The 144,179-nt window shown below is 35.4% G+C and overlaps 1 protein-coding gene across 3 annotated transcripts; it reads left to right on the plus strand.

Moving 5' to 3' along the window:
* Window positions 1-57,865: 57,865 nt before the first annotated feature.
* LOC149538559 (beta-fructofuranosidase, insoluble isoenzyme 1-like) lies at window positions 57,866-61,563 on the plus strand. Of its 3 annotated transcripts, none has more exons than XM_089799866.1 (6): window positions 57,866-58,176; window positions 58,490-59,358; window positions 59,555-59,716; window positions 60,045-60,280; window positions 60,587-60,677; window positions 60,940-61,563. In XM_089799866.1, exons 2-6 carry the CDS (start codon window positions 58,495-58,497, stop codon window positions 61,117-61,119), a joined length of 1,533 nt encoding a protein of 510 aa, XP_089655992.1. In that variant the 5' UTR covers window positions 57,866-58,176; window positions 58,490-58,494; the 3' UTR covers window positions 61,120-61,563. The 3 variants fall into 3 exon arrangements, with proteins under 3 accessions (XP_089655992.1, XP_089655993.1, XP_089655991.1); XM_089799867.1 differs by having other exon boundaries at window positions 57,876-58,389; XM_089799865.1 differs by lacking the exon at window positions 57,866-58,176 and having other exon boundaries at window positions 58,458-59,358.
* The last annotated feature ends 82,616 nt before the right edge of the window (window positions 61,564-144,179 follow it).

The raw sequence follows: 144,179 nt of genomic DNA on the forward strand, positions 1-144,179 counted from the left end.
ATTATAATAGCCTTTTATCTAAAACCCTTCATGAATGCCATCTCCCTTAGTCTATGACATACATCCCAACCAATCATTACTTGGAATGTAACACTTTCCATAGTCTTTCTTAGGGATATTTTAGTTTGGCATACCTGAGAATGTTTGAGTGCTCAACAGGATGGGATGAGGTTGAGGCTAGTATTTACCTATCCATCCAGAGTAAACAGAATAGACAATTTGATCTCATGATGAAAGGTGAGAGGGATTTGCTAGTTGGCAACTTTATACTAGCCAACACTACAAGTTTCAGCATCACTCGAGATGGCATTGCAAAATCAAAATGGAGTAAGATCTCTAAAAAGTGAGAGAGGTTATTGTAGGTCTCTGCAACATAGTCTTGTAAGAACTAGAATCACATCCATACCTTGCAAGATCTCTGAGATATGCCCCGTCAAAGATCATTTCCCTATGGCATTTAGTGACCATTAGGGACATTTCAGTTTGGCATGCCCAGGAATGTTCGAGTACTCAAGAAGATGGGATGAGGTTGGGGATAGGGTTTACCTAGCCACACAAAGCTAATGAAATAGATAGTTCGATCCCACGATGAAAGGTGAAAGAGATTTGGCAGTTGGCAACTTTATACTGGCCAACACTACAAGTTTTAGCATCACTTGAGATGGCATTGCAAAATCAAAATAGAGTAAGATCTTCAAAAAGAGAGAGACATTATTGTAGATCTCCACAACATAGTCCTATAGGAACTAGAATCACATCCATACCTTGCATGAGCACTAAGATATGCCCCATCAAAGATCGCTGCCCTATGGCATTTCGTAACCCTTAGGGACATTTTAGTTCAGCATGCTTGAGAACGTTCAAGAACTCAATAGGATAGGACAAGCTTGGGGATAGGCTTTACTCAACCATTCAGAGCTAATGGAACAGACAATTCGATCCCACAACAAAAGGTGAGAGAGATTTGGTAGTTGGCAACTTTGTACTAGCCAACACTACAAGTTTCAACATCAATCGAGATGGAATCACAAAATCAAAATGGAGTAAGATCTCTAAAAATAAAGAGAGGTTATTGTAGGTCTCCACAACATGGTCCTATAGGAACTATAATCACATCCATACCTACATGAACTTTGAGATATGCCCCATCAAAGATCGTCATCCTATGACATTTAGTGACACTTAGGGACATTTCAATTCGGCGTGCCTAAGAATGTTCGAGTGCTCAATGAGATAGGAAAAGCTTGAGGATAGGGTTTACCTAGCCACTCAAAGCTAACAGAATAGGCAATTTGATCCTACGACAAAAGGTGAGAGAGATTTGGTAGTTGACCACTTTGTACTGGCCAACACTACAAGTTTCAACATCACCTAAGATGGCATTGCAAAATCAAAGAGTAAGATCTCCAAAAAGTGAGAGAGGTTATTGTAGGTCTCCATAACATAGTCATATAGGAACTAGAATCACATCCATACCTTGCATGAGCTCTGAGATATGTCCCATCATAGATCACTATCCTATGGCATTTAGTGACCCTTAGGGACATTTTAGTTCGGCATGCCTGAGAATGTTCGAGTGCTCAATGAGATAGGATGAGGTTGGGGATATGGTTTGCCTAACCACTTGGAGCTAACAAAATAGACAGCTCAATCCCAGGACAAAAGGTGAGAGAGATTTGGCAATTGGCAACTTTGTACTGGCCAATACTACAACTTTTAGCATCACCTAAGATGGCATCACAAAATCAAAATAGAGTAAGATATCCAAAAAATGAGAGAGGTTATTGTAGGTCTCCACAACATGATCCTATAGGAACTAGAATTACATCCATACCTCGCACGAGATCTGAGATATACCCCGTCAAAAATCACTACCCTATGGCATTTAGTGACCCTTAGGGACATTTTGGTTCGGCGTGCCCGAGAATGTTCAAGAACTCAATGGGATGGGACAAGATTAGGGATATGGTTTACCTAGCCACCCAAAGCTAAAAAAATAGACAATTCAATCCCACAATGAAAGGTGAGAGAGATTTAGTAGTTGGCCACTTTGTACTAGCCAACGCTACAAGTTTCAGAATCACCTGAGATGGCATCAAAAAATCAAAATGGAGTAAGATCTCCAAAAAATAAGAGAGGCTATTGTAGGTCTTTTCAACATGGTCCTATAGGAACTACAATCGCATCTATACCTCACACAAGCTCTAAGATATGCCCTGTCAAAGATCCCTGCCCTATGGCATTTAGTAACCCTTAGGGATGTTTCGGTTTGGCATTCCCAAGAACATTTGAGCTCTCAATGGGATAGGATGAGGTTGGGGATAGGGTTTAACCAACCACTCAAAGTTAATGGAATACACAATTTGATCCCATGATGAAAGGTGAGAGAGATTTGGTAGTTGGCAACTTTGTACTAGCCAACACTACAAGTTTCAACATCACCCAAGATGGCATCGAAAAATTAAAATGAAGTAAGATCTCCAAAAAATGAGAGAGGCTATTTTAGATCTATGCAACATGGTCCTATAGAAATTGGAATTGCATCCATACCTCACACAAGCTCCAAGATATGCCCCGTCAAAGATCGCTACCCTATGGCATTTAGTGACTCTTAGAGATGTTTTGGTTCGGCATGCCCAAGAACGTTCGAGTGCTCAATAGGATAGGATGAACTTAGGACTAGGGCTTACCTAGCCACCTAAAGCTAATGGAACAAACAGTTCAATCCCACGACCCTTTTTCCACTAAGTTGCAAATTTAAGCAACTTTTAGAACTTTCAATAATGCAACTTTGCACAAAAAGTGCAATTTTTACATTTTTCACTTGATTCCAATTCTACAACTTGGAAAATGTTTGCAAATACTAAAATAACTTATTTCTAAATGCTCAGCCCTTCACCAATTCCGAAACTCCTACAAAGTTGTCAACATTTTTGCAATTTTGCTTTGACAACTTTTACAATTTTTTGCAATTTTTGACATTTTAACTCCTAGATGCCTAAAACTTAACCTAATGACCCTAAGGACCTTTATAACATTATAAGAAACATAGAAATCCTTTTTACCTTGAAAAATCACCTACATTGCTCATTTTGACTCCTTGGTTCAATTTGGCACTTTGCCTTATAATGGCACCTAGAGTCCAATTGACCTTACATCTTGCGTCTTATTACATCATTTTGCAATCTTTTTCTAATTCACAACTAGGATGACACCTATCTATTTACCTTGGTGCCCTGCACCAATTATCATCCAATTGGACAAGTTTGGAGTGCTTAGGTGCATGAAAGTACATTAAATTTTGGCGCAAAACACCAAGGAAAATTGGTAGAGATCCTAGTTGGAAATTAGGTACAATATTGCAAAGTCTTGTAATAAGACCCAAGATGTAAGTATAATTGGACTTTAGGTGTCAATTATAAACTTAAGTGCCAAATTGAACCAAGGGGTCAAAAATGTGAAAAATAGTTGATTTTTCAAGGAAAAAGGGATTTTCATGTTTCCTAGATGGTTTTAGAGGCCTTTAGAATCATTTGGTTAAGTTTCAAGTGTTTAAGAGGTCAAATGTGAAAAATTGCAAAAAAATGCAAAAGTTATCAAGCAAAATTACAAAAGTGTTGACAACTTTGCAATTTTGTTGCTTAAACATGTAAAAGTTGCAACCACCATTTGAAATGTGGTTATAAATATTGGGATGGAAATATATATGTATGAGATGACCATATAGACCTAAAGTGGTGTTGGTTGTACGGATTTGAAGTGTTTTGGAGCAATAAAACTTGATTTTTCTACCATTTTTCCTATTTTTTGTTGTTGTACAGATGTATATGGACTGTAACATATGAAAGAGTGATATGGTTGGATAGGTATTTGAATCACCTTTCATCTTCATTTGGTTTTAGGTTTTTATCTATTCATTTGTGCAAGCTATTGCTATTTAACTAAGAGTTGTCTGGTTAGTGATGTAATGTGACTAGTTTGCATTCATGGACCTCTAACTTGCAACCCATGGGTGGGACCAGGTTGATTTCAATGGGAAGTGAGTTAGGGGAGTATTTTCACATATGGAAAAGTTTCAAGGGTAGAAAATGTGGTTTTCTATTTTTTCTTGTAGGCCCTAAGTTGAATATCATCATGTATTCAGCCTTATTTTAAAAAAGAAGTGGTTTAGAACTCCCAAACTTGTCGTTGTGACCCAGGGGAAGGGTGGAATTATCTTTTGGCATGGTGAGGAAGAGTCCCAATTGGCTGTGTTGATTTTATAACCCCATCTCTTGGAGCTTGCTTTGGAAAGCTAGCCTAATTAGGCTTATGAGGACTGTGAACCTAGTTGGTGTTTGGGTATGCTAGAGTAGGATCAGCCCATAAGACTTTGGGATCTTCAAGAGTCTAGAAAAGGGTATCCAAAAATCTTTTTTTTTTGCCACTTTGTTTTGAGAGTTTGGGAGTTAACCCTTGAAAACTAGAAATAGACCTATTGGGATTCCTAGGCCTAGATTTGGGAGCTAGGTCTATTGGTGGTGTTTGGACCTTGAAAATGGATGAATCCTAGTGGGATAGGTCTAAGTATGACAAAAAAAAGTCTTTTTTGAACCCTTGAAAGCATTTTCTCTAATTTTCCCTATTTGGCCTAGTTGAGGGCTAGTGTCCCTAAAGCCTAATTGAGACCCAAGTTTTTTGTGAACCCTAGGGAGAGGGTAAGACCTTAGAGAAGTCGAGTCCACTTGGAAAGATAGAGGTTAGTATTGAGAAGAGGTTGGTAACTTTTCTTGGCATCTTGTAGTGGGTTAGGTGTTGCTAGGCACTACAACAGGTGGTGGTAGATTGTGGTTGTAGACTCTGCATCAAATTTGATGTCATAGGTATAGTAGCAGGAGATCTACCTAAAGGAGGCCATGGTTTTATGTAAAATAGTAAAATTAATCATTTCAAAGGTCTTGAACAAATTCATTTCTCTTCAAATCTCTTACTTGAAGCCAAGCTCGTTGAAATGCCTCTCACTGGAATCTAGACCATCTACATGCTCCTAAATCTTGACTACCAAGACCAAGGCAACTCTCCAATTGGAATCCATAATCTTGGTTTCCCTCTTCTTTCAAATTGATTTCAACTTGTGAGAAAAAATATTATTTTAGTAGCATCTTCAAATTAACTAACATACTACCTAGTTGTATAGAGAATTTATCTACCAAATTACTAGCAATTAAAGATCAAAATCAGAATCTTGACAAATTATAGTGAACATCTACCCATTTCATAACAATAGAACAACTTAAATGAAAACAATGTCTCAGAACAACTTCTTTGTCTAACTACAAGGTTTGGTTCTATCTCTCTCCACAACTCAATATTCATGTAGTAGGAGAGTAAAATGGATTGATGGTCATCTATTCTTATCATCAAGTATGTTCTTAAAAATTCTCTAAAGAATGAAATGAAATTCTAAGAGTAGAAATAGAATTTGAGTTAACCATTTTAATACTTGTGTGATAATTTTTTATATTCTAATTTTCTTTCCTAGATCTGCAAATTTACACCTCTTTAGGCTTGAATTTATGATTTTTAAAGTATTGAATTTTATCCAAAATCTGATTTTTGTTTATTCTTATTCTAAAAATGCCTTCAAACTCCTCAAAAATTCAAATGCCAAATGTGAAATTCACTAACTAAAATCATGTATACTCTTCTCTTTAACTATTTTATAGTTAGTTGGTTGTAATGAGATCTTTAAAAATCGTTGTCTACAAGGTTTGATGAATAAATTGCACCATCCTACACCTTGCCAACTTTGCACCATCCTACTCCTTGGCAATTGAAGAAATCCATCAACCTAATATTTTTGTTTAAATTCCATGTCGTCAACAAGAATTTGTGGTGTAGGGCACTCTGACCATCTCCCATGGAATCTTGAATCTTATTTAGTATGGTTTGAGTCTTGATAGATTATGAATTAGTTGTTTCATATCATGTAATTAGGTGTTCAAATTAAGGTCATGTTGACCAATTTCATGTTTGAAGTGTTATGAGTCATAGTGAATAAAAAGTGAAAAAATGCCATGCAAAGGCATAAATGGAATATATGATAGTATTAAGATGTTATAAGATGATAAATCTTTTAAAGTACCTAGGAAAGTATATTAGAACTTAAAATGCAAAATATGGAAAAGGTGTAAAATTGCTAAAAAGTGCAACCAGTAAATTGTGTAAAATTGAGAAAGTGTAGAAGATGAACATTCATTCATATTTGTTAGAAATTTTTAGGAAGGTAAAGAGTCATGTTATGCTATAAATAAATGTAATCTCAAATCGAGAGAGATATAGAGTGAAGAGGAGAATTTGTGGAGAAGAGAAACAAAGTGTTTTGTATATAGTTGTGAAATGGAAATCAGTATTTTGGTGTAATATTGCTACTATATTGGCATTTAGATTATAGTCCTTCTATCCTCTCTTAGGAATTTGTGGTTATGATGATCTTTAAAGTTTTCCATTTATGGTGAAGAGCGTAATACTTTTGTGGTTGATAGAACATTTGTATGTTATCATTAAATATTATTACTAGGAATACATTAATAGATGTTTGGACAGTAAATTCTATATTTTTTTAGAATATGGTGTGATAATGATTACATATTCTCATTTGTGCTATTTAGACAGTAAATTCTATAATTTTTCAAAATATGGTGTGATAATGATTGCATATTCTCATTCATGGAGATAGTGGACGGTATTAACGGTTCCCATGGTTGTTCTAGTTTGTCCTCTTACTAAGTTAACACCTTAACTTGTTCCTTGTAAGGGAGATGCCCATAAATTGGAAAGTTACTTGTTGTTGCATACATTAATAGTGAATCGACAATTTTAAAATAAAGAAAATGTGGCAGAAGTTGGTGTGTGGTCTACATGCTTATTGGGAGATTGTTTTTGTTCATAAGACACTAAAGAAGCATTTGAAAGAGAAGGAAAGGTAGGATATTGGAGCTTAGAAGAAAACCATAGTAATCAACAATAAAATTCTCATCAATACAAGGGTTTGACAATTTAAAGATCTCCTCAATAAGTGGGAGTCGAACATCAACAATTTGAAAGACTTTAATGAGGTAATGAAGTATATAAGTTCATTTGGTAGAGTTGATTGAGGTTGTTAAGAGTCATAGTTTGAGTGAGGATTGTATGCCTAATAGCATAGGCCTAAGTCTTTGAATTATATGCTTGAATAAGCAAGTCAAAATCTCAAATTTTGGAATTGAAAAAAAAATTGTAGTTAAAGGTATTAGAATCTACTTTTAGTATTGGTAGATGATTTAAGGGATTTGAGTTTTAACCTACATTCCAAGGTAGGCTATCAAATAGAGTAGTTTGTATTAGTTTTTTGAAGTCTCTGAGGTGTCTAGAACCTTATGAATAGTGAAGATACTGTATTGTTAGTGATTTAATTCCTTTGGAAGCTTATAGGGATATGGTGTTGATAAAGATCTTGGAGGTACAAGGTGATCGAGGTTTTGTGTGGTGAGGTGTAAGTGGGTTGTTGTGTGATTTTGTGAAGGTGTAGATAGAGAAAATTGGAATAGGTGAAAGTGACAAAAGGAATAGGTCATTCACCTTGTCTCTAACTTTAGAGAATCGAAAGGGATAGCATGTGTTATTCTTAGGTAGGCTTGGAAGAAGCCTAGCCTAGTTTGAGAGCTTTTGTGTTAAGAAACAAGTATCATCACCACCATCCTTGCATCAATTTCCCATCTCCAGCTAGATCCTCAAAGATATAATAAAATCAAAGATATTTCCCATATTTTCATTTTCATCTTGCCCCAAATCAAACATTAATCAACCACCTATGATTATCCTTAAGGGTGTGGATTCTTCCACACAATCACAACCTTGCAATCTTGAGACTAAGAGCGAACAAACATAACATCCTATGGTCATCCTTAAAGGATTTGACCCATGAACACATACATATGCTAGAAACTTGAATCTTGTGACAAGGAGTGAACCAAATATCATACACTTTGGTCTTAACGCTTCCAAATAGACAACATCTGAAAAATTTATAAGATGGGTTTTATAAGTTTATGATTTGGATATAAATTTGTTTTGGATTTTATTTAAAATAATTATAGATGACAAAACAAATAAAAGATAAAAGAATGTTAGTCATAATATCATTATTAGTAGCAATGTTCCAAATGCAAAGAATTATTTGTTTGAGCTTCTAGCAATGATCAAGCGGCTTACCAAAATGGCTTGATGAGTCTTGGAAACTTCTCCCATTGTATCCTTACTTTCGCCAGTTTGAAGTTTCTAGTTAGATGCACACAATCATGACTTTACATCATAAAGCATTCACATTCTAACAATTTTCACGTTCTTTCATTACATTTTGATCTAAACAACAAATTTGAAACTTTCACTTATTCAAATGACTAATCTAAAAATGGGTCCTATTAAAGAATCTAATATAAATTCAAATAATGTATCTAGATTCTAAACAAATCAAAACATAAAATCTATGATTTAAACTTAACTCATCACTTACACATAATAACAATACCCACCTTGTCATGTGGATAGTCATGGGGGAGAGGTTGCAACATTGTATTTGGATCCAATTGATCACTCTCTCTCTCTCCTTCTCTCCCTATTCAATCTAATGAACCAACTGGATCTGCTCTACATTTTAATGTCTCAAGTATTGCCTCATGGTCTGACTCACAAACTTTCCAAAGAATCTTATTATGTAGTTTTTCACCATAGTTTATCAAGTAGACATTTGATGTGACAACAAGGTTTGAATAATGAAGAGTCTTCCTCTTTGTTTGCCAATCCTCAAATTACCACAAGTTAGGGTTCTTCATAGAATATCATCTAAGCCATGTGTTGGTTACAACCACCACATAGATATGGTACTCTAAACCTTCACCATCTATAACCAAATGATCCAATTTGTGTTTAGTTTGGACACAACACAAATAATAATATGTCCCTTCTTCATTGTCTTCAGGTGCAATAATAGCAAAAACATGGCCTATAGTGACAAATGTAAAAAATGTGATCATTAATTTAGAAAATACTTAGGTAAAAGTTATAAAGTTACATATTAAAATTTAAAAGATATATAAATATATATATTACCAGGTTGCACTAGATCAAACAAGCAGTCAAAGTTAATAGATGAATCCATCTCTACCATTTCCAGTGCTTGTGGGAGATGATAGGTGTCAATTGGGTCCAAAACTCGTATATCTCATTTATCCACCCATTCGGTTGACTCACAGTCATCCCAATTTTTCTCTACACATGATGGACAATAGCATGTCATTTTTTGTGTGTGGATACTCTATGAACCTGTATCAAAGCTTCTAAAAGAGTGCAACTCACTAGATCCTATTAGTGTGCGACAATCCTCATATGGTGCAATGTTAGTATTATCTATTAACCAAAAAAATCTACAAACTATAGACTCACCTTCCTTACTTGGCTCCATTGTAGCATTACACCACTAAACAATGGATTTTGCATCTGTCAATATTGTTCCATCTTTGTACTTTAGTTCTTCACAAGCTAAGGCTCTTTTGATGCGTGCACCTGCACCATCATGCTCTCCCTTTCCATGACTAGCCTTTGTGAAATTTCACATATATTGAATTCTACACAACTTGTGCATCCTACTCAACCAATAGAACATCTATGCATTATTTAATTGAGATGCATAATTGTCTAACCAAATAATGTGTTGAAAATATGTTATTCTCTTGTTAGCCAAATCTCCATAAAATAGTTGAAAAAAACTATGTACAAACTCTATAGAATGTGATCGATCATCGCTAATGTAAAAATGGTACTCCCTCAAAATATTCCTGTCATCCTCTATACTTTTAGGTGAATGCATGAATGTTATGTGAACAAATATGGAAATCTATTGAGAATTATAATACTTTGCTTGCACCTCATTTTGTGGTTGTAGTGTGTAGTTCTCTATGAAGTCTACAACTAAAACAATGGTATCCAGTGGAAATGTATCCTTGCACAACTTGAATTGCAAATCTAGCCATCAAGCTTTATGTTTATGTTTTGCATACTCATAACTAATCTTTTCACAAAAAAATTTCATGAACTCATACACTAGAATCTTTTCAATCACTAAATCACATCGTTTACCCTGTTTTCCATCTTTTAGAGCATATGTCACTATCTTAAATTTTTCATAATCTACTATTTCATTTTCAATTGCATGTGTACTATCCATATGTTCACAAGTTGATAAAAGTTACAAAGAATCACAAAATAAGCATGTACCATCCAAGCATGATGTCTTGTAAAAATTTTGGCCGTCCCCTATTTCACGTAAAATTTTGGATATGAATTCCCTTAAAGATCTTGGTGGCTCGTTTATGTCACAATCCTACAAAATAAACTTAGAATGGAAAAACACACATATATGCCTAAAAACATCAAAATGGTTAGAAAATTCAATATGTATCCTACAACAAGAAGTTGTGTGTGTGTGATTTATCTTCACATAAAAAGGTTTACCCATCTCAAAAAATCTTTGACTTATTCAAATTTGAGGATACATACCAATAATTTTTGCAAAAAATTGTGTTTGAGTTGAGTCCAAAAAATGCTTTGCATGTGGGTCGCAATTTTTCCTACCAATCCTCCTTCTTACAACATCTATTTGATTAGGAGAAACACATGTGTTAATTTTTCAAAAATATTCGATCAATGATTTCAAAGTTTCACTAATTTCTTTATCCTTTCGCGGTAGTCTATCGCTAAATGTCCATAACTCATTTTTTATTGGATCTTCCAATCTCTCATCTCCTTAAAGAGTACCTCTACCAATTTTCAATGTTTTTCTTGTCTTTCTCATGAGTCAAGATTTCTTCATTTGGGTACTTACTATTGTCAATGTAAGTACTCATCTTGTGATATTACTATCTTTGGTGTGTGATTTAGAACCCACTTTATCATAAGCACTCATTAGATTCTTGACAATTTTTTTTTTCATTTGAATCCTCCATCAGTCTTACCCCAAGAATATTCATGATAGGCCTAAATTTCAAATTCTTCATTATTTCAACAAATAATTGGCATTGACTTGTAATATTTAATTCTTCAAAGGATAATCTCCACTATGATTAACTTTTCTTTGACAAGTACACTTGCTAATCTTGTCAAGCATTGATTTTAAAATGTTTTTGATAAGGTAAACAGGTTTTAAGGGGTCCTGAAACCCATAAGTTTAACAACAAGAAAGGCTGAAAATAAGCGAAAAAACGCCCAGCCAAATCATAATCCTTACGGCTGAAAATAAGCCCAAAGGCCCAGCCCGAAACAGCTGCCCACTAAAAAGGCCAGAGAACCAACCAGAAAAACAGAGGCCAGACAAAAAGCCAAAGCCAGGAGAATCAAAAACCAAAGGACAGAGACCAAACCTAGCAGACTACTTCTCCATCTCGAGCATGGTCTGGGCAGCTTCAGCGCACTCTTGTTTCTCTTCTACCTTATGATCCTGGGCGTTCGTCAAACCCTGCTCCATAGTGTTGTCCTTGGCTTTATCCACATCCAGCCTATCTTTGTCTCTGTTCTGTTTATCATCTTCCTCCATCTGGTTCCTGTCTTTGAGATTATCTAAGAGAGAGAGGATGTTGTCGTTGATCGAAGCGAGGAGGGAGATCATTTGACTAGCCAGGTTGTGATTGTAGTTCTCAATATTTTTTACTCTCCTCTCCATCAGAGTCTCCCAACTGTTCCGGTCGCCTTGGCTTTCAGCACCTGTCTTGCTCTTGATTTTTTCCATTTGGGAAACCCTATCTCTAACATCCTCAAGCTCATGGAAAAGCCATTTAATTGATTTGAAGTTGTTGATCATGCTATTGCGGGCATTGTTCAACAGATTCATACCCGTTTCTCTTGCATTATTAGAAATAGCCACCATAGCCGAGTCAATTAGCTCATTGATTCTAGGCTTCTCGAGGTCGAGCACCAGGAGTTGGGGGTTCATCGCCTCTCTGTAAATTCCCATAGTGGTCGTTCTCACATTGAAGTTCTTCCAAGCCTTCCTTCTGTTATTAACTTGCACTTCCCCCTCAATCTGTCCAGAGTTGTCATTTTCCTCCAAAGGAGGCTGAGGATGTATAGGGGAGAGGGGAATGGGCAGAGAATCCTTTCCCTGACTGCTGGAGCGCTCCATGCTCTCTCCTTCCCTCTTCTGTCTTTTTCTTAGTTTCTCCTCATCCAGCTCCTCCTTCGAAACCTTGTCAGAATCATCAGTATCCATTTCCTCCTCCTCCTCAGCAGAGCCAATTTTAGCTGGGGTATGACCTCTAGGGCTCTTTCTGCTGGGTAATTTGATAGAGGGGTAATCCTTCTTATGGCTTTTAGTCTTCTTACCTGAATGCTCAAAAACCTCATCAGAGCTGATGCTCTCAACATCGTCGGAATCTGAGGAGAAACTGGAGCTGCTCTTGTCAACATTCACCCCCTGGATAGGTTTTTTGCTAATGGTTTGAGCATGGAAATGCTCATGAATCAAGAGCAGAAGACCCTCATGCAGTGTCGGGTTGACGGTAGCTTTCTTTTTAAAACTAGAAATGGCCTTGTTCATCGAGTTAAAAAGATAATACGGGAAGGAGATCTTACTACCATGGCGAAAATGATTCAGAATCACAAAATGGTGAGTCCTAACCCTATCAAACCTGGGGTCTAGGGTTATATATTCAATGACAGCATAGAGAACATACCTCCAGAGCTTCTTTATAGTATCCGTTACAAAAAACGTCTCTTTCTTGCCCAGCTTGTTCAGCTCTTCAGTGTTTTTCACAAAATCCTTGATTGCATTAGAAGACATCTTCTTGTCTCTGAAGAATTTATGCCCCTCCATCGGAATCCCCATGACTTCAGCAACCACATCCTCAGTAATTTGAAAGTAGACCCCGTTCACCTTAACCTTACCATTATTCCATGAATTCACCATGTTGTTAGTGATCTCAGGATCCGAGCCATGAAGTTTCTCGAAGAAATTAGTAACCCCACCCTTTTCCAGCTCTCTCCAAACTTTGGCCTTGTTCTTCCACTTCTGAACTTCCCCCACCGGCTCCTTTCTGCTCCTCTCACCCGTCATGTTTACCTGATCAACTTCCACAATTCTCATGAACTCTGATCTGTGCAAGTTATTTGCATTCAAAAAAATGGTGATGTTTCTTTTATGATACCCATGAATAAACCCCTTTCTGAAAATAATGGTATCATCCTTTCAAACGTGTCGAAATGTCAGAGGAAACCCCTTTTGCTGGTGCAAATCACGATGCCAATAATGGCACTTACCATTTATTAAGCAATCTTTATTATCCATAATTGTATTGGATTTGAGCCATCCTTCCCAAGATATTATCTTGGTCGATGAGAAACTTTGCCTCCGCCGAAAAATCTTTTTCGGCATGCCAGGACAGATTATTGGTGGCATTAACCCCTTTATTAGCAAACCAATCAGCGACTGGGTTTGCCTCTCTGTAAACATGAGTGACGTGGACCTTATCGAACTTTGTGAGAGTGGCGCAAGTCTCAGCAATTATGTTCGCAATCGTCCACGAGGGAGGGGAAATACCATTAATGGTATTAATAATGTTTTTGGAGTCCCCCTTAAGCCAGAGTTTAGTAATCCCGGCATCAAAAGTCAACTTGACCACCTTACTCGCAGCTCTTGCTTCAGCCAGATGAATAGTCTGGATTCCCAGCGGGGAAGCAAAGGCAGCTATTCCCTCCCCATAGCTATTTCTTATGATTCCACCGCAACCTGAAGGGCCTGGGTTACCCTTGGAGGCCCCATCAAAGTTGGCTTTTGACCAACCATCTGGGGGGAGAAGCCAGCTAGCATCCTGCCTTTTGAGGTTCCTGTCTTTTTCTTTAGCTATCTTTCTGTCCCCTTCTTCTTCTTCTTCCTCCTTCAGCACTTGGAGATTTTCCTTTATATTCTTCAAGAACTTCCTGCCAAGGATTATAGCCGGCTCCTCTCTGTCTCTAAATATTCTATTATTCCTTTCCTTCCAGATTCCCCAACAAAAATGGGGTAAAATCCAGTCCGAGTGATCCTGCCGACTAGCAATCTTATAAAGACCTTTCCACTGATAGAAAAAATCCATGAGATTATCCGGTTTGCACCAGAGGGTTTCATTATCATGTGTGATGACATTCCACACCTCCCTGGCATAGTCACATAAGATGAAAATGTGATTTCTGGTCTCAACCTGATTCTTACACAAGGGACATCTACTGGGCATAACATGTCCTCGCTTCATGAGATTGTCATGAGTAAGGATTTTGTTCTGAAGAGCCAGCCAGTAAAAAATGTTGATCTTTGGAGTGAGACCCAGAATCCAAGCCTCCGCCCAAGGGGCCTTCTCTTTTAAGCTCCAAAGGGAATTATAGCCTGAGGCAACAGAGTATCTTCCATTGGGATTATCCCTCCAGACCAGCTCATCCCCCAAATTGATAGGAATCATGGAATTGAGCATAAGCATTATAGGAGTCAAGTCCTCAGAGATGAGGGATAGGTCACTCCATTCCTGGCCATTCCAATAATCACAAACTTTGGACCCAATTTGATCAGTACAAGCTTGCATCCATCTCTCAAAAACAAGGTTATTGATAAGTGGATCTTGGGAAAGCCATCTATCCGACCAGAACTGGATGTCCTTCCCATTTCCCAATTTCTATGATATCCTGGCCTTAGCCAGGTCCCTGGCTTTCATGATCCCATTCCAAATGTTCGATCCTTTTGGGATATCTTCATTAAAAAGGGTGAAAAGAAGAGTGGGTCTTCTAAGGTACTTGTTTACCAGGGTGTCCCTCCATTCACCGGTGCTACTGAAGATACGCCATATTTGTTTAGCTAGGAGAACCTTATTGAGGTGAGTGATCTTTCTAATGCCCAGACCTCCGTACCTCATAGGGAGGAAAACCTTCTCCCAAGAAACAAGAGGATATCTTTTCTTCCCTTCATTACCATTCCAGAGGAAGTCTCTCTGGATTTTCTCCATTCTGTCAGCTATTTTCCCCAGAATTCCAAAGAGGCTCAGGGCGGAGATTGGTAGATTTTGAAGAGAAGATTTGACTAAGAGGCATTTCCCCGCTTGACTAAGAGAGATCCCTTTCCAACCAGCCATCTTCCTATTGAATCTGTCCAAAATATCATTCCAAAAAGACTCCAGGGGTGAGGATCCCAAGGGAAGACCAAGATAGGTAGAGGGGAAAGAGCCTACCCCACAACCCAGAATCCTGGTGATTTTACTTTGTCTAAACTCAGAGGTGTTGATGAAAAAGAGCGAGCTTTTGTTCCAATTAATTAGCTGACCCATCCCACTGGAGTAAGTATCAAGAATCTTCTTCAGGGCTCTGGCCTCTTTGACAGAAGCTTCCCCCCCAAGATAGTATCGTCAACAAATTGCTGATGAGTGAAGGGAACGCAATTAGAGGAGGGAAGGATCCCTTTGATACAAGCCTCACGCTTTCTATAGTCTATAATCCTTCCTAAGAATTCAGCTAAAATGATGAACAAAATGGGCGAAAGGGGGTCTCCTTGTCTGAGGCCTCTGGAAGGTTTGAAAAAATTAGAAGGGACTCCATTAACCAGAACAGCCAAGGAGGAGGTGGAGACCAATTGAGAGATAATTTTGCAAACTTTACTGTCAAAGCCAAAAGTCGAGAGGACCTTCCCAAGGAGAGACCAGTCCACCCTGTCATATGCTTTAGAAAGATCCAGTTTGAGAAACATACCTTCCTGTTTGGATGCCTCAAGAGAGTGGATGACTTCGTGCACCATCTGGACAGAATCCAAAATTTGTCTCCCTGTAACAAAACCCGATTGATGCTGTGAGATTATCATGGGCAATATCTTGAGCATTCTTAAAGTGAGAACTTTAGAGATGATCTTGTAGAGAGAGTTGCACAGACTAATAGGTCTGAAGTTGTCCAACGAGTCCGCCCCAGGGGATTTAGGAATGAGAACCACAAAAGTCGAGTTTAGCTCCTTGAGAATAGATTTGGCTCCAAAGAATTCCTGGACAGCCTGAACAACCTCTCCCATGATCACCGGCCAGAACCTTTGGAAGAAAAAAGTGGGAAAACCGTCCGGGCCTGGAGCCTTGTCAGCAGGCAGAGAAAAGAGAGCCTCTCTAACTTCCGAAGCCTTAGGAATAGCACAGAGCTGTTTATTATGGATAGGTTGAATGAGCTGAGGGATACAGTGTAACAAATCCTCCTGGTCCAAATTGGAAAGCATTGGGTCCTCAGAGAGAAGGCTAGAGAAAAAGGAAACAGCTTCTTCCGAGATGGCAGATTCTTCAGTTAACAGCTCCTGCCCCTTTCTGATACCATAGATCCTGTTACTAGCACAGTGCTTGAGGGTGGTTAGGTGAAAAAACTTAGTGTTCTGATCTCCTTCCTTTAGCCAAGTGATCCTCGATCTTTGCCTCCAAAATTTTTCTTCCTTATTAATAATGTTATGAATTTCAGACAGGGTCTTGAGCTCCGAAACCCTGTTGGTCTCAGTGTAACCCTCCTTCTGAATGCAATCTTGGATAATAGTTAGATTATCAAATAACTCTTTCTTTTCATGGAAGATGTGACCAAAATCATACTTGTTCCAAATTTTAATCATCCTCTTCACATTGCTAAGTTTTCTGGTGACTCTGAACATGGCTAAGCCCTCCACCTCTATCCCCCACCATAACTTGATATTATCCATGAGGTTAGGGTGAGAGGTCCACATTTTCTCAAACCTGTAAGGATGGTATCTCCTGTGTACCAGAGGGGAAACTAAAAGAGAAATGGAAGAGTGATCCGAACCAATTCTGGGAAGCAGAGATAGTCTGCAGCTAAAGGATTGAAGCCAGTCCGAAGATATAAGAGCTCTATCCAGCCTAACCTGAATGCAATCATGGCCTTTTCTCTTGTTTGACCAGGTAAAGGATCCGCCCTTAAGCTCTACGTCCATAAGGGCCAAATTATTTATGAAGTTAGAAAGATCCTATTTACTTTCCCAATCCGGGGGCATACCTCCCTTTTTCTCTTTATCTTCTAGCGGTGTGTTAAAGTCTCCCATGATTATACCTTTCTTAATGTCACAATCTTGCACCATATTACCAACTTTGGTCCAGAAGTTTTTTCTATCTCTCTTATTATTGGGGGCGTAAATATTCACTAAATACCAGGAATCATTGGTGTGCAAATGTTGAACTCTGCAGAAAAGAATGTTATCTTCATCATACTCAGCTACTATATTGAAATACTTATCATTGAAAAGTAACAGCAGTCCTCCAGACGCTCCTTCAGAGTTAGAGGCTATGCCCTTCATGCTATTGTTGAACTTAATATTTTCCATCCTTTCCTTCTTCATTTTAGTTTCCTAGATTAGAAACACATCAGGCCTTTGGTCCCTTATCATATTTCTAATAACTTCTTTCTTGTGGATTCCATTGAGTCCACGAATATTCCAAGATAAGATCTTCATGATTTAACTACTGAACATGCTTCCTGGATGGTGCACTGCGTACCATCCTTAATGTTTCTTCTGGCTTCCTCTTTCCTGATTTCATTCTTGTTTTTCCTTCCCACTAGGTTAGATTTCTGGCCGAGATCAGCCTTGGCCATGCTTCTAGTAGAAGGGGGAGATACCGAAGAAGGGTCCCTGCTATTCTTCTTCTTTCTACTCCTGACTTCCGTCCAGGGATTCTCTTCTCCCTCTAGTCCTTTGTCCAACCAAGCATCAATTCTCGCCAAATCTTCCATTGTCGATGCAGACAGCCTCTCTATGATTCTGTTTACTGTTGAAGGGGGGGGACAACACACCGGGTTAGGGTCTTGGGACATGGGTTCCCCCTCCTTTGGTTCTTCCGTGGAGTTCGGGACAAAGGATAGTTTCAAGTCATCCTCCTGAGAATCCAGAGGGGGAAGAGTCATTTTTTCACCTATCTCCTCAGATTTCTTCTCAGATTCCTTCGCATTGGGGAGATGTGTTGAATCGTCTTTCACTCCTTCCTCTTCTCCCCCTCCTACGTTTCTAGTCACCCGAGGAGGCCCTGATTCCTCTTGGGGCGCATTAGGAGCAGAATTTGTTTTTTCTTTTGCCTCTCCATTTGCCTTGACTTGCGATGCTTTTTTCCTCCATTCTTTTTTGGGATCTAGAGAATCTTTTATCCCCCCTTGTGGACGAGCCTTTCCCACCGTACTCTTCCCTTTGAAAAGAGGACATGATCCAGCCTTGTGGCCAGCCTTCTTACAATGGAAACAAGCAAAAGGCACACTTTCATAGTCAATCTTTTGAGATCTGTTTCCCAGACGAGATTGTAGTTCTAAAACTTGAGGCATGTCTTGGCCTTCGATGACTCCTACACAGATTCTTGCGTAGTTCAATCTTTTCTTAGCTGCTGTGACAGGGTCAATGGAGAGGAGCTCTCCAAAGGTCCTGGCTATGCCATCAAAGACATCCTCATGCCAATATTCCAAAGGAAGTTTCGGAAATCTTAACCAAACTAGAACCTGAGATTGGAAATCATTGTTCAAATCCAAGTTGGATGTCCATTTTTGCAATATTAGGTTGGATATGCCCAAAGACCAGTTCTCAGCACATAGAATACGAGAAAAATCTTCCGAGCAAGAAAACTCGAAAGACATGAAGCCTTTGGCCATAGTAGTCACATCTACATGCCCTTTAAGGTCCCATTTTCTCCTGGTAAATGTCCTCACTACATCAATATTAGGTCTTGGCCCTACAAATTTTCCTACCAGAGTGTTCGCCATGCTTAGGATATTGTGATCAATAATTTCCCTAGGGATTTCCAGAGCAAAAATACCTTTCTCCTTATCAGATTTGTCAATGACTTTTGGGAAAGACGATTTACCTGATGGTTTTATCCCGAATAGATTCGACCAGCGTCCCCATGTCCCAGACGGCCCACTGCCCACATGGGGGGGGGGGGAATCTTCTCACCTGGATGGGGCATCAAAACCCGTGGGTCCCCATCCTTTGAGGCATCCTCATCTTTCCCCTCCGTTTCCTGCCCTGTGCTTGTTACATGCCTTGCTACATGCCCTCTTGCAGACGTGGTCTCCTGTCTCCCGCCTTTCTCCAGATTCAAAACAACGTGATTCGAATTGCAATTCTCGCCCGCTCCATCCCTCTCTCTCACCGTGATTAAAATGTTAGTATCAATATCAATAAAATATTTTGGTCTTCTAAAACAAATTCTAGGTGTTATAATCTCTTCCATTCCCTCAACATTTTTAACATTGACATAAGGTTGAGTGTTTTGCGTACCTTGAACCGAAGATGATGTGCCTTGGCAATAAGATGCAAAAGATAGAATATCACTTACTTGATATGTTGATGTTGTGCCTTCAACATGATATGATGGAGTGTGTACATCATCAGATCTACAAATTAGTGCCTCTTCAACATGAGAGGATGATATGACTGCAACATTGGAAGATGGTATAGCTTCATGATTCAATTGTCTTCTTGAGCATAATAGTCTCATTTGTTCTCTTTGTCTTTCCAATTCTTCCTCTTTGTTTCTTTGTATCGGTGGTTCTTAATCCTCTTCAAAAGTCAATTCTTCATTATTGCTTTGCAATTTTTTTTTGTTCATGTAGTAGTTTTATTTTATCTCTTTTAATTGCCAAATCTCTCTCCCTATCTTTATTTGTTTGAGTCTTTGGTTTCTTCCTTGGCATGATGATGATTTCTACATGTCATATTATTCAAACATCTGAATTACTTACAATTTGTAAATTACAAATCATTCAAATAGATATAATAATTACAATTATTTCAATGAATACATAATATATATGAAACAACTTGCCAAATTTCTAACCATTTCCAAATAACAATTCATTCAAACGTACAAATTTCAATGAATTCACTATATATTAAACAACATGTCAAATTATAATCAAATTTGTCTCTATATATCAACAAACAATATTTAAAAAGGACTGCACTAACCTTTTCTATAGAAAGAATATTCGAAAAGTCAATCCAATGATTGAATTTGGTGTTTGCTAGCTTCAAAAAGTCTCCAAATAGTGTTTGCTAACTTCCAATAGCTTGAAACTTGTGTTTTCTATTGTAACAATAGAATGCACAACAAAGAAAAAGTAGAATATGGATCAAAAGGGACCCAAACTTTCTTTTTGACCATTTTTTGGTGATTTCACATAGTGCGTATGCACTATAGCATGTACGCACTATAGCACGTACACACTATATTGTATACACACTATGTCAAAATGCATCTCTCCCTATCCCACCATCCCTATATCCCCTACTCTCTCTCTCTCCCTAATCTCTCTCTCCTCTCCCATCTTGTACTATCTCTCACTCTCCCTCTCCCATTGCCTACTCTCTCTCACTCTCTCTCTCCCATCCCCTACTCTCTCTCTCTATCCTCTCCCATCCCCTACTCTCTATCGCTCTCTCTCTCCTCTCCCATCCCCTACTCTCTCTTGCTCTCTCTCTCTTCTTCCATCCCCTACTCTCTCTTGTTCTCCCTCTCCCACCACCTACTCTCTCTCACCCTCTCTCCTCCCCAATCCCCTACTCTCTCTGTGTCTCACACACTCCCATCCCCCCTCTCTCTCTCAAGCTACTCTCTCTCCCCTCTCCCATTCCCTACTCTCTCTCTCTCCCTACTCTCTCACTCTCCCTCTCCCATTGCCTACTCTCTCTCCCATCCCCTACTCTCTCTCACCCTCTCTCCTCTCCAATCCCCTACTCTCTCTCACACTCCCATCCCCCCCTCTCTCTCTCTCTCTCCCACTGCCTACTCTCTCTCCCCCATCACCTACTCTCTCTCTCCCATCCCCTACTCTATCTACCTCTCCCTCTCCTACTCCCTCTCCCACTACCTACTCTCTCTCTCTCACTCTCTCTCTCTCCTCTCTTGTCCCCTACTCTCTAGATCTCTCACACACACTCCCATCCCCCCTCTCTCTCTCCCTCTCCCATTGCCTACTATCTCTCTCACTCTCTCTCTCCCATCCCCTACTCTCACTCTCTCTCTCTCCCATCATGTTCTCTCTTTATGCCACCCCTACTTTCTCACTCTCTCACACTCTCTCCCATCCCTTACTCTTTCTCTTACACACACTCCCACCCCCCCTCTCTCTCTCTCTCCCTCTCCCTCTCCCACCAGCTACTCTCTCTCTCCCATCTGCTACTCTCTCTCTCTCTCTCAAGAGACTCTCTCTTCCCTCTCCTAACCCTTACTCTTTCTCTTTCACAGACACACACTTCGATACCCCCTTTCTCCCCTCTCCCATACCCTACTCTCTAGATCTCTCACACACACTCCCATCCCCCCCTCTCTCTCCCTCTCCCACCACCTACTCTCTCTCTCTCATTCTCTCCCTCTCTACTCTCTCTCTCTCATCCCCTGCTCTCTCTCTTACACACACTCTCATCCCTCTCTCTCTCTCCCTCTGCCTCTCCTACTCTCTCTCCCACTGCCTACTATCTCTCTCTCCCATCCCCTACTCTCTCTCTTTCACATACACACACACCCATCCCCCCTCTCTCTCTCTCCTCTCCAATCCCCTACTCTATCTCTCACTTGCTCTCCCTCTCCCACTACCTTCTCTCTCTCTCACTCTCACTCACTCTCTCTCTATCACTCTCACTCTCTCCCTCTCTACTCTCTCTCTACCAACCCCTACTCTCTCACATTTTAACACTCTCTCCCATCCCCTACTCTCTCTATCTCTCTTACACACATCTCCATCCCTCCCCCCCTCTGCCTCTCCCACTTCCTACACTCTCTTTCTCTCCCATCCCCTACTCTCTCTCTCCTCCCTCTCACATTCCCTACTCTCTCTCTTTCACACACATGCACTTCCATCCTCCTCCTCTCTCTCGCTCTCTCTCTCCCACTCTATCTCCCATCTTATACTCTCTCTCTCCCCCATCCCCTACTCTCAATCTCTCTCTCCCATCTTGTACTTTCTCTCTCTCTCCCATCCCCTACTCTCAATCTCTCTCTCCCATCTTGTATTCTCTCTTTTCCACCCCTACTCTCTCTCACACTCCTCTCTGTCCCATCCCCTACTCTCAATCTCTCTCTCCCATCTTGTATTCTCTCTTTGCCACCCCTACTCTCTCTCACACTCCTCTCTGTTCCATCCCCTACTCTCTTGTACACACATTCCCATTCCCCCTCTCTCTCCTTCTCCCACTCCCTCTCCCACCACCTATTCTCTCTCCTATCCCCTACTCTCTCTCTCTCCCCTCTCCCATCCCCTACTCTCTCTCTTTCACACACCCACACACTCCCATCCCCCCTCTCTCTCCTCTCCCATCCCCTACTCTCTAGATCTCTCACACACACTCCCATCCCCCTCTCTCCCTCTCCCACTCCCTCTCCCACCACCTACTATCTCTCTCTCTCGCTCTCTCCCTCTCTACTCTCTCTTCCCCATCCCCTTCTCTCTCTCTCTCACACACATACACCCATCCGCCCTCCTCTCTCTCTCTTTCTTTGCCTCTCTTCTTCCCTCTCTATGCATTATTTAGGTCTTAATAGTGTGTGTGCACTATAGCATGCACGTGCTATTGAAACCCAAATTTAAAAAGATTTAAATAGCGTGTGCACACTATAGTGTGTACGCACTATTCAAACCTTTGCATTCTACCAAGTCTAAGGCTTGGTTTTTCCTTGGGGATCCAACTCAAAGGTTTGGAGTCAATAAACTAGTCTAAGATGTGTTTTGTTGCAAACATACCAAAAATGATTGATTTTTCTTGTGTGCTCTCCTTCAAGATTCCTCATGGTTGAGCATCGATAAGATCAGGTTACATGACATTGTAGGTCTTTGTGTTAGCTATATAAACATATAATTTATTTTTTATTTCAACTATTTCAAGCCTTTCATCTATAATTTATTTTGAATGTATGTCCATTTTTTTGTCAAAAATTAACATGTACTAATTGGGTTGTAGATTTTAGCTCGTTCACCGAACTTTGCAATAACTTAGTTTTTTAGAAACTAGACTCCATTCTGCACACTTTGAAAAAAAGAAGTTTTGATTTTAGATTAGTTTTCAATCATTTCTAGGGGGAGCACATAGATATTTCACATTTTTGGGATGTGTCTAGTTAAAAAATTCATAAAAAATAAATACAAATTATAAAATTACCCAAAAAATATGGGATAAACTACATAGTGTTAAGTAACTTTTGAATGAAGTGATTAAAGAATTTCAAAAAAAATGTTAAAATTTTAGGGAGGCCACACTTTGTACTATGTTATGTTTTTTTGGAATAAACAGTACCACTTTCTGTGGCCTCCTTTTTTGAGGACCTAAAACTAAACCATTTTGAAAAAATATTAGCAATTTAGAAACTAGATTCAAAGGACTACTACTACTTTTTTTTTTGTCATTTCTTAAAATTTTGAGCGTAACTATCTTCAAATTTTTGTTGAAGTTCAGAAATTGTTGATTTCAAAAAAAAGGTGTCCACTTATACCCCCCTTTTAGCCCCACAACTTGGTGCACTTACCCCATATCTTTCACTCAAATGATTCTATAGCTAAGTTCTTCAGAGTTTATGATCATTTTCCTTCTTTTCATCACAACAAGGTAAAGCCATATTGTTTAAACATGGATGCATATTTTGGTGAAGGGAGTGATCTTGAGCATTGTCCCAATCTTCTCCCACCTCTTGAAGATACTTAGAAGAGAGATATTCTAATCACTAATATTGTAGATACATGTACAAATGGGTCCTAATGACCTTGAAAAGGTTATCAAGATTAAAAAGTGATTAGATGAGGATGAATGTAACCAACTTAGTAATCTTCTTCTTAAAATTTAGATATTTTTTCTTGGGTGTATTCAGACATGAATGACATTGACCCTAATATTATTGCTCATTATAGAGTCCTTTCTCCTAATCATAAACTAGTTAAGAAAAATATTTCTAAGATGAATCCTATTATCACTATTCTTGTCAAGGCTAAAATAGGAAAGCTTTTAGATGTTGCTTTAATACATGTCCTAGTGCTTATTACCCTGGGATCTCTAATAGTGTGAAGTTTATAAAGATGAGAACAAAATTAGGATCTGTATTGACTTCCACAATTTAAATAAGGCCTCCTTGAAGGATGACTTTCCTCTCCCCAACATTGATATAATCATAGATTCCACTGCAAGACATGTGTTATTATCCTTCACATATGGATTTTTAGGATATAATTAGATTTTCATTCTATTGGAAATGATTGAAAAGATCATGAAGAATGTTGTTGGAATGATCATATGGAACTGGTAAAGAATGTTCTCAATCATTGTTTTGTCATTGATGTCAAACTTGCTAGTTGCAGGAATGACAATTGCTTTAGTGATCCAAATACTATCAATTAGTTGATTAACAAGGAGGAGGAAATCAATAAGATGTAACTAGAACACCTAGAGAAAGGTTGAAGTTATGATGTTGGAATGAAGTAGAAGGATCAGTCAAGCGATTAATGAAATAATGTACCGATGACATACTCTAAGACACAGAGAATGGGCAGCTGAAACATATCAAAGATGTAAGGTTTTAGCTAAGTCTTTTGTAAAGCCCAACTAAGATCATTAGAGAGAGGGAGTCGAGCAAAGCTAGTAGGTGCCGAACAGATTCCTAGTTGAAGACAAGCGAGTAAACTTCAGATGCCGAGCAAGTTAAACTTCAGATGCCGAGTGATACAGAGTTTATCAAGTGCCGAGTGATATCAAGTGCCGACCAAATACAAGTGCCAAGCAGATATAAGTGCCAAGAAAATATAAGTGCCGAGTAACACAGAGGTGCCAAGCACCAATAAAACCAACAGTGTCGAGTAACACATAGGTGTTGAGCACTAGTAAATCAATAATGTCGAGTTGTTGCATTAGTTTGAAAATTGAAGATTTGCTAGATCTAAGCTGACAAGGTTGTTATCTAGAAGTCTATGAATTAAATGGAAGATAAGAATGATGAGTTGGTGGCACAAAACACCATGTAGAACATTTTTGAGGTTACAACTGGAACCTAGATGAAGTCTCTAGATAAGAACAAGATATGGGGTAGATACATTGTATCCTACCTAATCCATTAGAAACCCTAAAATTGGAAAGGGGGAATCGAGCGGCAAAAGGCAAATCAGAATTCTATTTAAGGAGTCATAAGTTCATGAAGGAGAGAGAGAGGCAGTCAAGCATGAAAGCATAAAATGTTGAAGGAGATGCTAAGGAGGAAAGAGAGCATAGTTACTCTGTTTCAATAAGAAGACCTCAGATATGGATGCATTGTTTTGATGAGTAAGAAGACTTAAGGAGATGAAGCTTGAGAGAAAGACAAGCAGTCTGAGCTGAAGTAATTGAAGCCAAGCAAAAGATTGAACTGAAAGTGTGATCTGAAATTCGCAAAGTATGTTGTAAGTTGTATCAGATCAAAAAGCCATCATCGTTACTCTCTAGCAATTGTAATAGTTAGTTTAAATCCTATGGACTTAGGTTGGTTTAATAGCCATGAGGTAAATCCTTTAACAGGGTGGCATTCCAAGTGAATGTTCAGAAGTCCTTTAACCAGGCCCATTCCTAACAGTTTGGTGAAATCCTCTAACAAGGTCACATTTAACAGTGTGTTGTAAGCCTTTAATAGGGCAGGCTTTTAACAGGGCATCACTTTAGAAGAGTGAAAATCAAGTAGCATGTTACTGGTGGTTTTTTCCAAATTGGGTTTCCACGTAAATCATTGTGTCATGTGTTAATCTTGCATGTTTTATCTCTGCATGTTGATTTACTGTAACTTGCTAATATGGTTGATTTAAGTTTGGATGGATGAAAAGTGTATGGATTCATTAAAAGTAGTGAAAAAGTGTTATTAGGGCATTTGGACCTTGAATAATTGATTCACCGCCCCCCGCCCCCCCGCCCCCCCCATCCCCCCCCCCCCCCCCCGCCCCTCCTCTCAGTTATTCTAAAGAATTCTAACACATTCCTCCTTATGATTAATATTAGACCACCTTTATTACACCTTGGGGAACCTTTTGCTGGGATCTTATGCCTTTTAGGTACGAAAATGTGGGTACTACCCAATGCATTATGACATTGGTATTCCATGATTACATCCACAAAATACTTGAGGATTCTATTGATGAAATTCTTGCTAAATCCATGCAATGAAATGAACATGTTCCTACTCTTAAACAATTATTTGAGAGGATACATAAGTATAAGATGCACTTAAAACCACAAAAGTTGTTGAATAATTTCTACATTGTAAGAGAATGAGCCTTTATTGTGCATCACAACAAGACTCTATTTTGATAAAGTTGTATCATAAATTCATAATATTTTAATATAGATCCAACTCTTTAATTTCAAGATATATTAATAATAATTTATTTATTGAAATTGGTTCCCAATCTAAGTAATAGGTTGCCTAACTTAAAAAATAGAAAGTTTTTTATTTTTGGTAAGGGTTACATAATTCAACTTTTTTATAGGTACTCATGAATATATTAAATAATGTGGAAAATGCGTTATGTGATGTAAAACAATATATTTTTAATTATGATTCTACCTACATATTTTTGTTATGAAGATGGTAAAATTGTAATTTTCTTGAATTTTTTATTAATACAAGTTATGTGGTGGGTTGGTAATGTCATGAGAAACACATTTAATGCCACATGCAAATCTTAGCTAGTGGGTAGTTTCATAAGAAACACATTTCACACCACATGCTTCATCAAAATCTATTGAAATGTGTTTTTAAACAGAAGCTTTTAAACATATAGAAAGAAAAAGTATTAATACATGTTTTAAATGATTTGAAGTGTTATTAATTGTGAGCATTTTCAAATTTCAATATAACTTATTTTAAGATTTGTTATGTTAACATTAAAAATTATATTTCATGATTGACTAATATAATATAGTAGGCAAATTTGTATATTAGAATTATGAAACATCATTAAAATTATATATTAGATAATTGTAGCTTGTAACAATTAAATATACAATTTTAAATATAATTATAATATACAAATATCTAATATATTATAATATTAAATCATGAAATGTGATCTCAAATATTAATATAAAAAAATAATAAATTAATATAACAAACAAATATGTATGCGTGTAATGTATAAATATGTGTGTCTCAGATCATTGCACATTCCTTTAATAAAATAATATTTAAATAAGAATTTTGTATTAGAAAAGACCCTAAATTTTCATGATATATTAATAATAATGAAAATTTAATATTAAATTAAGAAAAATATTATTTCCAACTAATAATAAGAAGGAATTAACAAAGTGACTATTAAAACATACATATAGCTAAATAAAGATATATGGATATACAAATTATCATTTAGATAATATTTTGAACTATGATATGATGTAAAGTCCAATTGAAAGCTAGACTTGAGCTTATCCTCTCAAAGTGAGTGTATCCAGCTAGGTATCAAGGAAATTGTGGTGCAAGATATGAGCATCAACAATAAATCAAGGGGAAAGCCGTGAAATAAGAACCTTTTCAGCCACTAAAGTTTTTACAAACACTCGAACCTTATCTGGAACACGTCTGACATTTTTGAATACACGTGCTTATCTTAAATAAAGAAAGTGGAATCCACAAGAAATGTGAGAAAAAATTAACTTCAATAAATGGGGGCAAAAATAAAGTGGGTTTCTCTTTGTTATTCAGTCCTTACTTTAATTAAATAAATAAATTCCGAAAGTTAAATAAAAAGTTATAAGCCCGATCAAAATTAGCTTCATTCTCAAGTTGAAAATATTTGGATTATGTTTAGTAAATGGGCCAAAAATTATTTAGAATAACGTATTCGAAAAATAAGAGAAATTAAATAAATAAAATAGTATTTAATTAAAAAGAAAAATAAAATATTTAAATTTTAGTTAGTGTAAATTAAAAATTGAGTCATGAGATGAATGATTTAAAATCTAAAAAGATATACAATGTATTATTCTAGGGCATTTATATGATTTTGGTAGTAATCTTATAAGATATTAATTTCTCTGTAACTCTTTATTAATAATTTCTTTTTTATATGAAGTATGTTAAATTCTGATAACTATTTTGGTTTCTAGTGATGTCTTTTATCTTTTTCAACTAATTGTGGTATTTAAAACATTTATGGACAATTTTTTAAGTAAAGCTTTATTCTTCTTTGGCCAAGCCCCTAAATGACTTAATAGCTAAGAATATGCAAGAAAGGGGACATGAATTCTTATAATTAAAAAGTATTAGATGCCAGTGTAAACATGCAGTGCAATAATGAATCCCAAATTTTTGTAGTGAATTTTTCAAATGAATGTATGACGTAAGGTACAAAAGAGTAAGATATAAATGAGGATTGGTCTTTAAATATAGCTACATATAAAGGTTTATGGCACTATCATTTGAAAGATTTGTTATGAAATGCAATAGTCGCTGAAATATTTCAAAAATATTTAGAAAGAATTTTCTTCGACTACTATTATTAGTAGCTTGAAGTCTCACTAAATTCTTTTTGGAAACTCATTAACGAACTTATCGTAGAATTTGATATGAGTGAGTTCAATAAGACAAGGAAATACAAATTTCTAAATGTCAAATAGGGTCATTAGGAACTAGCTTCTTCATAGCTTGATGGAGAAAAAATAACAGCATCAACGAGTCTAACCCATGTCGTCCATGAAGAATTATTTTTTAATTATTTAAATATGCCCTAAATAATGAGACATAAAAGGAGGTTTACAAACCTCATTATAAATCCAATTAAGAAACTCTAGAAAGTACCTTGCAAATTGACCAAGATACAATTGATAGTGAAAAGACAACTTAATGAACATATAAAAGTTTTGATAAACCAAATATTCAGTACTAAGAAAAAATCAAGGAATAACCAAAATTATAATTGTAAGAACAATGATGCCTTGATGTTAAAAAATCCCTAACAAAAATAAAAGAAACACGCTTAATGGGTTCAAACATAGTCCACTTGAAAATAGTGACCAGTAATGATATCAATAACAAGTATAATGGGAACAAATGAGTCAGCCTAGGGATATCCAAGACCTATTGGTTGTGGGAGAGTGGCACATGGTCAGAATGGTAGATTTATATTTGTCATGGCTCTCCCTTTGGGAAATTGGACCAACCACTTTGTCGAGGTTGAAAAACATTATATTGGTCTTTGTATGGTCAGACTTTCTAAAGGTTTTTGAATGTGTGGGTCAAAAGTGACTCACTCAATATTGTGAATTGCATAAAAAGAAATCAGCTTCCCAGTTGGTTAATCAAGGGTATTATTCTTAACTAATTGGGCATGATCAAGATCTTTAGCATTATATTATCTCCCATGTCTATAGGAGATGAAGCAAGTTGGCTAACTTCTTTGTTGATCTAGGAGTCCCTAAGGATAACATATTTTGGTGAGGGGCTCAATCATCTCCCCAGTAAAGCTAAAAATACAAACCTAAATGATATATACTCTTGTTTAGGTTGTAATCATATGTTGGATCATGATGATTCAACCCCAATATCATCTTGTTGGGACTTGGAGATCAAATTATCTAAAAGATATTATGAGTTGTAATGGCTCAACTTCCATTTTGGGTTATTTTTGCAAGTATTATAAACCCATCATTACTTCTTGACATTTTGCATCTATCTTACACATTTTTAAAATATCTTTGAGCTTGTTGTTTATAGATTTTTACTATCAATTATTTCACTAGATGAGTGGGTCAATACTATTTTGTGCATTTTTAGTAAGTCGATAATGGGTAGGGACATAAGAGTGGATCCTAACTCTTACAAAAGTACCAAACTAATCCTATTGTGTGGGGCAAGCTTGTTAGGGTGTAGACATATATGAGAATTAAACAATATTAAGATAATGCACAAATAGTAGAAGATATAAAATTACAATAGCATAGAGATTTAACATGGTTCACCCAATATGCTACATCCACTAGAGAAATAATCATCCAAATATTTTGTTATCTAGTGAAAATTAAACTACGTGATGATAATTTTTTACACCATGACCACATATTTGTGAAGCGTTTTTGAGATAGTTTACAAAGTTAGAGTAACTAAAACAAACCAAGTACCTACAGAAAATTTACTCACTTGCAATGCCCCTAAACCCTCAATGAGGATGGAGAGTATACAATACTTACCTAATTAGTCAGCATAGGGTGAAGCCATCAAAATGGATGCCACTTTTTTTCATGAAGAAAAGTGATGAAAAGTGGGAAATATTTTTGTTTAGGGGATCCGAGCGAAGCCCCCTATGGGCTTCATTCAAAGCCTTGGCAAGGGGGGCTTCAAACGAAGCCTAGGGATTTCTATGAAGCCCTTTTCCCAAAGCCCTTATAAATTTTGGCATTTTTATTTTAGACCCCATTTTTATTGTTGGGATTTCATGGACCAGGGTGTTAGAGTGAAGCATGTGACATATGTGTCTTGCATCAGCATCCCAATATGTTCTTCCCTTTTTATGTTTTTAATGAATATTTAAGCTATTTTTATTGAAAATTTAGTTATTTTTATGAAATTTAGTTGTTTTGAATGAGTATTTAGTTGTTTTTTTATTATGTCTTAATTAGTTCTTATGTTTACATTTTCTTGTAGTTAGTTTTATGATAGATGAGTATTTTTTTATTATGTTAGATAGTTTCACATGACAATAGTTAGAAAATATTGAAAAGGCATACTTAAATAGTAGTTAGAAAGACATTGGGGTTAGAAAATAGAAACCCTAGGCGATTAGAAAATAAAAAATCTAAACCCTAGGTAGATAGGAAAAACAATGAAAATCATAGGTAGATATAAATTTTTTTTTAAAAACTAGGAGGATAGAAAACAAAATTGATTTAATAAATATATGTATTTAATCTGCATATACTTGTTCAAATGTTTTAGATGTGAAATTTAAATATCATTTTTAGATGTACATTTAATTTATTTTTTATCTATGCATGTACACTTAATTTATTTTGATGCATATGTGTGAATTTATTTTAATTTATAGGACAAGAATATGACCTATTCACCTATTAACACCTAACAGGACCTCTTAAGATGTAACTGTTAGAAATAATATCCACCAAGATAACTAAGGAGGGGGGGTGGGGGGTGAATTAGTTATCTAACTAAAACATTTATCAACCTTAATTAATCTTAACCATGTAACCAAAGTAAACGACATCCATAATAAGATGCACATAGACAATTACACCAGATTTGTTAACTAGGGAAACCCTTGATTAGAGGGAAAACCTTGGTGGGAATTATGCCTACAAAGATATATATTCATTGTCAGAGAATGGACCTTGTTAGGAGTCTATAAACACATTCAGTACATAATGTTGGATACAATTGTTCAATTGTGTGTTGTCTTTGATGTTACACAAATGTCATATCAATTATCGGGAAAAGTCTACCAAGCTCAGTTGGTCAACAAAGTGAATTACAGAGTCTACCAAGCGTTCCTAAAAGTTACACTGTGGAAAGTCAATTTTTACTGAGCTCACTCGAGCGTTGAAGAATTTTGTGGCAGAAGTCAGTTTCTATCGAGCTTACAAGGTTAGCAAAGGAAAGTTAGTTTCTACCAAGCTTACAAGGTCAATGAAGGAAAGCCAATGGTTACCGAGTTCACTCAGTCTCCAAAGGATTTTGCAGCATTCATAGTATTTACTGAGCTTCACTTGGTTAACACTGGAAATCATTTCTAGAGCAGTGTTTATCGAGTAGGTTCAACCAATGAAAGATTTTATTGTTTTGGGAAATTAAGTTTAATTGTTTCATGTAATGATTGTAGCCGATTGATGTAATGGTTATTGATAATTATAACTTGTAAATGAGCCGACTTGACAATTTGTAAGGTATAAATAAAATGTCAAGTTGTGGACTCTAATTGTAATGAACAGGCATGCAAGTGAGTTAATTATGTGAAGAGGAAGGTGTGAGCGAATTTTGAAGAAGGATTAGATATCCTTGAGGAGTAGCAAAGTTGTATTCAATCAGAGAGGATCTAGTGAAGCAGAACAGAGATCTGTATCAACAAAGTTTAGTTGCATCTCATTCAGGTCACTTCATTGTTACTTTCTCACAATTGTAGTAGTGGTTTCTAAATCTCCTAACAGAGTTGCTTTAGTAGCCATTTTGTAAATCCTCTAACAAGGTGGGCGATTCTATTGAACTATTCTAAAGTCCTCTAGCATGCCACTCCTAGCAGGGGGATTAAATCCTCTAACAAGGTCACACTTAACAGTGTATTTTGTAACCTTTAATAGGGTTGGCTCCTAACAGGGCTCACTTCAGAAGAGTGAAAATCAGTCGCTAGTTACTTGGTGGTTTTTCCCATATTGGGTTTCCACATTAAATTTGGTGTCTCTTGTGTTGATGTTATTTCTTTTATGCATGCATGTTAAATCTTTGTGAATTCTTATAGATCAGTAATAAGTTAATATACGGTACATCTACCGAGTTACAACATTTTTTTGTGTGGCTACCGAGTGACAACAGTAACTAGTTTTATAAGCCATCTAAGGGATCTATGGATTTGTTTTTGTGGTAACTGATTCACCCCCCCTCTTAGTTACTCCATCTATATTTTTAACACATAAGAGTCCCTATTAGGAGACTTTGAATCCTTGTTAGAAGATTCCAACCCTGTTAGGAGTTGTAGAAGGTAGAAGAACTGGGGAAAGACCACTGAACTTCACTGTTCAACTGACCTCTCAACTATTCCTTGCAGAATGATTGTTTGTATTGTGCTTTATCCTCTTTCCCCTATCCTGACAACTGGGCCAATTATTGTCAAACCTTGTAGACCAAGTCACAAACCTCAAATCCAATTATCAAACCTCCGATCTCAAAATAAAATCTTGCCAATGAAGTTTTCTCCAACTTCGCTCTACTCTACTTATCTTCACATATCAACTTGATTACTTGACATTTATATCTTTTCTTCTTCTTTTTCTCTTCTATCTTACTTCTATATCAAAGGAAAATGTTCTTCCTTTATACTAAGTCCATAAAACAATTCCCTTGAGTTGTCTATTACACCTTATCAATTAATTATTATAGGACCTCATTAAGAACACATTTTACTTAGTGATAACATCAATCTGTCACCTTGTAACTTGAATAAATTTTTGTAAATGTAATATTATGATGAGAGATATTAGCCACATCATCTCTAGCATGTCTTCTACACACCTTTAACCTTGCTTCTCAAAATAACAAATCTGCTAAGAGATATAACAAGTTTACCATAACATGCTTATGTAAACTCTATCTCTGAACAATCTTCACCAAAACTTGCATAACTTCTTCCAGACTTAATATTTTTGCACCCGAGGTTAGTTGCATATACTAGAAAAGTTTAGTGGTATCTCCCATTAACCTCTCTAGTGAAAATACTAAACGATTTATCTATACCAACTTAATCTTTATTGTTGTTCTTTTGTTAGATACCACAAAAAATTGCTATGTTGAAAGCAATGACAAACACAGTCATGAATGTAACATATCATCATGATAATGATCTAATCATGTTTCTACAATACTCCCCAATAGGAATATCATCAACATTCATGTTTCCAACAATCTCCCCCTTTGGCATTGATGGCAACATATATGAATAACATCTAGTTCCAAAAATAAAAACTATTAAAGACTATTATCCTTTCTTTTCAAATCATCTTCATCAATTATACTAGCTTTTTTTTTCCTTAACCTTATTACTGACATCAATTATTCACATGCTTCTCCCCCATTGATATACCTCAATGTGCTCTGTAACTTCTCCCATGTTGACATCAATGATAAAGGTTTCAACAACCATCTATCATTGCATCCTATCAATCTCTACAACAACTATCTTTGACCTGCTCAAGTTTCCAAAGATATTGTTCAAAAAAACATCTATCAAGATTCCTAGATGACTTTATCCATCACAAATACTCCCCCATATAGGAAGCATCAACATTCAGTCCAAACAAACAATAGTGCTCTGTACCACTGGACTGGTGCACTCTTACATCATCTACTTTGATGTGGGTAGGGGCATAACCCCTAGCATACCTCATAAATACAAAAAAGTCTCTTGTGGAAGAGGCTTAGTGAAAATATCTACAATCTGCTCTTTGGTGCTTACATACTCCAATCTTATTTCCTTTTCTGCAACTTTCTCTCACAACATGTGATATTTGATAGAAATGTGCTTAGTCTTAGAATGCAACACTAGATTCTTAGAAATATTCGCTATGTTTTTGTTATCACAATGTCTGACAATAGGTTCATCAAATTCTATCTTTATATCCTTCAATATCTACTTCATCCAAACAACTTGATTGCAATTGTTTGTTGTTGCAACATATTCTACCTCTACTATAATTTTTGAGATACAATCTTGCTTCTTGCTTAACCAAGCAACCAATCTTCCTCCAAGAAAGAATCCTCCACTACTGGTGCTCTTTCTGTTCATCCATACTACTTGCCCAATCAGCATTAGTATAAGCATATAAAGTGAAATCATTAAATCTATCATACCATAATCTGAACTCTGATATTCCCTTTAGATATCTAAATATCCTCTCAACTATTGTATAATTTTCTTCTCTAGGGTTGTATTGAAATCTTGTAAAAAATCCAAGTGCATTTTCTATATCTGGCCTTGTGTGAGTTAGATATTGCAATCCTCTAATCATAGATATGTACTTCTTCTACTCAATAGTAGGTGTCTCATCCTTTGTAGATAACTTGTGTCCAGTTATCATAGGTGTTCCAACTAATTTACTATTTCCAAACCAAACCTTTTCAATAGATCTTTCAAATATTTAGTCTGAGAAATAAAGATTCCTTCTTTATCCTACACAATCTACAATCCGAGGAAGTATTTCATTTCTCCTATCATTCTCATTTCAAATTCCTTCTTCATTTAATCTGCAAAATTGTCACTTTCACTATCATCTACTCCAAATATGATATCATCAACAAATATTACCAAAATCAATAATTCATCACCTATTTCTTTCAAGTATAGATTACTATCTGCTATACCTTTACTGAATCCAAGTTTTGTCAAAAGCTTGTCCAACCTTGCATACCAAGTTCTTGGTGCTTGTTTTAAGCCATACAATGCTTTCTTCAATCTGCATACCATGTCCTTTCCATTTGTTAAAGGAAAAATTTTAAGATGTTCTATGTATAACTCGTCTTCTAGTTCTCCATTCAGAAATGTTGACTTGACATCCATCTAATACACTTTGAATTTCTTATGTGCTTGATGTAGATGCATAACAAAATTGGTGATACTGTGCAATCATATATCATGGTTAATGTCATCATTTCATGGGCACGATGTGTGGCCATGTCATGTGTAGCTTACATAGGTTTGGGTGGTTATTCTACATTGTAACATGACTTAGTAAGCCATTTTGGGTAGGTTTGTCTATATTTTCTTAGGCCATGAAGGAGACCATGTTTATGTTAGTGGAATGTAACTAGGTGGGAAAGTTAGTTGGATTCAGGTATGTTAGTTTTGGAAGAGGATGTGTACACCATCACGATGCATGGTGTGACCAAAGGTGGTAAGAACATCATGATTGCATTTGATTCTTGGAGGAAAGGTAACGAGCATGGTGTGGGAAGTTAGTTACACATTGAGGAGGCCTAATAGGTAAGATAAAGGGAGGCCGAAAGAAGTTTCAAGAGATGTGAAATCCATTATGTAAATGAAGAGAGGAAGAACCTAATAAGGAGGAAGAAGGTGGTAGAAATCAGGAGGATGCAATGGGAGTTAGAAAGGTGGAAACATCAATAGTAGAAGAGGAGGAGGAGAAGTTGTGAGAAGGATAGGAGGAAGAAGCCGCGAACGGTATGGAAGGAGGTTGGCAGTGAGAGAGAGTAGCATAGGGGGTGTAGTTGGAAGGAACCTGCAAGTAAGGAGACATCATGATTTAGAGAGTAGACAGTAGCACCAAAGTGGTATCAGAGCATGGAAGATCTAGTGTGAGTTGGGTATGGCAATGCCATTGTTGGAAATATTCAAGACTATACTAGGTTATTGAGAGGGGAGTGATGAATCAATAACTTAAAAAATTTATCAAATTTTGATCTTAATTGCAATAACCCAATAATTATCTAATTCATTAAATCAGATCTAATTGTGTGCATGAGAAATTGAAAACATAAACATTCATGACACATGAGCACAATGATTTGGTGACCCAAAAACCTTCCAAATAGAAAGTAAAACTAGGGTGGGGATGATACCCACGAAACTTCAATACTACAGCATAAAGTTGGCCCATTAAGGCTTACAATGATCACTTTTGATGATCTACCTTGTTAGGAGCAATTAGGATTTCTAGGTCCACCTTGTTAGAGGATTTACAAACATACAATGAAGTACGCACTCGGTAAAGAGATTTGACAAAATATTGTTAAGTCTACCTTGTTAGAGGATTTTGGACTGGTTCACCTATTAGAATGAAATAGTAGATCTCTAACTTACAATTGATTTGCTGATAGAGATTCTTTGAATTATTGATCACCTTTGTGTGATAGATATGACTCTGTTGCTCCTTTTTTGATATGGCCATACAATACACTTGCTGCTGATTCACATTCACATGCCTCTTAAATATTCTTTTCTCTCACTTTTCATTCATGCGTATATTCTTCTATTATGCATCTATGTCTATATAGATATGATACAATACATTTCATATATCTATATCTATATAAATATATATATATATATATATATATATATGTGTGTGTGTGTATATATATATATACATATATATATATATATGTATATATACATATACATATGTGTATATATATATACATATATGTATATATATGTATATATATATACACATATACACATATGTATATATATATATACATAAGTATATATATGTATATATATACATATGTATATGTATATATACATATGTATATATATATACATATGTGTATATATATATATATACATATGTATATATACATATGTATATATATATATACATATGTATATATATATATATACATATGTATATATATATACACAAATGTATATATATATATACATATGTATATATATATATATACATATGTATATATATATATATACATATGTATATATATATATATACATATGTATATATATATATATATTAATATATATATATATATACATATGTATATATATATATATACATATATATATATATATATATATATATATATATATATATATATATATATATATATATATATGAATGTATATATATATATATATCCAATTTACAAAATTACAAAGTTGGCCAATATACAAGTTAACACCAATATTACAAAGTTGGCTCGAATGGAGACACTTGGGTTCTGAAGACTGACTTGGTGAAGTTCTGATACATGACATCCACTATTGTTACTCGGTATCATCATGCATTTGGTAAAAGTGGAGACTCAATCCATACTAATCATCTCAGAGTAGTCTTGAACTCAGTCTACACTGGTAACTTGGTAGATACTGTGTAACTTGGTAGAAATTAAATTCCATTTTTACCATACCTGAACTTGATAAACACTAATCATCACATCACTTAGTTAATACTGACTTTGCTTCACATGAATTGATGATTTGGTAGAAACTGTGAAGCTTGGTAACCACTAAACTGCTCGATAAGAACTGTAGGACTTCACACTACCTGAATTTACTTGGTAACCACTGGAACACTTGGTAGAAACTGTGAAGCTTGGTGGCTACTAAATTACATGAAAAACACTATAGACTATGTAATGAGCTCGGTAACCATATAGAATCTTAATAAGTGTTGTCACTAATAACAAACTTGACTTAATGTCAACAATCTCCCCCTTTGGCATTAGTGACAAAAACACTTATTAGCCAAAAATTATATACATTAGAGTGTGATACTGGTTCGGTACTAGAATATTGTATTTTTTATTTTTTTAAATTTCTCTTTGTAAGTATATATTTTTCTTTGCTTTGCTTTGCATGATTCTCCCCCATATAATATACATACTAAGTGTTTCTCCCCATATATACATACTGACTCTCATATATATATATATATATATATATATATATATATATATATATATATATATATATATATATATTCTCCCCCTTTTTGACAATAATTCCAAAGATTTATACAAAACTTATTTACACAAAGATGCCAATATAAGAAAGAAACTCAGAATCTAACTAGAGTATGAGTGCTAAAGTCTTATCCCAATTTTCTTGCAAAACTTTGCACATATGTAGGGCAATTTGAACTTCTTCATAGAACTCTATCATGTGATCTGCAATTGAGAAGTTGTTGTCATGGATCAATGTTTTTGAGTCTACAATGTGCTTCTGTATTGTGTCCATGATGGGAAGGATCATATTTTGAATATCTATTAGTGAAGACTGGATCCTTGCTTCTTCTCTCAACAATTCTGCATGCATATCTGACAAGAATTTGATTTTCATTTGATGTGCAAAGCTTGAACTAGGGTCAAGTTGCAATTGTTGTGCACTAGCCTTCAAATCTTCATCTATTTTATTCAATTTTCTCTTTATTTCCTTTGTGAACTTGATAACATTGCATAATTTTGCAAAAAGTGATGTTACATTTGTGCAAGAATTTTCAAGATTGGTCAAAATTGAGGAAAGCTCCACTTGCTGAATAGCAATTTGTTGAGCAATGTGCTCAAGCACTTTGTTATCAAATGTCTTCTCTACTTTCTCAATCAATTTCTCTTAACCACTGGAGTCCTCATTAAACTTCTATACTACTTCTTCCAATTGAAATAAAATGTGTTGAGAAGTATCAACTTCAACACCTATTACCTCGGTCAAAATATCCTTAGCACTCTTAATGATTTTATATTCTCTATCTCTTTCCTCTCTTAATTTATTTTGTCTTGCTTTCTTCTAGAGGAGTTGAATAGCTATTTGCATTTGTTTTGTTGTGGCATTATCAAAATCCTAGTTTGCAATCTCAATTTTCTCATCTAGATCAATATCCTCCTCTATCTCCTTTCCACTCAAAAGTCTTGTACAAGGTTGAGCCTTGAGTTCAATTTCCTTTGTACAAACTACCTTAGAATCTGAAATGGAAACAATAGTAGAGATAGCAAGACTAGCAGTAAAAACTAACATAGTACTGACAAATGGAATACTGACTAGAATTCTTACTAAATCCAAAACTAATATACTTATAGAAGTATCCAAATCTGTAGAAAACAAAACTGAAGAATCCAAAATTGTAGAACTCAAAACTATACTTACTGTTGAAGAACACAAAATCACAGAACATGTTGTACTCACTGCTAATGAACCTAACTCGAGAACTAAAGATGAGGAATGCTACAACTCGATAGATGAAGTGGTAGATACTTCCATTAGTGATACACTAAGCTATGAGGGAGTGAAGAGTGATTGGACATTTGATGTATCTGTTATGGTCACAATCAAACTTGCTGAAGCTAACTCTGAATTTAATGTGGCTATTGATTTGCTTGGAGAATGAGGAAGTGAGGCAATAACTGCTATAGCTATCTTCATAGGATCAATCTCCTCATCATCTTCTTTGACTTCCTTAGGGGCTTCTTCCTCTTTATCTTCTTCAACTCCTTCGTTGTCAAACTGTATTGTTTCAAAATTTGTTTCTTCTTCCTTATCATCACTGTCATCATCCTTGACTTCTACCGAAGAGTCACTTGGTTTCTGCAAGTGATAAATATTCTTCCACATGTTTGTAGCATTCTTGACTACATGCTCTATATCTTTTAACAAAATTAAACAAGTATTGAATCTAAGAGTCATTCTATCTTCATATCTTTTCATAGACTCTTTTACCTCAACATTTGTAATGCTCGGTAACAACTACCTCATGGTTTTTTCATAGATATATCTTGTTGTTTGCATAGTTGAGTCCCATCTTGGCTTCAATCTCTCTAATAGATCATTAGAAATCTGAGAAGCTATCTGATCAGGGGAATACTTCCATTTACCCATCTTGGTTAGCACCAATTCCTCAATCTGTTTCTTCTCAGCCTCTATCCTAGTCTCATACTTTAATTATTTGAAGTTGGTTATGCTTGCAACTTCTTCCATTTGTTTCAATGTTTCCTGGAAGGTGAGAGGAGGATTACTAAACACAACTTCACTACCTTTCTTCCTAGATCTTTTGGTCAATACTGTAGTGGATGACTTTGGTGGCTTGGTGATGATCACCTTGCCTTTCTTCTTTTTTGGCTCTTCTTCCTTCTCTAACTCATCTTCATCCTCTACTTCATCATCATCATCTTCTCCTTTACCCCCGATCAAAAAAAGAGGTGTGTTGGTTTTGAGTTTTTCTATTCTCCTCTTGCCTTTGTTAATTGCCTATGGAAGCTTGATTTCAAGCTCTATTCTTGCCTTGGCCTCATCATAGGTTCCAAAGTGTGGTGCCTTTAGATCAACAAGTTTTTTTAATAAGGCTTCAATTATATCTTTTGCTTCATCAATGTTCACCTCATAGGGAAGATTTTTTACCTATACAACTCTTGAAATCACTACCTGAATGTAGACTTTGTCACTGTCTACCATGAAACAAACATAATCTTTGTAATCTTCAACCAATTTCTTGGGAATCCTAAATCTGTTATTCATTTTCTCCTTGAAAACATCAAAGTAATTATCCATTATGCTGTCAAAATTCTCACCCATTTTTGCAATGTACTCATTAATCTGATACAAAACTGGCACATCCTTTCTCCATATGACTGTACCTTTAGAAGAGAAAAAAAATTTAACATAGAAGAATAGACATGTCAACGATGAACCAAATTTACAAGGATTGTTCTTGGATGTCCTTATACTTTCCATGTTTTTGTTGAACTATTTCAACAATAAGTCTACAAGATCATATGTCAGATTGTTTTTCATGAATTTGAATGCCAAATCTACTACTTCACACAACACACTATTGAGACGACTCAAACTATAAATCTTGTGTGCTATCACATGTATGCAAAATTTTAGTTATGTGTTTGATACACCACTAATCTTCATACCTCTACCATCCCACTTAGCTAGGGTTTTCTTTTCTAACTCCACCCGACCTATGGTTTTAGTAGCTTTGTCTTTGTAGAGAATTTTTTTTTAAAATACTCTGAAAGGCTTCCCCAGCTTGAGATGCGTACAATATACAAATTATTCTACCAATGTGGTATATTTTAAGTTAATGATAGTCTCAATCATCTTCAAGCTTGGTCTTTATGTGATAAATCATCTTCTTAGTAATCAAAACTGGTTGTTCAAGCCATAACTAACTGCTATGAACTCGACTTAGGATGTATCTGATCCATTTGATTTGGCAACTTTGGGGTAGGTGGGGAATGTTGGTTAAACCCTTATCTTCCATGTGCTTATGCTCAAGTTTAAGAACACCATTCACATATAATTCACTTTGGGCATCATCCATCTCTAGGGTTCTAGTTTCTTGAATTGAACACTTAAAATGAGTTCAGATATCATTAATGAGAAGTACCTTCGGAGGGATTTGTGATTGCACTCCATTTGGATCAAGGGTTTTTGTAATTGTTGGTACAAGTTTTAAATTTGGTGGTTTTCATTCAACTCCTTAGACCAACATTTATGACCCTTTCTTTACCTTGCTATTGCTATTTGATGCTTCCATGGCTACTCAGTAGGTTATGAAAAACTTCAAAAAATTTACTACAAATTTTTCTCTAAATCACTTGATCACTCTATAATTTTCTTGATCACAGTAACACTTCAAGATTTTGGCCAAAAATCAATTCAATTTCCTACCTTTTGATAACATTTTTCCATTAATGCTCGGTACAAAAGTAGCTATGATGACATCATTACGCATGATAGGCTATCATCCACTATCTGTTCAGATCGCTTGGTGAATACTTCATAACTTGGTAACCACCCATGTGTAACTAGTTACCCCTGACCTTGCTCGGTAGATTCCATGACCCAACCTTACTCGATGATAATTGATGCTGATCTTTTGTGATCCCATTGTATCTCAAATACTGATTTGGATCTTTGCTTCCTTTCAATTTTGGAACTGTTTAGATGTGATCATGATAATGCAGTTCTAGTTCTTACATAAGAACTTAGTTGGAAATAGTGGAGTCGCTCACTTCTTGAGTGACATGACCATCATTGCTTGGACTAGCTTCCTCGGTGGATTTAGGAATCCATTGTTGCCTCATTTTCTTTTTGATGTTATCTAGTTTTTCTTTCTTTTCATCTTCAATTCTACTTGTATTCATGCAATTTTTGGCTAGATGACCAAGTTTTACACAAGTGAAACATCTTATGGTGGTATCTCTCTTCCTCGTGTGATGTTTAACATAGTTCGTGCCAATGTGTCCATACTCTCCACAGTAATGACATTTGCACCAGGTGTTATAGTCCCAACCAAATAATGCTTTCACAATTTGCTCTGTTGGATTGAATGACTTGGTTCTGCAGTTTGATGCCTTGTGAGCTTGTTGCTTTCATTTGTGACATTTGCCTTCAAATTTTGGTTTCTCTTTGCATTCATTAGCCTTGTGACCATGCGGATTGCAATTATAACATTTCCCATTGAATTTTTCTTTTCCATTACTCCAGGATTTGTTTGATGTATGACCTATCTTCCCATAGTGATTGCAAGTAGGTCTTTGATTCTTTTGAGCACCTTGTTTGGAGGATTCACCTTCTTCTTTGTATTGAATTCCTACTTTACCCTTTTGTCTACAGAGATTTTTCTCATTTAGTTGATTCAATTGATTCATCTCTGGTTGAGATTTCATCATTCTCTCATTGACTTTCTTTTTAGTGTTTAGGTCACTTTTTAATCTTTCATTGATTTACTTTTCAAATCTCAGCTCACTTCTTATTCTTTCATTGATTTACCTTTATGAATTTAGATAATTTCTTATTCTTTCATTTTTAGATCTCAGACTCATGATTTTTTCATTTGCATTGGAGATTTGATCTATAAGATCTTCATGCTAAAGGGATTGGTTCTTGATCTCATTGTTTCTTTTATCCATTTCTTCATTCATCTGATTTGCAAGTTCCTTCCTTCTTTTCAGTGATTGGGAAAGTTGTTCCTTAGCTTTCTTGAGTTGTGCAATGACCATTTCTAGATCCAGCTTTTCATTGTCAATTTCTTTATCAAGTCTAAAAATCTCCATTGTCCTTGATCTTTGCTCAAGCTATCAAGCTTTATCCTAAGAACCACAAATCTCTGATACCAATTGTTGGAAATATTCAAGACTATGCTAGGTTACTAAGAAGGGAGGGGTGAATCAATAACCTTAAAAATTTATCAAATTCTGATCTTAATTGCAAGAAACCAATAATCATGTTAAATAAGATCTAACTGAATGCATGAGAAACTGAAAACATAAACATTCATGACACATGAACACAATTATTTGGACACCTAGAAACCTTCCAAATAGAAATTAAAATTGGGGTGGGGATGATACCCATGAAACTTCAATACTACAGCATAAAGTGGCCTGTTAAGGCTTACAATGATCACTTCTAATGATTTGCCCTGTTAGGAGCAATTAGGACTACTAGGTCCACCTTGTTAGAGGATTTACAAACATACAATGAAGTATGCACTTAGTAAAGAGATTTGACAAAAGACTATTAATTCTACCTTGTTAGAGGATTTTGGATTGGTTCACCTATTAGAATGAAATAGTAGATCTCTGACTTACAACTGATTTTTTGATAGAGATTCTTTGAAGTACTAATCACCTTTGTGTTATAGATATGACTCTACTACTCCTTTGTTGATATGGCCTTACAATACACTTGTTGCTGATTCACATTCACATGCCTCTTACATATTCTTTCCTCTCACTTTTCATTCATGCATATATTCTTCTATTCTACATCTATGTCTATATTGGTATGATACAATACATTACATATATATATATATATCAATCCAATTTACAAAATTACAAAGTTGGTCAATATACAAGTTAACACCAATATTACAAAGTTGGCTAAAATGGAGACACTTGGGTTTTGAAGACTAACTTGGTGAAGTTCTGATACATGGTGTCCACTATCATTACTTGGCATCATCATGCATTTGGTAGAAGTGGAGGCTTGGTCCATACTAATCATCTCAAAGTAGTCACAAACTCGGTCTACACTAGTAACTCGGTAGATACTGTGTAACTTGGTAGAAACTGAATTCCATGTTTAACATACCTAAACTTGGTAAACACTAATCATCACATCACTCAGTTAACACTAACTTTTCTTCACATGAACTGATGACTCAGTAGAAACTGTGAAGCTTGGTAACCATTGAACTGCTCGGTAAGAATTGTAGGACTTCATACTGCTTGATAACCACTAGACTGCTTAGTAGAAATTGTGAAGCTTGGTGTCTACTAAATTACATGGAAAATACTATAGACTATTTAATGAGCTCAGTAACCATACATAATTTGAATAAGTGTTGTCACTAATAAAAAACTTGACTTAATGTCAACAACCATGTTTAGAGAGATACTCCAAAGATTCCATGCATGAGAGAAAGTAGTGGAAGGTGGATGATAGAAGAAAGACACTTGAATACATGAGGGATGCATTAACAAGAATGTGAGAGGAACTTGTAGAGAGTAAGAAACACACTCTCACCCTACTAGAATCAATTCAAGCCTGATTTCCTTTGAGTTTTTAATTTGGTGGACCATGGAAGACTCTTAATGACTCCCGAACATAGTGATTTGGAGATATGTTATTGGTAAATCTAGATTCTTAATTGAGTTTTGATTTTCCCCACATTAAAGTGGTATCAGAGCATGGAAGATCTGGTGTGAGTTGGGTATGGTGATGTCATGTTTAGAGAGTGACTTTGAAGATTCCATGCATAAGAGAAAGTAGTGGAAGGTGGATGAAAGAAGAAAGACACTTGAAGACATGAGGGACACATTAACGAGAATATGGGAGGAACTTGTAGAGAATAAGAAACACACTCTCACCATACTAGAATCGATTCAAGCTTGAGTAGCATATGGAGATGACTATGGGATAGAGATCCTTGTTGTTAATTGTCTAGTTGAAGGACATGAAGAGAAAATTGATGTTGGTGAAGAGTAGATGATTGTCGATGAATCTTGTATCTAGAAGATTCTTGTTGAAATACTGATGTTGATTTAGTGTTGACATGGGTGGCATGATTCAAGTTAGTGGAGAGTTCAAGAGTAGTGAGTTGGTTCACAATGATTAGAAGGTGGTTGAACTAAACCTAAATGTTGATACCTTTTTCGTTGACAATGTGGAGGATGCAAGGCACATTGTTTGGTACGAAGTTGTAATGATCACTAGCAGTGAAGTCAAAGTGAGCATTCTCTTGAAGGGTCCATTTCATGATCTCTTGGTGCTTTTTTTTCTGGAAGTACATATGCAGATTGGGAGTTTGCATTGGGTTGTTCTTGCATGTCTAAAAAACATATCACAAAATTGGAAGACTCAGAAGAAGCTCATGCCAAATTCAATGGGACTTGAATTCTCGTGTCCCTGAGAGTATGATGTGGGTGCATCACAAAATTGGTGATATTGTCCAATCAAGTATCATGGTTGACATCATCATTTCATGGGCACGGTGTGTGGCTAAGCTGCGTGTAGCTTACATAAGTTTGGGTGGTTATTTTACATTGTAATATGGCTTAGTAAGCCATTTTTGGTAGGTTAGTTTATATTTTCTTAGGCCATGAAAGGTGACCATGTTTATGTTAATGGAATGTAACTAGGTGGGAAAGTTAGTTGAATTCAAGTATGTCAATTTTGGAGGAGGATGTGTATGTCATCACAATGCATAACGTGACCAAAAGTGGCAAGAACATCATGATTGCATTCATTTCTTGGAGGAAAGGTGGCAAGCATGGTGTGGGAAGTTAGTTGCACATTGAGGAGGCCCGATAGGTAAGATAGAGGGAGGTTGGTAGAAGTTTCAAGAGTTATGAAATTTGATATGTAAATGAAGAGAGAAAGAACTTGATAAGGAGTAAGAAGGTGGCAGAAATTGGGGGGATGTCACGGGAGTTAGAAAGGTGGTAGCATCAATGGTAGAAGAGGAGAAAAAGCTATAAGCAGGATAAGAGGAAGAAGCCATGAGCAGTATGGAAGTAGGTTTGCGGTGAGAGGGAGTAGCACAAGGTGTGCAGTTGGAAGGAACCCACAAGCAAGGATGCATCAAGATTTAGAGAGTAGATAGTAGCAAATAGAACAAACATATGTAAAGGTGGCTTGTATATAATAAAAGGAAATTTTTGCATTTGATATCGTGTGCTTATTATGTATTCTTGTTTTGAGATTCAGATATCATCTTGCTATTTTGTGAAGCATTTTGTCTGTAAGTAAGAACACGTACTTGGTTCATGGGAAAAATCATGTTTTCAAAAATCATGTTTTCATACATTTTTCTTTGAGTTTTGAATTTGATGGCCCATGGAAGACTCTTAGTGACTCTCGAACATGGTGATTTGGAGATAGGTTATTGGTAAATGAAGATTGTTAGTTGAGTTTTGATTTTCTTTGCACCAATACTGCATAGGCTAAGAATAATCTCACTGCTTCAATTCTTGCCACAGGAGCATAGGTTTCTTCATAGTCTACTCATTCTTGCTATGAGTAACCCTTACGTACCAATATTTCTTTGTTCCTTACAACTTCACCTTGTTCATTCATCTTTCTCCTAAATACCCATTTTGTTCCTCTCACATTCTTATCTCTTGGTCTAGGGACCAATTCCCATGTCTAATTCTTCACTATTTGATCCAATTCTTCTTTCATATCTTGCTTTCAATAGTCATCTCTACATGCCTCATCTATATTCATTGGTTCTACTTGAGATATCAAACATAGTTCTTCATTTATTCTACTTCTTGTTATCACATCTTTATCTTTGCTGTCGATGATCTACTGTGGTAGATGATTCTTTGTCATATTCTTACTAGAAGTAGGAGTTTTTATCTCAGCTCTTAGCTCTGTTCTAGGTTCTAAACTTTGTTCATGCATTAGCTCACCTTCATTCTACAATTCATGGTTAGTCTTATAGAATACTTCATCATTCTTTGGTTTAGTAACAAAAACATTCTCATCATTAGAATTGTAGTCAACTATTCTTTCTTGTATCTTGAATTTCTCATCAACTCTTACACTTGCACTTTCAACAATAGTCTTAGTTCTCAGATTATAACAACTATAAGCTCTACTTTTCAATGAATAACCAAGAAGCATACCTTCATCACTTCTAGCATCAAATTTACCAATATCATCATCTCTTTTGATATAACATTTGCTACCGAAAATTTTGAAATACTTAATTGTAGGTGAGTGACAAACCATAGTTCACAAGGGGTCTTGTTTGTGTCTTTTTAGACCTACACTTTGTTCATAGTGTAAACTATTGTATTCACAAATTCTCTCCAAAATATCTTGGATAAATCATTCTCAGCTAACATAGCTCGCTAACATAGCTCTTTCTACTTCTATTACTGACCTATTTATTCTCTCTATAATGCCATTTTGTTCAGGGGTCTTCAACTCAACTCTTTCTTCCGCTCTAGGATTGAATCTTTTATCTTCAATCTGATTCCTATTCTGCAAATCATTGCTAATGATAACTTCCACATTTTCATGGTTAGCCTTTGGATTAACAATAGTTACGAAATCTATCTCTTCTAATACTTCCTCTTTCTTAACTAATTCAGGTTCATTATCTTTATCATCACAATCATTCAAGAATCTTTTCGTACTTGCTTTGAATTATTCATCTTCATTAGAAAGTGAACTCTTTCTAGTTTTCCTTACTCTCTTAAGGCATGTAGATGAAAAATGACCAAACTCATTACATGTCCAACAAGAAAAAAATTCCATACCTTCTTTTTCTCTTTTCATGAGGAGATCAATACCTTCCTTGATCTTCATGTCTTATTTGGATCTCGATCTACCTTTACTTGTGCCTCTATCTAGAAACTTAGTGGTCAAATCTGTACATAATTCTAATCTCTCACCAAGAAGCTCCATCTTTTGGGTGACAAAATTTCCTCCATCAAAATTAGGACTATCCTTTCTAAAATAACTCACCATGGATCTCCCAAAGCTATTAAGCCTTATCTTTAAGGACCTGATACTCTGATACCAATTGTTAGAAATAATAGTCAACCAGGATAAATGGGAGGGCAGGGGGGGGGGTGTGAATCAGTTATCCAACTAGAACATTTATCAACCTTAATTAATCTTAACCATGCAACCAAAGCAAACAACCCTAACAAGATACACATACATATTTATACCATTTTTAAAACTAGGGAAACCCTTGATCAGAGGGAAAACACTGGTGGGAATGATGCCCACAAAGATATATTGATATATATTCCTTGTTAGAGGATGGACCTTGTTAGGAGTCTATAAATACATTTAGTACATAAGAGTCCTTGTTAGGAGACTTTGAATCCTTGTTAGAATAGTTAAACCCTATTAGGAGTTGTACCAACCTTGTTAGGAGTTGTATAAGGTAGAAGGTCCCACTGTCCAAATACCTTCTAGGGCAAGACCACTAAACTTCATTGTCTAACTAATCTCTCAACTGTTCCTTGTAGAATAATTGTTTATACTATGCTTTATCCTCTTTCCTATGTCCTATCAACCAAACCAATCACTATCAAACCTTATAGACTAGGTCTTAAACCTTGGATCCAAATATCAAACCTCAGATCTCAAAATAAAACCTTGATAATGAAGTTTTCTCCAACTTTTCTTTGCTCTACTTATCCTCACATATCAATCTAATTACTCAACGTTCATATATTTTCTCCTCTTTTTTCTCTTCTTTCATACTTCTATATCAAAGGAAAATGTCCTTCCTTTATATTGAGTCCATAAAAAAATTCCCCTAAGTTGATTATTATACCTTCTCAATTAATTATTATAGGACCTCATTAAGAATATATTTTACTTAGTGATAACATCAATCTTTTGCCTTGTAACTTGAATAACTTTTTTTATGTGTAATATTATGATGATTGAGCTTAGCAATGTCATCTCCAACATGTCTTCTACATGCCTTTAACCCAGCTTCTCAAAATAACAACTCTGTTCAGAGATATAACAAGTTTACCAAAACATGCTTCTGTAAACTCTATCTTTGAACAATCTTCACCAAAACTTGCATAACTTCTTTCAGACTTAATATTCTTGCACCCAAGGTTAGTTGCATATACTAGACACTTAGAAGTATCTCCAATTAACCTTGCTAGTGAAAATACTCAATGATCTTTCCATACCAACTTAATCTTTACAATTGTTCTTTTGTTAGATACCACAAAAAACTACTATGTTGACATCAATGACAAAAACAATCATGAATGTAATATATCATCATGATAATGATCTAATCATTTTTCTACAATACTCCCCCATAGGAATATCATCAACATTCATGCTTCCAATAGTAATATGACCTATTAACACTTATTATGACCTAACATGTGATTAAATAATGCCTATTATTACCTAATATTATCTATTATGACATAAAATGCCTAATAACACCTATTAGGACATAACATTTGACTAATAATTCCTATTAGGATCTAATACAACCACTTGAGACCTTAGATTATTAATAGGACCTATTATTACACAACACATGATGACTTATGACCATTAGGACCTAATAAGACTCTCAAGATCTTAGATGACTACTAAAACCTAATAGGATTGGAATTACCTGATATAACATGACTAATAACACTTATTAGTACATAATAGGACCTATTATGAAATAACATTCAACTAATAACATACTTTCTCTCTCCTTTGCACTTTCTCTCTCCAAACTCACTCCCCTCTTTCTCCTTTCTCTCTCCTCTTTCTCCTCTCTCTCCTCACTTTCTCCCATCTCTCTCTCTTTATTACCTCTCCTCACTTTCTCTCTCCTCTCTATCTCTCCTCACTCTCTACTCACTTTTATCTCCTCGCTTGAGCTCTCTTTTATCACTCTCACTCCTCAAATTTGTGTAAATATTTTTTAATTAGATGGGAAATTTAATTTCATTTTTAGATGTAAGTGATTGCACAAAAACGGTGTTGAAAATATCTTAGATATAAGATGAAAATTTAGTTAACACACCTTTTCTTAGCTACTTTAATCTCTCTATGGAGATTATCCTCAAGAAACTAGAGGAGGTTGAACACAAATGTAAAGTTCCATATTATTCAACAGTTTGAAATGGTGTATACAAAGCTAGATGTTGCACATGCAATGAGAGTTGTGAGCAAATATATGAACAATCCTAGAAAAGATATTGGGAATTCAATGAAGTGGATTGTCAACTAGTTGGGAGGTATAACAACTCATTCATTATATTTTAGAGACTCACATTTAACTTTACAAGGCTATGTTGATTCAAATTTAGCATGAGATACTAATCGTAGGACAACCACCATAAGATATATTTTAACTCTAGGTGGCACATAAAAAAAATTGATTTCAAAATTACAAAAGGTTATAACATTATCAAAAATAGAAGCATAACCTTTTCTACTACAAAGGTTAGCAAGGGGATGATCTGAATAGAATTAAAATATGTTTCTACTACAAAGGTTAGTAGGGAGATGATTTGGTTACAAAGGCTCATGGAGGAATTCAGAATGACACAAGATAATATAAGGTTGTACATTGATAGTGAGAGTGTAATTTATCTTTCAAATAACTTAACCCTTCACTCTAAAACCAAATACATCCATCTTCAATATAATTTTGTAGGTTTAGTTTTAGATGATGAATGCTTGAAGCTAGAGAAGACATATATACTGAAAATAACCCCATAGATATTTTGATGAAGGTGGTAACTTGAGAGAAAATTACTTCCCTCTTGATTTCTATTGGTCTTCAAAATTGATCATAGTGGAACTAAGAAACACTTAATTCTAGGTTCGTCAGTCCAATGGGAGTTTTAGGGGTAACAATGTTTTTACAAGATCACTCTTCAAGTAGGAGATTGACGTGGTTTTCACCAAAGACAATGCCAATGTCTGATTTTTCTATCCCTAGTCATTCTCATATCAAGTTATTTTTTTGCTACACACAAATCCTTCATAGTAAATGACTATGCTAATTTTTATTTAGGATCATTTTCTTGCTTCATATTAAACCCACAAAATAATATCATCAACATATAATAATAGGACATTATAGCTACCATTATCCAATCTCTTAAAATAAATATAATGATATGAGTGACATATATTGTAACCTTGTTTAGCCATAAAACTATCAAATTTAAAATACCATTATTAGGGTTCTTGTTACATTTCATACAAGCTCTTCTTCATCCTACACATGAAGGCCTCCTTGGCTTTGATCTCATATCCCTGTGGTCATTGCATAAAAATATATTTGTCCAAGTCTCCATGGAGAACAATTGTTTGACATTTAATTGTTCTAGATTCAAATGTTTTATGGCCACAAGAATTATAATAATTCAAATTTATGTTAGTTTAACAAAAAGAGAAAACGTTTTATAAAAATCAATATCTTTTTTTTTGTGCAAACCCTTTTACAACAAGTTTGGTCTTATATGTGCTCTTGCCTCCATTTTCTTCCTTTAATTTGTAAACTCATTTGTTAGGCAACACTCCTTTACCTTCAACTAATTCCACTAACTCCCAAGTAATTTTATCCTACTTTTTTCTGGTTTCAATTTACACATTTCTTCTATATAATGTTGGCTCACTAGAATCAATTAATAATACATAATATAATGAAGGAGAATACCATTCAAGAGGTGTACTTGTCATAGAAGATCTTCTTTCTAGAATTTGAAGAGCCTATTGTCGGTGTTTACTTTTTTCTAGAACTATTGTTACTACATTTATTGGGATTTCATCAAGAACCATGTAGATTTTGTGTTCCTTTTCTTTCTTTCTTCCAAGGTAAAAGAACAAACTCGTGTGACCTTTTATAAAGAAAAGGGATCTCAGAATGCAATTGTTCAACTTAAATGAAATAAAATATGGTATTTGTGTTTAGAATTTGAAGATGATGTAAATTGATGAAATGTGTAGAATTGGATGAATTTTATGCCTATAATTTTTATAATTTTTTTTAGTAAGAATTTATTCATTTTTTAAAATTTTGAAGTCCATTTTTTAACTATAAAAAATGTAGGGTGTAGTTCCCATCAAACAAGTATATGCAAATCATATTTTTTTGTTTTGATTTGAAATTATCTTATAGATGATATATATAGCTAGGGAACCAAAAAAGAATTAAATTCTATGATGTATATTTTCTTTGTTATAAGTACTCAAGGTCAACCTTATCAGTATCCAATAGTTTTTTCCTCCCATCAAAAATTCCCTATCAAATATACACCATTATGAAAAAATTACATATTCTTGAAGAAGACTCTCTCCTCTAGAGATAAATATAATTTTATTTTTATTTTTATATGATTTACTTTTTTTTCCCCTTTTTTGAGGGAGCATCTTTTGAAATGTTAAAATATCAACTTATAATATTTTGAAATTATAACATATTATAACTTATCAAAACATTCTGAAATTTATATAATGATGATATCAAATTTGAGATAGATATAAAAAGGGTATTTTTAGTTTTTGAAAAAAAAAGAGAGTTTTGATAAAGAAAAGAGATTTGACCAAATAGGCTTTGGCATACTAAAGGGTGACACAAATCTGTGTTTGTACCCTTGATATATCTAATCCTTATTATGTATGACTTTTTTATTGAATATGATGTATGTAGTCCTATGGCTTTTATTATTCTCAAAATTCCATAAATGATATTAGATAAACAAAATCATTAAATACATATCCAATGAAAGTGCACTTCTTGGATTTTGTGTAAAGTTTTATCAATTTTCTATGTCAATATGGACAAATGCTTCACAACTATTTTTAAGAAATAAGTAGTTTACATTTTTAAATGTCTATGCCTCCTCTTGAATACCACCATCCAAGGAAATTGAAAGCACTTTGTCAATCAAGTTTAAACAAAAGTATCAATAGCATCTTCCTAAAACTATAGTGACAATATTATAAGCAACCCCATACTCCTTGCACGTTCCATGATTGATATGTTTTTGTAGTACCTTCTTATTGTGAACCTCCCATTATTCTTTTGAAATAGTTGTCAGGTTCTTATCTTTTCCACTCAATGGTAAGAAAATATCTTTCTAAAAGATAAGATCTCCCATATGAAGCATCCATAACTAATATTTTTGTCCATTGAACTTTTAAACCTTAATCTTTCCTTTTGTGGCCATTGCTCGCACTGGAATCTTAGATTTCCTACAAAAGCACTATGAAATATACTTCCATGATACCAATTGTTAGGGTTTAGGTTGATATTTGAAATAAATAATATTAAGATAATGAAGAAAAAAGAGAAGGAAAAGAGTACATTAACGTGTATATGTAGTTTTTGATTTATCCAATATGGGATACATCCACTAGAGAAATAATCTTCCACTTATTTTATTATCCTACAAAGAGAAAATTACAATCTAATGATCTTTCACATTACAACCACTTATGTATCAATATTTTCTCGAGGTGGTTTACAAATTCATTTAGTATAAATAATCCTAACCTTGAAAATCATCAAGGTTTGTGACCCTAAGAAACCACTTCTTATGGGTTGTTGCTCCCAAACCCCTATTAGAGGCCCAACTTCTTCCCTTATACCTCCAAGTTAGAGGCCCAACTTGGCCCTGAACCTCGACAAAGATACATGGAGATTTTATATTACTTTCCTAATTAGTTATGATAAACCAACAAGTCTCTCAATTATTATTATCACCCCTAATATGGAAAGATTTCATGGTTCTTGCCCTATGGTTACTAAGGTAGGTTCATTAATGGATGGAAAGATGAAATCTTGATATCTTATAAGGTTGAAATTAAAGTATCTAAGAATATCATTTTAAAGGTGACAAGTCTTCTTGTTGAAGGGATTATGTTTTTTATTAAGTAAAATAGGTTTTGATGGGGTGCTTGAAACCCACTAGTTGAAGGGGAGATATTTAATTTAGACAATTTAAGTATTTAGAGGAGGTGATAAAATTTATCTCCAAATAAGGTAAGTGTGATAAAATCAAGAGGACCAAGGAAAAGGGCTATGAAAAACATCTTTACCTATAATTTCATGTCACTTAATCACTTTAGACATAGTCATATAATACTATTTTTAATTTAATATTCTCTTATCTTTCTGTGATGATCTCATTTTACAAAAAAGGGAACCCTAATCTTCATCTTTTATATGAGGGTCATAATTTTCTTAACATAAAATATTCCAAGTCAATCTCTATCCTTCTAAAACCCTCAAAGTCCAAGAGAAAATGTGAATATCCCCCAAAATGTACATGTATATTATGATGATATGTTAATTGATCTTAAGGATGCCCCTCTTGATAAGGATGCTCATTTCCACATTGCAAATAGGAAGCATCCAAAGAAGTGAAAGTCTATCATAATCCTTCTTGGTCCCATAGGTTGAAACAAACAATAATGATGTTGACCATGCTCCTTCTAGCTCTTGGTCCTAAGAAGATTTGGAGCATGTTATGCCTTCCTATAACCCCATCCTAGTTATAATTTAAATTCAAATAAGCCTACCTTTAAAGCAAGTGACTCTTGTCAACCCTAAAAAGGAAAGAAAATAAAACATTGGAAGAAGGGGAAGAGGGCATCTAGGGCCTTGAATGAGGAGAAAGGTAGTATTAAATTTTCCTATACTACTATTAAGGACCCTGTAATTGAGGAAGCTATGTTGAAAGATGAAGAGATGGGTCATCAAGATGATAACCATTATATAGTTTCATGTTTTCCCTAAGGAGGTTGAAGGTGAGTTTCATAATAAGATCTTTCTCGAAGTTATAAAAGATACCCTTGTTGATGAGATTATGGATGTTTTGGTTCTTTTTAAAAATGCCATTGATGGCCAAGCCAAGGATTTTAATTAAATTGTTTCTAAAAGTGATATATTTAAGGACAAAGTGAAATCCCTCATTACCACTATTTATGACTCATAACAAGCTGATAAATTAGGGTTGAATAAGAATAGATCTAACATAGTTTTGTCCATTATCCAAGAGATTGTCAAATATGTGAATTTCATAAATATTGATTAGGAATAAACTATTAGACTATTGGAGGATACAATTAGCAAGTTACCCAAAAATCTCAATATGGTGGTCTATGTTAGCCAATTTGTCATTTATAGTAGCATCATGTGACTTAAAATGATCAATGAGAAAGCTTGATTACTCAAAGTTGATGCTGTAAAAAAGGGTAAGGTTATGCTTCCAAATGTTTATTTTATAAATTAGGATTTGGGTGTTGTTAGTGATAAAGGGAAAAGATTTTTGATCCCTTTGTAGGGATCTTCAACTAGTACTTATTGTCAAGCTAAAGGTACTACTAATTAGTCCTAGAGTATCCATGATATATTTATATATAAAATCTCTTAAGGAACTCTAGTAATGTGGCATGAGTTTATGACCTCATTTTTGTTTTTTTTTCCATTTTTTTGGGTTGTCAAAGTCTATTGTTGAGTTTAGTTGGTTTATCTTAGGGAAAAATACAATGGGAGCAATTACAATAAAACCAATTGTTCTCCAAATGAGGAAAGTCATTAAATTAATATAATGTCTAATATAGTTATTTACCTCCATCCATATAATCATCCTTGACAAAATTTATTATTAAAGCTTGATAACTGGTAATTAAACTATTGTAATGCCACTAATTTTTTTTACAGATCTCATTGAAGATCCATGGATTACAAATCTTGAAACTTTTTTTCCTACAAAACTAAGGGTGGTGGTATTTAAACATGTTGGATTTATAATAAAATAATCTATAAGAAACCTAGATGAAACAAATTTCATTTTTACATTCATACATCCTTACGATGTTCCAAACATTACAATTTGTCACAAGTCCAATTATTCCCTCAAAATGAAAATGTTTGGACCTATTGAATTCTACTTATACTATATCAATATTTTAAGAGCTTCATTCAACCTAATTTCTCCAACCTTCCTAGTTTTATACCCCACAAATTTTTCTCCTCTTCTTTTTGAGGTGCATTGTACTTGCATACCTTTTTTTGGCTTTGATGTCAAGATTCATTCTCTTTCCTCACCTACATATAACCATGCCTAGGTTCTTATGTGGCTTGTCTATGTGGCATCATGCCCTTGTCAAAACTCGAGAAAGGTAATAGATCGAATATTTGTCTTGTATATAGCTCACTTACTCTCTTATTGTTTGCAATTCTCTCTCTTTGTTGTTGTTATTTGCCCATTGTTCCTAGATCTCACATTTTTAAAATAATATCTTTGTTCTTTATCATTAAACTAATTCACTACAAGTATTTGACCAAAGGAGAACAAATCATTTGTTAAAAAGCTACTTTAAAGTTTTCCTAAGAAAATTGTCAATCATCTAAACAACCACTAAGCACTCAACTAAACAAAAATATAATATATTATGATTTAGAAATGTTAGATCCCCATACTACAATTTACATCTATGAACATGGGTTTGATCCACATTTCATGGGAATCACTTTCTTGTATAAACTTCTCATGTGTAATCATTCCTAACTTTTTTACACATTAATAAATCACTTCCAAACATTTAACACAAAATATTTACACTATATTTCTAACTAAAAAAATTATTTTATTAATTCTATTCCCACATACTTTTGTGATTTGAACAACTACATGTATTAATTCTATCTAATTATTGTAATTAAAAAACTCTTCATAAGAACCCAATTCCTTCAAAATGATTTTTTGAAGCCTCCCTCATGGGAGTATACCCTAAAGTAGGTAATAAAGTAGGTGAATTTTTAAGTTCAAATCTAGATGCAAGAAATTTGTAAAAAGTTTGTAATTTATACATGCAATTGAATGACATGATCAAATAAGCAAGGAAACATCACATCATAAATTCTATGTTTCTTTCATCACATTAAAAAGTCCAAAAAGTATCCACTACACTTAAGAGAACTTAAACATTGAACAAGTTTAAATTTTCTACCCTCATTTAGGATAGATTGAGTGGGAAATTTAAACTTCAAATTAAAATAATAATTAAAATAAGTTTACTATAATTCTTGACTATTGTTATGGTAAAATTTTAATAAATAATTACAACTTTAACATTTTAAAATATTAAATCATTAAATTAGTTATTTTTCTAAATACTTTACTATATTTTTGATTCAAACATATTCAAATTATTTTTCATAGTTCAACTTTAAGCTTAAATAGCATGATAAACATTTTTCAAAAAATTGTTTTTATCCCCTCATTTTTTAAACCAATGAGAAGGTGATAAATGCATTTATAAGTTAGTAAAGTGATATATTTTGCATCTCACTATATAAAATAAAAAATATTAAATTATTAAAAATATTGCTAAAATTTGATTAGTAAAAAATCCATAAGTTTAATCACTAGTCAGATTTTATAGTTAAATATAATATGCATCAAACAGAATTTTATTGCTATGTGTTCGTTACATTTTGAAACATTTAGTGATATTCCAACATTGCAATCATCCTACTCATCCTCTAGTCTAGATGTCACGCTCATTATCTGTTTAATCCAGGCTTGAAGGCACTAAATATGCAATAGGAACTGGCTTACTCACACTGAGTACTATAATTGGAATTTTAGCACCAGTTTACTTCGTTTCCAAATAAACAAATCTTTTCAACTCATTCCGCCTGTGACTTCAATCTTTGGTTTTTCCACCCCAAATCAATATATAATAGAGAAGAAACTCTCAAACCATCCGTGCTCTGTTTCGGATTTCTCCAATGGCGAGAACCAATTATTTTGCAAGTGCACTGGTATTTCTGTGTTGGATTCTTTGCCTTTCGCATGTTACAAATGCTTCCCATGTAATCTATAACGTGGAATTAAACACGGTTTCTCCACCTCTGCAAAGCTATCGAACCGGCTACCATTTCCAGCCTCCCAAAAACTGGATGAACGGTCTGTGTTTTAAACCGCTTTTCAATCCACCCATGCCATGATTTTGGTCAAAATTCTGATTTGGGCTCTTATCAAATAGATTGGATTCATCTTAGATTGATTTTAGTTTTTCTTCCGTTTTGAAATTTTCACCAGTTAAAAAATCTTGGGCCTTTTAACTGATTAAAATTGCTCTGTTTTGTTGTTAATCGTCTGAAACCGGAAACAGATCCTAATGGTGAGTTTATTGGATCCATTTTGCATTTATTCGCGATTGAAAAGCTATGAGTTTGGATTAACAAAAATGGGAAATTATATTGAATTGGTATTGTTTGCAGGGCCCATGTATTTTAAAGGGGTGTACCATTTGTTTTATCAGTACAATCCCTACGGAGCTCAGTGGGGGAATATCGTATGGGAGCATGCGGTGTCAAAGGATCTTATTAATTGGGAATCTCTACAATCCGCCATCGTTCCAAGCGAGTGGTATGATATAAAGGGCTGTTGGTCTGGCTCGGCAACCATTTTGCATGGAGAGAAGCCCGTGATCCTTTATACTGGATGGGACAACTCCTCAAGACAAGTCCAGAATATGGCTGTTCCAAAGAATGCATCTGATCCATACTTGAAGGAATGGGTAAAGATCCCCCAAAACCCAATTATGATTCCCGACTCAGAGAATGGAATCAACGTGAGCTCTTTCAGAGATCCAACCACGGCTTGGATTGGAAAAGATGGGAGATGGAGGCTCATTGTGGGCAACAAGGAAGATCGACATCACAAAGGAAGAGCCCTCCTTTACATCAGCAAAGATTTTGTTAGGTGGACCAAAAAACAGCACCCTCTCCATTCTTCTAAGGGAACTGGAATGTGGGAGTGCCCTGATTTTTACCCTGTTTCTCACGAGGGAGAATTGGGACTGGATACTTCTGTTACTGGGCCTGGGCTTAAGCACGTCTTGAAGGTTTCTCTTGATGATACAAGATTTGAGTATTACACAATCGGTACTTATTTCCCTGACCTCGATCGATATGTTCCAGACAACACAAGTGTGGACAATAAGTTTGGATTGAGATATGATTATGGAAAATTTTATGCATCCAAAACGTTTTTTGATAGTTATAAGTCCAGGAGAATCCTCTGGGGATGGATCAATGAGTCGGACAGTGCTGCCGATGATGTTGCCAAAGGCTGGTCTGGTGTTCAGGTAAAGGTTCTTTAAGATAATTCTTTTATTTTGATGATGGATCATTGAATATGATTCTTAACATTGATACTAATAATCTTATACAATCTTATCCAAAAACATGAATATAATTTCATTTCTTAGTTAAGAGAATATTTTAAAGGGAAACATTGTTTATGGGATTGTAATTAATCTTTTTGAGTTTTGATTCATGAAGGGCATACCGAGATCCATCTGGCTAGACAACGTTTCCAAAAGCCAGCTCATTCAGTGGCCAGTTCGAGAGTTGGAGTCCCTTCGTGGAAACAAGATTTACAAAGAAAACATCATTCTTGGGAGTGGATCCACTGTTGAAATTCCAGGCTTGACGGCTGCACAGGTATTCAAATATTATTTTCTAATTCTAGTTTTCAAATTCTGATAAAAAACAAATCATCACGTCCTGGATCATGAAAGGATGTTATTATGAGCATGAATTTATCATTTAGTATTTCAAGGACTAGAGAGAAGTGCTCAAACAGTTAGGCCCACATTAGTGGGGACAATCTTAGAGTGATGTCATGCTTGATCAGCTTCAGACGTATATTGTTTTGCTGATTTGCTCTGTTTTTTTGCCTGGTATAATTCATATATAATCTTATTTTTATCTGTTTAAAATGACCTACCCTTTGTCCTCATATCTGGGATTGTTTGTTCATTGTCCTTAGGCTGATGTAGAGGTCTCCTTCAATCTGCCAAGTCTCACGGATGTAGAGAACATGGATTCAAATCTAGATGCTCAGCTCTTGTGCAGTGAAAATGGAACAGCTTCAAAGAGTAAAGTTGGCCCATTTGGACTCTTGGTTTTGGCTTCCAATAATATGGCTGAACAAACTGCTGTTTACTTCAGAGTTGGGCTGCATCAGGAGAAGATGAAAGTGCTCATGTGCAGTGACCAGAGCAAGTAAGCTTGTCAAGAAATATCCATTAGTTACTATGACTTTTTTTTTCGTTCAATTTGTGAAGAAGATTTATGATGTCGCTTACTTCTATTTTTAATAGACATTTTGAATCATATTCAATGATTTATAATTGAAAAAAGAAGTATGATCAGAAACATGACCTAGAAAACAATTGAGTATAATTCTGACAATGTGATGCTTTGAAATGTGTAGTTCATCTTTGCAAACAAGTATGCTTTGAAATGTGTAGATCATCTTTGCAAACAATTGAGTATAATTCTGACAATGTGATGCTTTGAAATGTGTAGATCATCTTTGCAATCTGATGTTGATAAAACAACATACGGAAGCTTTGTATCATTTTCCCTCAACCAAAAGAGTCTCTCTTTAAGAGTACTGGTGAGTCTTGAACTAGTTGTTTAGAAGTTGCTTTCTAAATTGGAGAATTTTTTTGATCGGTAAGAAGCCAAAGCTAGGATCAATATTATGTGTTATAATTTATTATTAGTTATTAAGTTCAAAAAGATTCAAACTAAACATGGCCTCCCAGATTAGAAACTCACAATTTACTCTCATGTTATCGGCTCTTGCCTTTCACAATCAGAAAAGTTTGATTAAAAAGGGAATTTTCAATTTATCAGTGTGAATGTTGATTGTTCAGATTGACCATTCAATTGTGGAAAGCTTTGGAGAAGGAGGGAAGAGTTGTATAACAGCCAGAGTTTATCCTACTCTTGCACTTGGACCGGATGCCCACCTTTACCTTTTCAACAATGGTTCTTCTACTGTGGTTGTCACTGAATTGACAGCATGGGACATGGCGTCCGCCCAGCAGCCTTAGTGTCATCTCTTTATGCCAAAAATTCCCATCCAGATGAAGCCAATTTGGACAAATAAGTAGGGAATTTGTGGGGTCTATTTTTAAGGGAGAAAAAAGGCAAGTAGATCTGTAGCCCATTTGGGCAAATAAGAATGTAATCTGTGGTCCATTTTTGAGTCTGAATTGTCCTTTTGCATTTGTTTGAATGTATAAATGGCAAACATATATTTGTACTGCTTTGACCTACAGAATTATAGACATGTTGATTTATCAGCCGTTGAATGGTATTCCTTGAATATGTTACTGATTTCCATGGCCCACTCGCTCCATTGGCCACACTGTTACTTCCAAGTGGAGTTATTATGTAGAAAGAATTGCGGCATCTTATTGTGTTTCACCTGAACTAACGGCTGATACTATTCAACTTTTCTTAATAATACAAAGAATAACAAATTATTTGCCTTTTCCCATTGTCCTTCGCCTTTAAAGCTTCCTTTCCATGATGCAAGGCAATTCGTTTTTTAGGATTTGCTTGGAATAGCAGTGGAGTAAAATTACCTTTTCTTTGAAAGGGATAAGATAAGAATCGCGTAGATTAGAAAATTGAAAATACAACTGCCACCAAACTTTATAAAATGAGCTTTTCATTTAAAGCTCCGTAACTGCTGTGAATATTTCGAAGTTTGGCTTGTCTAATCGGGATGGTTCGAGGACGGGCACGACCCTATTATAATTTTTAGGCTTACAATAAGGATTTGGTATAGGGTTTGGGTTGGGGTTAACGATATGGTTACAATTTATGATAGAGATTATGGTTACAATTAGGGTTTACATGATGGTTGGGGCTAGGTTTTAGGGTATTGTTTGGTAAAGGTTTAAGGTCAAGGTCATAGTTTGCATCATGGTTAGGTATTTAGTCAGTAATATGGTTAGGTTGGCATCACTCTTAAGTTACATAAATATTTAGGGTCAAGGTTAGGCATAATGTTTGGATTAGTGTTAGGGTTTAAGTTAGGGTCAAGGTTAGAGTTAGGGTTAGAGTTTACAGTTATGGTTAGAATAGTGATCAATGATAGGGCTCACATAATTTTATGGTTAGATACAGGGTTTGGATTACAATTAGAGTTAGGGATAAAATTATGATTATGTTCTAGGGTTAGGGTTAGGATTGGGATTATGATTATAATTAGCATTTACATAATTATGGCTAAGGTTTTGACTATGGTTAGTTATGATGGTTAAGGTTAGGGTTAGGATTACAACTATTGTTAGGATAATGGTTAGTATACGAGTAAAAACACAAACATGTCTCACCTTTTATAAAGAAAAAGATCTTAGAACTTAAATTGTTCAACTAAATAACGACATAAAAGTGGCATTTGTGTTTAGAATTTGAAGATGATGTAAGCTGATGAAATGCGCAAAATTAGATGAATTTTATGTGAGTAAGTTTTTTTAAAAAATTGATTAAGAATTTTTGCATTAATTTTTTTAAAGCGCATTTTTAATTTATTTTTTAAATGCTGAAAATGTGGATTTTTTTTCCCAACAAACAAATATATGCAAATGATCATATTTTGCTCTTATTTTGTAATATGTTATAGTTGACATGTATAGGTAGTGGACAATTTTTTAAAAAAATTGATGTATATTTTTTTTCTTTTCAGATATAAGTGTTCAAAATCAAACTTATTAGAAATTGACAACTTTTTTTTTCTGCCAAACATTTTCTAGCAAATCTACATTTTTGTTAAAACAAAATCACATATTCTTAAAAGAAGAATATCTCCTCTAGAGGTACATATAAAATTTTAATTATTATAACATGATTTGCTATTTCTTTTCTTTTTTGAGGTGACATCTTCTTGAATCTTAGTACACCTACTTGTAATATTTTAAAATTATATTAATATTATAGCATATTTTAAAATTATAGCATATTATAATCTTAGTACACCTACTTGTAATATTTTAAAATTATAGCATATTATAACTCCTCATAAAAATATAAAGTTTACATGACCATAATCTTGACTTCAAGATCAACAAAAGGGTATTTTTTAGTTTTAAAAGAACGTCATTTTTATGGAGAAATTATCCTTGGAATTGAGAAGTTTTTAGAAACAACTATTTTTGCATGAATGGCTACCACAAGGATGTCACATAGGTAGTTACAACCGAAACCAATATAACTGAATCTATTATGACCTGAATCATTACGATCGAAAGTGTTTCAGCTGTAACCATGGCTGACTCAACGCACCTGCTAGCGGTTGCATGGTGACTTCATATAAAAAAGTATTTTTCCATTAGTTTATAAATCAAGTAAATAGCGCAAATCAAAGCATTTTTTCGGGAAACAATTTTTTTTTGAAGTAGTTTTCATCAGATCTTTCTTGGAGTTGAAAGGCAATTATGAAGGATCATCAATGAGGTATGTTTTTTTCACCTAGTTATTTTTATACTCTAAATTGAAGCATTGAATTGTATTTAATGGAATCTAAATTAAAATATTTTTCTATAGATCCAAGTATTCAATGGGGCATAAAAAGTCTAGATCAAGGAAATAAGATAGAATAAGAGATGGTAAAATGAAAGTTCATACAAAACATAATCAAAACCAATGTATTGAAGTTCATGAAGAGGATAAGATTCAAGAAGAGGACCAAATTGGTAGTTCTAATGATAGAGGGTATGTGTAGGATCATGGTGTGCCAAAAAGTGGCAATGTGAAAAAAATAGAGTTTGAAAATGTTTAAAAGCGTTTCAAAATTCGCTTTGACTTTGTTTCACCCATCCTAGTACCAAACCTAGAAAGTAGGCCCCCAACCCTTATCGGGTATCCGATTTGATATCGGATACCCGATATTATTGAATATTCGATTTTATATTGGATATCTGATAATATTGGGTATCCGATATCAAATCAGATACTCGATAACTGTATTGTCATAAAAAAAAACAACTCGAGGGTTGCTATTTTGACAGTGATATAGCGTTTTCTAAGCTCGAATATCCATTTTGTAATCAGATACACGATAATAGGTATTTTTTAATGTTTTTAATCAATTTTAGTATAAATTTATCAAATTTTATTATAAATTTGTTAGTTTTAGTTGAATTTGTTAGAATTTAGATTTTTTTATATAGAAATTGTTAAAATTTAGGTTTTTTTAATATAAATTATGTTTTGTAAATTAATAGGTATGGTTGACCAAAATAATGATACTAAAGCAAGGAATATTGTTCCTCATAACCCCCCACCAAATGATCCAGTGCCCTTGCAAAATCATCCACCAAATGATCCTTTATCCCCTCAAAGCCCTCCTCGAATCGAGGATTTGATATTTGAAAATCTCACCAAATTGAGGGCTTTGCAAACAACATATAATACTGCACCCGCATTGGCTCCTATGTTATCCATGTTAAACACCATAGTGGATAACATTGAAACACTTACCGAGGAACAAAATGCCAATCTTTGTTGGTGTGAAAAATGCATGAGATGTTTGATGATGGGTTGGACTATGATGAGGTTGCTGCCCTCAATATAAGTAAAGATGATTTGGTTGCCCTTTTTGTGAACCCAAAAATTGGTTTACCAGTTGACCGCAAAAGCCCAAATTATTGATTAAATGGTGCACAAATGATGCCATACGTGTGAACTTTTGGGATCATTGGTTTTTGACATCCCTACACATAGCAATTTAGAGATGCCATTTTATTTCCTTAGAAAATTGTATGAAAAATTTGTGTTGAAACTCAAGGTGAACTATTGGAGCATGAAGCCCAACATGGGTGTAGGATGAGGAGCTCCTCAGGATATACCCTCTTCCCAGTGGAAGAAAGCTGGCACTTTTTTCCCCCCTACTAATGTCTCCCCCATCCTCGAGTGCAACATCCTGATATTATCATAGAGGCTAGCTCTCAGATCATTAAAGCCATCCATAGACTGAGTAGCCTATTGATATCTTAGGCTAGGCCAGTCCTGCCTCCCCTTGTTGATGATGCTAGTGCGAGTTCATCATCGGCTAACTCATCACACATTTGTGTGCCTCATACTTGCATTACATGCAAGAATATTTGTCTGGGTCCCATAGGTGATCTTCTTGAGTATCAGTTTGTATTAGACGAGGATACACCAAAAACACATGTAGAGGCTACAAACCCTGATGCAAGAGAGGAGGGGCATGTAGAGGCATGAACTCCTTATGTGTCAGTACATGTATACATTTTTTTTGTTATGACATGTGATTTAAAGTTAATTTTTATAATAGAGTAATTTTAATTTTTAAGCCATACTGACTTATACATGTATGTGATCTTCATTCATGTTTAGTTGATGACTAAGGAGGAGCTGAGACAGGTTGATGATGTCACACTCTCAGCTATTTCATTTGGCCTTGAGACATTTACGGTACATTATGTTGTGTTCTCATTATTTTTTCTATTTGATATTGTAGCATATATGGTTTCTAATCTTTCTTTTATCTTGTAGGTACCACCTATCCCTGGGGAACAAAGTGTGGGGGATGAGCTAGGACCGATTGAAAAAGGAAATGTAATTAGGTGCTTTTTATTTGATTAAATATCAATGCATTCTTGTAAAATGTTTGTGGTAATGAAATTTAATTACATTCTTTATTATATAGGGCATGGCTACTAGTGATGAGCCTATGCAGATTCTATGTCGTAGAAGCTTAGGCATTTCTATTCGCACTGAGAGCCCCATTGTATGTATAAGTATCATTTATTTTTTATTTTCCTTATCTTCATAAATAAATTCAAAACTAATTTCTATGATATTAACAACTACTATTTTGTATCTCATAGGAAACTCCTAGTGCACATGAGGTTGGATGGGAGAGTTTTGTATCTTTGATGATGCAACCACTATATCCTGAGGAGGAGCCTAAACTAGTAAGTTGTAGTTTCAATTCTTGATTAAATATGTTATAAATTTAGCATGCTATGAATTATAATGTTATAGTTTAAGTTGTAGATTCATCTGACAAACATATTTGAACATACACAGGCCACAATCAGCGAGGCACAAGCATTGCTGAGGGCATACGAGAGGACTCCTGACCAACACAAGAGGTCAATGAGTGAGGTATTTATTATGAAAGTCTAATAGTATAAAAGATCATTATGCATTTGAGTAATTTAGTGTTAGATACAAAGAATCATATAAATTTAGTAGTCTAACTTTGGGTTTTCCTTTTTTGTTTATGTAGGAGGCATTCGATTCACCTAGTGTAGTTAAGAGGCTGCATTTTGATCATCCACCAACAACATAGGATAGTATAGTTGTCATAGGATGCATCATGAGACATTTTGAGATGGCATATGCCACATTGTTTATAGAAACATTGATATTATAGAAAATCTTGATGGCATGATCAACCACATTTTGTATATGCATTTATGTATTTTGATATATATTTGTGTAATTTGTCTATGGATACATGAACTTTGATATATACTTTTGTAATTTGTCTATGGATAAATGTATTTTGATATATATTTTTGTCATTTATGTGCACAATGATACACATATTAATTTAGTATTTAGTATTGTTCAATTTATCGTGGATCATGTGTATTGTTTATGTTTATGGAATATCATTAATTTTGATCATGTTTGCTATGTTTGATTCAAATGCAGTAATTTGTGAATAACATTTTAACAACCTTTATTATCAAATTTGGATGCAATGTTTAATTTGAAGTGCTATCATGACATAAACACACTTGTTAACCTCCTACACAAGGTTGACATAACCCCAAATCTGATTTTAAACTCCACCTTCAACCTTGAAACTATCTCTTGGCTTCAAATCTAATCTCAACACACTTATGGACTCCACTCCTCAACCATGGATCATATTCACAACTACAAACTCATTCCTAGACTCATAATCTTTGATAACTAGCCCTTTACTTTGTTACTATCCTCATACAACAACTTTTGAATTTCAACATAACCTCAAAATATCCCAACTTAAGAGACTTGATTGGATCAAACCTTTTTAACTTAGTTCCCCAATACCATATCCACATGAATAACATCTATACATTTCTCACATTGATCAGATTACGCATACTGATCCACTTAACAAAACTGACTTCATTAAGACATGCTATCATTTCACACCTTATATAGGTGTTTCCAACCTTGTATGGTCATGCTTAAACTCCTAACTAACTATTTGCACTCATTTTCACTTTGTAAGACAATTTTGCAACTTTTGCAATTTTGAGCAATTTTTGTTATAACTTTAAATTCTTAATTAGACAAGTTCACCAAACTTGGTAAGGGGTTATCCATAGCTTGCATGAGCTTTGAGTTATGACCATCGAAAGATTGACCTCAAAATGCACTTAGAGCACCTTGGAGTCTCTTCGGTACGAGGTGGCCACAGATGATGGATGGTCTTAACAGTCAAAACAAGGGTGTCACTAGGGTTCACCCACCCGTCTAGAGCTAATGGAATTGATGATTCGATGCCAAGATCAGCAATTTCAAAATTATGTTGTGGTGCACCTATGAATTGAGGCACACTGCAAGTTTTGGCATCGAGCGAGATCACTATGCCGAATCCAAATTGAACGTGATCTCTTGAAAATGAGATAGGTTATTTTAGGCCTCGACATCATCTTCCTATAGCATTTGATGTTTCATCGATAGCCCACAGGAGCTTCAAGTTATGACCCTCGAAAGATTGTCCTCGAAACGCACTTAGAGCACCTTGGAGTCACGAGTAATATTATTTAGGATTATTGTTATGTATTATATATTATTATGACCTATAATTATTATTAATATATGTGATTATTATATTATATTATTATTAAATATTATAATATATGTTATTATTATTATTATAATCTATAAATATAATAATAATATATATTATAATTATATTAATAATATATATAATAATAATATATCTTATTAAAATATATATGTTATTAATATTAAAAAATATATATTATAATATTTATAACATATATATTTTAATAATAAATATTATTAGAATATATATATTATTAATATTATAATATATACATTATTATTATTATAATATATATTATTAATATAATTATATTATAATATATATTATTAATATAATTATATTATAATATAATTATTATATTTATAGATTATAATAACGTAATATATTATATATGTTATTATTCTTATTAAATACAACAACATATATTATCATTGTTATTATTATTATTATGACCTATGATCCATTTGGTTAGTTCTAAAATGCATTGAGACGGGTCATAGGTTGACATTTGGTTGGTTCTAAAATGCGTTGAGAGGGGTCATAGTTTAACCTATGACCCTTATTGACGCATTTCATGACAATGTATGTCCCTAGGGGCCCTAGTAACCCTAGGGACGCATCTGGTTGGTTCCAATGCATCGAGAGGGGTCATATGTTAACAAATGATCCCTCTCAACGCATTTCATGACAATGTATGTCCTTAGGGGCCCTGGGACCCATAGGGACACATTTGGTTAGTTCTAATGCATCAAGAGGGGTCACAGGTTAACCTATGACCCCTCTTGACGCAGTTCAGGACAATGTATGTCCCTAGGGGCCCTAAGACCCCAAGGGACACATGTGGTTCACTCTAATGCATTGAGAGGGGTCATAGGTTAACCTATGACCCCTCTCAATGCATTTAATGACAACCTATGTCCCTATCGGTCCTAGGGCCCCTAGGGATGCATTTGGTTGGTTCCAATGCATTGAGAGGGCTCATAGGTTAACCTATGATGACACATTTCATGACAACCTATGTCCCTAGGGGTCTTGGGGCCCTAGGGATCCATTTGGTTGGTTCCAATGCATTGAGAAGGGTCATAGGTTAACCTATGACCCCTCTCGACACATTTTATGACAACGTATGTCCTTAGGGGCCCTAGGACCCCTAGGGACACATTTGGTTGGTTCTAATGTGTTAAGAGGGGTCATAGGTTAACTTATGAACCCTCTTGATGCATTTCATGACAACGTATGTCCCTAGGGGCCCTAGGACCCCTAGGGACACATGTGGTTGGTTCTAATGTGTCGAGAAGGGTCATAGGTTAACCTATGACCCCTCTTGACACATTTTAGGAAAACATATGTCCCTAGGGGCCCTAGGACCCCTAAGGATGCATGTGGTTGGTTCTAATACGTCGAGGGGGGTCATAAATTAACCTATGACCCCTCTCGATGCATTTTAGGACAATGTATGTCCCTAGGGGCCCTAGGACCCCTAGGGATGCATGTGGTTAGTTCTAATGCATTAACCTATGACCCCTCTCAATGCATTTCAGGATAGCGTATGTCCCCTATGACCCCTCTCGATGCATTTTAGGATAACACAAGTCATAGGTTAACCTATGACCCATCTTGATGCATTAGAACCAACCACATGTGTCCCTAGGGGCCCTAGGACACCTAGGGATACATGTGGTTGGTTCTAGTGCATCAAGAGGGTTCATAGGTCTCTTGATGCATTTCAGGACAATGTATGTCCCTAAGGGCCCTAGGACCCCTAGGGATGCATGTGGTTCGTTCTAATGCATTAAGAGGGGTCATAGGTTAACTTATGACCCCTCTCAATGCATTTCATGACAATGTATGTCCCTAGGGTCTCTAGGAACCCTAGAGATGCATGTGGTTGGTTCTAATGCGTCGAGAGGGTTCATAATTTAACCTATGACCCCTCTTGACACATTTCATGACAACATATGTCCCTAGGGATGCATGTGGTTGGTTCTAATACATCAAGAGGGGTTGTCTCTAGGAGCCCTAAGACCCTTAGGGAAGCATTTGGTTAGTTCTAATGCGTTAAGAGGGGTCATAGGTTAACTTATGACCCCTCTTAACGTATTTCATGACAACATATGACCCTAGGGGCCCTACGACCCCTAGGGATGCATGTGGTTGGTTCTAATGTGTCGAGAGGGGTCATAGGTTAACCTATGACCCCTCTCGATGCATTTCATGACAACATATGTCTTGAGGGGCCCTAGGATCCCTAGGGATGCATTTGGTTGGTTCTAATGAGTCAAGAACCTATGACCCCTTTTGACACATTTCATGACAAAATATGTCCCTAGGGGCCCTAGGACCCTTAAGGATGCATGTGGTTGGTTCTAATGCGTCGAGAGGGGTAATATGTTAACCTATGACCCCTGTCGACACATTTCATGACAACGTATGTCCCTAGGGGCCCTAGGACCCCTAGGGACACATTTGGTTGGTTCCAATGTGTCGAGAGGGGTCATAGGTTAACCTATGAACCCTCTCAATGCATTTCATGACAACCTATGTCCTTTCGGGCCCTAGGGCCCCTAAGGACATATTTGGTTGATTCTAATGCATCAAAAGGGGTCATAGATTGACCTATGACCCCCCTTGATGCATTTTCATGACAATGTATGTCCCTTGGGGTCCTAGGACCCCTAGGGATGCATTTGGTTGGTTCCAATGTGTCAAAAACCTATGACCCCCCTTGATGCATTTTCATGACAATGTATGTCCCTAGGGGCCCTCTGACCTCTACGGATGCATTTAGTTGGTTCCAATCTGTCGAGAGACCTATGACCCCTCTCGACACATTTCATGACAACCTATGTCCCTAGGGGTCCTAGGGTCCCTAGGGACACATATGGTTGGTTCCAATGCATCAAGAGGGGTCGTAGGTTAACCTATAACCCATCTTGATGCATTTTATGACAAACTATGTCCCTAGGGGTCCTAGGGACCCTAGGGATGCATTTGGTTGGTTCCAATGTGTTGAGAGGAGTCATAGGCCTCTCGATGCATTTCATGACAATGTATGTCCCTAGTGGCCTTAAGACCCCTAGGGATGCATTTGGTTGGTTCCAATGCGTTGAAAGGGGTCATAGGTTAACCTATGACCCCTCTCAATGCATTTCATGACAAGGTATGTCCCTAGAGGCCCTAGGACCTCTAGGGATGCATGTGGTTGGTTCTAATGCGTCGAGAGGGGTCATAGGTTAACCTATGACTCCTCTCGACGTATTTTGTGACAACATATGTCCTTAGGGGCCTTAGGACCCCTATCGATGCATTGAGTTGGTTCCAATGCATCAAGCATTTTATGACAACCTATGTCCCTAGGGGTCCTAGGGCCCTTAGGGACACATGTGGTTGGTTCTAATGCATCAAGAGGGGTCATAGGTTAACCTATGACCCCTCTCAATGCATTTCATGAAAACATATGTCCTTAGGGGCCCTAGGACCTCTAGGGACATGTTTGGTTGGTTCCAATGCATTGAGAGGGGTCATAGGTTAACCTATGATCCCTCTCGATGCATTTCATGACAATGTATGTCCCTAGGGGCCCTAAAACCCCTATGGACACATATGGTTGGTTCTAATGCATTGAGAGGGGTCATAAGTTAACCTATGACCCCTCTTGATGCATTTCATGACAACGTATGTCCCTAGGGTCCCTAGGGATGCATGTGGTTGGTTATAATGCGTCAAGAGGGGTTATAGGTTAAGCTATGACCTCTCTCACATTACATGACAATGTATGTCCTTAGGGGCCCTAGAACCGCTAGGGACACTTTTTGTTTTGTTTTAATGCATCGAAATCCTATGATCCCTCTTGATGCATTTCATAAAAACCTATATCCCTTGGGGTCCTAAGGCCCTTAGGCATTTGGTTGGTTGAAATGTGTTGAGACCTATGACCCCGCTCAACACATTTCAACATATGTTCCTAAGGGCCCTAGGACCGCTAGGGACACATTTGGTTGGTTCTAATGCATCGAGAGGTGTCATAGGTTAACCTATGACCCCTCTCAACACATTTCATGACAACATATGTCCCTAGGGGCTCTACGATCCCTAGGGACACATGTGGTTGGTTCTAATGCGTCGAGAGGGGTCATAGGTTAACCTATGATCTCTCTCAACACATTTCACAATAGGGATGCATTTGGTTGGTTCCAATGCATCGAGAGGGGTCATAGGTTAACCTATGACCCTTCTCAACACATTTCATGACAACGTATGTCCTTAGGGGTGCTAGGACTTCTAGGGATGCATTAGGAATGTGTTGAAAGGGGTCATAGGTTAACCTATGTCCCCTTTCAATGCATTTCATGACAATATTATATTTAATAATAATAAAATACTATATATTTTAATATAATAATAACCATATATATTATTATATATAATAATAGTTATATAATATTACTAATATATTTAATAATAATAATATTGATCTCATATATTACTATATTATATTTAATAATAATAATTATACATATTACTATATATAATAATAATTATAATCATATATAATAATAATAGTTAATAATAATAATCATAATCATATGTAATAATAATATTAATGTCCACAGTTCCCCCAAATAAATTTCACTCTAAAACCCTCCAAAGTTTCCCTCTCAAATTTCTCTCCAATATTGCAATTGGAAATTTTTTTTCTCTAAAATTTCCCTCTCTCCAAAATTGCAATTGGAAAAGCTTTCCTCTCAAATTTCCCTCCAAAATTGCAATTGGAAAACTCGTAGTGATTGGATACTCGATTTCATATTGGGTATCTGATTACAAATCGGATACCCGATTGTATTTCGGGTATCCAATTAGGCTCAGTGTTTACCAAGCCTATTTGGTCAACCCAAAAAAAAATGTTTGAGAAGGGTTTCACTAACACTCAGACTTCAGGTAGCCATCTGACAATGTTATTTTCATCAAAATTGAATGAAACGAAAAGGGTTTTTTTATAACACTCTCGAGATTCCATCAATATAATTTCTATCAAATTTTGAGTTTGATAAGTATTATTAGTTACTTTTCAATGAAGACGATTCTAAAGTGTTGATTGACATACTGATTGAAAAATTGCTATAACTTTCAAATGGTATAACATTTTTTAAATCCAAAAGTTGCATCACATTCTATGCTTTGCCTAGTATAAGGAAAGAAAAATTAATTTGGTAAAGTTTTCAATTAGTTAAGGTTGTTAGACACAAGATTTTTTTTTTTTTTTGAAAAAGTTTTAGTAGAAAATTCATATTTAATTATTTATTTGGAATAAAAATACCCAAAAGTATGCGTCACATCTGGGTATGAGTCTACTTTTTATATCTATAATTATATTAAAAAATATTATCATTTGATTTTGATTAAGGTGGTCAAACATACACCTACTTTTTATTTCTCCTTGAAATTTTCATAGTACTGCATTAAAATCCAAACTTTTGACCAATCAAATATTTTTTTCTCTAGATAAGGCCTAGTAGTATAGAAACTACATTCAATTTCCTACATATTATTTTCTTACAAAATTTTGATATAAAGTTCAAAACCACTTTAAGATTATGTGTCAAGTTGGCATAACCCTGATTTGCTGGTTTTTCACTGCCACTTAAGGCCATATTTTGGTTGATCATGATCCTGCACATACCCTAGAAACAGATTATTTGGCATAGGAAATTTGATGAATATAGACAAGGAGGTACTTTTTAGTCAAATTCCATTGGGGCATATGGTATATGAGAACATTATTAAAAAGCATTACAAAAAAATGTGGGATGAATATTTCGAAAATAAAAGTATATTTGTAAAGGTACAATTATTTGTCAAGTTATTTAGGAGAAAATATATGAGTTCTATTTTGGGTTTGTTGGGTGTTGATAATGTTAAAAATCATGTGCATAATGTTAATAAAGTTGTTTAAGGGAAAAAGGAAGGCACTTTACTAGGAGTATAGGTCTCCTTGTTTCTAGGCCACTAAGCCATTCAATACATATGTGAGGGAAAGAGGGGAAGTTCTAAATGTGATTCCACTTACAATCCAAATTAGATTAGCTAAAATCCAAAGGAAGAAGGTTGCTAATACTAAATTTGGATTGTAAAGGGGAATCCAACACAAGGAAATATACTCTTTAGCCTTTGATAGGATGATAAGAATGTAAAATTGAACTAATACATTAAATAATTTAAATCTAGATGATATGTGTATACAATTAGCCCAATTAAGATATAGGTCTAGGGCAAAGATATGAAAAGAAATTAAATATGAAAGACTCACCTTGAAATACATAGAGGAGGATGTATTTTAGCTCTAAAACTTGTAGATCTAAACCATTTTTAAATATCCATTCAAAAAACTTGAAATAAAAGGAAGAAATGAACAAAACCCAGAAATCTCCCTAAAAATAGAAACATAAGGACTAGGTTGACTTGGAAAAATGTCATACAACTATGTTGACCTAGTCCGATGAAATGAAAATGAATTCTCTATAAAAATCTCAAAAAATAGGTTCCAGATCCACAAACCTTTTCCTAATATCTTGCAAATTAATACAAAAGAGAAGGTTTATGGGGGCTTTATTTTGGGAGGGCTTGCCTTGGTCTAGCCCTAGGTTAAGGAATTAACTGTAACTAATAAATGTAAATGTAAAGAAAACACAATAAATGTATATACTCACCTTGCTTGTAGAAACCCTTTGCCAATAATTATTTAACATGATTTATGTTGTAGATCTTGAATTTGGTATGAAGGATGTAGGACATCTCCACAATTGCAATGGAGCTACCATAACCACATCATGGAGCCATGGATGTAAATATGCATCAATGAAGAAGATAATAAATTTTTCAATGTAGCTCCTCCCTTGATGGTGAAAAATATGCTAGATCTTGAAGAGGAAATGCCCACCTTCAATGCTTGAAGAAGATTTTCTTGCTTGCTTGAATGCTTGATTTCCTTGCCTTGAGTGCTTGATGAGATGTCTTGAGAATGAGATGAGATATGAAACTATAGCCCCCAAGCCTCCTTTTATACTAGTTTTTGGGTAGGAAAACAACTCGGGTAGACTGGGGAGTTTAATAAACTAATTTGTAAACTCAACGACTTTCAAGCCTTGAATCCCATAGTAACTATGGACTAGGTCGACCTAGGTTGACCTAGTACTAGTGGACAAGTAAAAAAGGCAACAAAAAGTGCTAGGAGATAGTGTAGGTGAATTTGGAAGATAATGAACTGAACATGAAATTGTTAGATTGATTTAGAATAACTGAGAGGGTGGGAGGGGGGGGGGGGGGGAGGGGGGATGAATCAGTTATCCTCAAGTCTAGATACACCAATTGACTTTTGAATACTTCAAACAACTTAGATCTATTATTTAATCCACTCAGTCTCTATAGTAGCTTAACAATAACATAAACTTGTACCACTATCCCAAGAGTAACCTACTTGCATAATGTAAGACTTTAAATAGTTAAACATCTCAAACATCATTCTCACAAGTATAACACTAGGAATTAATGTGGAAACCCAATTTGGGAAAAACCACTAGTAACATGCTACCAAATTTTCACTCTTATGAAGTGAGCTCTATTAGTAGCCAACTCTATTAGAGGTTACAATACATACTGTTCCGTGTGACCCTATTAAAGGATTTAATCACCCTGTTAGGAGTGGCCTTGTTAGAGGACTTAAGAACATTCCATTAGAATCTAACTTTGATTAAAGGAATTATAAATGATTGTTAGGTCAACCTTGATTGAAGGATTTTAATTAATACAATGGTTAGAAAGTAACAATAGGTTGATCTAATAAATACAACTCACTTTGCAAATCTAGATCACAATGTAGCTCATTTGCTTATTCATTTACTAAACACCATTCATGTCTCCATTACTATCTCTTATCTTCTTCAAAAATCTTCAAAAATCTTCAAAAATACACTCTTCACCTCTACTCTACTTCTTCTTCACAACCTTCTTCTCAAGTTCTCCAATTAAAAAAAACAATAATTTCTACCCTCAGGGTTAATCTTTATGCCTCCTTAAATAAGTAGCATTGATATTTTGTTTCTTAAACATCATCTTTGATCTTAGAATTAGGTCACATTCATTGAATCCTTCCACCATTTCATTTATTCCTTCTCCATCTAGATACTTCCTAAAAATTCTCTTAGAATCCATGCCTAGGAACATTCAAACATGGTTTCTCAAATATTAAATACTCTAGCTCATCAATACTTATCCTTCATGTGCTTTAACCAATCCCAAAATTTAACTTTTTTAGATAGGAATCTCAAATCCTTCACAAAATAGTAAATGTTGACACTTGGTCAAAACTGTGTTCTTCAGCCTTGTTCATCTCTAGATAACTCGGTCAATACTAATTGTCTTGCTCAACTTATACTATCTTTGCTCAATCTATCTTTTCTAATACTTAGGATTTACTGGTGCTTGGTTGACACTATATTCACTTGGCTTCTACTATTCACTCAGTTGGTACTAGCACATATCAAGTTCAACTATAAGTTCTTTAATCTTCTGCTTTGTAGCTCAGTTTAGCCTATGTATTTGGTTCTTGATTGATCATCTCGACTAGGTTTCAACTCAACTATCTTTTGCACTAATTTTTATGATTAAGAAACACATTATTTTGTTAAATTCTAACTTCAAATGCCCATTATAGTTCCACATAAGTCAACCTTTCCACTAGGGCTTCTTTTTATCTTTCCTTCTCAAATCCTCTTCATTAATCATCTTTATATCACACACCTCACTAGTATTGTTTGACATTGATGACAACATAACAATTGTTCCAATTGTAGTTTCCAATAATCCCCCTCTTATGAATTGATGGAAATACCTCACCTCAAGTTACCATGCAATCCAAAATACTTGTCTTGCTTCAATTAACTCCCTTTATGTTTTTTAACAAATCTTCATTAATATCCTTAGTTTCATTCTGATTCTCATTTCATCTTATAATTTCAATCCGATTCTCATCTTTGCAAGTTTGACATGCAACACCTCTAGGCATCAACTATAACATCTCACAACTTCTTCTATCATATTAGCATATGAACTCTATCTTTGATAGATATCTTCTTATATAGTAACTAGTAACATAATCTCCCTCTTTATCATTACTGACTGCATAGGTAACTATTTCTCATTCTCCCTCTTTGAAAATAATGCCAAAGACACATCATTATCTTCAGTTAGCTATGTCTTATACATCTTCAACATGTAGATACATCTTTATCAACTTTTTTGAACTAGATTCTCCCTCTATCATCTTGCTTATGACTATAGTTCTACCAATTTCATTGCTCAAACTCATCTTAATATTTTCAAAACTTTAGACAAGTCCTAAAGTGTGACCTTCTAAATTAATTTGTAAATTTTGATCAAAACATTTGATGCAGAGATCCATCTTAGATTAAGTAGCTTTAGTTAGGGGAATCGCACTTTTGGATACAATTGTTTAATTGTGTGTTGTCTTTGATGTTACACAAATGTCATATGAGTTGGCAAATAGTGCTTACCGAGCTCAGTTGATCAGCAAAGAAAATTTTAGAGTCTACCAAGCATTTTTGGAAATTACTTTGTGGAAACAATGTCTACTGAGCTCACTCAGGCATCGAAGGATTTTGTGGCAGAAGTCAGTGTTAATCAAGCTCACATGGTTAACAAAGGCAAGTTAGTGTTTACCGAGTTCACTCGGTCTCCAAAGGATTTTGTATGGTTTGTAGTGTTAACCAAGCTTATGTTGGTTAACATAAGAAATCTTTTTAGGATTAATGTTTACCGGGCAGGGTCGGCTAAAGAAAGATTTTGTTAATTTGAGAAAAAAAGTTTAATTGTTTCAAGTAATGATTGTAGATGACTGAGGTAATGATTATTGGTAATTGTAAATTGTAATTGGGCTGACTTGAAAATTTGTAAGGTATACATAAAAGGTCAAGTTGAGAATTCTAGTGTGTAATGAGCGAGCATGCAAGTGTATTGATTGTTTGGAGAGGAAAGTGTGAGCAAAATTTGAAGGATGGTCATATATCCTTGAGGAGCAGAAAAGATTCATTTGATCAAGAAGGATCTAGTGGAGTAGAACAAAGATCTATAGCTACAATTCGGTTGAATCTCATTTAGGTCACTTCATTGTTACTTTCTTACCATTGTAGCAGTGATTCATAAATCTCTTAATAGAGTTGGTTTAACATCCATTTGTAAATCCTCTAACAAGGTGATAGTTCCATTGAATTGTTCTAAAGTCCTTTTGCAAGGCCACTCCTAGTAGAGTGATTAAATCCTCTATCAAGGTCACACCTAATAGTGTGTTTTGTAGCCTTTAATCGGGTTGGCTCCTAACAGGGCTCACTTTAGAAGAGTGAAAATTAGCAGCTAGTTACTTGGTGGTTTTTCTCATTGGGTTTCCATGTTAAATTTGGTGTCTCATGTGTTCATGTTATTTCTTTCATGCTTAAATGATAATCATTGTGAATGCTTAGGATCTATTAAAGATAACATACACTACATCTATTGAGTTACAACATTTTTCTGTATGGTTATTGAGTGATAGTAGTAACTAGTTTTATTAGACATCTAAGGGATCTATGGATTTTTTTTGTGGTAACCAATTCACCCCCCCCGCCCCCAGTTACTCCATCTATATTTCCAATAATTGGTATCAGAGCTTTTGGTGATTGCAGGAAGGATTTTGAGGATCTAAGCTAAAGATCAGGATGTCTTACAAAAGGGAAATTCCAAGGCTTAACAAGGATAAAATTTTAGCATGGCAAGGTCTCATGAGACTCCATCTGGCTTCCATTGGAGATATAGGATTGCAATATCTTGATGAATAATATATAACTCCTTCTGGTACATTATCTATCAATGAAATTGCTAAGAAGAAGGCTCATAACACCATGATGATAGACATTGCATCAGCCCTATGCTATGAAGAATTTGATGATATCAAGGATTGCAAAACTGTCTTTGAAATTTGGAACAAGTTGAAAGAAATCTATGGAGGTGTTGATGATGTGAGGAGAGCCAAATCAAAAAGTCTAAGAGGACAATTTGATCAGATGAGAATGAGAGAGGATGAAAACATTGCAAAATATGTTGAAAGGGTCAAAGCAGGTGTTAGTGCAATCAAGGCTTTTGGAGGAGACATCAAGGAGGAAACCATTGTAAGTAAAGTTCTTAGAACTCTACTTCCCATTTATGGAATTAGAGTATCTACAATTCAAGAAAGAAGATGTGAAGAAAATCATAAGATAAATTTGGATGCCATAGTAGGAAGATTGACTGTATTTGAGCTAGATAACTATGACAATTATGTTCCACCTTCCAAGAACATTGAATCAACATTTGAAGCCAAGCTTTGACTTAAAGAAAAAGGGAAGAAGATAAAGGATAGTTAGTTAGAAAGTGAAGAAGAATCCAAGGAGTGTTTTGACAGTGATCTTGAAGTAGTTGAAGCTCTACTTGTAAGGAAAAATTCTAGAGGAAAAAGAAAATACAAAGGTAAGGTTTCCCTAATCTATTTTTCATGTGAGGAAATTGGTCATATTGCAGCTAGGTGTCCAAACAAGAAAAGAAAAGATGAGAAGAAAGGTCATAAGTGCAATGACAAGAAAGACTTCAAATCATTCAAGGAAAAAGGTAATAAAACATGCTTTATGGCTAAGGACTCTAGGGATTATGATAATAGTGAAGATGAAATTGTTTACATTGCTATGAAAGATGAATCTGATAATGATGAGGAAGATAAGATGACAGTTATCTCTCATGATACATGGATCATAGATAGTGGTTGTTCTCATCATATGATTGGTGACAGAACAAACTTTGAACATTTTGAGGACTATGATGGTGGTAGTGTAAGGTTTGGAAATAATGAACCTTGTTGCATAAAAGGAAGAGGCCAAATTTCATTAACCAAAGAACTTGTATGTGATAATGCCTATTGGGTTAAAGGACTAGAATATAATTTTTTGAGTGTGGCACATCTAATCAATATTGGATTCAAGGTGGAATTCATGCATGGAAAGGCAAGACTGCTGGATGACAAAGGAAAGCTGATTGGATTAGGCATACAAAAAAAAGGTAACTTATTTTATCTTGAACTTGGTGAGTGTTCATGTTTCATTACTCAAGTTGAAAAAATTTGGTTATGGCATAGAAGGTTACATCATGTGAATTTTGATAACATGGTAAAGATAAAAAAATTCAAGAAAGTAAGAGGCATTCCTAGTACAAAGAAACCTGATGTTGGTTTATACAAGAATTGTCAGATTGGTAAGATGGGAAAGACTAGCTTTAAAAGTAAAAACTATTAGTTTGAAGATGTTTTGGAAATTGTGCATACTGATTTGTGTGGACCTATTGGAATTGAGAGCTATATTGGAGAAAAATTCTTCATTCTTTTTGTTGATGACTACTCTAGAATGATGACTGTTATGTATATGAGAGAGAAGTCAGAAGCATTTGAGAAGTTCAAATGGTATTTGGCCTAAGTAGAGAAGGAAACAGGGAAAAGACTAAAATTTTTGAGATCAAACAGAGGTGGTGAATTCATCTCCCATGAATTTAATAACTTTTGCACTGAAAGAGGAATCAAAAGACAGGTATCAACCCTTGGAACTCTTGAGAAAAATGGAATAGCTAAAAGAAGGAATAGATCTATCATGGATTGTGTAAGGACTCTAATGATTGAAAAGAACATTGCTATCAAATAATGGAAGGAAGCTATCAACACTACAACCTTGAACTGAGTATAGCTGAAGAAGTACTCATTTAAAGCCCCCTATGAGTTATGGTGTGGCTATAAACCCAATGCAAGTTACCTAAAAGTATTTGGAAGTAAATGTTATATCTTGAAAGAATCTAGAAAAGGAAAATTTGATGTGAAAGGTGATGAAGGCATATTTTTGAGATATTCTTGCAAAAGTAAGGCACATAGATGTTTGAATTTGTCTACTCACAAAATCATAGAAAGTGCACATGTGAAAGTTGATGAGTTTGTAGAAAGGATTGCAGAAGAAAGCAAAAAGGAACCAAAAGATTATAGGAGATTTGTTTTCATTAAACCTAATACAGTGCTAGATACATCTGTCAATCAAGAGACTTCTACTCCTGAGTCTTCATTAGTCACCGAGGTGAAAGAAGTTCAAACTAAGCTATAGGAACTCAAGTCACATTCTGAAGCTACTGAGCCAATACCTACTGAGTCTGAGTAGCTAGAAGCTGAAGTTGAAGTGCAAGAGGATGACAATGCAATTCATTCAAAAGGCAAGGAACCTGTATTGACCAAGTATGTCAGGAGACATCATGTACCAGATTAGATTATTGGAGACAAATCAGAAGGTACTATGACAAGAAGTAAGCTAAAAGGTACTTGTTTACTTGTTGATTTTGAACCTAGAAATGTCAAAGATGCATTGGAAAATTAAAGTTGGTTTGAGGCTATGAATGAAGAGATAGAGAAAATAGAGAAGAATAAAACATGGACTCTTGTACCTAGGCCTAAAGATAAAAATGTGATTGGAACTAAGTGGGTATTCAGGAATAAGTTAAATGAAGATGGTAAGGTATCAAGGAATAAAGCTAGATTGGTATCTAAAGGCTACTCTTAAGAAGAAGGAATTGATAATGGAGAGACTTTTGCTCCTGTTGCAAGATTGGAAGGTGTCAGGACCCTACTTGCATATGCTACACACAAAGAATTTAAGCTATATCAGATGGATGTCAAATCTGCATTTCTCAATGGTATTTTGGATGAAGAAGTCTACATTGAGCAACCTAAAGATTTTGTTGATCTAGAAAAAAAGGAAATGGTTTGAAAATTACACAAAGCATTGTATGGTCTGAAAAAAAGTCCCTAGAGCATAGTATGAGAGATTGCATAACTATCTCATTCGGATTGTTTTCAGAGAACTAATGATAACAATAGTTTGTACATTAAAGAAGGACCAGATAACAAGATTATTTTGGCAAAAATATTTGTGGATGATACATTTTTTACAAGGAATGATGATCTATGCAAAGAGTTTTTAGAGAAAATGAACAAAGAATTTGAAATATCTATGTTTGGTGAGATTAAATTCTTTGTTAGTCTTTAGATTTAACATAGCAAGAATGGTATCTACATCACTCAATCTAAGTACATCAAGGAGATACTCAAGAAGTTTGGTATGGAAGATTCAAAACTAGTTGGAACTCCCATGTGTACTGGACTAAAACTTACCAAAGATGATGATTCAAAAGAGGTAGATCAGACCTTATATAGATCAATGATTGGAAAATTGTAGTATGTAGTTCATACAAGGCCTAATATTGCTCTTGTAGTTGGTATAGAGGCATATTTTTAGCAAAATCCAGAGAAAATCACATGATGGCAATAAAGAGGATCTTGAGATACTTGAAAGGCACTAAAGATTATGAATTGTGGTATAAATTTGGAGGAAATATGGACTTGGAAGTGTTTACTAATGCTAATTGGGTAGGAACCATTGATTATAGAAAGAGTACAAGTGGTGGAGCATTCTTTCTTAGAAAGAGGTTGGTATCTTGGACAAGTAAAAGGAAAAATTGCACATCCTAATCTACAGCTAAAGTAGAATATGTTGTAGTAGCAATGAACTGCTCTAATATTGTTTAGTTGAAATAGTTGTTGGAAGGCATGAAGGTTGAGATCAAAGAACTAGTTGTTATGTTTTGTGATAATACAAGTGCAATCAACATATCATAAAATCTAGTGATGCATTCCAAAACCAAACACATTGCTATAAAGTACCACTTTGTTAGAGAATTGGTGTAGGAGAAGGAAATAAGATTGGAATATGTCCATACAAAAGAAAAAATTGCTAACATATTCACCAAGCCATTACCTAAGGATGCATTCTTGTATCTAAGAGGTAAGTTAGGGGTCATTCCCCTATCTGAAGCTCACTAAAATAAAGTTTTAGTGATGCATCAACAAGAACCAAGTTGAAGATCTATTAGTTGATGCAACATAGTCATGGAAACATTCCATATGAATCAGTACTCAAGGTACATTGTTACTCATTTGGTATGTGTTATCTTTGGCATGTGTTGTCAAAGAGGGAGAGTTTACTGTCATATCTTTTTGAAATTTGAATTTGTTTGAAGGAGAGTTTGCTATTTGGAAAAGAAGCTATGTAATTACTTCATAGAAGGAGATTACTACATTAGAGAAGTTTGTGGCATAAAATCTAAGAGGGATAAAATTTTAGTCAGAGAAAGACTTGTTTTCAAATCTCATTGTGCTATTACATGTGTTTCCATCAATGCCAAAGAGGGAGATTGTTGGATACAATTGTTTAATTGTGTGTTGTCTTTAATGTTACAAAAATGTCATATGAGTTGGTAGATAGTTCTTTTTGAGCTTAGTTGTTGAAAAAATAAAATTTTAGAGTCTACTGAGAATTTCTAGAAATTACTCTGTGAAAATAGTGTCTGTCGAGCTCACTTAGGCATCAAAGGATTTTGTGGTAGAAGTTAGTGTTAAGCAAGCTCACATGGTTAACAAAGGAAAGTCAATGTTTATTGAGTTCACTCAGTCTCCAAATGATTTTGTAGGGTTTACAATGTTAATTGAGCTTCTATTGGTTAGCATAAGAAATCTTTTTAGGATTAGTGTTTACCGAGCAGGGTCAGTTAAAGAAGGATTTTGTTAATTTGAGAAATAGAGTTTAATTGTTTCAAGTAATGATTGTAGCTGACTATGGTAATGATTATTGGTAATTTTAAACTATAATTGGGTCAACTTGATAATTTTTAAGGTATAAATAAAAGGTCAAGTTGAGAATTCTAGTGTGTAATAAGTGAGCATGCAAGTGTATTGATTGTTTGGAGAAGAAAGTGTGAGCAAACTTTGAAAGATAGTCAGATATCCTTGAGGAGAAGCAAAGATTCATTTGATTAGGAAGGATTTAGTGGAGCAGAATAGAGATCTGTATCAGCAATTCAATCGCATCTCATTCAGTTCACTTCATTGTTACTTTCTCACCATTGTAATTGTGATTCATAAATCTCTTAACAGAGTTGGTTTAATAGCCATTTTTGAATCCTCTAATAAGGTGAAAATTCCATTGAATTATTATAAAGTCCTTTTGTAAGGCCAATCCTAGTAGGGTGATTAAATCCACTAACAAGGTCACACCTAATAGTGTGTTTTGTTATCTTTAATTGGGTTGGCTCCTAATAGGGCTCACTTCAGAAGAGTGAAAATCGATAGCTCGTTACTTGGTGGTTTTTCCTATGTTGGGTTTCCAAGTTAAATTTGGTGTCTCATGTGTTCATGTTATTTATTTCATGCTTAAATGTTAATCATTGTGAATGCTTGGAATCCATTAAAGATAACATACATTGCATCTACCAAGTTACAATATTTTTCTGTATGGTTATCGAGTGACAACAGTAACTAGTTTTATCAGACATCTAAGGGATCTATGGATATGTTTTTGTGGTAATTGATTCACCCCCCTGTAATCACCTAAAAATGGTCATCTAGACTATTAGCTCCCTTTTCAACATTTTGGCTAAATTAATTTAATCACTTACCTAGACCAAATTGCTAATAATCAATTTATTTGATTATAACCTATAGTTTGACTATGCTATCCTAAGTTCATTATTTGAATAAAAGAACATGTCCCCTTTTAATTAAATAAAAGACCCCATTCTTCTAACTCAATTAAAGTGCACACATAAAGTCCTTTTTCTATTTTGCAATTAAAAGAAAAGGCTTTGTGACTTTTGTCTTATATGACAAGTCAACTTATATTCTATTGGTTGACTTGTGTGTGCACATGGATCACTCCTCTTTTTGAATTCCACCGTTGATCATCCACCATCTTCATCTTGATTTCTACCATCCATACATCTTTAAAAGGGAGAGAGCTTTCCCCCTCAATCCATCATCATTTGAATGTTGTTATGCTGTAGGTTTTCTAACAGGTTTCTTTGGAGCTTTGTGGAAAACTTCTCTTTCTTGTCTACATTCTCTCATCCATGGCATTCTAGCTTAGCTTAGCTTTCATCTTTACATGTACCTTAATCTCACATAGCTTAATATTTGTTTTTGTAATACTCTCATACATGTTTTAGCATAGTTCCATTTTGCATCTCATTCTAGCTTAATTTTCATTTGCATTGCATTCTTGAGGAACTCCTTGCGACATTTGCATTCTTGTATCTTGTCTTTGGAACCTCCCATTGCATGGTTTACTAGCAAGAAGAGTATCTCTAAGGCTCATCTAAGAGCCCTTGAACTTGAAATACACTCTCTTGCACTCCATGGATAGGGAGCTCTAAGCCGGCATCCAAGCATTCCAAACTCATGGAATCGTTTGGATAGAAGGGTTTAGAGTGGGATACTTTCGAGTGTACATTTTTTGGTGCCCACCGTGGGGTGCCAAAAATGTACACTCAAAAGTGTCCCACTCTAAACCCTTCTATCCAAACAATTCCATGAGTTGGAATGCTTAGATACCAGCTTAGAGCTCCCTATCCATGGAGTGCAAGAAGCTAGTTATTCAAGCATGAAGGCTCTTAGATGACAAGATAGAAAAGAGATGAAGCAAAAGATTAAGAAGGTGAAAAGACATGAACAAGAAGAAAGTAAAGAAATATATGAAAGGAGTTAGCTGATATGTCCACAAAAAGATGAAGAAAGAGAGCTCTCCCCATATGCAAGAATGCAAGACTAAGCTAGAAAATGAACCTAAAATGCAAGCTAATATGCAAAGTGGTTTACCAGCAAGAAGCGCATAACATTTAGACTCTTAATTTCATCATTGAGCATTTATTAGGGACATCATGAGATCATACAACCATCACTAGTATAACTATGAGGATATGAATATGATCGATATTAGATAGGTATGTGGAAATCCAATCTAAGCATCAGAGACATGTAAGTCAAGATAACTACACGATTAGATTCTCTAAGTTTAATTTAGCAAGATTACACTTGTATCAAGGCATAAGCGCCAGGATAAACCCTGAGTGCGGTCTTGCAAAATAGTCAAGGATGATACATTTGTAAGTCAACATGTTGAATAGGACCAGCATAAATGCTTACAACACTATAGCCAAACAAAGTATACCCACAAGCAGAAATCAAGAAGACATGCCCCATGCCCCCAGTCTTCTAGTCAATGACATCCTCAAAAGACTATTAGGGAGGGAACACATGGCAAAGAAATCATCATAGATAGCACACAAAGTAGATAAATTTCAGCATAGCTCAATCGTTTAAGTGTTAAAGTGTGTGTGTGTAAGTCACTTGGCCATTTCTTCCAAACTTGATTCTGATAGTGAGAAATATCGTGACATCGGAGATTGTAGGTAAACTATCTGTAAAGTGTTGAAAAACGCTTGATGTCAAAGTGGGGGAAGTGTTGAGAAACACTATTTTGTGAGTTGTCAAATAAACCCTAATGCACAAGAATACCTCAATAGGCTAAGTAGCTATGCCCCCAAGATGAGGACAAGAAACAATTCCAAGCTAGGAAATGTGTAGCGAAGTGGATGATTGAGATTGATAGACATAGGTGCAAGGGTTTCAAGTAGCGCCTGTTTCCAGGTTTTCACCACTTTGACAGATTTTTTTATTTTTTTATTTGACATTTTTTTTTTTTTGTTTTGTTTTGTTTTGTTTTGGGTGATACATCAAATTGAGGTTTTCACTAAGATGATCATTTTTTCAGGACATTTTCTAATTTTTAGGATTTTTTCAGGCTCATAGATATATACAAGATAGCTGAGTAGCAAGCCTCTAAGTATAGAACTTCTTCAAGTGTAGGATGTTGATAGGTTCTGCAAGTTCTTCACCCTCTGAAGTAGACAACTGGTAAGCACTAGACCCAAATGCTGTTGTGATAATGTAAGGACCTAACCAGTTAGGTTCAAATTTCCCTTTTTGTTCTCGATTTTGCTAATTTTTGGGATTCTCTCTAAGCACGAGTTCACCAACTTGGAACTCACGGGGGTGAACCTTTTTGTTATATTGTGTAGACATGCACTTCTGATAAGCTCTCATGTGATCAAAAGCAGCCTTGCGCTATTCATCCAGAGTCTCTAATTCCTGTACTCGCATTGCTCTATGATCTTCATCGGTTATTAACCCATGTAAGGAGACACACAAAGAAGGTATCTCAACTTCTAATGGGAGAACAGCCTCAGAGCCATAGACTAGAGAAAAGGGTGTAGCCCCTGTAGGAGTACGAATAGAGGTTCTATAGGCCCAAAGTGCCGAATTTATTTGCAAGTGCCAATCTTTCCCAGACTTGTGAACTATGCGATGTAGGATTTTTAGCAGTGTTTTATTAGAGGCCTCAGCTTGGCCATTCCCTTGGGGATAGTAAATGGAGGACCAGTGTTGTTTAATTTGAAACTTTTTGCATAGCTATTTTAAGTCCTTATTCTTGAACTGCTCTCCATTATCCGTAACAATAGAGGATGGGATACCATATCGACAAATGATGTGATTCAGTATAAATAGGGCAACATGTTTGCCTATAGTAGCAGATAATGGTATGGCTTCAACCCATTTAGTGAAATACTCCATTGCTGTGATGATGAATTTATGACCGCTGGATGAGCTTGGATGAATCTTTCCTACCAAGTCAAAGGCCCATTGCTGAAATGGCCAGTATGTCACAGAAGGGATTAATTCTCGCCCAGGAGCATGTATCAAGTTACCATGGAGCTGACATTTTTGATAGGACTTTGCATAGCGCACAGTATCAGCTTGCATGGTGGGCCAGTAATAACCCGTCCTAAGCAGTTTTCGGGCAAGTGCAAGGCCATTAGAATGCGCCCCACAAATGCCATCGTGGACTTCGGCAAGTGCCTTCTCAGACTCTTCTAGCTCTAAACACCTAAGCAACATTCCGTCTAGACCCCTCCTATACAAGTCACCAGAGACCAAAGTGTAGTGTGAGGCATTACGAAGGAGTTGGCATTTTTGGTTGCGCGTGAGGGTTTCGGGAATAACTTGATCACGTAGGTAGGAGAAAATAGCCACAGAGCGGGAGGAATCGTGACCCACAACAGTGTAGATCACCTGGTTATCTGAAGAATCATAGGCTGGATGACACAATTCTTCCACCAGGAACTCAAATCGCGATTCATGTTCTTGTAATTGGAGGATAGATGCTAAGGTGGCCATAGCATCAACAGCCTTGTTTTCTGCTCTAGGAATTTGTTGGAATGTTACAAAGGTAAAATAATTCCTTAGAGCATCTATCAACTTTTTATAAGGGATCAACTTATCATCCTTTGTTTGATATTCATTATTCACTTGGTTCACAACCAGTTGAGAATCCCCATAGATGTGTAGCTCAGTTATTCGCCATTCAAGGGCCATTTTGATCCCATTTGTTAATGCTTCATACTCTGTAATATTATTTGTACATGGGAACAATAATTTGTAGGACTTTGGGATCGTATAACCATGAGGGGAAACAAACAACACCCCTGCTCCTGCTCCATTCTGTGTATGGGATCCATCAAAAAATATTTTCCATGTTCTGTCAGTAATGTTCATGATTGAGGCATCTAGAAACTCAATTTGCATAGGTGCTACATCTTCAAGTGGGAAGTCAGCCAACTAGTCAGCTATGGCCTGTCCTTTGATTGCCTTACGTTCAACATATTGAATGTCAAATTTGGAAAGAATCATCATCCATTTAGCAAGGCAACCAGTATGTGCAGCTCTACTTAATAAATATTTCAAAGGGTCTATCTTGGCAATCAAGTGAACTGTATGGGCCAACATATAATGCCGAAGTTTTTGGGAGGCAAAAACTACAGCAAGGCATGCCTTCTCTATACTTGTATAATTTAGTTCATAAGCCACCAAAGTTTGACTGATATAGTATATGGCTCTTTCTTTACCCGTCTCATCACTTTGGGCTAAGAGTGCTCCTAGAGAAGAATCCATAGCTAAAATGTACAGAATCAAAGGTTTTCCTAGAATGGGTGGCATCAAAACTAGCGATTTTGCCAAGTAGCCTTTGATTTGGTCTAAGCTTTGTTAAAAGTCACTGTTCCAAATATGGGTAGATCCTTTATGCAGATTTTTATTGAAAGGTTGAGCCTTATCAGCTAATTGAGAGATAAATCTTCTTATGGATTGTAGCCGTCCTTGCAGACTTCTAAGCTGACTGATAGTCTTTGGTGGAGGCATATCCATGATAGCTTGGACCTTTTCAAGGTCAATCTCAATGCCTTTTGCTGAAATGATATAACCTAGCAATTTTCCAGAAGTGACACCAAAGGCACATTTTTTTGGATTCAACCTAAGTTGGAATTGTTCCATATGGTCCAATATCAAACTAAGGTCTTTGAGATGTGTGTCTCGTTTCTTTGATTTCGCCAATGTGTCATCAACATAGTCTTCCATGTTTTTATGCATCATATCATGAAAGATGGTTGTCATTGCTCTTTGATATGTAGCACCAGCATTTTTGAGCCCAAAAGGCATGACATTCCAGCAAAAGGTACCCCATGCACATGTAAAGGCTGTCTTTTCTTGGTTTCCTGGAGCTATCTTTATTTGGTTGTACCCAGAAAATCCATCCATGAGCGAGTACATCTCATAACCCGCAGTCATGTCCACTATCATATCGATGTTTGGTAGTGGAAAGTCATCCTTGGGGCATGCTTTATTGAGATCTCTAAAATTAGTACAGACTCGTATGTATTTGTCATGGTTGGAGATAGGTACAATGTTGGAAATCCACTCAGCATAATCAATGGCCCTAATGAAGTTTGCATTCAATAGTTTTTCTATCTTTGTCTTGACCAGTAGAGCCACATGTGGATGCATTTTTCTTAACTTTTGTTTGACAGGCTTGACATCTGGTGAGATTGATAAGTGATGCATGATGAGATCTGTATCAAGCCCTGGCATGTCAGAGTATGTTCATGCGAAGTTGACCTTCTTGTCTTGAAAGAACTGAGCAAACTGTGTCTTTTCTTTGTCTGACAAAGATTGAGCTACATGGATAATCTGAGGACATTCTTCTGTTCCCAAGTTGATAGGTTGTGTAGGTTCGACTAGAACTGAAGATCTATCCTGGAAATAGCTTGGCAGACTACCAAGTACCTCATCCGCAGGTGCCTCAGAGAGGTTTTCACCATTAGATACGTCTTTATTTTTACTTTTTTGAGGGTTAGACACCGCCACAATGTGGTTTTCGCCGTTTGATCGCTTATTTTTTCTTTTAATTTTTTGACTGAGGTACTTGATATCTGATTCCATCATGTTAACTGTGGGTTCGCTGGTGGAAGAAATGACAGGTTCAATTGCGTTTAGATAACAAGCGATCTCATAGTCATTTTGGAAAGACCGTATTTCAGGTTTTTGATTTTGGATAGACCAATCTATGAGATCTAGGTAAATTAGTGAGAGTGAGGGAGAAGTTTCAATGTGATTGATATGGAAGGAGTCATCTCTGGTGACCTGTGAAGTTGAGCCTATAGAAAATGTCGCAAAAGAGTCCAGCTCAAGAATAGTCCTAGAGGAACTAGCATGATCCATTGAGACATGTTGTGAGTCAAACTCATCTGACCCCATACTAGACTATTCGACTACATCGGGTTGGGTTGCATAGGCATGAATGACATCCACCCGTAGCTCACAAGATGCATCAGAGAGGCTTTCCCACTCATACTCATGAGAATCTGTACTTTGACCCCTATCTATGAGATGAGCAATATTCTGCCTAATTCGTCCTCTATTTATGTCCTCAGAAGTAGACCCTTCTTGTTCCTGTTGTTGGGAGGTAGAAGCTTCTTCATTATTAGCAGTAACTATTTCTTCTCCCCAAAGGAGGGAAGTGAGAGGAACAAAGTCTTCATCTTGTGCAGTAGTAGCAATTATGGGAGAGTCATCATCTTCCGATTCACTAGACATGAGTAATCTTCGATCACAGTTTGGTGTATTATTGTCTAGCCCAAAGCCTAGACCAGCAGTGTCTTGAGCATCATGACCTTGAGTGTGACTTGAAGGTTCAACTAGAGAGTTCTTACAACCAGTTAAGGACCCATGGCCCTGGTAGCCCATATTTGTCAAAAATTTATAGCCTTTTCCATATTTTTTGGGAGAAATAGGGGTAGTCATTGTAACCTCCTCGTCTTCCTCTTCTCTATAGATCCAGTCCCTAATGGCTTGTTCTTCCTTCTCTGCTTCCAATGGTTTAGAGTGGGACACTTTTGAGTGGGATAGAAATACTCTATCACTACTTAGGAGCATTTTTTAGGAGGATTTGTTTTTGTGGTAATTGATTCACCCCCCCTCTCAGTTACTCCATCTATATTTCCAACACACCCCCAATTTACCTCTCAGATATCCATGAGCATCCTTAGGTAAAGCTTTGTAAAAATATTAGCTATATGTTCCTTTGTAGTAGCATACTCTAATCTAACTTCTTTGTCTTATACCAACTCCCTCAAGTAATGATACTTGATAGAAATATGCTTGATTTTGGTGTGCATCACATGATTCCTAGATATGTTTATAGCACTTGTGTTATCACAAAATATAACAACTAGTTCAGTGATCTCTTCCTTGATTCCTTTTAACAATTGCTTGATCCACACTATGTTAGTACAATTAACTACAACTGTTACATATTCAACTTCTTATATTGTAATTGGGAAAGTCAATTCCACTTCTTTCTTATTCATGGATTTTTTGGATGGATTAAATGGTAAACAAGATATTGAAAGGGATAGGGGGGTTGGGTGAATCAAAATATTAAACTTTTACTTATAAAACCAAATTACTAAATTTACACCTAATTCATTTCATATCTTAGATTGAACATTGAGACTATAATAATCAACCTGATTACCCAAATGTTGGATACAAAATGTGTTCATAACTCCCCTATTAATGCTACCCTTTACCTTAATTTAGTGTCAGTAAATGCTTCTCTAGCCAAATATGGTCATGAAGAAATTAATCTTGGTATAGACAATGAGCCTCATACCAAAACCAAGACTTTAAGGATAAGTAGGAAAAATATAATAATCCCAAGAATGATGATTCTAAGGGTGATGTTATAGTTCTAGAATTTTTGAATAAAGCCAAAGACAGAGCTAATATTGGGATGGTGAAGGAAAAAGTTCTAGATGTATAATGAAATTAAAAATATTCACTAATCTATTTCCTCCTTGTAGGAGAAGTTTCTATTTTTAAAGATAAAGCTGGATGCAGAAAGTAAGAAGTGAAGGGGGTTGGAATCTCTAGTTGGGAAAATCCCAACTAAACTTTAGGATTATGAAGCCTCTCTTAAAAAAATGATTAAGGTTAGTGAGATTGATATGTAGGGTGTTACCTCATCCATCTTGGCTGCTACTGCTTCTATTGGAAAAGTTTCTCCAAATGAAGTTAAGTTGACTGGTCATGCGTGCTGTTATTGCCTTGTGGTCCAAATAGAAGGACTAAAAAAAACACTAAGAAAGAAGACCTCCAACTTCCTACAAAGAATATTCAAGAATCTCTCAAAGAGGTTGTTGTTTTAGGCACATCTATTTCTAGTGCTATTAAAGAATTGATCTAAGTTTTTCTAGGTTTTATCTAGACTTTTGGTCCATGTTTTTTTGTCTTATATTGGTTGTTGGTCCCTATAAAAACAAATTGAATTGGTTGCTGGTCCTTGTAAAACCAACCTTTGAATTTTACTATGATATTCTAGGTTGCTGGTCCCTAAAAAACCAACTCCTGACTTTGGTTCTTTTTCTTTGTGGTTTCGGGTCCCCTTCAAACCCACTTTTACCTAATCAAAACATTGAAACTATAATGTTGAATAATAAATGAATCCATCAGATACAAGAAAGATTCGACACATAACATAAATGATTTGGTAACCTAGAAACACTTCAATGTGAAGGTAAAAATGGGGTGGGGATGAAACCCTCAAATATTCACTATTGCAACAATAAATTTAACCTATTAGGGTTACAATGTTTGATCATAATATATGAACTGCCCTGTGAGGGGTCTTCCCTATTAAAAGATTTAAGACTAGTAAGTCCTACCCTATTAAAGGATTTCATGTTGATCACATGACAAGATATATTGTTAGTTAGTATCAAAAAACTTATTCATAATGAAATGACAGTTGCAACTAAGTTACTAGCATGCAGTGTTAATTGAGCTCACAAAGGATCTAAAAAAACAAGTTAACCTTGCAGATAGTTGTAGTGGCAATCAGGTTGATAGTTCACACTGTGCTCCAATGTGAATTGAGTCAATAGAGTAGAATTGTTCCAAGGTAATAATCAAGATGAAAGAGTAGTGCAAGATGAGTTAGAAGTGTCTACTGAGTGATCAGTGCAAACTGAGCACCCAATATATACTAAGTGCCAAAGCTAGCCAAGGAGGCAGTGATGACTAAGTATTTCTAGTATCACTCGAGTTACAACACTAAGTTTACTTGGTGATTTTTTTTTGAACTATTGATGTTGTAGCTGACCTATGAAGGAATTTATTTGAATGGATATAAGGTATTTTTTTTACCCAATAGAGAGTATGTGTATTCATTATATCATCATTCAAGCATTAGTGAATATGGAAAGGGAACATTGTCTAGAAGGCTAAAAGCATTCCAAGGAAAGGAAGAGAGTCATCTATCATAGTTAGGTGATCAGTTTACTTCAAAGAATCTTCACCAATGATTCCAGTTGTATTTTAGAGGTCAATCCATTGATGCATCCTAATAGGTGCATCAGTCTCAAATCCTTTGACTGGGTGGACCTAAAAATCCTTTGCAAAAACTCCTAATAGTGTACATACTTAATTGTAGTGTATAAATCCTTTCACAAGGTGGACCTAATGGTCCTTATTGCTCTTAACCGAGTAAGATCATCAAAAGTGATCATTTTTAAGCCTTAACATGCCAACTTTATTACTGCAGCAGTGAAGCATTTTGGGTATCATCCCCACCCCAATTCTACCTTCTACTTGGAGGGTTTATGGTTTACCAAATATAGTGTTATGGCATTGTTACTTTACTATTTTATCTTTCATGCATGCAAGTAGATTAGACAACTTAATAAAGTGGTTTAGAACAAGAAGTTGAAGTGGTTCTTGATTCACCCCTCTCTCAGTCACCTAGCTTAGATTACATTTCCAACAATTGATATTAGAGCAAGGTTCTCTTATGAGAAAGTTTAAAAGGTTGATAGAAAAGATCAAAGACAATGAAAGTATACAAGCTAGAGAAAACCATTGAGAATAAAAATTGGATCTACATGTGGCGATGGAACAAATCAAGAAACTGAAGGAGAAACTCTCTCAAACCCTAAAAAGAAGAAAAGAATTAGAAGAAAAGATGAATGAAAATCTCTACATAGAAGAAATAATTGAAGATATTTTCAAAGAGAAAATTTCAAATGAAGCAGATGTAGCTATAGAAGATCTACTTAGAAGGAACCTTATTCTTCAAGAAGAAGTCATAAAATTGAATAGAGAACAAGAAACTTATTCAGTCAGGACATGCAAAGTCATGGAAAAAAAGAACCAAGTTGAAAGTGACAAAAATATGGTAGAAGAAGACAAAAAGCTACTTAGCACCAAGATAGAAGAAAAGGACAGTGAAATCCACTAGCTTTCACTACATCAAGAAGACTTGGTAAATCAATTAAGCAATTCCAATAAAGAAGTCATCCATATGAGGAAAAAAAATGAAAGACTCATGAATGATCTTAGAGTAGAAAAATAAACCAATGAAAGAATGATGAATTTACAAGCAAGCATGAATCGGTTAGCTAAGATATCCCATAAAAGATAGAAAGGTAAAGTAGGATTAGGCTATACTAAACAAGGAGAGTCATCATGACAAGAAGATCAAAAAAATAAAAGACCTACATGAAATTATTGTGGAAAAATAGGTCACACTTCAAATAGGTGTTGGTGCAATGAAAAGTCAAAGTGTAATGGAAAATGTTACAATTGTAATGAACATGGGCATAGAGTAAGTGAATGCACAGAAAATACCAAATTTGAAAGAAAATGTCTCTCATGCAACAAATAAGGTCATAAATCTTCAAAGTATAAAACCAAGAATTGGAATCCTACTAAAAAAGTTGCTAATGCTATCTTTGGTTGGGATTATAATACTTGGTGTTGTAATACCCCAAAATTGGCACATTGCCATGTTAACCAATTTTGGTCTATTCTGATCAACCCTAAAGTCCTATTTTCACTAGGAAATTTTCATTTTGATTCTCACTACTTGACTTAATTGTCAAATGTAGAAAAACCCTAATATACATTAATCACACTATTTATTTAGTTCCTAAAGTATCAACTCGAATTAGCTACATAAAACCTATTGATTAGATTTAATTTAATTTAAAGAGTTTATACTTTGGTCAAATTAAATTATCTCCTAAAGCTAATGTACTAAGGAATTAAATTTATTTAATTTAATACTGTCTTCATTTTAGTTATTGAATGTAATTATTCAATTAATTGAAATATGCATTTATGAGGTCATATCTTTTTTTTATTAAATTAAATAACCTTCCAAATCCTTCTCTTCAATTTAGGAATGGGAATTCTAAGTGATCAATCTCTTGAATTGGAATTCACTTGATCCACTTATTCTCACACTCAGGTGAATTTTAGTTAACTCTCCATTACACTCAAGATCTGAGTTAATTAACCTCACCTCCACTAGGAATTTTCCATCTTGATTGGATCTCATCTTCAATCTTGGCCTTTGATTTGAGTTGATCTCAACCGTTGATTGATTTTAGGAATTCTATTTAAGAGGCTTCTAATTCCTCATTATAGAGGTTGGAATTTGAATTGCATCGAATTACTATCAAATTTTATACTCATTTGCTTAATATTCTCATAGCTTTCATTGCTTAGCACTAATATCATATAGATTAAAATACATTCATATAGTTTAATTTTCTTTATCTTTTATTAGATTAAATTACATCTCTCATCTTGATTAATGGCATCTCTCATGTAGATTAATTGCATTATCATTTAGGTACATAAATCCTTTGTATTAAAAGGTCTGGTTGCCTTCTTCTTGGTCTGAGAGCAAAGGAAAAATCCTTCTAGTTAAAAGGCAACAAGTCATGCTGATTAGATTACTTGGATGAACAATTCAATGTTCATTCTGAGATGGTCTCTCATGTAAAGACTATGTTGAAATGTGTGTGAGAATTCAAGGCCCACTATTCATGCATACATTTATGGCACCCACCATGGGGCAAGAAATCAAATTTTCTGGCCTCATCTGCTTTGTTTTCTATTATTTTAATGTTTCTGTTGCATTCATCCATACAATTTTCTAGCTTTTTGTGTGAGAAATCTCATTTTAGTACAAAAATTTGAAGATTTCACCCCTTTCTTTGCACTTCCTCATGCAAAAAAGTGCATAATTGCACGGTTTCTTGCGTGGTGCACAACATTTTCTCATGTAGGCCTATGCAGGATTTTGTGCAAAATTTTGCAACACATGAAAATATAGTTTTTTCCAGAATTTAGTTTATCATTTTGTCTAACTAATAATTTTCTCTAAAGTATTTTCTTTTGGATTTTTGGCTCTCTATAGCATAATGCTAGTTTATAGGACATTTTGATGAAGACACCTTTTACATAAAAACTTCAAACACATATTAACTGTGTGATTATCAAACGATTTCCAAAGAAACACATGTCGAAGACCAATTTTAAACCCACTTTAAACTTCATGTCTTCTTTTTTCTTTTTACACATAGTATAATTAGGGCTTGTGAACTTCGTAGGGTGCTAGACAAGGGAATAGGGGAGTATGCTTTTTACCACTTGGTGGTAATGACCAAGGGTAAATTAGAAACCTAGAAGCTTCTAAAGATGGCATCCAAGGGAGGCAAGCAAGTTAGTGGTTCTCTAGTATGAGTCCTCTTCTATGAAGGGATGATGATTTCCTTTTAGGGAATCAAAATCTTGAGAAAGGATGAGCTTGGATTGATTAAGCTAACTCGATGATTAACATGTCTTACATGTTTGGGTGAGGTGATGAGGTAGAGGAGTATGCTCTTTCCTCTTGAGGGAAATCATAAACTCAGACCCTTAGATCTAAACCACCAGTCTAAGTCAACCCTTAGAGGGCCTGTCAGAGAAATCCAACCTTTGAGAATGACCCAAGTGAGCACACTCCTTTCATCAGAGATTCCAAATCACAATAATAAAGAAGCCTTGTAGAGAAAAAGACTCAAAAGCCATATTAATTTCTTCCTTTTGATTCCTGATATCACATATCAAGAGGAGGCTCTATCTATTGCACTAGTCGGTGCCGACCCTAGTCTTTCTAGTCAAGTGTGTGCAGTGTGGGTTGTTGGTCTCAAATCCACTTACAAAGCCATCAAGGATTGATATGAATAGAAAACAAGTAAAAACTTCTTAGTTAGTTGCTACCCAGTTCACCTCTAAAAGGGGGCATAATCTTTGTACAAGGAGGAGGAAGAATCTCTCCTATAGAGCTCACCATAGGCATGCACCTAGGCATTGGAAGGTGGTATACATGCTTGACCCCTACCACAAAGGTGTCCATTCAACATATATGTTATTGAGCCCTTGGAATACACCAAAAACATGGGTACCCCCTAGTGGGGTGACATGGCTATGTGAGGTGAACATATGCACACAAGTTGTGGGACAAAGGTTTTGCTTCCTCTACCATTTTTCATTATAGGGATAAAGTGTGTTTGTTATCAAGTCGTGTTTGTTATCAAGTCTTAAACTTATCCAAAACTATCAAAAAAAACTAAAAGTCAAGACTCCCCTGCCCCTCTAAGTTTCCTTGTCCTCAGTTTAATTGTATGTGACTACTACTTCCTATGTCTTTTTGAAAACAAACTTGTCTTGTTTAAAACCAAATGCTGTTTAACAACTTGAAAACCAACCTTGCTATCTGTCTGAAATCTATCAAAACAACCAAAAATCTGTCAAAAATAGTTTGAAAGCTTCAAAATCTCTTTAAAATTTAGTCTTAGTTGTCGGTCTATTCCCTATTTCTACATCTAGTTTTGAGAAACCTTGTGTGAGTACTTTTTAAGTTAGCATTTATTCACACAACCCTATATAGGTTTTCATGTGAGCCTACACAAATATCCACATGAGATCTTGTAACCTTGTCCTTTTTGTCAAAATCCTAGCTTTTTGTTAGTTTAGCACATCGTCACATGGCTTTTTATAAGTCCTTGCATAAGAAACCTAGTCCAAATTTTCTATTCTAAGTCTTTGCTTGGTTCTTTGTACTTTCTCGCATAGTTCCCTAGGAATTTTCACATATCTTGCCAAAAAATTGTCAAAACTATATGTTAGAGCTATCTGTGCTCTAAGTCTAGTCTGTTACTTGCAACAATTTACTTCTTTTCTATCTACAAATAGTCTCAAATAGTGGCATCTTACTTAGCTAATGACTTGTGACCTACACTTAAACTAGTCTCATCTTTTAGTTATCTTGTTCTTGTCCTTTAGTGTTATACTCCATCTCACTATAGTCATAATCTTTGGCTAATCTAGCCCTTACTCAGACTACTTGTACCTTAGTCTACAACACTCTTATCTTTCTTTTTTGAGACTACATTCTAGTGTGGTCCTTGTCTAGGTTTTTCTTTTTGTCCTTGTCTATGACTATGGCAACAAGAAGCTAAAATGTGTTTTATCCCCTTAGACTTAGATGAGGTAGAGCTAGGGGTCATAATCATGATAGATGTCACTTTCCAGTTCATACACGATCTATCTCTAGTTCATCTAGCGAGGAGTCTTCATGATCTCTTTCACCTATCAAATTAACTCATGTTTAGAGAATATTCTCTATCAACTTACAATAAACCAAGAACCCTTTGTATCAAGAGGATCCCAAAACTAGAAAAGGTCCTACATCTCCAAACAACATAGCTAAATTCTTATTTAGAGGACCTTTACAATCAAAACATACTAAAACTATCCACATTCGTACAATGGTTGATCATGAACTGGAATAGGGTGAACATAGTAGAGACCAAGATCAACACAGAACTGAATGACATAAGGAACCTCTCTTTACTAATGAGAATGAGTAATAGGTAGAAATAATCCCTAAACACATCAAAAAGTGTCATAATGACAAAAACTTCCAAATGGTCATGGAAATCCTGCTTGACGAAGAGAAAGAGAAATACTTTCTTGAACTTTCCCAAGAGGGAGCTAAGCTACCTCATCACTTTAATGTGGAAACTATCATTACACCTGAAGAGGAAACTAAGAACTCCAAATTTCAAAAATAGTTGAAGATCATGCAAGACTAACTATTCCAAATGATGAATGATAAAGGAAAACTTGCAAAAAATACACCTTAGACACTCTTTGTCCATTCCCATTTGACAAGATTATAGACATGCCTCCTTTTCCAAAAGGAATTGAGTTACCTAAGTACAAGAAATACTTTGGAACTACTGATCCCCAAGATCATTTGTAAGAATTTGAGGTATTGTCTATAGAATTTATGCATAATCAGACATATCTCATGCATCTATTCCCAAGAAGTCTAGGTGGCTAGGCTATGGAGTGGTTTTCACACTTGCCTCTTGGTATCAAAATGTTTGATGAGATTGCTAACCTATTTGTCCAATAGTATTCTTACAATGTACAACACCTAATTAAAATTTGAGACTTGTGTAACCTTAAAAAAAAATTTGGGGAACCTTTCCTCACATTCCTTCAAAGGCAGAGACAACTTTACACCAAATATTCATGAAAGATTTCTAAATGGAAAAGCTTGATATCTTCACTGATAATCTCCTACCTAATTTTGGGTATAGAGTTCAACTTCAAGGTCTACACACCTTCAAAGACATGGTCACACAAGCTATCTATATAGAGGAGTTCATGGTCAAAAAGGGTGAACTTACCCTTCGAAAGGACACAAAACAAGGACCCACCTCTAATAAGGAGAGAGGTTGTACATGATGGTATTGTTGAAAACATCACTTCTAAACCTAATAAGGCAAAATTTAATCTTACAGACAATCTCAAAGCATCCAAGAATGTTGAGAAACATCCTTTTGACAATAATATGTCTAGAAACAAACCAAGAACACCTTTTGGGTCTCATGACCAAAAAAAGAGTATGCACCTCTTGATAAACCTTTGGATGTGGTCTATAAGACCTTGCTACAAAAAAAAATCATTTCTCCATTAGACAAATCTCATCCTTATGATCCACAACAATGACCACCATGGTGGTACAAAACTACATTTTAAGAATATCACCAAACCAAGGGTTACAAAACTAGCAATTGCATAAACTTGCATCACAAAATCCAAGACTTGATTGATGATGGTGACATTTTTGTGGATGGACATAACAAGAAATTGGATCACAAGGCTTTAAAGGATCCATTTCCATCTTATGAAAAAGAAGAAACCTCAAAATAGAAATTTTATAACAAGATCAACTATATGTACTCTAATGATGGTCGAACTATGGGTGTTGAGTACTATGATGTCATCACCATCAAGGAAAAACAAGACAAGACTAAACCTAAGACACCATTTATCTTAAGGGGCCCTTCTTCTAATACATTTAACAATGAAACATTGCAATCTTGTGCCAAATCTGCTACACATTCTTGTGCCAAGTTGGTACTCAAATGCCTTGCACCTTCTCCTCCTAATCTCAAACAACACAAAGACAAACCTCTTGTTCATCCTTCTAGAAAAGGAAAAAAACTTGCAACAACTTCTGTGGCTACTAGCTATATATCCTCGATTAGTTATAGTGAACTAATGCTTAAATCACAATATTTGATCTGCTCAAAATATCGCTTGCTCATAGGCAGGTTCTCGATGAAGCCATCACTAAGGAAAATGTACCTCAAGATCTTGATCTTGAGAGGTTCCAATCCATGGTAGGTCATTTGAAATTACCTTACTATATTTCCTTCTTTGAAGAAGATGAAAATTCAATGAATCACCCACATAATCAACCTCTACACATTGAGGTTATGATACACCAAAAATGTGTTTGTTGTGTGCTCATCGATAATGGAGCTAGTTTAAACATTGTCTCTACTACAAGATCCATTGATCCCATTCGCAAGATCACTATCAAAGTGTATGATGAAGTTGTGTGAAAATATTTAGATTTGGTGGTGTTGTCTCTTTGTGTTGGTCTTGTAGAAAGGGATGTCACTTGTCAGGTTCTCAACATTCCCTTGGCTTACAATATTCTACTAGGAAGACTGTGGATACATGAGGTGTACGTTGTGCCATCCACTTACCATCAATGCATAAAATTCCCATTTCATGACTCTAAAGTCACCATACCTACAAGTAATAGCTATACCTATAACATGCTAAATTTTTTTGAAAACTTTGTGCCTTCTAATAGGGAATCTATAGACTATCATGATAACAAGGTAAAGAAAATTGAGTAGTCACTCAAGTTGAAGGAAACTAGAATGGGTGAATATCACATGGAACTAGTTCTATCTTTGACATCTATTCCTGAGTCTCCTCATCATTATGGGAGACCATTTGAAGCAAAGAAACCTTTCATGTTGACACCTCAAACTAAGTTTGATGGTACTTTTGTCAAAGCTACTATTCCTCTTGAGAAGGAAGCTAGATACAGAGCTATTGTTGCATGGATCTACAAAGAGGAAACTCTAGTTGATCTCACTGAGAAGTCTCCTAAAATTACTCCTGAGAAGCATGGTCCAGGTCTTAGACTCATGAAACACTTTGGCTACCAAGGAACTAGTCATATTGGATGCAAAAAAAAAGGGTCTGATTGATCCTATCAAAGCGATAGCTGAAAGGAATCGAGACACATCTAGTGTAGGCACCAAGAAGATTCCCTTCCATCTAGGGAGTAACAAATTCATACTAGAATTGAGAGTTCATATGAAAATACATCACAACCTAAGTTTGATGACCATGAAGACAATGTTGATGATGAGGATCCTTATCCTTATCCAATTCCTAATGATCTGGCTAAATTCTTTGTAGAACCAGATGACTTTGTACCATGTGTTAGTGCAATGGAAGGTGATAGTGATTCTTCTAAGGATACTACTAGTTCACATCATACCCAACAAAAAAAAGGAGAGTCTAGTCATGCTTTACATATTGAGTACCTTTGTAAAAATCTAGATGATGAAGGTGAATTTGTTCCTATCAGAGTTGGGGAATTCTACAGTCTATCTCCATGCAATACAAATTCTCAAGAGTATGAACTTGACTCTCTCTTAGAAGCAACTATAGACAAAGACATAGATCAAGTTCATGTCTATGAAAACTCCTCAAAGTAGGTGAATCATCTAGGGTTAGGTCAGATGAGTCTTATCCAAATAGTGTCCTCGGGTCTTCGATCAATGATGTTAATGCTCAAAGGAATTCAAATACACTTGTGGAGCAAGCTGCTCTAGGTCTCAAATTGCTCGTCCAAGAATTTAATGATTATACTGTGACATGCTTGAACCCACTACATCTCTTTCACTCCCCTATCCTAAGCTCATAGACTAGAATTTGAATGCCCATATACTGTGACATGCTTGAACCCACTACTTAAACATTGTCGAACTAGTAACATCTTCCACCAAAAAACAAAGTGTCAAAATGACTAAAGATGATATGAAATATCTTAGTCATACAAACAAAAATAAAAGAAATAAAAGATCCGATGGTGAAAGCCGCATTATGGTAGTGCCGAAACCTAAAATAGTAAAAATAAAAGAAATATCCAAGGGTGAAAACCTCTCTAAGGTGCCCGCGAATGAGATATTTGATGCACTTCCTAGTCATTTTTAGGAAAGATCATCAGTGTTGATAGAGCCGACATAGCCAATCAACTTGGGAACATAGGAACAACCTTAGATGATACATCTTGCACAATTGCTATCTCTAGAAGAAAAAGAGGAATTCATTGGCTTCTTCCAAGAGAAAAAGATAAAATTTGCATGGACATACTCAAACATGGCATTTTTTTATCCTAATCTCATTATGCATCACTCTTCTATTGCACTAGAAGTTAAACCAACCAAATAGAAACTTAGGAAAATGCATCCTCATGTTACATTGCTTGTCAAAGATGAACTAGAGAAGCTTTTGAAAGTTGGTTTCATCCGCACTATTGATTATGCTAAATGGATATTAAACATCATTCTATTTTCCAATCATGAAAAATTTATTAGAGCCTATATAGATTTTTTAGATTTAAATTTAGCATGTCCAAAGGATGATTTTCCACTCCCTAACATTGATATATTAGTGTACATGACAACATGAAATGAAATGTACTCACTCATGAATGGTTTTTCTAGTTATAATTAGATCAAAATTGCACCAAAAGATCAAGAAAAGGTTGCTTTCACTTGTGCATGTGGAACTTTTTTTTGGAATGTGATGCCATTTGGTCTAAAAAATGTTGGTGCTACATATCAGAGGGTAGTCACTACAATTTTTCATGACATGATGCATAAGACCATGGAGGACTATGTGGATGATACCTTGGTTAATAGCACAAAATTCCACACTCACCTTCAAGATTTGGGACATATCCTAGATCACATGGAGAAATTCAGTTTGAGACTTAATCCCAAGAAATGCACATTTGGTGTAGTATTAGGGAAACTACTAGGCTACATTGTGTCTACAAAAGGAATCAAGGTTGATCTAGAGAAAGTTCAAGCAATAATGGACATGCCTCCACCTTATAATATCAATTAGATAAGGGAATTACAAGGAAGACTCCAATCCATTCATAGATTCATCTCACAGTTGGCAGATATGTCACAACCTTTTACCAAGTCTTTGCATAAATGAAAGATAACTAGAGCCAAGATTGCAATTAGAGTCTAACACATATAAAGAAATACCTTGCTAAACCACCAATATTGATGCCTCTTATTCATGGGAAGCCTCTTATTCTGTACATCTTAGCAAAAAAGACATCTTTAGGAATCTTTCTAGCTCAAGAGGACAATGATAACAAGGAAAGAGCAATCTACTATTTGAGTTGTATGCTAATCTCATATAAAAAGAATTAAAGTATCATTGAGAAGTCCTACTTGGTAGTCATCTTTACTTCCCAAAAGTTGAGACACTATATGCTTGCCCATACTACACGACTAGTTGCTAAAATTGATCCATTGAAGTACTTACTCAACAAAGTACCTCTAATAAGAAGGTTGGCTAAATGGGTCATGATACTAAGTGAGTTTGACATTCAGTATGTTGAAAAAAAGGCTATCAAGGGACAAGCAATTGCTAATCAACTAGTAGAAGCACCAATGCAAAGTCTTCTCCTACTAAATATTGATTTTCTTGATGAATCAATTCTAAAACTCACACATCAAACTTGGGTGATGTTCTTTGGTGGTTCCTTCATACAATAGGGATCTAGTGCTAGGTTACTATTCATAACACCATAGAGGTATTCACTTCCAAAGGTGTACAAGATTCTATTTCCTCGTATGAACAATATTGTAGAATATAAAGCTCGCATTAATGGCATGAAGATTGTAGTTGAATGGATAGTCAATCAATTGAACATCTTTGGTGATTCACAACTCATAATTAACTAGGTCAATGATGTATATTAGATGAAAGATGAGAAATTGATCCCTTATAAATGCATGGTGAATGATCTAAAGAAATAGTTTTCTCATATCACTTTTCAATAGGTTCCTCAAGTAAACAACAAAGCAGTTGATGCCATGGCTACTCTTTCTTCCTTGTTACAGATGCTAGAGAATGATCTTTGACATGAGTTCCTAGTGGAAATGTTACTCTACCCTACCTATGATACCCCTAAATCTCAGATGATCTGTTCTATTGTAGGACATGATTCATCCTGCTACCACCACATATACTCCTATCTGCATGACCAAACTATTCCAGATGGTCTAACCTAGAATGAAAAATTTCACTTTATCTACAATGCTTCATGATATGTCATTATTATTGAAGACTTGTTTAGGAGGGGTCTTGAAAAAACACTCCTTAGGTGTCTAGAATCCAATGAGTCCAAAAACACTTTAATTGATGTCCATGGGGCATTTTTAGATCTCACTCAAATGGTTTGCCACTAGCTCATAAACTTATTAGAGCTGGTTACTATTGGTAGAATATGGAGCAAGAGGCAATCAAATATGCCAAGTCCTATAAAAAATTGCAGCTCCATGGGAATCTGATTCAAGCTCTAGCTAGGGAGCTAATCCATCTATCACACTATGACCATTCTATTAATGGGCCTTTGATCTTGTGAGTTAGATTCACCCATCTTCTCAAAATGGAAATAAGTTCATTATTATTATAGCTACAAACTACTTCACTAAGTGGGTGGAGGCAGTACCTCTCTCTATCACCAATGGGAAAACTATAGCTCTGTTCATCATGAATTACATCATATGCAGGTATGTATGGTGTACCTTCCTCCATTATTACTTACAATGGAGGATATTTTAAAAATAAAGATCTTAAGGAGTTATGCAAAAAGTTTAGAATTATGCAACAGTAGTCTTCTATCTATTTCCCTTAGGGTATTGGTCAAGCGAATGACTCCAACAAGGAGATCCTTAAGATCTTGCATTATACAATCAGAAAATCTAGAAGGGACTAGCAGCTTTAGACTAATCCAACTTTATGGGCTTATAGAACAAGTATCAGAACTCCAATGGGTACAATGCCCTTTTCTTCAGTGTATGGAGTGGATGTTGTGTTACCAATTGAGGTTAAGATGCCTACTTTAAGAATCTCCATGAAGGGCTTCATTACTAACAATGACTACAAAATATCTCGACTTCAAGAGCTAGTATTGTTAGATGAACATTGACAAATGGCTTGTGATCATGTTTGAGCTTATCAGCAGCGTATGTCTAGAAGTTACAATAAGAAGGTTAAGCCATGTGACTTCCAATTGGGTGATCTCAATCTGAGAGAAAACCCTAAGAATCAACAATAATAGGTACAAAAAGGGAAGTTCAAACCCAACTACCTTGGTCCCTACATAATTACTGTAGTGTTTGGATCTATTTCTTAACAACTTTCTATAGCCAAGGGAGAGATGCTCAAGGAGCCCATCAACACTCTTTACTTGAAGCAGTTCTACAACTAATCTGGCTTTACAAGCTCTCTCTCTCTCTCTCTCTCTCTCTCTCTCTCTCTCTCTCTCTCTCTCTCTATCTATATATATATATCTAAATGTCCTAAAAAAATCTAAAAATTGCAAAAAGTCATGAAAAAAATCATTGCCTTGGTGAAAACCTAGAAATAGGCACCTTGGTAATACCAATTTTTTTTTGTAAAACTCAAAAAATTAAAAAAAATTAAAAAAAGAGAAAAGTACAAAAAAATTGAAAAACAAAAAAAAGTGCCATTGATGAAAACTTGGCAAACAAGCAACATGGTAGCAAAAAAAGAAATCTCTACCAAGAAGGTGAAAACCTAGTAAATAGGTGCCTCTTGTTTCCAATGCTATATCTCGTAGTGCATCTTTTGGCTCATGTACAATTGCTTTCTTGGTTTAGTGCTGCTTTTGCTCATGTATCCATGGATTGAATCTTGTCATAACTTGGGGGCAACACCCTACACTATCATAGGAGTTTTTTTTGTGATATTCATAGTTGTTCTAATTGCATCTGCCTATTGTTGCCAGTGTCACTTTTTGAGATTCCTCTCATGGAATATCTCTTTCGCAACAACCACTAGTTGTTCTAACTATGTCTGCCTACTATTGCTAGTGTCACTTCTTGAGATTCTTCTTAGGGATAATCTCTTTCATGAAAATCACCAATTTTTCTAATTGTGTCTATCTATTGTCACTTAGTTTCTTACTAACATCTTCTTATTGAAGATTCGTCTTTGACTTTAACCACTAGTTGTTCTAACTACGCTTGTTTACTATCATCACCCTACTGAAGAGATTTCTTTCATCCATGTTCTAGACATCAATCCTATAACATAGTTAATGAACTCAAAACAATAAACTTGTTTTGACATGTTGAGATTTTATTTGATTGTATTGCTTTTGTTTTTATCATGTCTCTTTGAGAAACTTGATGATGTCAACTTTGACTAGAGAAGTGAGGATTGGGGGCATGATCTTTTCTTTGTTTTCTATTTAAGGTTTAGTTCCAATGATCTAGAGTGTCCATATAAGAGGGGTGTCCACTATAAGAGCCTCCATCTCATATTGGATGGCCGTGTGTACCTTGTGTATGCACCCTAAAATGGTCACCTTGACTATGTGCCCCAGTTTCATAATTTATCTCAAGCATGAATCAATGTTTACATTACCATTTCCTTTGATCAAATTAAATTATTTGAATTATTTAATTAGTCAATATTATTTTACATCAATTTCATTGATTAAATTGTAGTTAATTTATTTAATTAATTTTAAATAAATGGTTGGATCATCTTAATTTTGTATTATTTAATTAAAGAAATTTGCTCCCTTTTAATTAAATAAAACCCCCTCATCACTTAATTTTATGTGCAACAATTATTATTTTAAAAGAAATAATTAAATAAATGTCACATATTTTATTTTATAAGGGGATTATTTTACATTTAAATTAAATAAAAACACCCTTGATTTTATAATTTTTATGGAGTTTTACACTCCACATCTCTTAATTAAATGCTAATTGCACATTCTCTTATGTGGGTCACATCTTTTCATTTCATTTTCATTTTCCCTCCAATTTGGGAATGCCTCTTGGCTTTGGTATATAAGGAGACCTCCTTCCTTCATTTTGGAGGAGGCAATTTTATTATCTCCATTATTTGGAGCTTTCATGCAATTTCCTTGAGGACTTGGAGCATTCTTATGAGAAGATCATGACTTCTTATGCTACCATTATGATAGACATTTTTTGAAGCTTTCTTGGAGGCTTGGAGATATCTTGCATGTTCATGATCATTTGAATTTTTTGTTCATTAGATGTACTTGTGAAGACCAAGGCTAATGTTTATATGAGAGCCACCACTACAAAACTTTGAAGGTCTTTGCACATTGATGATAGGAAGCTATGGGTCGATTCTTGAGATCTTGCACTTTCATAGTGTTATTTTGAAGGATTTCAAGTATAAGGATTCATAGAAGTGTGTTTGCATATTTTTTCACATTTTTCACACACATATTTGGCACCCACCATGGGGAAACCCACCTCTTTCATGTTGGTTTTGGATATTTTTGGAGCTTACCCCTTGTGTAGAGTTGCTTGGAGAAGAAAACTCTAGATTTTTAAAGATTTGATCATAACCCCCAAATGGCTTGGTATTTTGGTCTAAATTTTTTTTGTAGGTTGGTGATATATTAATGAAGCTTCAGTGAAATTTTTAGATTTTTCTGAAGTATTTTTAATTTTTTTATAATTTTTCTTGATTTTTCATGAAAAATCTTTTTAGGACAGAAATTAGCACATTTTTCAAAAAAAAAAAGCATTTTTGGAAAGGTCTCTAAACTCTAAATAGGGTTGGTTCTTTGTGTTTTGATTTTAGAGATCATATTAAGGCTCAATAATTTTATTTGCAAAAATTGGTTTGTTTTGACAAAAATGGCTCTCTAGGGCACAAATGAAAGATTTTTTCAAAATTCTGACATTTTTAGAAATCTCTTTGATTTTTGATAGGGGTCTCTTTTCTGCATTTAGGGTTTTGGATCCAAATTCATATAATATAGGTCCAATCTTGTTGACTAGGTCAAAAATGAATATTGAATAAAGGGCATTTAATGATTAGTTTGCATTTAATTTTCACATGGATCAATGCATGATGTGAGATCTCATTTGGGTTATTTTTTTTTTATTATCACTCTTAGAAATTAGATTTTCAGGTCTAACCCTAGTGTTGCACAAGTTGGATATATATTGCATAGCTTATGTTTACTTGTTTCTTTGTTCGTTGCAAGTGAGTGTTCAAGTGTAAATGAAAGGTACAATAGAGAAAAGATGTGTTGTAAGGATTACTAGGTATTTTTTTGGATCTCTATAACTTTTGAATTTGGAACTAAAATAAACATCTCATGTGTTTGGCTTGAATGCTTTTACATGCTTTCATAGATTCACACTTCATTTGCTGCTCTAAAATTGGATCTAGATTTTCTTTCACACATTTATATTTCCCATAGTAATTAGGCCCTATGAACACTATTTGGTGATCTTGAGGGATTGAGCTTCATTCACTTGTTTTACATGCGAAGCTCCTCTTGACGACGAATCCCCTTATAGCTAGGGAAGGATATTTGTCATTGTCTCACTATTTCACTTGGGTTTGTCCTCAACATCCATTGGTACTTTATTGGTGGTGTTTGTTGTTGGATTTTCCAAAAATTAGGTGAGATGATTTTGAATTAGCATGTCAAAGAATCTTGTTTGCTATGTTTGGGTGAGGTGAAGAGGCTAGAGGAGTATGCTTTGTTCCCTTTTGGGCACATTAGAAACTTGGAACCCTTGAATCCAAACCAAGTCCCCTTGTGGTACAAATTTTTGAGTCTTCCTTGATTAGAAAGGGTTAATCATAATGGACACTCCCTTTATTGGGTCAAACACGTCGATGGAACCTTAAGCGGTAATAGCCATTTTTGATGTGGTAGTAGCAACTGCTATATAAATGTTTTTGTGGAGAAAATCCCCATAGGTGTAGTCTTTTGTTGGGTTTTTGGATCTCCTTAATATCTTTTATTGATTAAATTATTAGAATATTTCAAAACCTTGGTGTGCTAAGATTAGATTTCACCCACTCTAGATTTCAAAAGTTGCAGAGTTGACCATTACTAAGAACCTTAGTGCTGCCAAATTTTCTCTTCTAGGACTATATGGGCGATTGAAAAATATTTTGACAACATACACAGTAGTGGTTCTAGGGATTAGATTCATACTATGAACTATTCTTGTTCATGCACAGGGTTGCTTTGTCCCTTGCCCATTACTTGTAGACGTTTGCTTAAATCCCTGATTGCTATTCTATGTGCCTAATTATTATTTATAAATCTAAAATTGATCTTGGTTAAAAAAAGAAAAATTTATCATTCATCATTTGGACGCTAGGGTAACCATGGTTTTGTCATTTTTTATTTGATTTGACCATTGTGGACCTAATCTTGAGTGTCTAAACTTGTTGTCACTTTGGATCCTTGCATCATAGCTATCTTTGAATTAGTAAGTATTGTCTTATCTTGTCGCCAACATCACAACTTGCAAAGTTAGACATTTACCTAGTGGAGAAAGTTTTCTTTGGGATTCTTTGATTTCATCCTTGGATTGTGGGTATTCACTTGTTTAAACATATCAATTTATCTCATATTATTATATTTTATTACATAACATTATAACTCTTACATAATTCCATAATTGTGAGACCAACAATGGCATATTGTGTTAACCAATTGTGAGACATATATTGGTTGATTAAGTTAACAAGAGTGATAGAAAATTACATTATTACATTTTATTAATTGGACAAGTGACTACTTTCCTACCAAAGAGTGATACCAATGCTTCTTGGAGTCTTTCTATTTACTATTGTTTTCCCTGTCATGCTGGTTACAACTACGTTTCAAGTGAGTCATGATAAACAACTTCAGGTTAACTTTGGTCAATTACCCTTAGTTCCAACTCATTGAAAATGTAAAGGAAAAGAACCCATCTTTGATAAAACACCTAAGAGAAAAATAGAAATTGAGTTTACACCTCCTAGCAATCTTCGTAAATTGAACATAACTAGGCCCTCTTCACTTTTTGAGCAAGATATGTTATTCATTGGAAGCAAAGATAAAAGCATGGATGACATGATAAATGATAGATTATTGAGGAAACATGGGGTTGAACTTTTGGGATCTCACATAACTAATGAAGATATTGATGGAACTACCTGAATAAATGATTTTTTTGGAGGAAATCAACACTACTCTCCATTTCTTACTTGTCCTAGATTATCACCTAAATCTTCTCACCCAATGGATGATAAAATTAGACAAGATGAATTGGAAAAGATAGCATACTTGGAGAAGCAAGAGAAACAAGTAGCACAAAAAATCAATGAAACTTTGGATAGGTCTCAATAATTTCTCAACAAAACTCCAAGAACCCCCAATGGTCAGTTTAGTAAAGCGAGTATGTATACGAAAGCCCAAGCTAGAAAAATAGCTAAAGATATGGCTGAACAAATGGTTAATGATATTCTTTCTTAGAGAGGTAATGTTTCTCCACCTCCTATATCTCCTAGAGGCAACAAGCAGAGACGTCTTCTACAAGAAAAAAAAGCTTACATGGATGCATTCATACAATGTGAGGCAGAAAAGAGAGCTCATGAAATAGCACATTAGAAACTTTTGCTTGATGGTGGTAATGTTTCTCCACCTCCTTCTCCTCCTCTAAGAGTTACTAGACATATGTCACCTTCAAAATATTCTAAGGGAAATAGGAGATAACCATCTTCTCCTCCTAGATATCAGAAAAGGAAAATGTCTCCTCCAAGGAATTCAAAACAACACTGTCAATTTACTACATGTGGTTTTGGTGTGGATTATGATTTATTAGAGCAAGACCCAAAATTTCACAAGTAAAAGGATCAATAAATTCAAATTAATAAGGATAAATACTTCATGGATTTAATCAAAAAAGGTGTTCAACTAATTTATGATTTTGATGTGAATAAGAATATCAAGAGACAAAATCCTTCATTTCAGGAACAAACTGAGAAAAATATGAAGATGTTAATGGATAAAATTACACCTAAGAATCCATTTTCTCTACAGAGTGTGTGTCCTCTACTTTTTTAGAGGAGTATTATAGAGGTTTAATTCCCTAAGAAAATAGAATTTCCTTATTATGATAAGTATAATGGGAATGGAGACTATAGTGATCATGTGAGATAGTTTAATGTTTTAAGCTTGGAATTCGCACAAAAAGATGCTTATCTAATGAGATTGTTCCCTAGGAGTTTAAAGGGTCAAGCTATGGAATGGTTCACTAATATTACTCCCCCAATCAAGAATTTTGAGGACCTTGTTCACTTCTCTTAGAATGTTCCAAAACTAGTTTCTATGTTGGATTTATGCAACCTCAAAGAAGATCAAGGAGAACCCTTTGTTACCTTTTTGCAAAGATGGAGAAAGATATGTTCTTGTTACTCTAGATAAATTCTAGAAAAAGAGAAAATTGATATACTTGTGAGTATTTGGTTCCTAAATTGAGAAATGAAATTGGAAAATGGGTGTTTGATACTTTTCATAATATGGTAGAAACAACTTTTTGTATTGAAGATGTTTTGAAGAATCAAGGAATTATCAAGCATAATAGCAACAAGAATAATAACAACAATGTAAATAAGAATATGAGTACTTCTTATAAAGGGATTAAACATGTAGTTAATGATGGTATAGTTAATGCACCTATGTTTGATGACCAAGTAGTTTACAAGTTATCAAATAGTGTTTATGCTATGAAACTTCAAGCATCTTCTAGAGAAAACTCTAGATACAATTATAGAAATCCTCAAGAGAGAAGAAATTTTATAAAGATTGATAGACCTTATGAGGATGTTTTGGAATATTTTTTTGATGGAAAGCTATTAACTTTGATTGAGAATTGAAAACCACCTCCCGTGAAGGGTTCGTATTGGGATGATAATGCCTATTGTAAATATCATCAGAGTAAAACTGGTCATACTATGAAAAATTGTCAAAGGTTAAAACAAGATATTCAAAATTTGATTGATAATGGAAAGTTAGTAATTGATGGTGCTAGTCATGCTACTAATAATGATCATCAAGCTTATAAGGATCCATTGCCTAAGCATGAAAAGGGTGAATCATCTAAGAATGGGAAAGCCCAAGTGAATTATACTTATTCTAATCAAAATTATGGATATTCTAATGCAGCCAATGTTATCAACATGTTTAAAATTAAGGAAAATGATAAGGATTTGAATCATCCACATAATATTTCCTTACATATTGAAGTCATGATTCAAAGAACTCTTGTTAGATGTGTGTTGATAGATGGGGGTGCTAGGTTGAATATTTGTCCCTTCAACATACTTGAAAAGCTGGGAAATTTAGAACAAGATATTGATACTAGATAGAAGGTTACTATTAGAGCTTATGCTGGTAGTGAAAGACAATCTAAAGGATTGGTTGTTTTACCTATTCAGACTGAGTTAGTTGAGAGAGATATTCTATTTCATGTGGTTGATACTAGTACCCTTTCTTATAACATTTTATTGGGTAGACCTTGGATACATGAAATGAAAGTTGTTCCTTCCACATATCATTAGTATGTTATATTTGTGCATAATGAAATTGAGATGTGTATTTCAGGAGTTAATACTTTGGCTATCAATAATATTTTAGCAGAATTACATATGGAATAGAGTTTCAGATGAGACAGTTGAAGAATCTATAGAGTGTGTGACAGAATCTAAGACACTTACTAGTGAAATGGAGGGATGTGAGGTTGTTTCTTTGGTTGAATATTACTTCCTATGGAAGAAATGGAAGAAAGAAGTGTTGTTAGAGATTGGATTTACAAAGAAGAAAATGATGATGGACCCATCTTTGATGTTTATGATAATGATGATGAGGAAGTGTATATACTTGATCAACAAGATATATGTGATGATTTGATCCCTTTTACTAATATTCTTTGGGGATATGGACATGGTTTAGGTAATGAAGCTTCTTCATAAAAAATTCAAAATGATTCAGATATACAAAACAATGATGAAATAACATATTCAAATAAGTATGGATTGGATTTATCTTTAGATCCTTCTATAGTTGATTTGGGTATTGATGTGATTCATGCTCATGATTCTCAACCCAATACAATTAATCATATTTAAAACTCACATATTTCTCATGAGCTGGATTCTTCATTTATTAGACAACTTTATGATTCAAGAGAAATTGAGAGGAACTTGATAGACTCTGATTCTACAGTTTCTAGCAAGGATGTTATTCATATTTACAATATTGAGCCTTTAGAGGATGAGATTCCATCATTAAGAGTTACTCTTAATGGATTAGTGATAAATGAAGATTATAGAGTTATGAGATTACAAGAAATTGAGTTACTTGTTGAGAAGAGAAAAACTACTTTTGTTCACATGAGATTTTATCAGAAAAGATGGTCTCAGATTTATGACAAGAAAGTTTCCCCTAGAGAGTTTTCAGTGGGAGATCTTGTTTTGCATGAGAATCCTAAGAATTAGAAAAATAGAGATTAAAAGGGAAAATTTAAGCCTAATTGGTTGGGTCCTTTTAATATTACATCTACTTTTGGATCAAGTGCCTATTTGTTGTCTACACCTGAGGGAGATTAGCTCCTTGATCCTATTGATGTGCTTCATTTGAAAAAGTTCTATCCTTGATATCCATTCTTGCTGGAGGCATCTATTCATATTTATGGGTTCTAAAAAAATAAAAAAAAGTGATGTATTCCACAAATACAAAAAAAAATATAAAAGAAAAAAGAAAAGAGACAGTATTTTTCAATATCAACAACGGTGTTCCTTAAATATCTTAAACACCAAAATAGTGTTTCTTAACACTACCCTGAGAGTCTTGTCTTAATTATCATGCTTTGGTTTATACTTAATGTTGAGCTATGCTTTGATCTTTTTTTGTATGATGATTGTTTATTGCTATATATACATGTTTACTGCACTATATCTATATATATATTTTATATTCCCTCTCTAGTCATTTTTGTACTAGAGGCATGCGGTTTTTTTTTATGAGTGATTTGATTAGTACTAATGAGTGTCTCTATGGTTTTCTCTAGGATGCATAGCTAGAGAACAATGGACCATGAGACACATTTTTCGTTGATTTCTTACTTGTATGGTTTTGATCTCAAGACTCATAGTGTTTCTCAACACTATGGTATCCCATTCATATCATCATAGTTTCCTTGGTGACTAGTGATGATTGTGGCCAAAAGCTTTTGATCACATTCATATCTTCAGATTACTTTGGTGATTAGTGATGATTGTGTGATCTTTCCCATAGATTTACATTCATATCTTCATGGTTTTGACCAGTGAAGGTTGTGTAGCCTGAATTGATGATTAAAACTAGGATCTTAATCTTGGCCAAAATGAGTAAGTACATAGAATGAATAGAAGTCTCATATGGACATGAACATGCATTTTATCCCCTTTTCTTTTTGGAGGTCTTGATTTGTTTTTTTACCTTTTGGAGGTCTCCTTCATCATTTCTTTGCTATCAACTTTGATCATGATTGTGCTTTTTAGTACACATCAGTTGTTCGTGATCTCAATCAAAATGTCATATCTTGCATAGTTGATGGTTTTTGGGGCTTTTTCCTGCTTCTTCTTTCCATCTTCTTGTCTTTCATTCACCCCCTTATTTCTTTTGATTTGGGGCATGCTTTTCATGCTTAGTGATTTAACTTGGTTTCTTGATCTATATCTTGCTTATCTTTCATCATGAACCTTTTTTTGATTTGATCATATCTTTCTTGTTCTTGCTTAGCCTTTCCTTCATTTTGATTTCAATCTTGAGGGGGCAAGAACACTCTATTGAGCTTCATTTTTTGCAAAGTCGATTCAAAATCTACTCATCTTTTTTTTGCGTAGCTTGGGGTAGATGACTATTGTACTTGGGGCAAGTCAATGCATGATTTTTCATTTTTTGGGTGTTGATATTTGTCCTTTTCCTTTACATATATTTCATGAATCTTATAGTTGCTATAAACTCTTTGGGAAGACCTACAATTATAAGACTTGCAATGACATATTGTGTTCTAGGCACTGTAAGACCCTAGATGGCATGTTAAGGGAACAAGAGTTGGATGGTTAATCTTTATATATTTTTGACATAAATCAATCTTTATTCACACTTTATTTTATAGTTCTTTGACTTAATGTGCTTTTCATGTATGTGAACACGCATTACTCAAAGATGGGCAAATGTATGCACCCTAAAATGGCCACCTTGACTATGTGCCCTGGTTTCATAATTTATCTCAAGCTTGAATTGATATTTACATCACCATTTCCTTTGATCAAATTGAATTATTTGAATTATTCAATAAATCATTCTTATTTTACATCAATTTCCTTGATTGAATTGGAATTAATTTTAAATAAATGGTTGGATCATCTTGATTTTTGTATTGTTTAATTAAAGGAATTTGCTCCCTTTTGATTAAATAAAACCCCTCCTTAATTAATTTTATGTGCAACAATTATTATTTTAAAAGAAATAATTAAATAAATGTCACACACTTATTTTATAAGAAAAGAGATTATTTTATATTTAAATTAAATAAAAACACCCCTCATCTTATAATTTTTATGGATTTTTACACTCCACATCTCTTAATTAAATGCTAATTGCACATTCTCTTATGTGTGTCACACCTTTTCATTCAATTTTCATTTTCCCTCCAATTCGGGAATGCCTCTTGGATTTGGTATATAAGGAGATCTTCTTCCTTGATTTTGGAAGAGGCAATTTTATTTTCACCATTATTTGGAGCTTTCATGCAATTTCCTTGAGGGCTTGGAGCATTCTTATGAGAAGATCATGACTTCTTATGCTACTGTTATGATAGACATTTTTTGAAGCTTTCTTGGAAACTTGGAGATATCTTGCATCTTCATGATCATTTGAATCTTCCATTTATTGGATGTACTTGTGAAGACCAAGGCTAATGCTCATATGAGAGCCACCACTACAAACCTTTGAAGGTCTTTGCACATTGATGATAGGAAGATATGAGTCAATTCTCGAGATCTTCCACTTTCATGGTGTTATTTTGAAGGATTTCAAGTATAAGGATTCATAGAAGTGTGTTTGCATATTTGTCCACATTTTTCACACAAATCTAAACTCCTTTTATATGGACTTTTCATTGAGGTTGGTTCTTCTCCTTTCATGTTGGAGTGAACTCTTTATATTATAGTAAATACCAATACTCATCCTGCTAAGTGAACATATTAGTCATTGTTAGTATATCTAGCACATTTCTATCTTAGGTTATGAATGCAAGGGTTGTTGTGGATAGAAAACTTACTAATTACTTCACATAAGAAGGATATATTGTGTGACTAGTGTGTCTGCATGCAAGAAACATTCTGGTTATTCTAGCATTTATGCTTTGGTGCTTATGTTAACTTGCTACATTAACATGGACAAATTTTCTAGTCATTTTGGCTTCTTGTGCCTCGAATTCTTAAGTTTAATCTCAACAAAAATAGAACATGTGTCATATTCATATTTCTATGATTGCAATGGTAGTAGGAATTGTGTGACCTATGGGATTTATCTAAATTCTCAGTGATGATAATTATCGAAGCTTGGTAACTAGAACTTAGGTTGCATCTAGTCTAAGGTTGTATTTAGCATCAACTTGCATTGCATAAGTAGATGGTTTGATGACCAATTCACTTACATCCTTTGTGATGAGGGATCATGGGCTTCTTCAAAGTATCATGTTTCTTCATGGTTGCAAAAGCATTTGGTTCTTTGGCTTTTCCTTTTGCTCCTCAATGGATACCTATCACTATCAACAAAAATATGGAACACTACATGAGATATCACTTCCTTCACATTTTTCATTTCATACATAATTTCATAATCCATCTTATCTACACTACATTAATACATCAAATCAAATTTGCATTCATACATCAAATCAAATTTGGATTCATACATCACATCATATTTGTATTTTAGAATCACAATATAAACATCTCATGTACATAAAATTAAAAGATAGAAAGTGACACATGCAAATGGTACTCAACTTAAAATTTTGTATATATATATATCAAAACAAGTACATCGATGCAAAACAATACTCTACTTGAGCAATGTCAATAAAAAATGGTACAAAATGGTGCTAGCACACCAATGGATATAGAGCCAGATCAAAATTGGAGTAAAAAAGAATCTAACTCTCTCCTTCCCCCTCACCTCCAAATGGTAGAGGAGGAGGAGGAGGAGGAGGAGGATGTAGTGGAGGCATATCAGGTCTCATTGTAGGGCACACACCTCCTAACTCTCGAGCATATCATGAAAATCTAGGCACCTAATCTACCTCATGTAGCACAACTATTGAATAATCTACAAAATAGTAGGTTACTTAGGCTGACTACAACTAGATCTCATCCTGTTACTACTCCAACCTTTGTGCCACACACTCTAGCTATTATCACAACTCTTAGATCTCATGCTCCTAGTCTACAATCTAAAAGTCTCTAACAACTACTTGGATTTGTAGCTCTCCAAGCTATCGCTGTGTGACCTATATGTTCTCTCTTGATCTCCTTAGGGAATCCTAGGTTTTTACCAAAATATCTTTTCCTTGTAGTCTAGCAGGCTGATCCTACATCTCCTCATCACCTTGCTTAGTTGGCTACTGCTCCTCTATATGAGGTCTCTTCCATCACCTCTCACTTGTCTTACTCCCACCAAAATTTGGGTCTAATCCCATCTATCTTGGTGACATCTGAACCTATCTGGTCTGATGTCTCACTTATGGTGGCTGCTCTAGCTACTGTGGTGGTGTTTGGGGAGCCTACACTACCTATCTAGGAGCTTCGATCCCCACTAGATCTATAAATTGTGGGAATTGATGGCTTGTGAAATACACCTGGTAAGCTAGCATCATCCCTTCATCCACTATGACTGGTAGATAGTCCCATTGTGTTACAACCAAGTTGTGCACATCTATCATAGACCTCCTGGGATTGAATCTCTATGACCATCCATGCTCCAAATCTATATCTAATTATGCATACGAGCAATACTCCTGTGAAATATCCTATGGCCTACCATACTATCGCCACACATGAGTAAGTAGAAATATCTCCATCATCTACATAGATCGACCTATTAATGGTCATGACATGAACATATAACTCAACTCCTAGGGCACATTGTCCCAGTCCTTAGTCTCCCTCTAAAGCTATGATACAATGAACACCAAGTCATCAAGATAGGCCCTCCACTACTCAGTCTTCCCTAGAGCTATTGGGTAAGCTAGCCTCTATATCTGCAAATATAGGGCTCCATAGCCTACCTCTGATCATCAAAAATGGGCCTCACAATTGGCAGATGCTCCCATGCCCAATTCTGAAGAACATAGACCTTGATGGCCATGCTCTTCATCTCATGATACACTATCTCATTCATCTTGTGATGCATATGTGTGAGCATGCACTGACCCCACCCTTATCTCTTTAGGGTCTTTAACATCATCGGGAACATCTTGCCCCATCTACACTCTAATCTATGTTATCCTCTATCAAACATCAAGACATAGCTGATAAAATTCCCCCAAACTGATGCTAACTTGTGAGTAGGACCATAAGTATGCAAAATCTCATCCCATGTGATCGGTCTACCCATAATCAAGTCTTGTTAAAAGATGGTCTGCAATGCCTCTATACCTACCCAGGGAGCTATGTCATAGACCACTCTTGGCTAGTGGAAAGGGATCCTTAGTATCTAATAGATGTCCTCTAGTTTTATAGTCATCTCTCCCTATGGAAGATAAAAGGTGTTCATCTCTGAATGGAGATTCTCCACCACTATAGTCAGCACGCTATGATTCACCAACACTAGTGGAATCTGACATAGATATGACAAACCCAATTTGTCTATATGTGCCATATCCATGTCATTTACCTACCACAACAAAGCTCTGTATGATGGGTAATGGGATCAAAATATGATATCATCAAAGGTAACCTACACATATGAACACATACAACATGCAAATGATTAGTCTTTGCTCCATAAACAAATATGATGAAAATAAGCATACAAATTGTAACAAAAAAATCAAAATTACAACTTTAACACTTGCACTTTACACTAGAATCTTGCATGAACTCTCATGTCCTTGCACAAGATTACACATCTTTGCAAGAGGAAAAAACTCCTCGCATGAAGAGCAACCAAGCAATCAATGAAAAATGCCCAATATCTAGGGTTCCTCGTGCAAGAAATGACTAGATTCACATGAGTAGAGACATCCTCATGTGAGAATCAACATGAAAATTTTAAAACTCATAAAAATATGCTAAAATACCTCGTAAAGCATGAAAAACTTAATGCAGAGCAAGGTTATTGACCACTCACTAGATGCCCATAGTCCATCGATTGGCTATGCCATCGAGAGTGCTCAAATTGATGTGTAGAAAATGGGACCACCATCTTTACCTCAGAGCTCTCTTCTTCACTAAAGAAAAAAGTGCAAATGATTTGAAAATGACCTTGTGGGCAATTATATAGGTTTTGACCTAATTTTTCAAAGTTCTTTAATTGGCATGAAAAGCACCCCTGGCTAATTTGACCCTTTTGAATCCATTTTTGGGATTGAATTTGAAATCTAACACACCTAAACAACTCAAAATCGCATTTTAAAGTTCTAGAACCAACATGATCGAATGCTTGTGTAGCCAATTTTTTTTGATATTTTGTGAATATTGGAATCTTTTCACATCACAATTTCTTCAAATTTTCTAAAAATCTTGGAAAAATTCAACTTCAACCATTGGTCAAACTTGGTCTTCTGTACCTCAAAATCACTCTGGATTAACTTCAAATTTTCTCGTAATCATTCTGATCTCTTTTATATTCTTTTAAATCTCTAATTTATTTTGTATCTATCAATATACTACTCTATATCATATTTTTGGTGTGTCATCTTTTGATTTCACTCCTGAGGGGGCGATGATTACATCATTGACTCTAAATTTTAACTCGATTTGAAACTCATGTCCTCATCAATCGGGCCATCTTGTTCCCCTCTATCTGGCATCATTTTTCATCTATCCCATCTTTTCATCAGATGATCACACCTTATAACAGTCCTTATTAGAGTTTGATGGATAGGTATTGGAATAGTCTAAAACCTAACTCCTAAGTGTAGACACCTAAATTTGATTACACCACTTTGGTAATCTAATTTAGCCATCTCTAAAGGCATCATTAATTAAATTTTTATTTAATTAATCCTTTGCCATCCCTAGCTGATTAATTTAATTAATCATCTATAGTCCTAATTGATAAATCAAATAAACCTATTATTTATCAATTAAATCCTATTCTTCTATCTAATTCCAAAAATCCCCATTTATTAAATAAATCTATTTGATAAATAAAATCCTCAAATCCAAAAACCCCTAACCTATCCCTAATCCTCCATTTAGCCTAATCCACCCCATCCACCCATACTAAACTAGCTTAGCCACTAACTCACCCACCCTCATTAATGCCATCCACTTGCACATCTCTAACATCCCTAATCTAATCCTAAGCCCAAGCCTAATCCACCCCCTAATGTTGTCACATTCCCTAAACAAGTTTAAGACTTTCCTAAACCAAACCAAAGTCTCCCCTCAAAAATCCCAACCACCAAGTCATGAGTGCTCTTACAAACCATAAAAGACTCTTACAAGCCCACTCATGACTCTTACATCCATCTTCCACACTCTTCCCTCTTCCACACTCATTCCTCTTACATCTCTCTTACATACTCAACCCCACTCATCATGCCTTTAACCAACCCTTTACTCTACCCTCTCACACTCATCCTCCTTGTGAGTGTCACCTTCCCATTGGTGCTAAACAAGCACAATCCATGTGCTCCCCTTTGAGTGCATCTTAGCCCTCCTTAACCATCTCCCCATCCTTGCATCTAAGCCCTCCATCCCTCTACCCCTTGGCCTATAAATTGAATCCCATCCCAAGCCATTTCATCAACAATCTTTGAGCTAAAGTTACCATGCTATTTTGAGAACCAAAGCCATCAATCTTACCCTTATAATTCCAAATTGAGAGCTCACAAAGCTACCAATTTGCCATTACCCACCTCCATTGAAGAAGCTTTTGAGCATCTTGAGCATATATCCACATCAAAAGGACACATCTATAGAATCAAGAAAGCATGGAGTGTTTTCTCTTCTGAGGTTTGCACTTTTTGTTTTTCTTTTCTTTGTCTAAACATATATGTGAATTTAGTTTTGGTTTGTGAATGTTTCTCTTATTGCTAATGTTCCTTGCACACTAAATCTTGTTTTACATTTTGGCATGCTCGATGGGACCCCACTATGGGTCATTTAATCATCTATTTCGATCTATATGTTATTTTTTCTAACAATCTAATGTTTCTTGTTGTTTGAGTGGGTTGTAGGGTGTTTTTCTTATTTTCGCAGGTTAAAGAACGCACTTGGGAAGAAGACATACCCTCAAAAATCGGAAAAAAAAAAATTAAAAATTTTTTTAAAAAAAAAATCCGCGTTTTTCAGCTTTTTTTTTCATGCAATGTCGTCTCCGCAGTTTGGCGTCTGCGCCTGCAAATTGTTGTCTCCGCAACCAAATTATCATTTACACAGTTTGGCATCTCCAACTGTTGTCTACACATCTTGGACTTTTGTCTCCACAAATCAGTGCCTCCATCGGCTACTCTATCATCTCTGCAACCTGAACTGTCGTCCCCACTACCGCCAACTTAATCTGTCATCTCTGGCTCTTCCTTTGTCGTCTCGGTAGATTAGCATCTCTGCAGTTTGGCATCTGCGCCTGATGAACTATCCTCTTCACCTGTCTTTGTTGCACTTCTATTTTACAATCTTTATTTCTGCACTTTGTTGTTTTAAAAAAAAAAAAAAAAAAAAAACCATTTTGGGTAGCTAACTAAATTGCTTTTTTTTTGTCTCATTGCAGGTTGGAGCACATATGGAACCACTAACCATGTTTCTTGCAAGTTCTCATGTTGCTAAAAAATGAACTTGAATATTTAACCATTTGTCTTTGAATGCATGTTTCTAAAATGAACTTGAATGGTTAAACACATTTTCCATTGAATGAATGTTGCTCAAAACACACTCTTGAATGCCATGGATTAAAATCAATTTTCCTTGGAATGCATGCTTAAAACAACAAATCCAATCTTGAATGCCAAGGATCAATTAACCATTGCAATATCAAACACTTCATTTGGAGCTTCTAAAATTGACCAAAACAAATCTATTTTCCACATGCAATTTAGGTAAAGTCTGATTTTTGGACATTTAAGAAACTTTGTTAAGTTAAATACAAATTTGCGAAAATCAATTTGAGTAGTTCCTTGGACTCACCTCTATTCTAATCACCCATCAATTCAACCATTGGTTGCAATCTCAGTGCCATTTATGGGGATGGGTCTACTTGAAAAAGGTGTTAAATGTTCCACAATCGAACTAACTCACTTGGTCTTTTGAACATTTGCTTTAACTTTATCAAAATTCTTAAATGACCAAAACTCTAGATTAAATCAATCACACTTCAAGTTTGGGCACTAAAATTGAATAACAACTGACATGGAGAGCCTCTGAGCGCGCACTTGAAATCGAATCTCATACACTTTTGTTTTGGGCTTAAAACAAACTCACACTCAATCTTGAATGCCTTAAGGAAAATTAATCAATACTTGACGTGGAGGGCCTCCGGGTGCATGAGTTTGCTTTTTTTGACCCTAACTCTTCTTATTGTTTGCATTCTTCAATCGATTTACTTTTGTTGGCACTTCAAGTTGGAATTGAACATTGTCTCTTAAACATGAGTGCTTGCAAAGTCTAGATTAGCACACATAAGAGTCAGTTGGTAAAAGAACAAGTGTGTTTTTTAGCCCAAGGTCATCCAAGTCTTCTCTCCCCTTGTCGTCTTTTGAGGCCATCTTGGGTGCATAATATTAGGATCCAAAACCTTGTTTCTTTTTAGGAGGCTTGCTTGGGGATTTCATCACCCCTTGGACGACCTTAACTCCAGTGTTCTAGCAGAGTATAAGAATCGGGAGGTGAATCGAAAGACACCTCTCTTGGGATCAAAATTTTGTCATTCGGGCTAAGCCTCAAGAAACTTTATACCCTTGAGAAGTGAAAGAGGAGAAGTGGGTTACTACTCCTCTCGGCTGTGTGACATCTTTTTGGTCTCATCTACGGATTTGGGCCTCACATACCTTGCATATATCGAGGAATCCCTAGCTAAAACAACTATCAGCCTTGTAGACAACCATCTAGGATGTTAATGTGTTTGAAGTGACTAATCGAAACATTTGTAGAACATACACACTCCTCAGTGCAAGTATCACATTCTGAAAACCACAAACTTATATCTGGGTGTTCCTATCTATTGCTTGATTTTATTTTATTTATTGAATGAATATTTGCCAAACTTGGTCAATCCTAGCTTAGGGCACACTTAGCGTAGTCATTGCCTATTTTAGAAGTTCAAAAAGTTGAAGCAAAACAACTGAGATCTCTCAAAGCCAAGAAAATTCAAGAATTTATGTCAGAACAACCCAAACCCAAACAGAAGTTTCACAAGGTCAAACTCAAGCCATCTCTAGCATACCAAGAACTTTCAGCCAAGAGAAAAGAAATAACACCAAGCCCACAAATTGCCAAACTCCACAAAGCAGAGGACAAAGCTGCCGATGAAGTACTTCAAGAGGCCTAGTTAGAGCGCACCATCAAATTTAGCCAACATTCGGGAGTTAATCCTTCTTATGCCTTACCAACTAGGGATGATTTCTATGATTAGACACCCTTGTTTCTCCACATCTTCTTGGATAAGCTTCACTTTAGAGTCATCTTTGTAGAAAAGCCAGCCATCTTAGGTTATCCCTATAAGCATTATTAGCTCATCCATCTCATTTAGAACCAAACCATCTAGCCAGCAATCCAAAATCTGCACATCCAAGCCTTCAAAATTTGTTGTCACCTTGCCAAAAGTTTTCCATTCCTAAAATCTTCCAAATCCACCAATCTCACCAAGGTTATCCCTTTGACAGAGCTTTTTCTAGGGTAATCTAGCTTTGTCACTTGTTATCCCTTATCACCTTGAGCTAAAGGTTGGGATCCACAAGTGGTCAATCTCGTGTTCTTCCTAAAGGATCATCAGTCTATCCTTAAGTTGACACAATCACCACCAAGCTTGCACATAGGAAAGCCGACCTTTTGTGCTTTGGCAACATATCTTTGAAGTTAGAATCCCCAACCCAATCCTCCTTAGGTTTTTTCATATAGCTTTGCCTCAACCTAGAAAATCATTTGCATAGAAAATCCTTCCCTGCTTTTGCATCCACCAGCATTTGTTGCATCTCATCCCTAGGAACATTCTGCATCTTCATGCCACCCGTCACTCGCTTGGCCAGGAAGAAAGAAACAATGGATCCCTATCATTTGGATCGAACAACATCACCCCCCTTGAGCACTCAGCCATCCTTTAGCCCAGAGAAAGCTATGCCATCACCTACTGACATTGAAGCTTTCATGAACCAACCAGGAAATGCAGTATTGGTAAACGCCATTATAGACAAGAACAAAGAGACAATCATGGCTAATTTTTGAAGGGACAATGTAGGAACCTTTGACTTTGGAAGACCCCCTCCATTATCAGATCCATCTCATCCATTGTTTGGGAAGCTGCCACCACCCATAGGCTCTTATGATCCAAATTATCCTTAATATATATCCTGCACCTTGCCAGAATGCCATGTGGTGAAAATGTTTATTGATAATGCCCATCCCAGTTTGGCTCACCACATGACTATGAACTATCTGCAGACCTATAAGGATATCAAAGAGAAAGGAATGATACTTGAGCAAGGACTCATTAAAGATCGTGTGGTCAAGATTTACAAAAAGGCCAACCAAAATCAATCACATTCCAATGACAAGTCTAGGTATTGGAACAAAAACAAGCATGTTGCAACAGATGGGGTTACTGACACAAGACATGTGAATATTGTTGGTCCTTCTCAAAACCAGTCTAACCCACCATATCCACCAAACAACCAACAAGCTATCAATTACCAACAACGGAATAACCAAAGCTATCAAAACCAACACACAAGACCCAACTTTTAATAGTCTAACAATCAAGCTAATGCCATCAATGTAGCTGCAGGGAAAAAACCTAGATTCCAACCTACACCTAAAAACTATATGCCCCTTGGTGAGCCATTGGATGTCATTTTTGAGAAATTGGCTAAGGAAAACCTCATAAAATTTCCTCCTACCCAGCAAATTGATCCAAGCCAATCCAAAGCTGCATGGTACAAGGACAATGAGTATTGCAAGTTCCATAGGGTAAATGGTCACACCACCCTCAGATGCATGAAACTGAAAGATTATGTGCAAGACCTCATTGATTGGAAAGATATCACTATTGGTGCCCAAACCTCTCCCAATGCAAGCTTATAGATTTATCAAAATGCTTTTCCTCCACACAACAACCAAAATCCTAAAAAAGCACCTATCCAAAACAACACCAAAAACTGCCAGCCAAACCAACAGCATGGGAAGAACAATGACCACACTTCATACTATATAGACTATGGTAGCCTTATAGGTTATATATCTGAGAAAGAGCCTTCTATCAATGTTATCAATATCTAAGGACTAGACAATGAGTATGTAGTTACCACTCGAAGAGCGTGATTTAACATCGTAGGCCCACCAGTTTCATCAGCACCATCAGCTCCATCAAAAAGCCGGTACAATATCTTGGAACACCTTGGGAACATGCCAGCCCAAATCTCCATTTTAGACCTTCTCCGCACTAGTCCTATGTACAAAGACATCCTTGATAGTGCTTTCATAGAATCCTGTGTCCCTTCTAATATCAATGCTACTAATTTTTGTAATCTTGTTGGACACCTATCCTCCTCATGTGCCCAATCATTCAAACCCACCGACATACCCGTAGTCGAGCCAGATCACACCCTTCCACTTCGCATAGCCATCATGGTATCCAATTTTTCTATGAAAAGAGTAATGATATATAATGGATCAGCCTTGAATATTTGCACCCTAAAATTCATAAAACAAGCTGGGTATACCAAGGCAGATATGATCAGTGAAGTTATCACCATCAAAGCTTATGACAACTTGGAAAGAACCACAGAAGGAACTATTTTGCTACCAATCAAGGTTGGGCCGGTCATCCAAGAGATAGTTGGCCATGTTGTTGATCTAAACCTACCATTTAACATCCTCCTCGATTGCCCATGGATTCACGCTATGAAGGCCGTTCTATCCACCTACCATCAGTGCATCAAATTTCTGCATCAGGGCACTAAGGTGACCATCCATGCCGATCCAGAACCCTTTGCTTACTACAATGCAGTTGAAGCTTCATATACAAACCATTTCCCTGGAATAGACATTGACACAGCCATTGCTAGCTCATCCCACACTTGTAATGATGCAAAAACCATCCTCGCCTCCACCCTGTCTATCATAAAGATCAACAACAAAGGCTATGGAGAATATAGTCTATCAGATGCATTTTCTGTCTAAGAAATCCCACTTGATCCACATACCCATGGACGACTGACATATCAAAAAGCTAGGGAGATTCCACCTCCTCGATACAAATAGTTTGGCCCAACCACCTTTTTGTCCTCAAAAACCCCTCTTCATGAAGAGCTCACTCAAGATATCAACAATTGGTTACATAAGGATGCACCTCCAAGAAATCAAGCACACCTTGATCACTTCAGCCAGAAGTATCCCCAAGAACATAAGCTCATCACTAAAAAATGGAACTATCAAGGTGGTGGACTAGGACTAGAAGAAACGGGCATGCAATGTCCCATCGAAGCACATAAGTGGGAAACGAAGTCAGGTCTTGGCTTTGGCATACCCACAAATGGGAGCACCAACGAGAATGGTCATGCTTTTTTGAACATCCACCGCGACCTTGTCAAAATTGAAGACATTCCTGAGGAAGTTGAAAAGAGAGCCTACGATGATATCCCAGACCAAATCTTCCTAGGAGACTCTATTCTCTGAGAACTATCCATCCATCTCATTGACCTACCACTCGCTCATCCACAACTCATAGATTGGGACCAACCAAGCGTCATACACATTGATGAATTCACATCAGAGGAAGCACTTTTAAGATTCATGGGAGCTAAAAAACCTCACAAGCAGACAAAGCTAGATTCTGCCTATATCTATAAGCTAGATCCCAAGGGGTATTTTGGAGAAAATCCCCAACCTAGTTCCGATGCACCCAAAATTGGAACTAAGGTGAAACCAGGACTAGCTCATGCAACGAAGAAAGCCCCTCAGCAAGAAAATCTAGAGCCACAAGCAGAACATGAGGATTTAGTATTGCCTCCTCAAGATAATCGTCCAGAGGTGTCATCTATTCTAATAGAGGATACTAGAGAAGTCAACATCGGTTCTTTAGAGATCCCTAGACTTGTTCACATTGCTGCATCCCTATTACAAGACCAAGTTGACCTCCTCTTTGAGGTCTTAAGAGAGAATATTGGCCGATTTGCATGGTCATATCAAGACATGCCGGGATTGGATCCAAAGCTTGTGGTTCACCATCTTGCAGTCGACCCAAAGATCAAGCCCGTCAGAAAAAAGCTTAGAAAAATGCACCCCAAGGTGGCATTACTGGTCAAAGCTGAATTAGAAAGAATGTTAGTTGCTAAGGTTATCCGACCTATCGACTACTTAGAGTGGATCTCCAACATGGTCCCTATCATTAAGCCTTCCAGTGACATCAAAATCTGCACTGATTTCAGAGATCTTAACAAAGCTTGTCCAAAGGATGATTTTACCTTGCCCAACATAGATATGATTGTAGATCTTATAGCTGGACATGAAATTCTATCCCTTATGGATGGATTTGCTGGGTATAATTAGATCAAGATTGCAGAAGAGGATCAACATAAGACAACATTCACTACCCCCTGGGGAACCTTTTGCTACACCATGATGCCTTTTGGACTAAATAATGCTGGGGATACCTATCAAAGAGAAATGAAAACCATTTTCCATGATCTTATCCATAGCATTTTGGAAGATTATGTGGACGATATCCTAGTCAAATCTCACACCTTCATGGATCATCTCACTGACCTGGAGAAAGTCTTTGATAGGTTAGCCCAATATCATCTCATGATGAATCCCAAGAAGTGTGTCTTTGGGGTCACATCTGGCAAGCTTCTAGGCTTCATAGTCTCTAAACGAGGTATAGAGATCAACCCCAAGAAGGTCAAGGCTATCTTAGACATGCCTCCTCCCTAGACACTATGACAGTTTCACTCTCTTCAAGGAAAGCTCCAATCCATTCGATGCTTCATCTCCCAGCTTGCAGATAAGTGTACACCATTTTCACATTTACTAAAGAAGGATAAGAACTTCAAGTGGGATCCTTTATGTCAGCGTAGCTTCGATCAGCTCAAGCAGTATCTCACCAATCCCCCTATCTTGGTTCCACCAGTTCTTGGTCGTCCCTTGATCTTATACATATCAGCAACACCTACTGCTCTAGGGGCACTTCTAGCACAGCTTGATGACTATGGTAGAGAAAGAGCCATCTACTATATCAGTAGAACCCTAGTTGGTTATGAACTCAATTATACTCCTATGGAAAAAGCTTGTTTGGCAGTTGTTTTCTCAACTCAAAAGCTTCGCCACTACATGCTAAGTCATACCATCCAACTAGTCTCCAAAATTGATCCTCTCAAGTATATGCTCTCTAGAACAGCACTCACAGGATGACTAGCAAAATGGGTTATGCTACTAAGTGAGTTTGACATCCAGTATGTGGACAGAAAGGCAATCAAAGAGCAAGCTATATCAGATCACCTAGCTAATGCACCTCTAATAGATGCATGTCCTTTGATCATAGAATTTCTAGATGAGCATATCTATCTAATTAAAGAACAACCCCCATGGAAACATTATTTTGATGGCTCATACACCTCTCATGGATTAGGGGCAAGAATATTGTTGGTTACACCTCAAGGAGATTACATTCCAAAAGCCTTCAAGCTACAATTCCCTAGCACCAACAATATAGCAAAATATGAAGCTCTTGTAGCAGGATTATAGATAGCTGCAGAATGGAATATCACTAAGTTACAAGTCTTTGGTGATTCTGAACTCATCATCAAGCAAGTCCTAAATGAATATCAAACCAAAAATGAAAATCTATTACCCTACAAAGAGCTAGTTGATCAACTGACCCAACATTTTACAAAGCTTCAGTTTACACAAGTGCTACGAATGCAGAATAAGGCAGCAGATGCCATGGCCACTATCGGCTCGCTCTTGGAAATTCCTCAAGAAGCTACATAGTATGAGTTTTTAGTTGAGCAACTCCTCACACCTGCCTATGTGAATGAGGATTCAAACCGTGTTTGTATCTTGGTTGGTCCCCAATCAACTTGGTACCATGAAATTCACGCTTACCTTAACAATGGTATCATATCCCCTCACCTCATACGTACCCAACACCAGAACCTCATCCAAAAATCATCTCGCTATGTTATCATAGCCAATACCCTATATCGTCAGGGTTATCATGATACTCTCTCTCTCTCTCGATGTTTAGATGAAAACGAGGTCATAATGGCATTAAAAGAAGTACACTCCAGACTTTGCGGTGCCCACATAAGTGGTATTGTCTTAGCATGAAGAATCCTTAGAGCAGGCTACTATTGGCCTACAATTGAAGAAGACTCCTGTGACTTTGTCAGAAAGTGTCTTCCATGTCAGCAGCATGCAAATCTTGTGCACGCTCTAGCACAAGATCTACAGCCTATTGCACCACCTTGGCCTTTCGCTTGTTGGGGCCTTGATCTAGTTGGAACTATCACACCCATCTCATCTAATGGACATAAATGGATAATAACAGCTACAGACTATTTCACTAAGTGGGTGGAAGTAGTCCCCCTAGTCTCAGCTATAGGAGTTCAGGTCTCCAAGTTCATCTTGTACCACATTTTTTGCCGCTTTGACATCCCATCCACCATCTTCACTGACCACGGAGGTAACTTTGAAAATCTCAACATGGAAGAATTATGCACTTCCCTCTGCATCCATCACTAGTTTTCTAGCCCATATTTCCCACAAGGTAATGGCCAGGCAGAGGCAACTAACAAAACCCTCCTCAAAATCCTAAAGAAAGTTGTCAATGATTTCGACGGCGATTGGCACCTACAAATAAATCCGACTCTATGGGCCTATCAAACTTCCTTCCATACATCCACAGGCACAACTCCATACTCCGTAGTCTATGGTGTCAAAGTGGTATTACCTATAGAAGTTGAACTTCCCTCACTACGCATATCTTTGCGAGGGAAAATATTAGATGAAGAATACAGAGTAGCTCGACTCACCCAGCTAGATCTCTTAGACAAGAAGCGACAACAAGCCTGTGATCATCTCATAGTCTATCAAAGTCGTCTCAAAAAGAATTTCAACAAGAAGGTGCTCCCATGACACTTTTAGCCAAGTGACATGGTCCTCAAAGAAAACATGAAAGTCCAAGCAGATCGAGAAAAGAAAGGAAAGTTTGAACCTACATGGCTTGGTTCCTATGTGGTTACCACCTCCTTTGGCTCCGGAGCCTATCAGTTATCTACACCAGAAGGAGAACTCTTGAATGACCCCACTAAAATAATTCATCTCAAGAAGTTCTATGCTTGAAGATCCTTGGTATACCCAGCTTTTAAAAAGTACAAAGAAAATAGTAAAGAGAAATAAGCATCCAACGGTGAAAACTTGGCAATTCAAGCGCCTTGGACAGGTACCTTGGTGAAAACCTGGTAATTTAGGTGCCTTGTGTACTAAAGACTAATCCATTATCTATCACTATCCTATCCCTCATCCATACACCTACCATCACATAAAACACCTACTTGTTCCCTTGGTGTTCCAACCAAATATCCAAAATCTGATGAAGCTTGTAAATACCTCCTGTACAGCTTGTAAAATCTTGTACCTCAGCTTGTAAAAACTTGTACCAAAGCTTGTATTATACCTTGTAAATCTTGTACCATAGCTTGTATATCCGAATCTTGTCCAAAGTTTGTACCATATTCCAGCTTGTAAATAATCTTGTATCCTAGCTTGTATCCTATCACATGCACACAAAGAACCCCATTTTCACTTAAGCTTTTCGCAAACCATCTACCTATCCACCTATCAACTATTATAGACATCCCATCCTTCACAAAAATTTCCATCTCACAAAAAACAAAACATGAACAAACTTGTACATTTGTAAGATATCTTGGTCCGTCAGATTGTACATCCTCTATAGCTTAGTACCATTGTATCTATCCGGCTTTCATGTCAGTTCATCCTTGGTCAACATCTTGCACACATCACACACCTTGGTTAGCTATTTCAATGCATCCTTTAGCTAGATTTCCTGTCACCAAAGTGTTATCCTTCTTAGTTCAGCTTGCCAGACGCATCACTCATCCAAATCCACCAACTTAGGTGCTCTTCGATAGGTCCTTGCAGGATATAGCTTTCCTCATGTCTGATCTTGGTCCGTTAGTACCTCGTCCTACCTATCTCATTGGAAAATGGTTCTCTTTTGGATTTTTTCTTTCTTTTGATTTGGGATCTTCCCTTTTGGGTCTTGAAATATCTTTTCCAAGCAATCTCCTTGTTCCCTCCTCAAGGTTGCCACGATCTTCCATATCATGGTATGCTGCGAATGGGGCAATCAAAGCGTAAGGTCTTGATCAGGTCTTTTGTTTTGTTTTTCTTTTCTCCTTGTGGGTTATCCAATGTTGTTTCCACGCTGCCTCCTCTGGGATTCATGTGTGATACTGGGGCAATCCTTACATGTTTTTTTTGAGTCAATTCGTCAGTCCTCTGGATGGTTGGTGAAAAGGCCTTTATCTTCTTGGTAACCTTGGCAATTAACCAACAGTCCTATAGCAAATCTAGTGCTCAACTACACGGTGGTACTTCTCTTTGAAGTATCCCCCCGCTCAAAAAGCTTCAATGGATTCCCTTCATCTCCATTATCCCCCATCCATATCCTGCACCTGTCGCTCCTACCCTAACTTATGCATCAATATCTCTTTGAATCACTCCTCATGCTTAGCTTTAGGGATCCACAATCCTAGTATTAGGGATATACCAATCAAATCAATCCACCAAGCCTCATCTTTTGAGATCCACAATCCTAGTCCTAGGGATCTCCAAAACACATCTTCTGCCAATCTGACTCTTTGAAATCCTCTTGCATTAGCTTTATCATTCCATCATCCATCTCCCTACCATGGATTCCTTTTATAGCGCTCTGCTCCTCCATCCTCCCCCCCCCAATCTTGGAAAGTCTTAAGCTTGCTTTACTTTTGTGCCTCTGATTTACCTTTATCATTCTCCCATAGTGAGAGTTTGAGCTAATTCAGCCCCTTCTCTTGGCCAACCTGCGTCTCAGCTCGTCTCAATTTCTTGTACTTTTCAAGAAGTCGTCGAGCCTCATTTCTCTCCCTGCTACCTTCTTGAGGGGGCATCATCTAAGTCTAGTCTAGTGTCTCCTCTTCTTATCCAAGACTAGGGCAACCTTGTTGCTAAAACATCTTCTTCATGTCGTCTTCATTCAAACTTCTTTGAAATAGTGTTGTCTCAACACTATGTCAAAGAGGGGCAAAATTTAGACACCTAAATTTGATTACACCACTTTGGTAATCTAATTTAGCCATCTCTAAAGGCATCATTAATTAAATTTTTATTTAATTAATCCTTTGCCATCCCTAGCTAATTAATTTAATTAATCATCTATATTCCTAATTGATAAATCAAATAAACCTATTATTTATCAATTAAATCCTATTCTTCTATCTAATTCCAAAAATCCCCATTTATTAAATAAATCTATTTGATAAATAAAATCCTCAAATCCAAAAACCCCTAACCTATCCCTAATCCTCCACTTAGCCTAATCCACCCCATCCACCCATACTAAACTAGCTTAGCCACTAACTCACCCACCCTCATTAATGCCATCCACTTGCACATCTCTAACATCCCTAATCTAATCCTAAGCCCAAGCCTATTCCACCCCCTAATGTTGTCACATTCCCTAAACAATTTTAAGACTTTCCTAAACCAAACCAAAGTCTCCCCTCAAAAATCCCAACCACCAAGTCATGAGTGCTCTTACAAACCATAAAAGACTTTTACAAGCCCACTCATGACTCTTACATCCATCTTCCACACTCTTCCCTCTTCCACACTCATTCCTCTTACATCTCTCTTACATACTCAAACCCACTCATCATGCCTTTAACCAACCCTTTACCCTACCTTCTCACACTCATCCTCCTTGTGACAAGTGTCACCTTCCCATTGGTGCTAAACAAGAACAATCCATGTGCTCCCCTTTGAGTGCATCTTATCCCTCCTTAAACATTTCCCCATCCTTGCATCTAAGCCCTCCATCCCTCTACCCCTTGGCTTATAAATTGAATCCCATCCCAAGCTATTTTATCAACAATCTTTGAGCTAAAGTTACCATGCTATTTTGAGAACCAAAGCCATCAATCTTACCTTTATAATTCCAAATTGAGAGCTCACAAAGCTACCAATTTGCCATTACCCACCTCCATTGAAGAAACTTTTGAGAATCTTGAGCATACATCCACATCAAAAGGACACATCTACAGAATCAAGAAAGCATGGAGTGTTTTCTCTTGTGAGGTTTGCACTTTTTGTTTTGCTTTTTTTTGTCTAAACATATATGTGAATTTAGTTTTGGTTTGTGAATGTTTCTCTTATTGCTAATGTTCCTTGCACACTAAATCTTGTTCTACACTAAGGATCAAGCCTCGTTCTAGGGATGATTCTATGACTCATGGTTGGATCTTGTTATCTTTTGTGGATAGGTATCTAGGTGTTCTATCTAGATTCTTTAAGGTTAAGCTCCATTTTTGAGATAATCTTTAAGAGCTTATCAATCTAGGTATCTAGGTGTTCTATTTGAATTCATTAAGGTTAAGCTCCATTCTAGAGATAATTTTTAAAAACTTATCAATCTAGGTATCTAGGTGTTCTATCTAGATTCCTTAAGGTTAAACTTCATTTTGAAGATAATCTTTAAAAGCTTATCAATCTAGTTATCTAGGTGTTCTATCTGGATTCCTTAAGGTTAAGCTCTATTCTAGAGATAATTTTTAAAAGCTTATCAACTTTGGTATCTTGGTGTTCTATCTATATCCCCTAAGGTTAAGATTCATTCTAGAGGTAACCTTTAAAAGCTTATCAATTGGTTTCTATGGCATCAAATGTGGAACCAATCTCATTTCTTGATCTACACATCATACTCACACATTCATTCAAAGTGGGGCAAATGTGATACCCCAAAATTGCCACATTGCCATGTTAACCAATTATGGTATATTTTGATCAACCCTAAATTCCTATTTTCACTAGGAAATTTTCATTTGATTCTTGCTACTTGACTTAATTTTTAGATGGAAAAAAACCCTGATCTACACTAATCACACTATTTATTCAATTCCTAAAGTATCAACTCAAATTAGCTACATTAAACTTATTGATTAGATTTAATTTAATTTAAAGTGTTTATAATTTGGTTAAATTAAATTATCTCCTAAAGCTAATGTAGCAAGGAATAAAATTTATTTAATTTAATAATGTCTTCATTTTAATTATTGAATGTAACTATTCAATTAATTGAAATATGCATTTATGAGGTCATATCTCCTTTTATTAAATTAAATAACGTTCCAAATCCTTCTCTTTAGTTTAGGAATGGGAATTCTAAGTGATCTATCTCTCAAATTGGAATTCACTTAATCCACTTATTTTCACATTCAGGTGAATTTTAGTTAACTCTCCATTACACTCAAGATCTGAGTTAGTTAACCTCACCTACATTGGGAATTTTCCATCCTGACTAGATCTCATATTCAATCCTAGCCATTGATCTGAGTTGATCTCAATTATTGATTGATTTCAAGAATTCTATTTGAGAGGCTTCTAATTCCTCATTACAGAGGTTGAAATTTGAATTGCGTCAAATTACTATCAAATTGTATACTTATTTTCTTAATATTCTCATAGCTTTCATGGGTTACCACTAATATCATATAGATTAAAATGCAATCATATAGTTTAATTTACTTTATCTATTATTAGATTAATTTCATCTCTCATTTAGATTAATTGTGTTATCATTTTTCTACATAAATCCTTCATACTAAAAGGTCTAGTTTCCTGCTTCTCGATCTAAGAGCAATGGAAAAGTCCTTCTAGTTAGAAGGCAATAGGTCAGGCTGATTAGATTACTTAGATGAAAAATTCAATCTACATTCCAAGATGGTCTCTTAGGTAAAGACTGTGTTGAAATGTGTGTGAGAATCTGAGGCCCACTATTCATGCAGACAGGTGCAAATGCTATTTATGTGGAGAGTTTGGGCACATTGGAGCAAACTGCATGAAGACTCACCTTAGAAAAAGAGATCCTACCAAAATTTTATGTATGCAAAGAACTTGGTGATTTGGCAAAGCATTGCATGAATAGAGGAAAGTTGAAGATGAAAAGAAAGAAAATGATGATACAATCAAAAAACAAATGAAGCAACAATGGGTAAAGAAGTCCTTAGAGAATTCTGGTAAAATCAGTGAGGTCATTAACACCCAGGACAATGGATTTCATGATTTAATCATCTATGCATGAATATGCAAGGAGACCACTAGAGCTATGATAAAACTTATATTATACATTAGTTCTAGTCATCCAAGCAAGATAGTCCAAACTAGTATATCAAATACATTTGGATAGACAAAAGATTTAGACCTAACTGATTATGGAAAGACTTAACTAATTCACTGAGTCAACCAAGCATGAAAAGACTATACTAACTTAGCTTCCAGACCAAATAGAATATCTTTTACCTACCAAGTATTAAGCATTAAATGAAGCCCTAAATTCAAAAATTTGATAAAAGGTAAAGATCAAAGCCTTATTTTCACCAAGTTTTCAAAATTCTCTTCAAGCTCAATATTTCATAAGCCCCCAAGAGAAAATTTAGTGCAAACTATTGAAGGAGATCCTTAGGCAAAGTCATCATCATGAAATTCTTCTTCAATCGAGTAGAATGGTAGCATTTTATAGTTTAAAGGTCAAGAAAGGTTAAGAAATGTTTCACATTTCATTCCTCCAAAATTCTAGCTATATCTAGCATTTGTAGAGGAAAAAGGATCCTTAAGGTGCTCGCTCTTCCATTTCTCCAAAGGTATTACTCATGCACGATATCAGATTATTTTATGATTATTCTTTCCAAGATCTAGAAAATCTCCAGCTAGATTAAGCCTATGTAGCTTTATGTGAAAATGATGTGCCAAAGCCAGATCACAAGTATCTAGAGGTCAAGGGCTTGAACCACATTATCTATATGCCTAGGAACTTTCAAATCAAGTGGATCAAGCTTATACTAAGTCAAGCTCACAATATGTCATTTTGGTTGGAACATGCCTATCCTATCACTAAGAATAGGATTCAAAAGATACCATCGTATCCTATGAGACAAAATGCCAAGACTAATAAACCCCTAAGTTGAGAAGAATTGAAAAAGTTGACACTCGATGAATGGGATAATAGAGGCATGAAGTTGACCAATGTGACAAACATGTAAATCAAGTTTAGCATCCATGTCATTACTTATAAAATCTATACCTCAAGTTGTGCCAACAACATTACATGTGAGGTAGTGGACTTGAAATACAAGATTGTAAAGAGGAACCTATCATTTGACCTTGCCAAACTTTAGTACTCCTAGCTAAGAAAGAATATGGAGATCATTCATGCCTCAAAGAACAATTCATGTAAGTTCATTTCACTCTTATTATGCTTGTTCTTTTATGTTTAGAAATTAATTCCTTCTGAAGAAAATGTTGTTTGGAAGAAAAAAACCCCTTTTCTATATCAAATCAATGAATTCATAAGTGAAATAGGTGAGAAACTTAATGGCATCATGGATTCTTACTTTTACAGTTTTAAAGAAAGGATGCAAAGTAGGCTTAGGATCCTTAAGCAGCTTGTCAAATATTATGAACTAGATACAAGGTAATTCTGGAGGAAAGGAGAAGTAGGATAGCTTGGCAAAAGCTAAATTGAGTGTAGAAGATGAACCAAAACCTATTGATCAAAAAAGGAGGATAGGTGGAGTTGAGTTCAAAGATAATTACTTCAGATGTGGTAAAGAAGGGAATAAATATTTTGAATGTTATCATGGTGGTAGAGCTATTGTTATTATGAATTACATTGAAGTCCAAGAAAGGCATCCTGAGGAAGGAGAGAGTTTGGTGGCTTGACGAGTACTAGTTGGTCAAAGGACAATGAAATCTTGTTAGAGGACTAATTTGTTTAGGACTTGTTGTAAGGATGGTGGTAAAGTCTACAATGTGATTATGGATGGTGGTAATATTGATCAATTTTTTGATGAGAAGATGGTTCAATTTTTTTTTTGAAGAGAGTGAGACATCCTTTTCCTTATAGGATTGACTAGTTGCAAGGTGAGCATGAGTTGGAGGTTGGGGACAATGCCTTGTTGATTTCTAGATTGTGCAATAGAAGGATCAAGTGTTGTGTGATATTCTAGACATGAATAGTTGTCATGCTTTTCTTGGTAGACCTTAGCAGTATGATTGCAGGGCTATGCATGAATGTGTCAAGCATGTGTTTACTATTGAGAAAGATGGTAGGAAGCATTCCCTAATTCCTTTGCACAATGAAGAACTCAGAAGGAGGAACTGGAGTATTGGTAGTCAAGTTGCATTGGAATATTTTGAGAGGGTTAGAGATCAAAATGGAAAGCAAACTTGTAGCACATTGAGGATGGAGGTGAAGAAGGAGAAGAGAAATAAGAGGAAGAGTGTACAAGTTAAGGTCTTGGAGGATATATATGTGCAGAACTAGTCTGGGATTTTTATGTGTTGAATCCCAAAATATGTTCTTCCATCTACTAAGAACATATTTTTGAACCTAGGGTGTCCAATGTAGGAGCATCTTAGGCTTTCTTTCAATCTTGCATGGTTGGAGGTATTTTGGTTAAGTATTTTGGACTTGGTTGCCAAATAGTGGTGCTTGGTCACTAAAGGGTCTAGTTGTGGTTGATGTTCTCAGCTTGTATTAATTTCTCAACACCTATTATGCTTGGAAAGTATTGATTGTTCAAATAGTATGGCTTGCTTAACATTCACTACAATGCTCATCATACACCGTGGATAATTCTTGACATGCACTAGGATCTTGGAAATGCTTGGGAGTTTAGTGATGCTCAGGTTGGTCTTTCTAATGTTGAACCTAGTCTTGGTTCCTATAGGTGCTGAGTTGTTTGTGAGCCAACTTTGGGTATTTAATTTGTGTTGGAGGCTAACTTGTGCCTCAACATATATTTAATGTAAGGAATTTAATTTAATTTGCAATAAAATGGGATGAATTGTGGATTAGTTGGGTATAAGAAGAGGGTTTTGTGGAGCCTTTAGGCATTTGAAAGGATCTATCTTGGAGGATGTGAGGGTACAAGTGTGGATTCTTCTAGGTGTTCTTATATAGTTGTGGATCTCAACTAGTTGAGATTGGGATTAGCGTTTGTAAGTTGGATCTTGTTGAATCTTCAGAACTAGTTTTGTAATTTCTATTTTATTTGACCCTAACCCAGAAGGCCTTACAATCAAATATATTGTATGTAATCAATTATATTTATTAATAAAGAGTTGTGATTTGGTATTAGATGTTGCATTTTCTTGTATTATTATTGTGTTTCTACTATGTGGTTATTTGCTGGGGGCTTTGACATCTCCTTTGAAGATTCTCCTACCTTGCACTACATCAGAATCATCAAATTCTTCCTACCACCTTTCATAATTGTGAACACATTATTGATAGAATTATGCACAACCCTACAATCATACTACCAAGGTCTACCAAGAAACACATGACGAAATTTCATGTCCATAATATCACACAACACTTGATCCTTATATTGCCCAATTTGGAAATCAACAAAGCATTGTTGCCTCACTTTCAATGTATGCTCACCTTACAACCAACCAATCCTATAAGGATAAGGATGTCTCACTCTCTTCAAAATAAGTTTCTAAACCATCTCCTCAACAAAAAGGATGTCAATACTACCACCATCCATAATCACATTATAGACTTTACCACTAGACTTACAATAATTCCTAAACAAACTAGTCCTTTGATAAGATTCCATTATCCTCTGAGAAATCAACACTCGTTGTGCTAGTAAACTCTCTCCTTACTTAGGTTGACTGTCTTGGTCTTCAACCTCATTCACAATAGAAGCTCTTCTATCACCAGCCTTAGGACATTCATAAAATCTATGTCCTACATCTCCACATTTGTAGCAAGTACCCTTAAAATCACCTCTACTTATCCTCCTCTTTTGATCAATAGGTTTTGGTTCATCCTCATCAATTGGTTTAGCTTTTACCGAGATATCCTACTTCTCGTTCCCTCTAGCATTACCTTGAATTTTCCTCTTCAACTTATCTTCTATCTTTAGGGCATATTGATAAGAATCCTTAGCCAAATCAATCTTTAACATACCAACCTAATCTTGGATATTGAACTACAAACCATTAATATACCAAGTTAGATGTCTTGATGATTTTCATTTATGGTAACATGTATCCAAAATTTCATTTATGCATTTAGAGATAGAAAATTGTCTAAGTGTTAGATAGTTTGTGGTATTATAATAAACATATCTTAAGAGTATGGATAACTCGTTGAGATCTAGCTTATGCATAGTTAAAGAAATCTTTGTGACACTGTTATGATAATGTGGTTAAGTGTGCAGATGTGTACAATCAATACAACACTAGTTATGCTTAAAATATTAGTGCAAGTATTTAACAGAGTAGAATGAAGCATATCAGTAAATAGAGTTGTACACCTTGAGGAATTATTTTAGTTACACAATAATTACTAAGTTATAATGAGCTTCCTATGTGGATATTAATCGATAAGTTATTTTATATTATGTCAAGCATGTGAAGATATGAAGGCTGACTGAGCAAAGTTTTGTGAATGTGCTAGGTATAATTAGATATCTTATATTGCATAATTATTGGGAAGTTATAGGAAGTTGTAAGATGTTTTTGATGTAATAAAAAATATTGTACAATCCTTGTGAAATCCGAGTGAAATCCGATTTATGATCAGAGCAAGTGTGAGATACAATAGTAAATCAAGTATTGTATGTATAGCTATCTTGTGAAGAACTAAATTGTATAATTGTGTTTTAGGGAAGTGGGCTCTTTTTACATACATTGTATTTGTTCTACTAACTCCTATTAGGGCTCAGGCTTTTAACAAGGGCTAGTCTCCTAACAATGACTAGAGACACTATATGTACTTCATAGACTCAAAATAGGGTCAATATCCTTCACAAGATTCTATTGTTTAGTGAATCATCTTGTGGGTATCATCCCCACTGGGTTTTTTTTCTTGTCTAGGGTTTCCCTAGTTAACAAATAATGGTGGTATGAATTATCTATGTGCATGGTTATATTTACTATTCAACATTGTTGGTTTACTTTCATATGCAAGTTTTAAAGTAAGTAACAATATTTAGTTGTGGAAAAAAGTTTGTAGACTACTGATTCACCCCCCTCTCAGTATTATCTATTTTCAAAAATTGGTATTAGAGCCTGGTTACTTTTAAGAGGCTTAATAGCTTAAGTAAGATTCTAGTGAAAATGGAACAATTGAAGAAAAATCTAGAAGAAGCTCTTGAGAAGATTGATCTTTTTATAGAAGAAAGAGATAACCTGAAATATAGATATGAAGTTGCAAAAGTGTACATTGGTAAACTAAAAGATGAGATTGATGATTTGAAATTTAGCAAAGACCATTTTCATAGAATAGTGATAATGATGAAGTAGGAGATCTTTAGAAAGATGAAGAAATCTTGAAACATGAAATAAAGATAGTTGAGCTTAAGTTGAGTCTTAAGAAAAATAGTGGCATTAGTGAACCAAGACTAAAAATTGAGAATGTAGATCTTAGATCCTAGTTAATTAAGTCAAGTTACACTTGAATTAGATACTATCAAGATTGAACATGCTGAGTTAGAAAAAGACAACATTATTATGAAAGGAGAATTGACACAAGCTAAACAATAGATAAAGAAAATTTATTCCATTAGTAAGAAGGTAGATTGACAGATATTTCATTAGAGACCTTCTTATGACAAGACATAACTAGGATATATGATTGGAGAGGAATTAACCAATAAAGTTGAAATTAGGAGAAAACTAGATCCAATTATTGAATCCCCTAAGGAATCTGATCTAAGTAAGGTAGAATCAAGTACATCTACTAAAGTATTAAAGGAAGTTGAGTTAATTGATTTGTTAGTTAATCTTGATGAACCTAAGAAACCAAAGAAAGTTTATAAACATAGGAAAGATGAACTACCCAAGGAAGTAAGACATGAATTTAGAGGTAGATGCTTCATTTGTAACAAAGTAGGACACATGAAATGAGATTGCACAGATAAGTCTTTTAAACCCATTACTGATTTATATTGTTATAATTGTCATGGTTATGGACATAAGGAAGTAGAATGTAAGAAACCTAAGTTTGATGGTAATAATGCAAATAGTAGAATGTCTAGGAATACTAACCTTGCAGATAACAGAAGAGGAAGACAATAGGAAATATCTATTAATGGAGAGATATATAATAGAGAAAAGAAGCAATTCATGTGTTAAGAGAACTTGAGTATCAAAATGAAATGAATCAAAGGAGGAATGCACTTGTATGTCAGTTATTTAATAACTTTGGACACACAATTTTTTTTTTGTAGAATGGACAAAAGGAACCTTAATAGGAATCCTAATCATAGAAGGGAGAATAATAGAGATATCACGAAGAATGAGAATGGAAGTGATAATAGTTAGAAAGAAGCAATTAAGGAACATGTTAATGAGTTCAAGGAAGCATTTATAAAAGCTTTTAATCTAGAGAGTTCACATTAAGTATTGGAAGAACAATGATTTGATGCACTTGATGGAAAGTTGAAGTCACATATTGTTTGTGGCTCATCCTACCTGAATTGAGTAGTTCTATCAAAGATAGAGCATTAGTTGGTTAGAACTGATATTAGAGAGTGAGTTAGAGGTTTTGCAGTTAATAGGTGGTAGAAGACATATAGATGAAGCTATGGTCAAGTGCACGAGACTTTATATGATCATAGTAAGTAGAAATTATGAAAATAGGCTAACTAGTTAACAAAAAAAATATTTTGAGTTTGTGGTAGATATGCATTTAATGCACAATCCAATTTGAAATGATTTAAGGATTGAAAGAAAGATTGAATGTACTGTTTATTCATGCAAACTATCTTGAATAAATTAAAGAGCGATTTGACAAAAAATTGAATTGTGAAGTAAACTTTGAGAAAGTAAAAGTTACAAAAGCCCTAAATCACAAATTTGAGGTAGTTTATAAAATATTAAATCCAATTTATTCTAGTATTTATAGATTAAAAGCTATGGATAGTTAGATAGTGGATGATGTTAGTGATAGAGCAAGGTGTGAGTTCAAGAAACACCCATTTGTTTCTCTATTGGATGTTCTGTTAGGTGCATTTTTGCAAGCTCCAAAAAATGTGTTGCACATAGAAGATATCATAAGTTATATACACTATAAGATTGAGAACATTAGTGATGATGAGATTCATAGAGATTTAGGTGATATGTGTAATAATGATTTATCCCTAAAATTTGAGTAAGCAGACCTAGAGGAGTTGAATCTAGTGAAGTATATGCTTTATATAGAATTTGACAATAATGAATGGACTAGAATCAGATTGAGTAGGGTTCATGATGATATATTTTAATTAGGTGATGTGCTAGTTGTCATTGAAAATGACCTAATTCACAAGGTCACATGATTAAGAAATGAAGGTTGTAATCCTTTTAATGAGAATAATGTTAGGAAAATGATTGAGATGAACCTAAAAATAAAGTTCAATGGAAGGAATATGAAGGGTGAAACTATTCAGAACAAAGGAGTTAAGTTGTTAACTAAGATATTAGGGTACAAGTTAAACCATGGTTAAGGGGTTAACTCTGTACTAGCCAGATTTCTTCTTGAAACATGTGTGATGGCTATTGAAGGAAGGAAAATGAATTTGTTTGAAATTATTAGATTGCAATTGTTGGACAACATTGCAAAGATCAAAAAAATGAAGAGTGTTGTATTCAAATTTGAGTCTCTATCCACTCATATATTCTTTTATACTTCAAGGAAGTTTCTCAAATTAATAAATTGGGATAGTAGTGAGTGTGCAATGAAATTAGTGACTCAATGCTATAGATCCAAGTTTGAGAATGTTGAAGAT

Source organism: Cupressus sempervirens, chromosome 9 (genome assembly GCF_028749045.1).
Source record: "Cupressus sempervirens isolate cs-2001-9-10 chromosome 9, ASM2874904v1, whole genome shotgun sequence".
Classification (NCBI taxonomy): domain Eukaryota; kingdom Viridiplantae; phylum Streptophyta; class Pinopsida; order Cupressales; family Cupressaceae; genus Cupressus; species Cupressus sempervirens.

What these genes read in the sequence shown, in the direction of transcription:
- LOC149538559 (XM_089799866.1), top strand. Translation starts at nt 58,495, where the DNA reads ATGTATTTTAAAGGGGTGTACCATTTGTTTTATCAGTACAATCCCTAC. An exon ending in AAGGCTGGTCTGGTGTTCAG is followed by an intron (nt 59,359 to 59,554) that starts GTAAAGGTTCTT and finishes TGATTCATGAAG; the next exon opens with GGCATACCGAGATCCATCTG. An exon ending in GTCTCTCTTTAAGAGTACTG is followed by an intron (nt 60,678 to 60,939) that starts GTGAGTCTTGAA and finishes TTGATTGTTCAG; the next exon opens with ATTGACCATTCAATTGTGGA.